The 144,179-nt window shown below is 42.9% G+C and overlaps 1 long non-coding RNA gene across 1 annotated transcript; it reads left to right on the forward strand.

Annotated features, from left to right (window-relative positions):
• Positions 1 to 64,803: 64,803 nt before the first annotated feature.
• LOC142436478 (uncharacterized) lies at positions 64,804 to 121,269 on the forward strand. Its single transcript, XR_012781959.1, has 4 exons — positions 64,804 to 64,982; positions 65,277 to 65,319; positions 115,998 to 116,143; positions 121,157 to 121,269. It is a non-coding gene; the product is annotated as an uncharacterized LOC142436478 (long non-coding RNA).
• The last annotated feature ends 22,910 nt before the right edge of the window (positions 121,270 to 144,179 follow it).

Here is a 144,179-nt window from a genome sequence, read left to right on the forward strand (position 1 = left end):
CAGCCAGAGTCCTGCCCAAACCAACAGGGTGGACGCAGGCGCCCCCAGGCCTGCTGCTTGCCGGAGCCGCGGCACAACACTGTTTCCCAGTCTTGGCACAACAGACTCCATTTTGAGTCCTGCACCCCCATCTTAGCTCTCAAGGCTGACCCCTAACCGACCTCCTCTCCCCAGCTCAACCCCAAATTCCTGGAACCAGCTCGTCACAAAGCCAGAATGTTTTCTGAAGATATGGTCACTCCACGCGTCCCTGACATATAGGTAAGATTAACGACCTTCTCCCTTCTGAAGCACCTGTGTGCGCAGATCCTCCCCAGCTTTGATCCTCCCCAGCTGTGCCTGCCAGCAGTGGGCATAAAAACGCTGCCAGGATTTTTTCCCCCTGCGCGGCTTCAATAGCTCAATACCCTGAGTTGCTGAACCTGCCCGCAAGCTTCTCAATAAAGCCTGCTTCTAAAACTTCGTTAATTGCATCTTTGATTCTGTTTTCACGTCCAAATAAACCTTATACACTGAGCCTCGAGAAGGCTTTTGGAGTCAAAATCCTCTCAGCCTCCAGGCAGCAGCGTCCCAGCCCCCTCACAAATGCAGCCCAGGAAGGCACGCGAGTTCCTGGGAAAGCAGGCACGTCAAGTCCCGCACACCAGCAAGAAACGGCGCAAAGACGGACACCAGCAAGAAACGGCGCAAAGACGGACACCAGCAAGAAACGGCGCAAAGACGGACACCGTGAATTCAACCCAACAATTCTCCCGAGGGTGGTGAGGTAAAAGGAGTCCAGAGGGGCCCCCAATCCGTGAGACCAACATGGGAGGGCCCACTCCTGGGGCCGGCTTACCTCATAGCTCCAAATCACACAGCACCGCTTCTTTTCGACCTCTCCGGGGACAGGTGTGCCTCGGTCCATGGCTCCACGCGAGAAACAGCTCACGGCGAGGCCTGGTTTGGGATCCCCGTGAGTTTTATGAGCGGTTAGGGAGGCGTGGTCGATGACGTGGGTCGACCCCATTGGCTGAATTGTTGAATTGAATTCACCTGGCCTAGGTGAGCCAATGCAGGTACAGCCCCACCCAGGCATAGCTCCCCCTCCTGGCTGGAAACCTGAACTGCTGAGCATGCAGTGAGCCACTGCTTCATGAGCCGGTAGCTCGGACCTCTGAGCATGTGTAATAGGCCTGCCAGTCCCTATGCTAGCTCCCTAACAGGTTTTCCAGCCAAAGGTCTGCCTTCTGGAGCTGTTCTACAGAAAGCACTTAGTTCCTGACCCCTATGCATTCGGGGTAATGGATGCCCTCGCTTCCGTGCTTGCTTCTATTTCATTCTGGAATGGTCCTTGTTTCACAGGTCGGCGAGGTCAGGAATTCTGGGCTGGTTGGCTACCAAGCACAAAATAAATAGCCAACAGATTGAAATCTCAACCCCTATATTGGTTTATTATCGACCACACAAACTTGTCTTCTGGAACTTCCCTCCTAAATTTCTGAACCCTTGAACTCCTTGACACATGTACTTGGAAAGCAAGGATTCCAAACTCTGATCACCATATCTGACTGCTCCCCCAGTCCCTCTGCACTGTCAACCAGCAAAGTCGGGCCTCTCCATTTCTCAGAAGCTGCAGATTGTTACGTGACATCACCCTGTGTTTAAATGTTAGTGATTATGCCATTTAAAAAACAAATGTGTGAGCCAACTGGGGGCAAACAAGACTCGTTTCAAACACCAGCTCTGTCTCCTCTAAGGGCCCGTGTACAACTGCGACAACACAACAGTGGGTCCTGCTGGGTCTCCATTAGCATCTGGGAGGAAGGTTATTTATTACAGGGAATCCTACCTTTGTCCCTTGGTGTTAATTGCAGACTCACTGGGTGACGGATTGTATCTGACACGCACCACGTTTGCCGCAGCAAACACCAACACTTTGTCAAACTCCGTTTGGTATTGCTCCATCCCTCCATTATTCTCCCTAAAGACAAAAATAATTAACACATTCATATAAAAGCACAGGATGAGGATAGCTTTAATTTATGCATCTAGTTCAGGGTCATCCCTCTTATCAAGATATGACAATCTAATGAGGCTTAATTAAAAGTAGCAGTGAAGCAATTTAGGAAACTGAGGGATTGTCACGAGTCCTGGTTGTGACAGCATGTTCTGTGCACCATGGAAGATAACAGATTTGTCTTCTGTGGTATCTCATATCCATCATCCCCAAACTACCTGCTCTTAGGGGTAGAGAGAGCGAGCTTGTCTTTGAAAAAAGTGCCTGGGTTTGGTAGCTGCTCACAGGATGGCAGGTGTAATGTATTATGAGAACTTAACAAGGCTCTGAGAAGATGGCTATTGGAAGGTCTGGCTGGAGGGCAAGGTCATGGCCCTGAAGGATTCAGGATCCAGAAGTCAAGTCAGAACTGGATGCCAGAGACTTTCTCAATCCAGCCCTCTTTGCCCCTCCCCTAAGGCCAATACATTTCTAAGGGTTATGGATTCTACTTCAGAATCTTTCTCAAACCCAGGTCCCTCTTCACCATTATTGTCTAGACCTGGTCACCTCTTGCCTTATAAATACAAATATGGGTTTATTGTAAGTCTGGGTCTGTTAGGTTTCTCGGGTGGGAAATGTCTCGGTCCTTGGCTACACACTGGAAAGAAATTCACACCAAAGCCTGGGTGGTAATCCGAGTGGGTTTATATACATGAGAGAAGAAGGTTCCGGCGTTACACTAAACTGAACACGGGCACCCTCATGACACTGCACACTCAGCCCTGCTGAGTGGAAGGCAGAGAAGCAGCTGAAGGGAAGGGGCGGTGGTCTCCAGATTCCAGCCTTGTAAGGGCTTTCAGCTGGGAGGCATCAATTAAGCTCTCCTGGCTTGGGCTTAGCCCGCATTGGCTTCCAACCTCCTGTAGGGGGCCCCCTAAGCATGGAGAGGAACAACCCCTTGTCTTGCTACCTAACCGGTCTACATTCCTGCATGGCTACATTGAGATGGAACTAGCCCCTTTAGACAGCCTGAGGGGTTCACCAGGAGACACGGGCCCCAGTGTTCCCTGTGACCACCTTAAACCTTAAACTACTGTTGGAGTTTATATTACCTGTGTGGGTCTGTGGGCATGGGACGTTTCCATGCCAGAGACCTGAAGTTACACAAATAGGCATCCAGAACAGAACTCATACAGGCTCTAATAAGATGCTCGGATGCTTCTCGCTAGGATGAGAATTTAACGAAGTGTGTGAGCAGTTCAGATCTTGTAAGGGAGAACAGGTCAGTAGGGTATCCAGAGAAGAGAGCAAAGGTCAGGGGAAAGGGAGGGGGCCCACAGACATCTGTGCTCTGTGTTTGGCCACAAGACAAGAAACCGGGTCTCCTTGCAAAAGAAAGCAGAACAGCAAGTCCCTCAGAACTACGACATTTTTAAACATGACCTACACAACACTCGGCTCTGGGAGGCGCCTTGGAAAACCATAAAAGCCCCAAAAGAGGGGCAAGGAGGAAGCCCAAGTCTTTGATTTTCCCTGCTGTGCTTTCAGTGTTGAAATGTCTGTGCACGGAGCCTTTGAAATTTCAGAATCAGAGAGTGGATTCACAAGCCAAGCTCCTGCTTTATTCTTCAATGCATTTTGGCCCAGCTTCTCCTTGGTGAGACATGTAACAGAAATTCTGGACTTAGGAGCCACTTGGTCCTTGGACACTAGGAGATTTCAGTGGAATCTGAAACAGGGCTCTAACCACCAGCTGGACTGGCCTAGGAAGCCCAAGTATTCATTCTCCCAAACACCAACCTCCCGTTGCTCTTCATCTGCCTGCACCTTGTTCAGCTTTAGTTGTCCGTGGAAGCGTTTGGCACCCATCTGATGCTTTGGAACCCAGAAAGGAGGAAAGGTAAAACTGGGATTCAAATGAAACAGACTTAAGCAGGACCATAGCCAAGATGTGCCCAGGGCTCCTCGCAGCATTTGTCACCTTCATTTCCCTCTTCGGACTCAGACGTGGCAAGGTTCAGAAACAAGCTTTACCAGAAAGAACAGCTGTGAACCCAGCCTGCTTCCAAGTGAGAAAAAGCCCTTTACACATGAGTTCCTGAGGTCAGCCCAGCCCTGTGCGTCCCCACCCCTCCCAGAGTCCCTGGCTCTCTGGCGAAGCATTAAAGCAAGTGGAAGCAGAGATTTGCTCAGAATAAAAAAATCGTTTTTCACAATAGCACGGCACGTTCTGGATGGCAATCACGGCTGCACAAACCATATCCGTCCTCCAGCCATAATGTTGGCGCCTCAGTGACCATGCACATACATTGTGTGGCGAGACTCAGAGCCTGTTCCATTTGTGGTCAATTGTTTCCTCCCTCTCCATACTTTGCACTTAGGAGACATGCTCTCTGGAAGTGGTTGAGGCTTGTCACCAATAATCATCTCCTACACCTTCCTTTACAGTCACTAATTTGATGTGTTCACTCAAAGAAATGCCAATAATATGAGGTTTCAGAGGAGAGCTCCTAGAGCTCCCCCAGACAACAAGGAGGCCGAGTGTCACCGTCATTATCCTGAGCTGGGAGTGGGCACTAGTGTTCTGGAAGCTGGGGATCCGTCACTGCCTGCCCACCGCACAGACAGAGCAGGTGCTGGTTATAATTGCTTCTAGACGTCCTGCCATGCTGAGTTGAAAGTCAAACCCGTAAACGCTGCCCGACTACAATAACACTGGAGTACACAGACATTTCTGCATCATTGCTGGGTGAAAATATACTGAGTGGAGTTGGATGAGATGGCAGCAAGTGCCTAAGGAGGGGATGCTGTGGGAATACCAACAAGATGACTGTCAGTCGCCGTTTCCTCCTCTTGTCTGCTTTTTCCCCCCTTTCTTTCAGGCCCAAAAGACATGACAAATATGTAAGCAAACAAATTTGTTCATTTTTAGAGGAGTCTCCCACCCCACCCCACCCCCATCCAACTCTGGCCTCCTTTGAGCAAGCCAGTAGAACTTTTTTTTTTAAACCTGGCTTCTGCTATGGCAATTTCCGGAGTTGCTATGTGGCTGTGTTTAAAAGTCGCCTTTGGGATCCAGAGCACAATCCTTGTCACAAAGGCATTCTCCCAGTCCCAAATAGCAATGCGACCTCCTTTCAGAAGGTTGTTCTTGTTTCTGTAGACCCAGAAAGGAGTTCAAGCTGTTGATCTTGACCGTGGTTGTCGAGTCAGCCTCTCATGGACACCTCATGGGAAGCGGAGCAAACTATGCCAGTCTGTGCTATCACCAGGGCTGGGAAGGGAAGCCAACCGTGGAGGGCCATAGGTCGATGTGTGGATGGAGATAATCAGGTCTTTCGTCCTTATTCTATTTCAGTCTGGAAACATCCCTGAAGCCTGCTCAGTGTCATAGCAACACACAAACTTTCACTGACAGTCTGGGGCACATTGGCTGCAAATCGAACCCGGGTCTTCCCGGTGAAAGACGATGAGAGATCTACCACTGAAGCACCGTGGCCCTCACCTCAAACCAGGGCAGTCATTTCCCACAGATCTACCAGAGTTCAAACCAGACCACAATGCGTGATGACTAAGATTGCCACCAGAATCTGATACTGATGCAGAAAAAAACCTAACTACCATTTTATTGACTCCCACTCATACCAGCCCAATAGGACAAAGAACTGCCCCTTTGGGGTTTTGAGACTTTAAATCCTTACAGTAGCGGTTCTCAACCTGTGGGTCGCGACCCCTCTGGGGATCAAATAACCCTTTCACAGGGGTCAACCATTTCATAACAATAGCAAAATTACAGTTATGAAGTAGCAATGAAAATAATTTTATGGTTGCAGGTGACCACAACATGAACTGTATTAAAGGGTGGGGGCATTATGAAGGTTGAGAACCACTGCCTTACAGAAATAGACAACCTCATATTTCTCCCACGGACGGGCTAGTCAGTTCAAACCCCCGACCTTGCGATTAGCAGCTTAATGCACAGTCCACTACACCACCTGGGCTCCTAATGCTATAATAAGAGATACTATTGTTAGATCTCTCCTGGGAGAGATATACCTCAGGCCTTGGCTTCGCGCGAGAAAGAATTCAATTCGAAGCCTGGATTGTGATCCAAGTGGGTTTTTTGAGAGAAGAAGTTTCAGGTTTACACAGGCACCTCGGGGCCCCTCACGGGGCACAGCCTACCTAGAAGCTGCTGGAGAGAAAGTCACTCAGTGGGCTCCGGGATCCTGCCTTTTTTTCTTTTTAAAAAAATCGTTTTATTAGGGGCTCATACAACTCTTATCACAATCCATATATACATCAATTGTGTAAAGCACATTTGTACATTCATTGCCCTCATTATTCTCAAAACATTTGCTCTCCACTTAAGCCCCTGGCATCAAGTCCTCATTTCTCCCCTCCCTCCCCGCTCCCCCATCCCTCAAGCAACCTTGATAATTTGTGAGTGGTGATACTGAGAGGGTTGTGGGAGGGTGGATTGGAAAGAGGGAACTGATTACAAGTATCTACATGTGACCTCCTCTCTGGGGGACGGACAACAGAAAAGTGGGTGAAGGGAGACATCGGAGCGGTCAAGATCCTGCCTTTTCAATTCCTCCATAGGGAGGCATGGTTGACGGTCATGGTCAACCCCAATGGCTGGATTGAATTCACCTGGCCCAGATGGGCCAATCCAGGTGTAATGCCCACCTAGGTGTACCACCCCTTCCTGGCCGGAAGTTTGAACCTGAGCATATGTAATGGATGACCCAGTCCCTATGCTAAACCACCTAATAGTATTTGCAAGATGCCAAGCACCGTTCTAAGCTTTTTGTGTATAGTAATTCAATTATTCCACTTAACAAGCCTATGTGTGGACTCCATTTGGCCTCCTTTTACAGATGAAAAATCAGTGGCACAGAATGATAAAGTCATGAGCCTAGGACCACACAGTGAGGAAGTGGGAAGGAGAGATTTGGACCCAGGCTGCAGAGCCCATGCCTTGGGTGCCTACAGCTGCCATGTAGGACACAGAAAAGCATGGAGCAGACTCGGCGTAAGATATTAGGGAGTTGGGAGGACTGTAGCATGAATGTATGTGCTATGACTTCATGAGAGTAGCTGCTACTCAGATCCAGAAGAGAATACAAGCCTTTTGCAAAAATTATTTTTGCCAAGAGAGGGTGGAAAACTGCATCTTGTGCGAAATCCCCCCAACCTGCACATGTGCATAGCTATTTCAGAAGGTTCCAAACAATGTGTGCTGTGCGGCAAACCAAACTGAGCTCAGGGGGAGCTGGTCTGTGGGTTATGTTAGCCAGAAAGTGAGCAGTTTGAACTCACCAGCCACCACTCCAAGGGAGAAAGAGGAGGCTTTCTGCTCCCATGGACTTACAGCCTTCGAAGTGGCAGGGAGCATTTCCATGCGTCCTATGATTAGGATCTCAGAGGGTGAGGGTGGAGTTGGTTGAGACCTGTCTTCAGGGCATTTCCCAGAAGGGCTTCCTGCAGTGGCTCTGCCTTCAGGAATGTCCGATGACCTTGAGGGCAGCAAAGTCCTAAACACACTCGGGCAGTGGTTCTCAACCTTCCTAATACAGGTCCTCTTGTTGTGGTGATGCCCCCCTCCCCCAACCATTAAATGATTTTCTTGCTATTTCATCACTGTAATTTTGCTACAGTTATGAATTGGGTGAGCCCTGTGAAAGGGTCATATGACTCCCAAAGGGGTCGCAACCCACAGGTGGAGAACCACTGCACTAAGGGTTCCCCTCCTAGGCAGCCCTACCAGTGTCTGGTGTGCATAGTTCTGTGAGGTGAGAGAAATGGACTTAGTGTCTGCTTCTGGTGACAGTTGATGTGGGTGGGCTTTCTCCCTATGTCAAATCCCTCTCAAGCCATTTGTCACCACAACAGAGGGAGCCATGCACAAAAAAGCAAGAAGAGGATGCAGCACAGCAGGACAGCAAGCAGAACAAAGATTGAATAAGCACAATTCACTTCAATCATGAATCGGGTGCCCTTGAGATGTGAGGAAGACCCCAGTCTAGTGACATTAGATCAGGTTTAGGGATTGAGTGAAGCGACCCCTCTTGGCTCCCCTCAGCCCCTATTTTGCTTTCCCATTGATCCTGACCCTTGCATCGTGATTGGTCCTTATTCCAGCATGATGGTTGGTTTCATAACCACGGCATATGGGAATGTGTTAGTCGATAGGTTATACAGGCACAGCCTCTGGAATGGGTAAGTGAGGAGGCGATTTGGGCTCGCTCATGCAGACCTCTAGTTGTCCTTGACATGACTGGTAGAATGGATCATGTGAAGTGATTTGAGATCGGCGTTGAGATCTGATAGGTCATGCAGACTTCTAGCTGATCCTGGCAGTACCCTATTTTAAGGAAACAGAATGTTTGGCGTTTAAGTCGTATTTGAGCTTAAATTTTGAGCAATAGGCTGTGGCTCACAGTGAGAGTCTATGTGGAGACCCTACATCCATTTTGAGGGGCCACAGATTCAGCCGCCATTGAGTTCTTTCCTATTCTGACTGGCAGTGGAAAGCTTGTCCCTCAGGCAGTGTGCTTGCGTCCACTCCCCGGGCCACACTCCACGATATACGGTAGTGTGCACATCCCAATGAAGGTCCCGCTCATGCTCTCAGAGGCCCTCCTGAAACTCCAGGAATTGATCTGTCTTCAGTCACAATTTTGTGACAAAGTTGTTTGTTTTCTATGTCTTATTTAAGTTTTCAGGAGCCCAGGTGGTAATGCTGGATAGTATTGGACTATTAAGAGCAAGGTCGCTGGTTCAAAGCCACTAGTCATTCCACAGGAGAAAGATGAGGTTATTGCTTCCTGTAAAGGTAGCAACTTCAGGATCCCTACACAGAGTCACTATGAGTCAGAGTCAGCAGGACAGAATGGGTATCATTTTATTTAAGTCACTGTGGCTGTGGGTCCTTCCAACACCATTGTGGCCTCATGCGGATGCTCTCCTTCATCCAGAACAGCAGTTTGTGCCTTTTTCTTGTGTAAAACTTAGCAAAGGAGTTCCTAATAAAATATAGTTGGATTGGGAGACTTTTTCCCCTAAAAACAAAGTAAATACAAAAATAGAAACGAGACTATGGTGCTAATAACCAGTTGGAGAGTTGAGAGAGCTGAACTCTCAATCCTGATAGAAAACCATTGTGACTGAGCACCTGCTCAAGGTCATCCACAGCCTATGAGGTTGAGCCTATGTGTTGGGGAGTAATTGTGTACATAAAGTTAACCATTTCTCTTTCTAAAGATTCTGTCTAAAGCTTACTTTAAATAATAAGCTTTCCCCTGGGCTAGGTAAAGTTCAGGGAGTTTAACCCCCTAGTATCCACCCCCTCTCAGCATTCATCATGTTAGGCCAGAGGAGGCAAATCACACCCACTACCCAGGGAGCACTGCTTCCAAAAGCACATTGCCTGTGCCGGGGAAGAGGGGAGGTACCCGGACCAGAAATGCTGACAGAGTGGAACCAGAGAGCTCAGCCCCCAGCTTCCCGAGGGAGCAGCTGTGATGGTTCACTTCTGGATGAATATGTTTAAGCAAAGGCCAAGGGCATGACTTGGGCAGCACGAAAAGCAGATGTGCAGAGGTTGTTCACTGCATTCCAGAAGTTCACACACTCTCCTGAGGCTCCTTGGCTCAATGGCAGGAAGTCATTGGTGGCTTCCACCTTCAATCCCAAAAGGTCACTGCCGTCCAGTGGATTCCAACCACAGTGACCCTATATGGAGTTTTCAAGACTGTAAATTTTCATGGGAGCCAGCAGTCTCATTGTCCCCCTTGGGACAGCGAGCTAGCAGCCCGTTTTGCCACCAGGGCTCCTTCCTCTCAAATTCTGGATCCAGTCCCTCCGAATATCCTGCCCTGCCCTTGTCTAGGCTTCTTAAGTGCGTTCCACGCTGCTTATGTTAGTCTGGGTGCATTCGAGAAACAAATCCACAGAAACACGTATGTATAAGAGAGTTGTATATAAAGGGTGAGTGCACATCAAGAAAACATGCTCACATGTGCTTATGCACCCGCTTTGTCTTCAGCGATCATGTTGGTGTAGGCTGGTGTGCTTTTTCCATGTGGACTTTGTTGTTTCTTAGCTACATGGCCCCCTGTTTATCTTCCAGCCTTTAAGACCCCAGACGCTATATGCTTTGATAGCCGGGCACCATGGTGCTTAACTACTACACCACCAGGGTTCATTAGCATGTGACTTATCTCCTGTCATTCACACTAGATGCTCAAAATAGCAGAAGACCAGGTTTCTCCTTTGTGGCCACACCAGGTACTGACAGAACCAAGAACAGAGACACAGTTATATATCTTGACTATCATTTGCATATTATATGCCAGGAATCCCTAGGAAGTGTCTTGGAATTGTTCTACTCTGGTTCAAATTTCACACACCCTCCCAGTTTCCATACTGACTCTGCCAAACCCCTAGTAACTGATTTGCACCTCCTATCAACTAGGAGAAAACACCCTAGGCCAGATATAGAAGTGGACATACTTGGTACCCAGAAAAACTGTTCAGTGTTTTGAGGGCGGCTCAGCAAACAAAATGGGCACAGTGATTAAGCATTCAGCTGCTAACACAACGCTCAACTCTGTAGTGGTTCTGCAAGAGAAGGATATGGTAGTTGACCCCCCAAAAGAGTTACAAACTTGGAAACCCTACGGGTATTTGTATAGGGTAGCTATGTGTTCCAATTGAGATGATTGTCATAGGTTGGGTTTGGTTCAACCCGTCTTACTGAGGAGACTCCTTCTTTACACGCTATCAGTTACTTTAGAGGAAAAAGACATGCCTGTCCCAGAACAATCCAAGGACTGGTAAAGGCAACAGCCACAAAGACACTCCCTCTGCCTGCCTAACTCTAAAATGCTGCCCATAAAACACTCTTCCTGGTAATATCTGGGCAGCACACTGGGGAGGTGCAGCAAATGTGTGTTGAATGTATGAGGCCATTTCATAGTTTGGTTGCACGATCAGGGTGTCTGTCATAAAGCCCATCTCTTTGACTCCACATCTCAGCAGAGATGAACACAAGCTTCCCGTTTTTTTTCTCGGCAATGTCCTTGTCAAATAAAAGTTCCTTGTAGATCAGTAACTTGCCACAGAGCAAAAGATATGGGAAGAGGCTCATCTTTCTCCTGGCTATGAAATAGAATGGCAAGCCCCTCCCTTCAACACACACACACACACGCACGCACACACACACACGCGTACACGCACACCCCTGCCTTACAACTACATTCGGTTGATTAGCAAACAAAGCTCTACAACCCAACTATGTGTTTTTCTTCTCCAGAGGAATGACGGACTTATATACCCTGCATTGTCTTTTTTTAATGGAATTGCCCCAGTTCTCCTCACCTTTCCTTAGATAGTGCAGTGAACTATTAGATGACTGCAGGTATTGAAAACTAGTATTGATTTCCGGTTTGTGTCACCTTTGGCTTTTAGCACCCTCCACTTCTCTAGTAAGCTTTCCATTGCTTTGGGGAAATTTTCTCTCTCTGAATTTATTATGTGAGGGTGGTAGTGTAATAATCAATGTGCCTATGGAGGACTATCCTTCATGACCTAAACTCATTAAGGGGCAGTGCCTGATGGAGCATCAGGTTGGAGGAAGGCCTATTAACAACCTGCATAATACAGATGACACAATTTTGCTGAAAATGAGAAGGACTTGATTCACTTGCTGATGAAGATGAAGGATTGATTAAAGCCTTCAGTTTGGATTATGACTCAATGTAAAGAAAGCCCAGACCCTCACAACTGGACCTATTGATAACATCATGATCAATGGAGGAAAGATAGAAATTGTCAAGGATTTTGTCTTGCTTGAATCCACAATCAATTCTCATGGAAGCAGCAGAGAAGAGAACAAATGACACATTTCACTAGTCAAATCTGCTACACGAGACCTCTTTAAAGTGTTGAAAAGCAAGAGATTACTTTGAGGACTGGGGCGGGTTGACCCAGGCCATGGTATTTTCAACTGTCTCATATTCATGTGAAAGTTGAACACTGAATAAGGAAGACCAAAGAAGAATAGATATATTTGATTAGTAGTGATGTAAAAGAGTAATGAATGTACCATGGACTGCCAAAAGAACAAACCCATCTAACTTGGATGAAGTACAGCCAGAATGTTCCTCAGGGCAAGGATAATGAGACTTCGCCTTAACTTTGACATGTTGTCCGGAGAGATCAGTCCCTGGAGCAGGACATCGTGTTCTGGAAAGTAGAGGGGCAATGAAAAAGAGGAAAGCCCTCAACAAATGGGATTGACACAGTGGCTGCAACAATGGGCTCAAACTTAAGAACAACTGTGAGAATGGTACAGGACCGGGCAGTGTATGATTATGTTGTATGTATGGTCACAATGAATCCAAACCCTCACTATGACACTGAACAACAACAACAACAACAACCTGACTGAATCCTCTAGGAGGACTCTTGAATGTGAGAAAAATGGAACGAAGCCAGAGGAAGGATTGGAGGATGTCTTAAGTTTCTGTCTTAATCTCCTTAACCAAAAATTATCCAACAAGTCAGTAGCCTTAAAACACTTTTCCCCCTGCTTTGGAGCTTACAGGTTCAAATTTGGGGTGCGACTCTAGGTCAGGGTCCTTCTTTGTGGATACCAGAAAGTTCCTTGGCATTCCTCGCTATCTTTCTCCCCGTACTGTGTGTTACTGGGTCTATCCTGGCCTTTAACTCAGAAGTGTTTAGGTTTAGGCTCAAGCCTATTCTCATATGGCCTCATTTTTTTAAACATTTTATTAGGGACTCATACAACTCTTATAACAATCCATACATATACATATATCAATTGTATAAAGCACATCTGTACATTCTTTGCCTTAATCATTTTCTTTTTTTTACATTTTATTAGGGGCTCATACAACTCTTATCACAATCCATACATATACATACATCAATTATATAAAGCACATCCGCACATTCCCTGCCCCAATCATTCTCAAAGCATTTGCTCTCCACTTATGCACTTTGCATCAGGTCCTCTTTTTTTTTCCACTCCCTCCCCGCTCCCCCCTCCCTCATGTACCCTTGGTAATTTATACATTGTTATTTTGTCATATCTTGCTCTATCCCGAGTCTCCCTTCCCCCCCTTCTCTGCTGTCCATCTCCCAGGGAGGAGGTCACAGGTGGATCCTCGTAATCAGTTCCCCCTTTCCAACCCACTCACCCTCCACTCTCCCAGCATCGCCCCTCACACCTTTGGTCCTGAAGGTATCATCCACCCTGGATTCCCAGTGCCTCCAGCCCCCATATGCACCAGTGTACAACCTCTGCCCTATCCAGCCCTGCAAGGTAGAATTTGGATCATGGTAGTTGGGGGGAGGAAGCATACAGGATCTGGGGGAAAGCTGTGTTCTTCATCGGTACTACCTCGCACCCTGACTGACCCATCTCCTCTTCTAAACCCCTCTATGAAGGGATCTCCAGTGGCCATGTGGCCTCATTTATATTACAAAAGAACTCCCTTCTTTTCAAACAGGATCATGTCCACCAAGGTTCAAATTTCTCACATATTTTGAGGGGGCTACAGATCAATCCATAATGGTTCTTTTGGGTAGCTGTAACAAATGGCTACCAATCGAGTGACTTAAACAGCAGGCATTTGTTCTCTCACTTTTCTGAAGGACAAAGGGTTAAAATTAAGGTGTGGGCAAGATTCATTCCTTCTGAGAGCTCTGAAGGAGAATCAAAGTAGCCTCTCTCTGCTTCTGGTCACTGCTGCTAATCCTTGATATTTCTTGGCTTATAGATGCACTGATCCAATCTCTGCCAGTGTCTTCACACGGGGTCTCTGTGTGCCCACTCCCCTTCTTATAAGAACACACCAATCAGTGCATGTAGTATCCATCTGAAATCTAAACCCAGAAAGATGGAGCTCTTGAAATACTTATCTAAGCACATCTGCCAAGACCTCCTCTCCAAGTAAGGCCATAGCCTCAGGTCCCATGTGAACATGAATGGGTGTGTGTGAATGTGATTTAATGTACTACAGAGGGCACGCTTTGGCCTCAGGAGGAGTGTTTCGCCATTACCTGCTTCACAGCCCTGAGATTGCCCAGGCATTTGCCACATTTTCTTGTCTTCCCAACATTTATCCACCATTAGGCCTTTTTCCCTAAGTTAGTCAAGCGTCAGTTTCTGTCACTTGTGATCATGACCCTCCCTCCCGCCCAGGTCACAAATTTAAAGTGACACAGGCAGTTTCTTTAATGGGCACTATGTTATCCTGACTAGCAAGCATTGCTAAGGAGGGAGGATGAATCAGGGAGAACCCGCTTGCTTCATCTAGCTTCGGGGCAGTCCACAGAGGATTGATCCCTGAGCCACTAACGAATTTTGCAACTGTCACAGAACAATGCAAATAAGTAAGATCCACATCTGCTGAACACCATCATGAGGTCAAACTGTGTGTAAATAAATGCCTGTTTCAAAGAGTGAGTAAATCCTAAGGTAAGGAGTGACAGGGCTTTGTTGGCATAAACCCAGCAAGGCATTATGGGTCGGATATTAATGAACTCATGCTCCTGGGCCTCACAGAGCCCCAGCTCAACTGCTTCAGCTTGTTGACAAACTGAACTCAGGGTACCCGGAGAGAGCACTACCATTTTGATGAACAAGGTTGGTTGGGGATGATGCTTCCTAACTTGCATTTTAATATAAATTTGATGATTCATCTGAGCAATGTGGAAAGAGCATTCAGATAAAAGAGAGGGACAAACATCAAGTGACCAGAGGATGAAACTTCTATCTAATCTGTGCCCACTGGAATTGCTTCTTGGGAAGGTATTTTTTGGGGGTGTGGGGTTGTTCCCCTACCCTGCTCCAAGCCTTCCTCCTCATGCCCACCCCCACCCCAGCATACATCCTACTGGGAGAATGTCTCTGAATAATGAAGTTTTAATAAATGAAGCTTTAATGAGCCTGATAGTCTGCCTAAGACCCCTTCAAACTGTAGTCTTTCATTTGTATTCTTCCATCCTTTCTGAAGAAATGAACCTGATGGCAGGTAGTATGTTTCCTTTCCAGGATGAGCTGATAGAGCCTCTCGCTGCTGCAGTGGGAGGTGAAACATTAAAAGGCCCTCTGTGGCCATGAGACATGCCCACTCTCCAAGAGACACTGGGCAGGTTTTCTGAAGCTCCTCAGAATTGACTAGTGGCCCTGGTCCACCCATCTCAACCAACCCAGTCTTCATTTGCACTGCATGCCCTCTCTGAGCTCCAACTGCATGCTTCATTTGAGGATGACAAAGCCTCTATTGTCTGAGAAGATGCGCAGACATATGAACTAATCAATGCTCCCCCTGTCCCCGGGGAGTGTGAAATTCTCCCATCATGACCCACCAGCTTCCCTGGAAATTCCTGTCTTAACTCAGGCACTTAATATCAATGGTGTCTCTGCTTCCTTTCTTCTTGCACACCCCCCAGGCATTAACTGTCATCCTTCCTCTCCCTAAAATATACTTTGAATCTATTCACTTCATGCCATCCCTACTGCCCCAAGGTGTGTCTTGCATTGACTATGAAACTAGATTCTGTATCCATTTTCCAGGGCTGTCAAAACAAAGCATCGTAAATCAGGTGGCTTTTAAGAACAGTCCACCACCTGTCTATCAGTTCGTGGTGCAGTGGTAGCTAGAGTGCTGCTGTGAAATTGGAAGCTGTGCCACCGATATGACAAACCCCAGAAGGGTCAGCAATGATGGGCAGGCTTCAGTGGAACCTCGAGCCCTGTGGTGCTCAACCTTCCTTTAATACAATTCCTCATGTTGTGGTGACCCCCAACCATAAAATCATTTTCCTTGCTACTTCATAACTGTAATGTTGCTACTGCCATGAATCGGGTGACTCGTGTTAAAAGGTCGCTGGACCCCAAAAGGGGTCACAACCCACAGATTGAGAACCACTGCTCTAGCCTAAGGCAGACTAGGAAGAAAGACCTGGTGATCTACTTCCAAATATTAACAAATGAAAGCCTTATGGGTCACAACAAAATATGGTCCTATAGAGTGCTGGAAGATGAGCCACTGACCTGCAAACAACAGCTACAAAAATAGACTCAAACACACCAACAAAGGCCTGCTGAACTCCAAAGCCCTAACAAACCCACTGCCCTCAAGTCCATGCCAACTCATAGCGGCCCTATAGGACAGGGGCGAACTGTGTATTAGTCTGGGTATGCTAGAGGAAAATCGAGGGAGACTCATGTGTATGAGAGAGAGTTGGTGGTTTTTAAAAATCATTTCCCTATTATTTAATCATTATATTAGGGATTTATACAACTCTTATCACAATCCATCCATCCATCCATTATAAAGCACATTTATACATTCATTGCCCTCATCATTGTCAAAACATTTGCTCTCCACATAAGCCCCTGGCACCTGCTCCTCATTTTTCTCCTCCCTCCCCACTCCCCCCTCCTTATGAACCCTTGATAATTTTATTGGGGGCTCATACAACTCTTATCACAGTCATTCCATCCATCCATCCATCCATCCATCCATCCATCCATCCATCCATCCATCCATCCACCCATTGTGTGTCAAGTACATTTGTACATGTGTTGCCCTCATCCTTCTCAAAACATTTGCTTTCTACTTGAGCCCTTCGCATCAGCTCCTCATTTCCCCACTTCCATCCTCCTCCCCCTCCCTCATAAATCCTTGGCAATATATAAATTATTTTGTCATATCTTACACGTCAAACATCTCACTTCCCCCACTTTTCTGTTGTCCGTCCCCCAGGGCAGAGATTTTATGTAGATCCTTGTAATCGATTCACCCTTTCTACCCCACCTTCCCTCCACCCTCCTGGTATTGCCACTCTCACCACTGGTCCTGAAGGGATCATCTGTCATGGATTCCCTGTGTTTCCAGCTCCTGTCTGTACCAGAGTACATGTTCTGGTCTAATTCTACCTTATAAATCCAGAGAGAGAGTTTTATATCAAACAGTAATTGTACATTAAGCAAACGTCCCAGCCCAGTGCACATCAAATCCATAAGTCTGATATTAGCCCATATGTCTGATACCAATCTATAAATTCCTTTTCAGACCCATAAAACATGTGCAGTGATGCTGAATGCAGGATAATCACAGGCCAATGGGTGGAAAGTCTTGTGGATCCAGTGGCATTGTAAGCATCTCAGTGCTGGCTGCGATCTCTCTGAGGCTTCTTTGGCTTCAGAGGTCTGGTTGCATCCATTTGGCTTGCCTTCTGCAATGTCTCCCAAGGAGTAGCAGAGAGAGAGAGAGAGAGAGAGAGAGAGAGAGAGAGAGAGAGAGAGAGAGAGAGAGAGAGAGAGAGGTGTCTTCCACCTCTAAGGAGGAAGTACCAGATTTCTCAGAGTTCTCAGGAGAAGGCTATGCCCACATAAAAATCTCACTGACTATCTCCAGATTGGCAGCCTAGACTCCACGCCTACACTCCTAATCCTTAACTTGACACAAGATTAGGTGACTACCACAGGCTCCTAATCCATAACAAGCCCATTTATTTTTTCCCTGCATACCGACACCAATCCAATACCCAAAGCTTTACACAATGGGTGGAGATCTACTTCTAAAACATGAATATAGAAAAATCGCTTTTGCTTGAAGGCTCTCAAGGAAATGCTCACTGAAAACTCCATTCCTATTATCTCACCTCCCCCAAATTAGTCTTCTTCTGGGCTTTCAGTCACACCAAGATCTCTCCTGCCCCAAGGCCTTTACATGCACTGTCACCTCTTCCAAGCCCTGAAGTGCCAAGTTCAAAGTTCCAGTTAATCTCCCTGATCCTGAATTTTAAGAACTGTGTGTGTGGGAGGGAAGGGGTTGGGCTGTTTGTTGAACTGCTGGGTTTTGGAGCCATTTGTCATGCAACCTCATTTTGTCAATGACTGGTTAATTAATGCAGCATTCATTTGCCCTTCTTCCACTCACAGCACATGGCTTGTATCTTTGGGATCACTCTTCCACCATGCTCCATCTCCATGCTTCTGCTGGCATTGACCCAATCTGCCAGCTCCAGGCCTGGCTAGTCAGGGCATGACTTTCCTCTGTCCAAAGGGACTGGGTCAGACTCAGTATGAGACTCATGCTAGGTTAATGATATCTAACCCTAAAAAATGCCCCAGAAACAATTTCTCCATTGCCAATGAGTCCATTTTGAATCATAGAAGGTCCCTGTGGGGTTTCTCAGACTGTAAATATTTATGTGAGCAGAAAGTTCCATCTTTTTCCCTATGAGGTAGCTGGTAGGGTAGCACTGCCAACCTTGCAGTTAGCAATCCAATGCTTACCTGATAGTACCACCAATGATTAGAAAGGAAAAGAGCCTCTCTCTAATAGAATTCCTGAGCTTCTAGATAAAACTACAGCTGTCATCAGGAAGCCTGCGTGAAACTCAAAAGGAAACAGCTCTGAAAGGAAAAGGTTCAAACTCTGATGGTATCAACTGAGTGCCAGAACCCAGCTATTCCTGATGCTCTGTCTCCAGACTTACAAATTCCATAAACCTACCCATTAATTCCTTCTCCTGCTCCTTCCCTTCTCACGCCCCAAGGTACTTTGACTTCGCTTTGAAGGCACTCACAACTTCACGGGTTCTGCCTTGCACAGGTGTCTGCTTGCTTCCAGTTCAGTCCTGACATTGTCCCTATCTTTAGCCATGTTAGGCTTGCGTCCTAGAGCTTTCCTTTGCTTGTCTCCCTATTGCTCTTGTCCTATGAAGTCTGTGGCTTTATCTTTAAGTCTAAGTCCTGCCCTTTCGCTTTCGTAGAAATCTGTCTCTGTATCTTGGCTCATGGCAGGTTGTGTCCTTCAAAGATGACTGTCCTAATGTTGCACATCGCACATTCTCTTGTTACAAGATGAGTTTGTGTTCATTTTTCCAGAAACAGGGCCTGCTTTCCCTCTTCCTTGCATCTTGGCAGGCCTTTGACTATGGCAGAAGTGTTGCTCTGTGACTTCCACCTGGTCGTATTGGGTTGTTCACCATTGGGACCCTGTCAGGATGTTGCAAGGAAGACCAAGCCAAATGAAAATGTTACATATAGGGTTCTTCTTGAGCTCCAACCAATAGAAGTATCAGTCGTGTGAGGGAGTGAGTCTTAAGAGAGCTGCAGCCTCTGTCCTTTGAGCTACCCCAGCTAATGCTTGATGAAGCCAAAACTAGTGTCCTCACTGAGCTCTGCCCAGATTGCAGATTTGTGAGCAAAATTGATATTATCATTACTTTAAGATGTTATTTGTGGGGATACTTTCTGTTAGCAGCAGATTATCAGAATACTGCCTAATCAGACTGCATTGCCAGTTTTACTCTCTCTCTCTCCATATATAGATATAGATATCCTCCACTCATCTGTCAGTTGGTTGTACTATAATGGTTTGTGTATTGTCATGGTGCTGGAAGCTCTGTTCCCAGAATTTCAAATACCAGCAGGATTGCCCATGGTGGACAGGTTTCAGTGAAGCTTCTAGACTAAGACAGACAAGGAAGAGGGGCCTGCTAGTCCACTTCCAAAAATTACTGAAAGAAAACCTTATGGATCACAAGAGAACACTGACTGACTAATGTGTTTTGGACACACTATCAGTGGACAATTGCTAGAGGAAGACATCATATTTGATGAAATAGAGGGACATGGAAGATCCTTATTGAGGCAGATTGACCTAATCGCTGCAACAATGGACTTCAACATTCAGGAATGTGTGACAATGTTGCAAGATCAGACAGCACTCCATTCCATTTCATATAAGGTCTCCATGGATCACAGTAGACTTGATGGCACTCTCTATATGTTTGTCTTCAGTGACTTCCCAGAGGGCTGCTCTGCCTGGCAGCCTCTATTCTTCATGCTTCCAAATGGGGAGCACAACAGGTCCATAGTCACTGATATTCCCCTCAATCCCCAGGTCAAGTAAGGAGGCATGAAACTAACTATGTTGTTCTCTTTGCCTTGTCTCTCTTCCTTTTCCCCTCCTCCAACAGGGCTAGAGGGGGTAAATACTTACCTTGCAGTCTAGAAGAGAATTTCTTCCACACCAAAATCTTCTCCTTCTTCAAAAGGCACATACATGCTTTTCTCCCTGTTTTGAATTAAAATGGCAGATGGGATGGTAGGAAAGAAAATGAACTAGTCTAACAGAATGGCCAAATAGATTTACCTTCCACATAAGAATGCAAATAACTCCTCAATCTTGTTATAGAGTCATGATATGATGAGCTCCATCAAAGCAGAGTAGAACACCACGGAGGTCAGACCAGAAAGACCATATTGAGTTGATTTTGTATGAGAGATTCTAGTTGCTAATTATACTTTTCATAACAGACAGATGGCAGGTATAGAAGCCCAGACTTAAAATGTCTTTATCTAATTGCCTGCCTAAATATATATTTGCAATATGGTCTTCAAAGGGAATACTTTCTTTACCTTAAATTCCATTTCTTTTTCCCCTTTTTTATGTAATTTTATTGAAGTATCATTGATGTACAATAAACCATAGTGTGTTTTGCTCTTTGAGGTTTTTAAAAAGAATCATTTTATTGGGGGCTCCTACAACTCTTATCACAATCTATACATACATCCACTGCGTACATTTGTTGCCATCATCATTCTCAAAACATTTGCTTTCTACTTGAGCCCTTGGTAGTAGCTCCTCATTTCCCCTCCTTCCCCCTTCCCCTCCCTCATGGACCCTTGATAATTTATAAATTATTATTCTGTCCTATCTTACACTGTCCGACATCTACCTTCACCCACTTTTTTGTTGTCCCTCCCTCATGGAGGAGGTTATATGTAGATCCTTGTAATCAGATCCCTCTTTCTACCCCACCTTTCCTCCATCCTCCTGTTATTGCTACTCTCAGCACTGGTCCTGAAGGGGTCATCTGTCCTGGTTTCCCTGTGTTTCCAGTTCCTATATGGACCAGTGTATATTCTCTGGTCTAGCCAGGTTTGTAAGGTAGAATTGGGATCATGATAGTGGGCGCGGTAGCATTTAGGAATGAGAGGAAAGTTATATGTTTCATCGTTACTACACTGCATCCTGACTGGCTCATCTCCTCCCAGCGACCCTTCTGTAAGGGGTTGTCCAGTTGCCTACAGATAGATCTTGGATCCCCTAACTGTACCCCCCCTCATTCACAATGATATGATTTTTTTGTTCTTTGATGCCTGATACCTGATCCCTTCTACATCTTGTGATCACACAGGCTGGTGTGCTTCTTTCATGTGCGCTTTATTGCTTCTGAGTTAGATGGCCACTTGTGAACCTTCTAGTCTTTAAAACCCTAGACTCTTTATCTTTTGATAGCTAGGCTCCATAAGCTTTCTTCACCACATTTGTTTATACACCCACTTTTTGTCTTGAGTGATTGTGTCGGGAAGGTGACCATCATGGAATACCAGTTCCTTAAATTCCATATCTATAGGCTTAAGTCTTACCCACAGGAAACCTATTTTTATTTTATCCCTGGAACAAAATCTTGCAATAATTTTCTCTTTTTGGGCAAGTCCATCCTCAATCACTTATCCTTTAACATTTACAAGAATTTATCTGTAACCAACCCCATTTACATAGTCTCATTCATGCTATTTCCACAATAATTGCTAATAACCCTATTTTTTAGAATCGGCAGAAAGCATCAGCATCAATATCCCATTGCCACTGGGTTGATTTCAACTCAGTGGTACCCTATAGGACAGAATAGTATTGCCTCATAGGTTTCCAAGGCTGAAAAAAAATCTCTTTATTGTGAGTTGGGTGAAGGTTTACAGAATACATCTGTTTTCCATTTGACAGTTCACACATATTTTGCTTCATGATATTGACTGCAATCTGCTCAACGTAATATCACTTATCGCACTTCCTCCTTGTATTTCCTGTTTCCATTCCCCCTTCTTTCCTGACCCTTCTGAACTTTATCTTTGAATAAATTATATCCTTTTGATTCAAAGAGTTGATTAGTGTTACATTTTACCTTATAGATCTACCTATTGTTTGGCTGAAGATTGAGCCAAGGGAGTGAGTTCAGTTCCAGATCTGAAGGTGCCTAAGGACAACAGTCTTGTGGGTTCCAAGAATCTCTCTCTGAGCAATACCACTGAACATTTAAAATAAGTTTAAACTTTGTTGCACATATTTCTCCTATTCTATCCCAAAATTCCAAAGCAAACTCATTATCATTGTGTTGAAGCTGACTCATAGAGACCCTACAAGATAGAATAGAACTTCACCCTTTGATTTTCCAAGGCTTAAATCTTTACCGGAGCAGACAAACTCCTATTTCTCACATGGACCAACTGATAGGTTAGAACCACTTTCCTTGTGGTTAGGAGATCAATGAGGAGTCCACTCTGCCATTAGAGCTCGTTAAGAATGCGATCCAGCATCCCCTAATGCTATCCCTCTCAGATCAGTTGGTAGTGGTAATCAATGTAAATCTTAAGGGGGTCAGACTGCCACATCGTATCTCTTCCTTGGGGAAGATGGTGGGTTTGAACTGCTGATTGATTAGCCCTTAAGTGCTTAATTACTGCCTCATCAGGGTTCTCCTTAACATCAAAACAGTGGACACTTATTGGTTTATCTTACTGGTCTCTGTTCCCTAAAAATTGCACTTCATCCACAGGGTTTTCTTCCACAACACACAGCTGCTAGTGTTTTTGGTTTGTTTTTCCACATGACTTCACCTTCCTGGTCAAAGCTGATTTGTCCAGGGCTAAACACACAATGAAAACATAGCCATATTTGCACACTACAAAATTTGAAGTGAGACAGCAAGCTATTTGTTGAACTTTTTGAATAACTGAAGTCTAAAAGGAAGTGTTATGATACAGGAAACAGTGAGTTTTGATGTCCAGGATCTATGCTGGGGACCCAGTTGGCACTCTGAATGACTATTCAAAGTGATGGTATGAATTCTCCTCTTCCATGACCTACACAGATAATAGCTATAACCACTAAGTCCATGATTTGACAAATGTCTTGTGTGATTGAGTTTGGGTTCCCCATAGGATTAGATCCTGAGACAAAGGTTTTAATTAAGCCATTTTCTGGGGAGATATCAATAAGGAAATGGGAAATAGAAAAGAGAAAGAAGGCAGCCAATGAAGAGTACATTATCAAACAATTTAAAATTGTGAGCAACTGGAGGTTAATCTTACTGGAGACACTGTAGAAAATCCACTAGTTATTCTGCCCAGAATGTGAGGGAGTGTGGCTATTTGTCCAACAACTCCTATGGGTCATTGGTTAAGGGTTACTCCAGGAAGCAAGAATTAACTCCACAACCTCCTACGCCATGCATGCTCAGGTACAGTGGTCTACAGAAACTAGAGAAAGCAAGAAGAGAGATGTGCTGGCCATTCGGAATTAGGCTAGCATGCCAAGTTGTCAGACATGTCAGGTTCTTGAACTATCATAACTTGAAAGTCATCATGATCCTGTGAGATATACCACTGGTATTTCAAACACAAGCATAGTTACCCGTGGTGGAAAATTTTCAGAAAAGCTTACAAGCTAAATAGACTAGAAAGAATAACCTGCCAATCTACATCTGAAAAAAATAGTGGTGTTTGTGGAGCACATTGATAGCAGTGGAATATTGTTTCATATAGTGCAGGATGATGAACCCCTCAAGTTGGAAGACACTCAAAATATAATTGGGGAAGAGCTGTCTCCTCAAAGTAGAGTTGACCTTAGTGATATAAAGTTTTCAGGACCTATATTTGTTGATGTGGCAATGACTCAAAATGAGAAGAAACAGCAGTACTGCAATAACCACTAACAAGAAGATGGGATGCATGAAATATGGATCTAGAAAAATTGGAAGCCATGAAAAAATGGAACACATAAAGATCAAACACTCTAGGTGTTATTGAACTGAAATAGATTGGTATTGGCCATTTTGAATGTCACAATAATATGGTTTACATACCAGAGTAACAAATTTGAAAGGAATGGATGACTTTCATGTTAAAAATGAGAATGTTTCAACATCGATTCCAATGTTCACCATTGTTAGGTGTAGGATATATTACACCTACAAGGATGAATAATTAATAAAGTTATTATTCAAATTTACACACCAACCACTAATGCTAACAATAAAGCCATTGAGGATTTTTACCAACCTTTTCAGTCTGAAATTGATGAAACATGCAATCAAGATTACTGATGACTTGAATGCAAAAATTGGAAACTAAGGAGGAGGATCACTAGTTAGAAAATATGGCCATGGGGATGGAAGCCACATGGGAGATCTCATGATAGAATTTTCCAAAAAGGATGGCTTATTGATTGAAGATTTATTTTTCAGGGATGTAAACAGTAACCATAGACATGGATCATGTATATTCGATAGAAATACACACGAATTAAATCAACTATATCTGTTGAAATAAACTACTATACATACTCGAGTATAACCCAAGGCAACTAATTTTACCCCCCAAAGCTGGGGTGCTTTTTCAGCATAAAAAATGTGCTGAAAAAACCTCGGCTTATACTCAAGTATTTACGGTATAAAGAAGTTCAATATCATCAGTCACGAGACTGGAGACGAACTGTGGAACAAACCATCAATGGCAAATTCAACTCGAATTCCAACAAAATTAAAACAAGTCCCCAAGAGTCAAAGTATGAATTTGAGTATATCTCATCTAAATTAGAGGATACTTCAAGAAGAAAGTTGACACATTGAACACAAATCACCTGAGATGATACGAGTTCTGCAATAATATCAAGAACATCATAAATAAAGAAATTCAAAGATAATTAAAAAGATAGAAACTAAAGAAAAGACAAAACGGATGTCACCTTGAATGTGGAGTAGCTGAAGCCAATGAAAGAAATGAAGTACGAAAAAGAGAGAAAGAAATATAGAAATAATTGATGAAGTAAAGACGCTGAATAAAGAAGCTGAACATAAAATTTCAAAGGGGAATTAAAAAAGATGGAATAAAGAATTATATGAAAAGGTGCAAAGACCTGGAATTAGGACAGCAAAAATGAAAAGCATGTGCATTTCACTAGCTGAAAAAATTGAAGAGAAATTCAAAATACAGAATTACACAGATAGCATCAAAAGAAGATGAAAGGGATTCACTGACCACATGAAGCCCAGGCTCCACAGCGCTGAGTCCAGAAGACCAAGATAGCATAGGGTTCTCACTGCAGATTGCTCTGAAAGTGCTCACAGTAGTAGGCCCTGGATCAACTGGGGAAAATGTAGAACTCAAAATAAGAAGACTAACCTTAGGATATGATAGGCACTAGTGGAATTCCCATTTGACACCTGACCTCACCTCCATGGCTCAACTTTCAGCCCCCAAATAGGAGACCTATACTGTCAATGATGTACAATTCAGAGCCCAGCATTTGTCAGGGAGTTACTCAGAAGGCAGGAAGGCATGGGAACGAAAGACCAATGGAAACGGCAAACAAAGGGAGGGAATAGGAAAAGTAGTATTGCATTGTAGGTATTGCAATCAATATCATAAAACATTGCATGAATTGTAAAGAAAATCAATTTACTCTGTAGATTTTCCCTCACATCACAATCAAAACAGTGTAAAAAGAAAATAAGTCATATGACCGAGTACACTGGTAGATCTTGCTGAAGACCAATTTCCAGTGTTAAAAGATGTCACTTTGAGGAATAAGGCACAGCTGAGCCCTAGTGGTATAGTGGTTACAAACATAATGCGTCAGAACCAACCAAGTTGGGTTGCTCAACACAAGATCAGCAGTTCTGCTCCCATACAAAGTTCCAGTATTGGAAACCCACAGGGATATCTCTCCCCTGTCCTACAGAGTTGCTAAGGGTTGGAATCAACTTGATGGCAGTAAATTGGATGTAAGCCAGGCTGACTAGAGACACAAATCAAGTGACACTCATATATGTGCAATAAATAGTTTTTAATCAAGAAGTCATTATAGTATTTCTATTTCAAGGAAATATCCCAGGCCAGTCCAACTCAAGTCCATAAGTCCAACACTAGCCCATAAGTTCCTTTCCAACTTACGCAGTTACATGCAATGATGCAGAATGCAGGGATGTCAAAGGCCAGTGATTGCAATATCGTGTGGACCCAAGGTCGATGGAAGCATGGCAAGACTCTGGCAGCTCTCAACGTGGGCAGGAAGCAGTCAGGTGAATGCAAAAAGAAGGGGAGGTTCCCAGGGTCTTCCTTATGAGAAGGCCATGGTCACAAAGAGGCACCATCAGGCTATGGTGTGATTGACAGATTGGATACCAACCTTACACTTTTACATATCTTCAAACTGACATAAAATTATTTAACTATCATACTATGGCATTTTCAATCACCTCATATGTACTTGAAAATGGACAATAATTATGAAAGGTAAAATAAAAGTTGATGTCTTTGAATTATGATGCTGGTGAAGAATATTGAATATTCCATGGACTTTCAGAAGAAGGAACAAATCTTTCTTGGTGGAAGTAGAGCCAGAATGCTTCCTAGACGTGAGAATGGCAAGACTTCATATCACATACTTTGGACATCTTAACAGCTGAGCATAGTCCCTAGAGAAGGATATCATACTTGGTAAAGTGGAGTGGTGAAAAAAAGAAGAAGGTCCTCAATGGGATGAATTGGCATACTGGCTGCAAAAATGGTCTCCAACATTAACTGTGAGGAAACAGGCTGTGGGTGCTATGAGTTAGAGCCAAATTAACAGTGTCTAACAATGAAAACTCCCCTCCCGCGCCCCATCTGTCAATTTGCTGCACTGTGGTAGCTTGTGCTTTGCTGTGATGCTGGGAGTTAGTCCACTAGTACTTCAAATACCAGGCAGGATCACCCACGGTGAACAGATTTCAACACAGCTTCCAGACTAAGAACTGACAGGACGACAAAACAATCAGTCCACTTCTGAGGGATTCACCATTGAAAACCTTATGCATAGCAGTAAAATATTGTCTGATATAATGCCAGAAAATGAGTCCCTCAGATTGCAAAACAATCAAAATATCACCGAGAAAGAGAGCTTCCTCAAAGTAGAGTCCACCTTAATGATAACTCAAAACCTCACAACTAGAGCTGTAGATAACATCATAATAAATGGAGAAAATATTGAAGTTATCAAGGATTTCGTCTTGCTTAGATTCACAGCTAATGCTCATGGAAACAACAATCAAAAAAACCAAATAACATATTGCATTAGGCAAATCTACTGCACATAACCACTTTAAAGTACTGAAGATCAAGAATTTCACTTAGGATTAAGTTGCGCCTGGCCCAAGGCATGGCATTTTCCGCCACACCTTATCCATGTGAAATTTGAACATTGAATGAGAACGACTGAAGGAGAACTGGTGCATTTGAATTAAGGTACTGACAAAAAAATACTGAAAGTACCATGGGTGGAGAGAAGAACAAACAAATCTGTCTGAGAAGAAGTGCAGCTAAATGTTCCTTGGCAGATAGGATGGCGAGACTTCATCTCATGTACTTTGCAGATGTTATCAGGACAGACCAGTCCCTGGAGGACATCATACACATTACAGTGGAGGGGTTGCAAAAAGAGGAAGACACCCGATCAAATGGATCGAGACAATTCCTACAACAATGGACTCAAACATAACAAAATTTTTGAGTATGGGGCAGGACCAGGCAATGTTTCATTCTGTTGTGTAGACATTATTATGAGACAGAACTGACTTGAAGGCATCTAGCAACAAAGTGTACTAAAGCTTCTTCTGGCACCTTCATTTGCTAATGGATTATAATTCAAAATGAGAAAAATCATTGCAACCATTCATTAATAATCAGAACATGAAACGTGCAAAATAAGAATCTAGGAAAATTGGAAATCATAAAAAAACGGAATCTGACCTACAAAGATCAATATCCTAGGCATTGGTGAGTTGAAATAGTCCCTTTGAATCTTAAAATGATAAGAATGACTATGCTGACAATGACAAATTCAAAAGAATGTCTCTTTCATCCTCAAAAAGAGCATTTTTAGATCTATCTTGAAGTGCAATGCTGCCTGTGACAGAATAATATTTATCTTCATACACAAGGAAGGCCGGTTAATAGAACCATTATTCAAATTTTCTCACAAACCACTAAAGCCAATGAAGAATTGTACCAACTTCTTTAGTCTGAAATTGACCACACATGTACTGAAAATGCATTAATAATTGCTGACAATTGGAATGCACACATGGAAACAAAAAGGAAGGAAGAGTAATTAGAAACTATGGCTTTGGGGATCAAAAAGAAGCTGAAGACTGCATGAAAGAATTCTGCAAGAGCAATAACTTCCTCATTGCAAACACCTTTATTCAACAACAGGAGCGGCATATATACATGTGGAAAACACAGGAATGGAATTGATTAAATCTGTGGGAAGACATGATAGAGAAGCTCAATATCATTGAGACAAAACAAGACCGGGGGCCAACTATGTAAAAGACTATCAATTACTAATATGCAAGTTCAAATCAAACCTGAAGAAAATTAAAATAAGAACGCAAAAGAGCCCAAATACAGTCTATATTATATCTGTGGCCGGCTGGGGTTTCTAGAGAAACAAACCAGTGATACTGATACATGTAGAAGAAGGAAATTTATATCAATAAGAATTTTACATTAAGAAGTCCACACAACAGGAAACCCCAGTCCAACTCCAGCCCATAAATCAGATGCAAACTAGAGGCCCTTCCAGACTCCTGAAGCTGTTGGAGGAATAGCCCAAGAAACAGGAAAACCACAGGTTGGTGGAAGCAGAGTTGGGAGAATCCAATGTCAACAGGCAGTTGGCAGGCCACAGACAGCTCTTAGGGTCAGCAGGTCTCATGGTGATTGCCATCCCAAGAAGCCAGACGTAGGGTCCAGGGTCATTTCATCAGGAAGAAAAAGAGTGAGCCCATTCTCCACAGTCTACTTATAGCTATGAAATAGGTCATACCCCCAAGGAGAGTGTGAGCTGCACCTTCTGAAGATCCTGGTCAAGCTAAATTGACATGAAACCTTACTATCACAATATCTCACCTGAATTTAGAGCCTATCTCAAGAATGGTTCGGACATATTGAACATTAATGATCAGCTACCAGAAGACTTGTGAAATAGCATAAAGGTCATCAATCTTTTTTTTTGTCATGTCACCTGTGGCTATTTATTTATTTATCATAAATCATTTTATTGGGGGCTCCTCAAAAAGATCATTAATAATACAGGAAAGAAAGAAAATACTACAGTGGATATCAGAGGAGACTGGGAAACTTGCTCTTGAACCTAAAGCAGTTAAAGCAAATGGAAGAAATGATTAAATAAAAGAGTTGAACAGAAAAATTTGAAAGGCCAGCTTGAGAAGATAAAGTAAAGAATTATATTGTAACGTGTAAAGACCTGGAATTAGGAAAGCAAAAGGAATGAGTACAGTCAGCATATCATAAATTGAAAGAACAGAAGAAAAAATCCAAGCCTCGGATTACAATGTTTAAGGATTATTTATCAAACTATTGAATGATGTAGGGAGAATCCAAAGAATATGGATGGAGTGTACAGAGTCTCTGTTCCCAAGAATTAGTTGAGGTTCTACTAGTTCAAAAGGCCAAGAGGAAGTTGAAGCTGCAATGTAAGCATTAGTGAAAAGCAAGGAAGGGATAGGAATGGAAATATTTCAACACGCTCATGCAGTGATAGTCCATGTCAAGAAATTTGGAAGATAGCTATCTGGCCAACCAACTGGAAGTGATTAATATTTGTGTCCACTCTAAAGAAATATGACGCAACAAAATCTGCAAATTAATTTAAAATAACATTAATATGACATGCAAGTACAATTTTATTGACGATACCTTTAAAAGTAGTTATAGCAATATGTCAACAGGAAGCTGCCAGATATCCAGGCTGTATTAAAAGAGGGCATGGGGCAAGGTATATCAATGCTGGTTTCAGATGGACCGTGGCTGAAAACAGAGGATACAAGGAAAATGCTTACTTATGTACTATTGACTATGCAGAGGATTTTACTGTGTATCATAACAAACTTTGGGTAGCATATGAATACATATGAGAACAATGGGAATTCCCGTACATTTAATTGTGCTCCTGTGGTACCTGTACACAAACCAACAGGAAGTGGTTCGAATAGAACAAGTGGATAGTGCGTGGTTTAAAATCAGGAGAGTGTGTGTTGTGGTTATATCCTTTCACCATATGTGTTAGACAGGGTTCTCTAGAGAAACAAAACCAGGACATTTATGTTTTGATAGATAGATAGAACACGAAGGAATATAACAGCTAATTAGTCCACATAGCAGTACAAAGGACTCAGTTTAACTCACTTCCATGCAACAGTAAATATGGCAGTACAGCCAGGCAGCAAACTGCAGAACTAGGTAAGGCAGCCACACACTGGTCTGATCACCAGAGAGCAACTGAGAGATAGGTGTGGCTTGCTGAGCCATTTATCTCTTTGCCCACGAATCAAACTGCGAACTTATTAATCCCACATGTTCTTATTGGCCAGGTTGGCACTATAAACCTACCTATCTATCACACTATACTTATTCAAATAATCTGAGAAGCTGCTCTGTATGAAGAAGTTGAGACATCTGGTTTGGAGGAAGAATCATTAACAACCTGTATTATGCAGATGACCCAATCTTGCTGGCTGAAAGTCAATAGGCCTTGAAGTACTTACTGATAAAGCTCATATAGTACACCTTCAGTATGAATTAGTCTTCAACACTAAGAATACAAATGTCTTCTCAACTTGACAAATATAAACACACAACATCATTACAAATAGAGAAATGTAGCTAAACTCTATTTTACTTGGACCCACAATCAATACTCACAGAAGCAGCAGTCAATAAATCAACGTATTTCATTGGAAAAATCTGTTGTAAAAGACCTCTTTAAAATGTGAAAGAGCAAATGTTTTACTCTGGAGATTAGCAAATTATGCCTACTTTTAGCCTTGATATTTTTATTCACCTTAGATGCATGTGAAAGGAGTCTTAATTTCAGTGTCTGGTATGGGTTGAATGACTAACAGCAAGGTTGGTGGTTCAACCCACTTGCTGCTCCACAGAAGAAAGAGGAAGCTATTTGACCCTGTAAAGATTTACAGCCTTGGAAACCCTATATGGTCACTATGAATAAGAATAGACTTGATGGTAATGTTTGACATATGCATGTGAAAGATGGAACATAAATAAGGAAGACTGAAGAAAATATGATGCCTTTAAAATATGATGTTGCAAATAATATTGAATATGCCATGAATGCCCAGCAGAACAAAGAGGTCTATCCCGGAAGAAGTACAGCCAGAATGTATTTTAGAAGTGAGGATGGTAAAACTCCATTTCATATACTTTGAACATGGTATCAGGAGAAATTAGTCCCTAGAAAAGGACAAAATACTTGGTAGAGCATCGTCAAAAAACAGGTAAGCCCTGAATGAGATGGATCAACACAGTGGCTGTAACAATAGGCTAAAATATGACCATTGTGAGGATGTCACAGGACTAGAAAGGCTTTTATTCTATTGTGCATAGGGTCACTATAAGTGGCAGTGCGTGAGTTTTTGTTGATTAACAACACTGGGATATGAGCAATGTGCCCATGGCATATGCTAAACTGTCACCATGCTGGACACAGTTGATCTTTGTGGCTTTAGAGGGTAATTATTTAGAGGGTTATGATTCCACTGAATTTTTTTCTGTGTATTCAAACTATTCCATCCTAAGATTCCACAGATCTATCCAAACCAAGCTCACTGCCATTGAATCAATGCTAACTCATATCGACCCTACAGGACATGGGTAAAATTGTACCTGTGAGGTTCTGAGACTGTACCTCTTTACAGAGTAGAGTCCCATCTTTCTCCCGAAGAGCAGCCGGTGATTTCAAAATACCGACCGTGCAATTAGCAGCCCAATGTGTAACCAAGAACTATTCAGGGAAGCTAGAGGGAGAGCATGAAAAGAAATGAGTAGTTGAGGTGGTTGGATGCGCATCCATCCCTTTGTTCTACTCTCTACGACTTTTTCTGAGTTCATTCAAAATGTAAATTAAGACACAAAATAGAATTCTACCCAACCCTGCTATATGCCTAAACAGTATCCATTTTTCTCATTCTTACTACTAATAGAAGCTCAATTTTGTTTAGGGCGATAATGTACCTACTTAAATCGCTCCCTCCTAGGCTCCCTTGCAGCTATGCATAAGCATTTGACCCAGTTTGGGCCAAATATGTGTAGGTGAAAGATACTGAGTAGGACTCCCAAGAAAGTTTTTGTTGTTGTTTAAGGCAAAACACTTGTCTGGCATAACCCATTTCATTTTTGTCCTTGGCTCTTCTGCTGTCATGCTCCCTAGTCAGAATATTGAAAGATGAGAGAGTCACATAGGTTACATGAGTTTGGCAGACCAAAAAGCATGCATTCTCCTATATCCAAGATGAGTCCCTGAGCAAATACGCCAGACCTAGGCTACCTATTTCAAGACTTACTATTGTATAAGACAAACCCCTGTGTGGTGCAAAGGGTTAACACAATTCACTGCTAAGACAAAGATGCCTTGGAAGAAAAACCTGGCAATCTACATTTAAAAATTCAGCCCTTGAAAACCTCATGGGGCACAGTTCTACCCTGAATCATATGGGGTAACTGTAAATCAGAATCAATTCAGTGGCAACTGGTTTGGTATTTTTGGTGTTAATATAAGAAAAATGAAGCTTTTGTGATTAGACCACTAGTGTCGGTTTGTTTTTTCCCATGTAGCCAGATGCAATTTGGAATGATAGAGAAATAATTAAAACAATGTAGAGTTAAGTAAGCGTAATGATTATGGAACTAATCATTTAGCAATGGGCTGTCACGGTGTATCATATGAGGTCAGCCAGCGGGCCTTGGGGGCCCTTCCCATTATCCATAGATATTTGAAATAAATGGAGGCCCTCAGCAAGATGGGCTGCAGACACCTCCAGGACTCACTTGATCCTTGGCAAGCTCCCTTAGCCTTAGGACACCACCTGCTGGAACTGTGGCTTTGCTGCCTCTCCTGGCTCTCAACTTCCCTCCTAGAGGACTCCAGCCACCCTTCTCCTTCCAGATCCTTCCAGCAGGAGGCAGATATTGGTCTCTATGCTTTTGCATGTGGCCAGTTTTCTAGAGACAGATCAGCCTCTCCCAAGAATTTGGGTTGACCAGAGTGAGCGTGCCCACAAGTCTGCAGAGCGTACAGCCAGGCCTCTGAAGAGAGAACTGCTGGAAGATTTGCCCCTTTTCAAAAGCGCTAATTCCATAGTTGAGAGCTCGTCTCCTGGGGACTCAGCTTGAGTCTCAAGAAGCACATCCCCTTTGACACTGCTGGCAACTCGAGGTGCTGTGGGTCATTTTCTTGCCTTTGAGGAGTGCAAGGGAAATGCTACAATATGTCCCTTCACATGAACCACCAATCCTTATCTGGAGAACTCTCCGAGATGACAGGGATGGGAGGGAGATGTTTCTGGGGCACGCTTTCACCTGCACATCTCTCAGGTGAGTCAAACATTTGACCCCCCAAAAGTTGAGTGTGATGGTGAGAGTTCAGGCTGGGAGAAAGAGTGTCTGGGTTCAAATCAAGAGACTGCACATCTCAGCTCCCATGGTTCTCCTGCATAAAACCCAAGCCAAGCAGTTTATCACTTCCCTGCTGAGCATCCTACTGAGGCCAGCTAAACTCATTCTTTGCTGATAACAATGTTGCTTGTACCAAATGGCTTTGCCATGTAGCCCTTAGCAATGGCCAGAAGGGCTGCTCATCAAACCGCAGAGCAGGGCTTCTGGCGCACATGTTAAGAAGGGGGCTATTCACAACAAAGTCGGTAGTTCAGAACCCACTAGCTGTTTCTCTGGAGAAAAACTGTGGCTGTGTGCTTCCATAAAGATGCCCAGCCATGGAACCCCCCTGGAGAGGGCCATGATGAGCTGGAGTGAGCTCTACAGGAGTGGGATTTTTTACTGTGGATGTAATCCCACCCGGGCAGAGATTTTCTTTGTGACATTAAAGAGGCTGTACCTTACACCAATCACTTGGCTGATACAAAAGGATTCAATTCAACACTGAAGCAAACCAACTCCAAGGGAAGAAGGCAGAGAGCTCCAAGGACCACCAACCATGGAGGTTTTTGAAGTCAAAACAAGAATACCGCCCACGAGCCCTCAGCCCCCAGGGATGGACAAAGAGAGCCTGCCCATCAAGCTGGTGCACTGGCATGATGCTGTCAGCCTCCGGTGCTGTGAGAACATTGACTTTAGTGTGTTAAAGGCACCCACTTGCGGTATGTTTGTGATGTCAGCGTGTGGAAACTATGGCAAGCCCCCCTCCCTGCCTCACAGCAGCAAAGCCTTGGCATTAAAACCCCGTGCCTTCTGTGGCGCTTGCCAGCTGTGAGAGGGCAGTAAATGCCCTTGGCTTTTCTGCTCCTTGTTGCGACCTCCCTCTGAGGCAGGGAGCAGAGGATGTGAGGTTGGAATCTGTTTTGTTTCATCACTACCCTTTGTCATCTCTCTGAACACTGTCATGTGCTCCTCACCAGTGCTTCGCCCTCTCTATCACCAAGCCATGTGCTTTTTAAAACATGCACACACACACACACACACACATACACACACACACACACACACCTGATGTTCACATTTTGAGGCACATTTGTCTTTAATTCACTAATAATAACCATAATTATTCAAAGCCACTTTACCATCTGAAAAGAAATCTCTATGCATACACTTAGATCATGGATGCCAACTGCCTTCTTAAGAACATTTCCCAATGAAATATTCAGCAGCGATTATATTAAGCGTGAAGCTGTTCATCCAGTTTGTGTTAATCAAAACAAAAACAAGAGACGAAGGGATCCAAAAGGACATGTAAGATCATAGACTGAAAGTAGCCCCCTCGAGCACCAAAGGCTTGTCCAGAAGGGCAGAGCCACAGGTAAAAGCTATGTCTCTCTGGAGTTGCTGGCATTTAACTAGATGCAAAATGTCAGCGCAGGAAATTGCTTGCCCAATGCAAATACTAACAAGGGAGGCATGTGTTCCTGTGTAAATGGAGCTTCTGCCAATCCGGGCCTTCAGGATCCAGCTCCCATCACAGCATCCACGGGAAGCACCAGGGGAATGTTCCGTTTGCTTATTTTCCCTCTCTTTGCTAAGAAGAAAAAGAGCCTTTGTGGCCTAGTGGCTACAGGTTGGGCTGCTAATTGCTATATCAGCAGTTTGAAACTACCAGCTGCTTTGTGGGAGAAAGATAAGGCATTCTGCTCCCATAAAGAGTTCGAGTTTCAGACATTCACAGGGGCAAAATTACAGGGGCAGTTCTACTCTGCCCTATAAGTTGGCTGTGAGTCAGCATGGATTCGATGGCAATGAGTTTTCTAAGAGTAAGGAGTATTTAAGGGGTGTAAACAGTTAATGAGCTCTGCTATTAAGGGAAAAGTTGTCATTCCCAACCCACTTAGAGGAGCTGTGAAAGAGAAGCCTGGCAATCTTCTTCAGAATCCTCGGCCATTGAAAAGTTTATAGAATGTATAGGCCTTGGTTGTTAAATAAATCCAGGTATATGGTGGAGCATACAGGGCCCAATGTCATAAAACTGGGTGGGGGTGGAAAAAATCTCTGAGACAGATGCAAAAACTGTGAGGGAATGAGTTGTTGAGCCTGGGGGATCAGGACCATCGTCTCTGGGATTTTCAAAGTTCCTGAGCAATCAGGAAAGGGGCAACAGTTGGTCTCTCCCCATCCAGAGGACAGCAGAAGAGGAGAACTGATTGAGCACAATGAATTAATGACTAGTGACTCAAGCAACGATCACCCTCCACCACTGGAGACCAGAAGAACTAGATGGTGCCTAGCTCCCACTATCGACTGCTATGAAAGAGATCACATTAGAAGGGCTTGATTAGAGTAGAAGGGAAATGTGGGGCAAAACTCAAAATCATGATAAAACACCAAGCTTACTGTTTGGATAAAGGCTGGTGAAATTGCAAGACTATGGTGCTTAGTTACCCTGCAGGTCTGGAACTGAACTCATCATGGCTCGATGTTCAACCAAACAATAGACAGGTCTATAATGGGAACAATGACATTAGAGACATACAAATACCGTAGAATAATAGATCACATGAGATCAAAAGACAGCATTCCCCGAAGAACGAAGTTCAAAAAAGTTGAGAATGAAGGCAGCTTGGAGACAAGAAACAAGAAGATGTGGGGGAAGTGATGGTACATTGTGGGAATTGCTGTCAATGACATGAAACAAAATGTGTATGCATTGCTCAATGGACAGCTGAGCTGCTCTTTAACCTTCACCCAAATCACAATAAAAATGTTTTTAATCAAAGAAAACTTCATGGTTCACTTCTACTCTGACACACACGGGGTGATGAGGAAATAGTGTCAACCGGTTTGCTGTGGTCCAACCACCAGACATGTGCTTATGGGAGAAAGAGCATGATGACGCTGGCAATACCGAGCAGGACCAAGATGGTTTTATTTGCCTGCATCATGAAGATGGTAGCCTGGTGGTGAGATGATTCAGAGCTCAAGTGCTAACCAAGAAGCCACGCAGTTTAAACTCACCCAGCCCTACTGAAGGAGATTTCCCTCCTCAAAGGTGTTGTTGGTTGTTATGTGCCATTGAGGCGATTCTGACTCCCTGTGACGGGAAGGAAAGGCACACTGTGCTATAGTGTTAGGGTTTTCAGCGGCTACTTCCTCTGAAGTGGGCAGTGGGACCCTTCTTTGTATTCTGTTCTTAGCCTGGAAGTTTCCCTGACACCTCTTCACTTGGGGTAACCCTGCTGGCATTTGAAATACCAGTCACGTGGTTTCCAGCATCACAGTAACACACAACTCACCACAGCACCACAAATGGACAGACAACAACAGGCTAGGAGTCTTCATGGGAGCAGGCAGTCACGTCTTCACTCTCTCAATGGGGATCAGCGAGTTCAAACTGCCAGTCTCTCTGTTACAGCCGCACATGCAACCACTGTGCTGCTAGGTACATTTCCTTAAAATTCTGCCTAGAAAAATCTGTAGAACAGTTCTTCTCTGTCACAGAGGGTCACTGTGAGCCAGGATGGGCTCTGAGACACACAAATGCAACACCATGAAGCCACCTTACTCTGTCCTGCTCTTATTTAACTCTATTCTTTTCTGAGCTATCTTTTCCATATATTCAGAAGAGACTGGCACTGAGCAGTGTTAATTCCACCAAGGCCAGGAAGGAGGTCAAAGAGTCACAAAGGACTATCTCTTTGCTCTCATGCCACTGCACTAAGGAGGCTTGGGTGGCAGCTGGAAGCTGCACATTTCACTCCCTGTCCCTACACTCCAGGCTGAGTCTCCTCAGAGTGAGACTGCCCCTTTACCCAGCTCACTGCATTGGCTGTCTTGCTCTGAAAAGAGAATTCGCACATGTGAGTCTGACTGGGTGGCAGATGGGAATCTTAATGCTGCTCTTTGGAATATGAAAGGTCTTGGATCAGAGTGCTGCAGGGGAGTGATGTCTGCAGAAGACCTGCTGGTCTCCCAGTTAGAAAGAAGCCTTCCCCTTTGCCTCAGAGGTGCGTTCACTGTGGGTGGCAAGTCAGATCCTTGGGCTGGCACTCTCAGTAAACAGATCATATGGGCACCTTGAGAAGCGCTTGCTCACTGACCCAGCTCCCCAAGGATGTAAATATACCAACCAGGATGACTAAGGACACCAGTGCCAAGAATGATCACATTCTTTGCATGTGTACAAATGAGGTGGGCAGCCAACTTCGCTGATGGTGGCTGCACAGTGAGTGTCTGGAATCACACCTGGCTAGGTGGACCATTGAAAGAGTTGGTGACATGATAATAGGGAGTACACCCCGTTGCCAGTAAAGCTGAGGAAATGGCATTTGAGGAAGCAGGGGCAGCCGGGTCGCCAGCATGAAGTCAGCGAGAACCTTGCTTGTGCCTCCTTTGTTCACTGGTGGCTGCTGGAATCTGGGTAGTGAGGACACCATGGCTACTGCCAGAATTCTCCACGGTCCCTGGTTCCACTCTCAAGTCGCTGGCTTCATCACTACCACTGCCATCGAGTCGATTCTGACTCACAGCAACCCGAAAGGACAGAGTAGAACTGCGGCTGGTGGGTCTGGGGGGACTGTGGATCATTATGAGAGCATTTCTATCTCGCAGTAGCTAAAGGGTCCAAAATGCTGACCTTATGGTTAGCAGCCCAACATAACCCACTTGGTCATGAACCCTTGCCAGCTGATCCAGGGAGTCCATTCCCAAGTGCATATCTAAAAGAATGAAAGACGAGTACCCAGATGGATGCTGTACTAATCACTATGGGCAAAAGGTAAACAATAAGCCAACAATACCCATCAGTAGAAGAATAGAGAAAATATGATCTACACAGAGTGGGTATACATATAGTCTGTCACAAGAAAACTAAGGCCTTTGATTCGGACAGACTCTGTAACACAGGTGAATGCAAGACATGAAGTGAAAGACGCCAAACACCAAATGCCATGTATTGTGAGTCCATTTAGAGGAAAAATGCTGGACAGGTAAATCCCGTAGAGCCATAGAGTAGATTGGTGGTTTCCCAGGGTGGGGTGGGAGGGGCAATGGGGAATGACTGCTTAATGGCTGCAGGGTCGATGAAAATGTTCTGGAACTGGATGGTGGGAAGCTTTCACAGTGTCCTTAAAACTACTCTTAAAAAGGGGAGAGAAAGAATCTGCAGAAAGCACAGTTCTGATTGACTCACATGAATGTGATCACCAAGAATTGGAATCCACTAGAATTGGAATGGCAGCTAGACTATTGTTTCCTTGGGAGGTGCCTCCAGGAAGGACCAGTAGAGAAGGGTAATACTGATAGAGCAAAGGAGGGGGCCGATAAAGAAATGTCATTGAGTAGGTTCCCAGAGACAGTATAAATCCTCTTGTAGTTGTCCCACCCAACGGCTGAGGGAACTGGAGTGTGGCTCGACCTATCCTCATGTGTCATTGGTTAAAGTGGCATTAGGTCCTGGAGGATGTCAACTCCCCTGTCTGCTCAATGACTGTTCCCTGTGTGGGGAGTTACATGTGCTTCCTGTGAGACCATTGGTATTTATGGGAGTGGTGGGTGCCAAATGCTAATACATGGGCACATTAGCAGCTGCTACAGCAAGTGCTGTACATTTTTAGCTGCTTGAGTGACAGGTGGGCCCTACCTCCTGCCTATATTCAGTGGTAGGGTGTTCAGATGGGGGGCATCCGAAAAATAACAAGGCCCTATTCTTTGCAAATAGACATTATTATTATTTTAATCTGTCCCAACCCCCTTTCTTATCTGTCCCTGTGAACTACCTCACTGGCTGAAATATCAGTTCCCTGGAGAAGACACCAAATTTCAATACGGTCACAAGGCTGTTTTCATTGGCCCAGTGGAGACACTGACATAAGATGGGTCAACTAGATGCTTTTTCTGGAGCATTTCCAACCAAAAAACGAAAAAGAAAGTCCCGCTTTTGCAAGTGGCCTGGCATCTAAGAAGCATAATTCAGAAGCACATGTCCTGCCACGTGGAGGAGGCGGTCTATGTTGCGAGATTACAGCATGTGCCCTGAGAGACAGACACAAAGAACACAGGAACATGCCAGTGGTGGTCAGGAACGGTCGACAGAGCCAGCTGTCCTCTTGTTCTCCCCACCTTTCCATTCTCCTAGGATTCTCTCTTCCAAGTATTGGTCTCTTTGCCTGTTTACAACCAAATGAGCCCCAAATAAGATCCAGATCATAGAAATAGAAGGAGGAAGTTGGATGGAGACTGCAGTTCATACTCCCCGGAAGCCATTCAGACTCCCTGCAAGAAGGAGACACTGTGATGGAATTAGCTCTGGATTCCTGACATTTATTGAGGAATGCGCAGGGAATAAGCACCTATGGTGGGAATCAAGGAAGGGCACAAGAGGGAAATATCAACAGAGGTCTCAGCCCTGCCTATGGAGAGTGTCATAGTCAGTGTTCCCTAGAGAAACCAAACCAGTTATATAGCTGTAACTGGAGATATTGATATATCCACCAGGGCTCCTATGGTTAACCACTGCACCAGCTACTCATTGCCATCAAGGTGAACTCAAAGTGACTGTGTAAAACAGTATAGAACTGACCTTTTGGGCGTTGGAGACTGTAACTCTTCAGGAGATTATGAAGCTTCATCTTTCCCTCAAGGAGCCCTTGGTGTTTTCAAACTGCTGTCCTGGCTGTTGGATGCCCAATGGGCCACCCACTATGACACCAGTGCCCCAGAGAGTGAGGCTTATTTCTAGGAATTGGCTCACATAGGGGAATGGCAAGTTCCAAATTCAGAGGTCAGGCAACAGCCTAAAGAGCTCTGTAGATGTTCATCCTAAAATCGATAGGTTAGGTGATGGGAAAAGACAAGAATAAGAATGGTCAGAACACACCCTAGGGAAACTCCCTTTCTGCGCTGAAGGCCTTTGGCTGAAAGGTATACCCCTTCCCACATTATGGAAGGTATTCTATTTTGCTTGAGACCAACTCCTTCATAAGAGCAAATAGATGAGGTGAACAAGCGGCCATCTAGCTCAGAAGCAATAAAGCCCACCTGGAAGAAGCACACCAGCTGGTGCGATCACGAGGTGCCAAAGGGACCATGTATAAGGCATCATGCAAAAATAAAAGAATATATATATATATCTGTGTGTATATGGGTATATATATATATATATATATATATATATATGTGTGTGTATATGGGTATATATATATACCATAGAGAATGAAGGGGGAAGTGCAGAGTGGAGACCAGAGGCCCAAATGTCGACCACTGGAGATCCCCTCATAGAGGGCTTTAGGAGAGGAGATGGGTCAGTCAGGGTGCGATGTAGTACCGATGAAGAACACAGTTTTCCCCCATATCCTGGATGCTTCCTCTCCCCAACTACCAGGATCCAAATTCTACCTTGCAGGACTGGATAGGGCAGAGGCTGTACACTGGTGCATATGGGAGCTGGAGGCACAAGGAATCCAGGGTGGACGATACCTTCAGGACCAGGGGTGTGAGGGGTGATACTGGGAGAGTGGAGGGTGAGTGGGTTGGAATGGGGGAACTGATTACAAGGATCCATATGTGACCTCCTCCCTGGGAGATGGACGGCAGAGAAGGGGGGAAGGGAGACTCCGGAAAGGGCAAGAGATGACAAAATAACAATCTGTGGATTATCAAGGGCTCATGAGGAAGGGGGGAGCGGGGAGGGAGGGGACAAAAAAAGAGGACCTGATGCAGAGGGCTTAAGTGAAGAGCAAATGCTTTGAGAGTGATTAGGGCAAAGAATGTACAGATGTGCAGACCTTCAGATAGGGCTTTGGTTAACAGGCTCATGGCCAAGAGTCTCTCTTTGTGAATAAAATTCTATCAGCACACGGCTATGTCCTTCTCTACTGCTTGCTGCTATTTCCACACTCCATCAGTTGGGTTCAGTAATAGTCTCCAAGAGTATATGACCAGTGGAATCATAAAGTATGATTTTCAGGCCTTTTTCAAAAAAGAAATTTGCTGATCCTTGATCTAGGGGAAGAGTAAGGAAGAAAAACAGCAAGACTTTCAGAAATTTATAATTTTAAACTATAATGATTATTTGACAGAATATAATATTTTAAAATTTTCACTTGAATGGATAGGTAAGAACTACCTACCATGGTTGTACAGTGGTGACTTGCCCAGTAGTTAAATGAAAAGTCAATCATTCAGACCCAGCAACTGCTCTGTGGGAGAAATTTTTGGTAGAATAACCTCATAAGGAACTACAGGCTTGGTATTCTTATATGAGAAGTTCTCATCTGTCCTATAGGATTACTAGGAGTTGGAAATGATCCGTTTTAGCAGACTTTTAGTTTGGGTGAAAAGCAACTTTTTTCAATATATTATACTTGAATAAATGACACCAATTTTCAAACCACCAACTTTACAGCCATTAGTTGAGTCCTTAACAGTTAGCACTACCCAGGAACTTCACTGAGTCTGCCTGAAAGCTATTCGACTGTGGCATTTAAGTGATTTCCTGTCAACTTGCAAAGGAATGAACTCTAGCCTGTCAATCAGTTTGCAGCTAAATGACCTAATTTGGAGGTGCAAATAAGATAAACATCTCACTAGAGGCCACATACATTCTCTCCATGCGAGGCATTCCTGTTCACAAGTCACATGGAGCTACGCAAATAGCAGCCAGAGCCTTGGAGCTGGAGGAGTCCCGTGGAAACCCATGTTAGCACTAAGATGCTTTCAAGGCCACTGGATCCACAAGACCTTCCACCCACTAACTAGCCTGTGATCTGCCTGTACTCAGTGTTGTTGCATATGTTGCATGAATCGAGAGGAATTTACAGATTGGTGTCAGACATATGGACTACTATTGGACTTATAAGTTTGATCTGTCCTGGGCTGGTATGCTTTCTCAATTTACAATAGTTGCTTCTATAAAGCTCTTTCTATACACATAGAAGTGCCTATGAATTGATTTCTACAATCCACCCAGACTAACATACTGACCTCAAGACATATGCTGATCACCCCTGACAGAGTAATATACACTCCCTGTAGAACAAGCTCATTTGTTTGTTTTCCTCTCCAACAGAATGTTTTCTCTTCTTACAACTTTGAATCCACAAATATTAAGGGTAGGCACTGAATCATAAACAATATAGATTCCAAGTGGGAAACTATGAGATGAAGAACTCTGGATCAAAGTAAGAAACCTGACTTGAAACTCCCTCTCCAAATGCTCCAGAGTCAGAATGCTTCCTTCTTTTCAGGCCCTTACAGCACCCTACAATACACAGCTCCCTCCCTGCATGGGCGGTTCGTATCTGTACTCACACTGACTTCCCTCCGTGTGTCTTACCCACCGTAATACATGGAATTGTGATTGACTTTTAGACTGTCCATTCGCTGATACAGTGTGTTCTTGGCAATGTTTCTAGAGATGGTACACCAGCCTTCACGGAATCTACATAATATGCGATAGCAACAGTACTAATATGTGAAACCCACTGTAGGCCTGGAGCATGACTGATACAGGTTACAGCAGTGCTACTGAAAGTGAATCCAGAGATTGCACAAAAGAATCTCAAAGACATCTTAAGCTCCCTCAAGTCTCCTTCAGACCCAGCCGGTTGCACATTAGTGTTGACACTTGCAAACACAGAATATGCTGGTCATGAAAACCATGACATATTTCCAGTCTCCTGCTCCACACACTAGCTCTCAATAAAATGACTTGTTAAAATACCTGAGTGAGACAAGTCTGTGTTCATACAAACTACTGAATAGGCTTACCTGGGGACTCTGGTACTGAGGATCTTTTCCCAGAGCTGTATGGTTGGGAATGGTGTGGATTTTATTAGCAGAAGGGGGGGGGCGGTATTTGCATATCTTCCTAATATACAGTGGCAACTATGGCTGAATATTTTCAAAATGCTCACTGTTCCAGCTTAAACGTAAATGAGTCTCCCAGAAGGATTCATTGGGATTATTACTTGGAAATGGTTCCTTATTATGTGATTGCGATACACAGAATACAGTCCTGTTCATATTGTTTCATACACAATAAGCGATTTATATATAGCTGATTTAAGACAGTATGTATGCTCATTTGCTTAACATATTTCACTCAATTTATTTCATTTATGTGGCAATAGACCCATAAGTTTATATCTAGTCAGTATGAAATGATTTTAATGCTTAACATCTTAGAGAAGGAACACGCATATACTACAATTTATCTCTTTTTAGACATTTAGGTTATTTCTCATTTCTGGTTTTATAATGAAAGTTACTATTTGGGTTGAAATAAAAGAGAAGAGAAAAAAGCATTCACATTAATATTACAAGAAATCACAGTAACAGACATGGCCTTACAGTAAACTTTTCTTCAACACAATTGTAATATTAACAATAAATATCATATTTTTAGTGAGAGCGTTCCCATTAGGACAGAAACACACCAAAGTCTTAACTTTGCTAGAGAAGATGTCTTAGATGACATTGGAACTGCATAAAGATTTTTCTAAAATATTTAATAGTTTAAAGCCTCTTGTGTCAAAGTCAATAGGATCTCCCAGAAGCACAGACTTACTACAATACTTGTTTTATTGCAGAACATATCTTAAGATGTAGATAACAAATGTGGCGAAGAAAGCTGATGTTGCCTGGCTATCGAAAGAGATAGTGTCTGGGGTCTTAAAGGCTTGAAGGTGAACAAGCGGTCATCTAGCTCAGAAGCAACAAAGCCCACATGGAAGAAGCACACCAGCCTGGGCGATCACGAGATGCCAAAGGGACCAGGTATAAGGCATCATGCAAAAAAAATGTGTATATATATGTGTGTGTGTATATATATACATACCATAGTGAATGAAGGGGGAAGTGCAGAGTGGAGACCCAAGGCCCATTTACCGGCCACTGGAGATCCCCTCACAGAGGGGTTTAGGAGAGGAGATGGGTCAGTCAGGGTGTGATGTAGTACTGATGAAGAGCACAGCTTTCCCCAGATCCAGCATGCTTCCTCCCCCAACTACCATGATCCGAATTCTACCTTGCAGGACTGGATTGGGCAGAGGTTGTACACTGGTGCATATGGGAGCTGGAGGCACAGGGAATCCAGGGTGGATGATACCTTCAGGAGCAGGGGTGTGAGAGGTGATACTAGGAGAGTAGAGGGTGAGTGGGTTGGAAAGGGGGAACTGATTATAATGATCCACATGTGACCTCCTCCCTGGGAGCTGGATGGCAGAGAAGGGGGGGTAGGGATACTCCAGATAGGACAAGATATGACAAAATAACAATCTATAAATTATCAAGGGCTCATGAGGGAGGGGGGAGCAGGGAGGGAGGGGAAAAAAAGAGAACCCGTTGCAAAGGGCTTAAGTGGAGAGTAAATGCTTTGAAAATGATTAGGGCAAAGAATGTACGGATGTGCTTTATACAATTGATGTTTGTATATGTATGTACTGTGATAAGAGTTGTATGAGCCCCTAATAAAATGTAAAAAAAAAGAGGTAAGTAACAAACAAAATTGATTTCCTTCTAATCGCTTGATGGTGGCTAGGGTAGCAGGAGAGTAATCACTGACAAAATGCAACCAAACTTACCTCTCCTGAAACTCAACAGAATAAAATCACTGAAAGGCTAGGTGTACATTCATAAAAATCTATATCTGACACAGATAAGAACAAATCTGAAATTATGTCCAGAAGTTACTCTTCAGCTTGTTTGTGTATGAAGTCTTCCATTTCAAGAGGAACATAGACATTTGTAGCTGAAAATATTTTTCAACAAGGGAAAAAGGAAAGGGCAGGCACAGCTTCTCGACCTTTGCAGGAGGAAAGAAACAACGAGAAAGTCGTATTTCAGATGCAAGTTCTAAAAGGAAAGAAATGGGCTTACTTCAGGCAATGGTAGTTACCTGGACTTGAGGTGGGTGATCTTCAGTGGGGCCTTATACCCTGGGTACCATCAATCCTCCAAGGCCAAGCCAAGCAGCTCTTCTACTGAGGCATCTTGAGCAGGTTGCTCCGGAGGTGTAGTGGAATAAACTGTACCACACACTTTGTGTTGAGTGGGGCAGTCATTTCCCCAGCAACCTTTCTGTTCATACTATGGACATTACTTTCTTGGAGGTAACAAATTAGGACATACATTTGCCCATGGCCCCGAGTGAGAGCATCTGAAGCAGGGTGCTCATGGTTCACTCGTGGGCGGCCCAATAACTAGTTTAGATACACCCACTCGGTCCTGGAGGGCACTTGCTAACATTTGAAATTTAACCTTAAGTCTTGATAGCTTATATAACTTTTCCTGATCCTCGCTACTGTTGAAAACTTTGAATGCTGCACTGTGATCTTGCTGTGAAGTCTGGGGTCCACAGTCTAACTTTTTAAGGTTTCTTTTAATGTCTGGAGCTGATTGTGAGATGAAATTTGAGTGACGTACAATGATCCCTTTTGGTGTAGTAGGGTCTACTTTCATGTATTTAAACCTTCTGGAAGATGATGTGACAGAAATTTGGCAGAATTTTCATTTGGTTCCTAAATGATTTCCCTAATTTTGTCATAATTGGCTGCTTTATTTGAGGCTTTTGGCAAGCCCTCAATGAGATGAAAATCATATCATTTTGAAGAATTGGGTGCTCATGATCATCTGATAATTCTAATTAGGGTTGTGCTTGGGAACTGCCTTGAAGTCCACGGGCTTAACCCAGTCTGGGCATACCCTTCATCAGCTCTCTTTGTGCAGCTATCCAGATTCTCTCCCGATCTTCAGGGGTCAAGGTAGTTGTTAAAATCATATGGATGTCATGGCAGGTAAGATCATATGACTGAGTGACATATTTAAATTATTTTATTGTTTATCTTTTATTTCATAATCATAAACTTAACTCTGCTTTCCAGCTGGACACAGGAGAAATAAGGAAAGTAGGAAACCTGAGTAACTGGAGGGAGAGCACAAGATTAAACGATACTGCAAGCACATTGGGAACAGAAGGGTGATTTCTCAAGCTACAAAAGGAATGGTCTGGTGCTTAAGATAAAACATGAAAATTCAGATCAAATTTAATTAGAGTTGTCCACAGTCAGCAATGGTGATCTTCTTGCTGGTTTTGCCATTCGTGGAACCAAAACGCTCCATGGCTTCCACAATATTCATGCCTTCTTTCACCAGACCATCCAACCACTCAGTCTTTGCGGGACAGATAACTGACTGGGAACCGTTCGTAGTGGGCCCAGTATTTGCATAGACAGGGTGCCAAGACTTGTGTGCTTCAGGATGAAGTTCTCATCTTCAAATTTCTCTCTATAGATGGACTTGCACCAGTGCCATTATGGCATGTGAAATCACCACCCTGGCAAATGAACTCTGGAATGGGCCTGTGAATGAAGGAGCCTTTATAACCAAAGCCTTTCCCCTCAGTACTCAGAGTGCGGAAGTTTTCTGCTGTCTTTGAAACTTGTCTGCAAACAGCTTGAAAGAGATGCAGCCGAGGGGCTCACCATTGACAGCTATGTCGAAAAACACAGTAGGGGTGACCGTGGCTGGACCAGAAACCCTAAATATTCAAGCAGCAGCATCTGCAAAGCCGATATTTAAATTCTTTAATGTAAGTGTCTGGGTCCAATGTATAGCATCTAAGATGTTTTCCTAAGCCTGAAAAATAATTTAACAAAAAAGGGATCTGAATTTTTACTAGCCTCTCTGCTCCTGCAACATCACAGAGGGTACTGAGGGGGGATAGGATTGAGCATGGATGCTTTGGATTTGAAGGAGCTGTCTTTGTGCTGGAGAGGGCTGGACATAAAAGAATGAGAGGTGGAGATGGTGCTGGCAGTAGGGGACAGGTGTCAGATGTCTTATAACATGGCAAGGGTGGGAGGGGAACTGGTGACAGAGAGGTGGGAGGACTGGACAATCATGGTATGGACAAGGGAGGAGTTTGGGTAGAAAGTGTATGAGGTAACAGGGTAGGGGATACTGGATTACAGAGTGTGGGCTCAGAGGTGGTGGGAGGGTGTTGAAACAAGGCAGGAGTGGGAGGAGGTGGTGAGGAGGAAGGCTGAAGAAGAATGAGACACTATAGCAAGAGATATAGGGTTACAGTCTGGCAACTGGGAGAATGTAGCAGCATCCTGTGGGTTGGAGAAACCTGAAGGAGGTTGTAAAGGGGAGGGGAGAAAGAAGGCACAGCTGCAGTTTGGTCAGAGACAATAGGCACTGAAATTGGCGGCATATCATGAACAGAAGGATCACAGACTGATTCTTAGTCTGAGAGAGGAACATTCTCCTGAACCAGTAGGACTTGCATAGTGGAACAATTCTGAAATAAATGAGGTTGAGCACAAAGGAGAAAACTTGGATATACGGAATATCAGAATATATTTTGTAGATTAAAAAGAAATTATTGAGATCTTGAAAAAATTTAAAATCAAGTATACCACCTGGTGACCATCTTGAATTGTTGTCCAATTTGTACTGCAGTCATGCATTATTACATAAGAAAATCAATTTTCCCCTATGAATAACTGATTTAAGACCGAGTGAATTGAAGTTTGCCAGTACACAAACTAGAAGTATTTTATGCCATTGCTTAGTGTGGTAGTTATATAAACATTTGACAATTTGATGATTAAGACTGAAGGGGTGGAGTCCAGCCTGCCAATCAAAATATAACCAATGGCCCCTGTGTGGGTATGGCCTTCTCCTGACAATTTTGGAATTCCGGAATTTCCTTCTTGGAGGCAGGAGACAGTCTCTCTCTCTCTCTCTCTCTCTCTCTCTCTCTCTCTCTCTCTCTCTCTCTCTCTCTCTTTCTCTCGGCTCACTCTCTTAGAGACGCTCTACTGACCAGACACATGATACTATGCTGATAGACCCCATGCCCTGGGAACTAGAGAAGCCACATGGAGACCCCTGCCAATGCTGAGATGCTTACACCACCACTGAATCCAGACTTTCTACCCACTGGCCTGTGATTATCCTGCATTCAGCATCATTGCATGTGTTTCTTACGTCTGAAGGGGACTTCATGGATTGGTATCGGACATATGGGCTAATATCAGACTTATGGGCTTGAACTGGACTGGGTGGGAATGCTTTGTTAATGTACAATTTCTCTTTATATAAACCTCTTATACACACGACTTTCTATGAATTTCTCTAGCCTACCTGGACTAACACACTGAGCATTCTTACAACCCATTTTAAAATGCTGAGTGAAAATGTGAGCTCTGTTATATGAGGTAGTAAAACAGGAGAGCGTCCTTACACTGGGTAATTACCACCTAAGCCCCCGGGGCTGGGAAGACAATCTGACTGAGCAAAGCTTTCTGGTACGTGGACATTTTCAGAAAGGCCAAGAGAAAATGAGCAGATGACCTTGAAGTAGGGAGCTTTGGATTTAACACTCACCAATGTGTTGTCAGAGGGTCTTTAGCTGAAGATGTGGAGATCCCTCTGTTAGGCTCACTGGCTTGAAGGGGGTCCAGGAAGGCTGCTGGGAACTTTAGAGGCTAGGGAAAGGAAAGTGCCACTCCAGTCCTAGCCTCGACAGCCCCCCACCTCCCCCGTGCAGGCCACCATTTCTCAGGTTTTACAGAGATAAGAGACAGAGTGAGACCTTTAATTTATAGATTTATTGAGGGAGGTGTGGTTTGTAGGGAACAGGAAATCATAGGGGTTTAGAATAGTTAGGTAAGAAAGGTTAGAGCTGGCCCTTCGTCTAAAGCCAGAGGATTAGCTAAATTAAAATGTGTAAAATCCATGAGACCCACTATTACATAAGAGAACATGAACAAACTACAGTAGAATTGGTGAGGAAGGGGTTAAACAGCTCTAATGTCTGCTGCAGAACCTGCAGAAAGAATCTAAGTGGGAGGGAGAGCCAGCCTTACAGGTAGAGAGAAGAGGTGAGAGCAAAAGAGGCCAGAGCAGCAGGAGGGTAGAAGGAGCCCAATCCAATCCAGGCTCAATTTGAGTGTGTAAGTCTTTGGGATATCTGTACTCTTTTTGATAGGAGGGTTCCCCCACATCTTTGTGGGTGGTCTGGATAACTCCAATGGACTGGCTGCCAGCTTCCACAGACTGACAACACAGCTGGGTGGCAAGATAGATGGAGGAAGCTTTGTAAACATAAGAAACCTATGCTTTCCTTAGTAAAGGCTTCCAACGAACCCTAGAAGGGTTCTGGCCCTTCTAGAGACCTATAAGCTTTCCCCCAAAATACTGGGTCTCCCTTTGACTGAGTTCCAGGTCACTGAACCCAATCTTTCTAGGGCGGGGCGTGTCTCTTCTTCTCCTGCCAGCTGCCAAGGTGTTCACTAAGAGCCACCGAACTGGGCCATCTCCTTGAGGCCCCAGTCCTGGAAGGGCTTAGCCCAGCAACCTGGGAATGCCAATCAGTTTCAGTGCATGGTGGCTGCACTGGAATACCACTTCTACACCCACAAGGCTGAGGCTCCCTGCGGCCACACAACAGCTGGCACTAAGAGCCAGGGAGTTTCTAGAACTGGACCTTGGGTTCTCCCCCGGCCCTGCTTCAGAAGAAGGTACCGCACAGGTGACAAGTCTTAGCAAACCTCCGGAGGAAGCCCTAATGTTTTGCGCACCAGCTGCAGCCACTAGCTTCTGGAGACGCGTGCTCTTCTTCGTAGTGAGAGAAACAACAGACCCCAGGGCTCACCGTTGAGCTGATGAGGTGCAAGGAGTCTCTGGGAGAAGGTATCGATGTATGGAAACAATGAAAAGGGGGGTGAGCAGAAACCCACAAGGCAACGAACCTGGGAACCTCGAAGACAAGACCCCCAGCCTGGGATTACCTTTCTCCAACAGGGATTTCCACCAAGAACCCCAACCAATCCAAAAGTTGGGGGATGGGACACCAGCTCACCTCTCACCAGGAGAGGAGCGTCCCCTGGGGAAGGTGAGGAGAAGAGAAAGGTCGCTTACACCCCAGCAGGACTTCTGTGTGCACCAGGGTACCCCAAACTGGCTGCTGCCCACACGCACATGCTTGGGAAAGAGCGCCCCTCACCTGGGAGCGCTGGCTACTACGCAGAGCTAAGGTACCAGGAGGTTCTCTCGCACCACATGCAGCGCACAGTAAGTAGGACGCTAGGACGCGCCCAATAAGCCACACTTCCGGCTGGGACATCGCCACTTCCACCCCATCTCTGAGCACCCGGGTTAGGAGGAGCCGGCGGGGTTGGTCTCTGCCTTCACTTCACCTTTGAGGCGGTTCTGGACCGGACCATTGGCTTGGATGCACACACCCAGGTGTCTGGGGAAGGGAAGAACCAGGGTGCTGTTTAGGCTGGGGGCGGGGCCAGAGGCGGGGCCTGGGGCGGCGCGGGGAGGAGCCAGTGATATTCCTCCCGCAACTATGGGCCCTCAGACTTTGATAATGATGACCAAGTCACCTGCGGGCAGAAACGGTACTTTCTCCCAGCACCGAGAGTGTGCATGGGAGACATAAAACGATGTACAACGTACGTGGACTGTGTAAGCTTGTGATCAGATTCCCCAGATGGGGCATCCTCCTCACTAACATGAACCATCCAGCCATTCAACCCTGCCACGGTGTTAATGGTGCTGACGCAAGAACCGAAACTAATGACCTTTGAGGTGAAGGGCCATTCTGCTCCCCAAAGCATTGTCATGTATGAAGACTGCCTTTAGGAAAAAAAGAAGTAGCTGGCATCAAATGCTCTAGGTAAATTTTATGTCAGAGTAACAAAATTTAAATATAAAACAAGCGGGAGCACTAAAACGTGATGGGAGAGGGGGGAGGGGAGTTGTTAAACTTGACTGTCCTTAGAGTTGGAGTTTGTACTTTTATCTTGTTTTATTTTGCTTGAATGCTATTGGGGCAGTTAAACATGACAGTTCGATTCAATTATGCATATCATGATTTCCCCACTCTGCTAATTTAATTTATCACTCACCAGAGGTTCTATCAATCCAATGGTTTCAAGTGCATGGGCAGAATATTTGTAGAGACTCTTCCAAATTGCGAGGTCTGGAATTTAAATTTAATTCCTCCAAGTAACTCTGTTTGGTCTCTCACAACAAGTGCTTATGGGACAGATCAAAGTGAAGCATGTCCCTATTAATTTGCATCCATAAAGACTATGCTTCTTTTATGGCTGTTATACTAGATAATTTCATTATGAAAGTTCTAGTCAGATTCCAAAGTTGCTGGCTGAAAATGGAGATACAAGAATTTCAATATTGTTACATTTCCCAATTTGGTGAGATCATTCCACAGACGATGGAAAACTGTCGCCTAACTTTATAAGGAATCAAAAAAAAAAGTCACTTATCAGCAAATATTTAGTGAATTAAACTGATTTATGTTGCCAGTTCTGATGGACTCACCATATCCTTAAATCATGGGAAACAGAGACTAGATTTTGCAAAGAAAAGGGGACTTCTCTTGAAATACCTGCCCTGTTCGACTGGGTAGGCTAGAGAAACAAATCCAGGGACACTCATAATGTATACGAAAGAGCTTTGTATCAAAATGTAATTGGATATCAAGAAAACATCTCAGCCCAGTCCAGACCAAGTCCATAAGTCTGATATTAGCCCATTACTCCAATACTAGTCCATATATTCCTCTTCAGACTCATGCACCACATGCAATGATGCTGAATGCAGAAGGATCACAGGTCGGTGGCTGAAAATTCTTGTGTATCCAATGGCGGTAGACTTTATTAGTGCTGGCTCAGGTCTCTATGTGGCTCTTTTGGCTCTCTGAACAGTGTGAAGGTGAAGCAGAGAGAAAGAAGTTGGCCAAATTCCAGGGAGAAAGAGTGGAAGTTCCCAGAATTCTCATGAGAAGGTCAAGCCCACCAGGAAGCATCATGGAGCTGTGACATGAATGACAGGCTAACCTTCACCCCTAGACTAATTTATCAGGTGAATATGAAATTATGTAACTACTACACCTGCTTTCATGTGAGGTTTTCTGCCCCCATGGATAAATCATGAATTGTCAAAAAATAAAACAAGCAAACAAAAAATCAATCACTGCGATCGAGTCAATATGGACTCAGAGGGATGCTTATAGGACAGGGTAGAACTGCCCTTGTGAGTTTCCAATTCAGCGTCCAAATTAAGTTCCCATGGTTCAGATGTTTACATATTTTTGCAGTAGTTGATTTCACAGTACATGATTTTACATTTACCCTGTAATTATAATTCATGAAGTGTTGTTTTACTTCCAGTATTGCTGCTTCCAACCCAGTAGCTGCTTTTAACAGACTAGATACTTTCAACACAGCAGCTGCTCTCTACAAAGTAGCTGCTCTCTACACATGTGTTACTGGTAAGCAAAAGCACATTATGGCACTAACCCTGTCACACACACTTGCATTTGTACGGGGTGTATGTGATTGGGTTGGAGTTATGATATCATTACGCCAGTTACTCATATGTGGGTGTTTTTTGCATGTGGGAGGATCTGCCTGGAGACAGATAGAGGATTGGTGTCTTGGTTCCTAAGACCATCAGAAATATGTTTTTTTTGATGGTCTTAGGCGATCCCTGCAAAACGGTGTTTGTCTGGGTATTTTAGAGAAACAAATCCAAAGAAACTCGTGTATCAGAGAGAGTTTTATATAAAGGTTAAGTACACATCGAGAAAATATACCAACGCAGTGGTACCCAAGCCCACAAGTCCAAGATTAACCCTCATGTCTGACACCAATCCATTAAGTCCTCCTCCACCTCACAAAATACACACAATGACTGGAGGAAAGCCAAATCAGAGAACATGTAAACATCTCAGTGCTGGAAGGGGTCTGCCACGGCTGCTCCAGGGCTGTATTGGGGTAGGTCCATGCGACTTCTCCTTGGGGATGTCTTGCAGGAAGTGAACCTTGTCAGCTTAAGCAGAGAACTGGCCAAGGCCGCTGCACCCTGGTCCGACCATCACAACGCAAGAGACCTGGGAACTAGAAAGGCAAGGCTCACCGAGTCATTTATCCCTCGGCCCTTCAAACAATCCCACATGTGTTTATCGGCCAGGTAGGCACAATAAACTAATTACCTTGAGTAGTTCGACCTTCAAAGGGGTAGCGACCCTCCAAGTTGAGAACCAGTGCTCTATAGGGTTTATATCAGTCTTAAGTGACTGGACAGATGTGAATTGTATGTTTGGGGTCCAGCACCTGAGATAGACCCAAGGTAACAAGGACAATCACAGTTAGCCATGTGTTCAAGAGGAGCATCTCCCCACTCTCATGTCTGAATTCCTAAGGTACTCTCCTCTGGAAACAGCTCCCAGAATGGACTCACTTGATTTGATTTTTCTAAATATAAATCAACCAGTTTTTAGGGAAGAGGCTGAAAAGAATTTATTTCTACATAAGTCCAATGGTCACAAATCATAATATGCTTCATAAAGGAAAGGCAGATGAACCACTCAAGAGAGATTTGAAAACAGTTTCCCCTTGCAAATTAATGGATTGAAACCTGAGGACACAGGCTTGAATGACCCAGCAAACTATAGTGAAGAGCAGTCATTGTGAACTCCAATGAGGCTAACCCTACTCTCTACCCCTGGTTTTTCCAGCTTTCCACCTGACCACTTTTTAGCACTTATTTCATGGAATATATTTGTTTTCCCTTTCCACAACGTTTTACCTTATGCTACTATTTCCTTTCTAAAGCTTTACAGCAATCCCTTTCTCGTTGTTGTTCTACTAATTCTACTACTTCTGCTTCATCTTCGTTTTCTTTTACATTAAGAGAAAATAGAATGGTTCCTACTGGAATTCCTACTAAATCTGTTGCTAAAATCCAAATTTTGTTTGAACAAAATAAACTAAAAACCACAGCAGACCATCCTATTTGTGCTCTCACTTGCACCTACTCCTGGATCCTGGGCCTGTGCTTTTTGGGCCTGAGCACACCCATTACCCTGAATTCCCTTCAGTTCAACCCCAACCCTGTGCTGCAGGGTGGTTTATATGGGAACTCACATTAACTTTCCCTCACTGTGTCTTCTTGCACAGTCATACGCAGCCGGGTCCTCCACGGCCACAGTGCTCAGGTGCAGGGAGAACTGGTTCTTGGATGTGTCTGGGTTGATGAATAGATGATCTCTGAAGGATGGTGTGTATTCGCTAAACCACTCTTACCTGTAGAAGCTCCTTCCTATCCACCCAGGGCCTCTCCCAGGGCTGCCTGATCTGCTCCCAAATAGCGCTGGTTCTGGAGCCTGAGTCCCCAGTGATGGTGCAAGTGTGCGTGAGGGTCTGTGATGCCCTCACCACCTCATGGTCTGACTCCTGCAGCTTCACTTTGGACGGGACACAAGGAGACTTACAAAACAAGTATTAAATATCCCACCTGTCATTAAAACTGCTGTGACCTACTGTATCTCCCTGCCACTGACACAATGGGAGACACAGTACCATCAAAATGAGAAAAAGAATGCAAGCAGACCTTTCTGTATCAGAGTCTCCCTGGTACAGCAGGCTCTGGAATTCTGCTGGTTCCAGAGGGGAATCTTGAGGGTGGGGTGGGTGTTCATATCATTTAAATAATAAACCACACCAGGCTTTTGCTTATGAGTGTTACTGGCTGTTATCAGGGGGTCAGAGGATGACTATTAAGAGTGTGCTAATTGACAGGGCTCACAGCTCCACATGGAAGCTTCTCCAGAGCTGGTTCTTGAAGCACGTTGTATGGCAGTGATATGTAAGCAATGAGAGTGGGGTGGCCCACAGGCATACACTGAATTTATACCCTCCCAGATCCTAATATTTGCAATCATAAAATTATCCGAGTTCCAGTGTACCTTGTATTGTTTGATTTGAAAAAATGCATCCACTAGTGTGTGCATTAATTTATTCATTTGAGTTCTGAGAGCTATGAACACGCCAGACATTCTTCTGCACTGAGGGAAAATCAGTAAACCACGCAACTGAGCTAGGAAATGAATGATCTCTTCCTCAAAAACTAAACCCACTGCGAGTGCACCTGTCCTGATTCATGGGAACCTTATAAGATTGATTAAAGCTGCTCATAGAAATTCTCTGACTGTAAATAATAACAGGAAAAGACAACCTCATCTTACTTAGGAGGAATGGTTGGCTGGTTTGTGGTGAGCAACCCAATACTTATCCCATTACATCACCACATCTCTGTATATCTTTATACTAAGAAGCCCATATTAAGGGCTTTTTAAATGTCACTTTGAGAAGCCAAGTGGTGATACTTTCAATATTATTATATGAATATGAGCCCTGGACTATGAATAAGGGGGTCCATAACCAAATTTATGGCCATTCACTTACCTTTTGGAAAAGAATGTTGAAAGTACCATGGACTGGGCTATCAATATAACAAGCAGATCTCTTGTGAGGGAAACATAGCCTGGGAGTTCCTTAGAATGAAGGATGGTGAGACTTAGTTCCATGTACTTGAACATGTTATCATGACACCAGTCCATTGAGAAAGACATCATCAATGATAAAGGGGATCAGTAAAGAAGAAGGTGATGGACTGACACAGTGGCTGTAACAATGGGCTCAAACATATTTATTGTGATAATGGTGCTGAACTAGGCATTATTCAGTTCTGTTTTGCGTTGAATCACTGAGATTTGAAATTGATTCTGTGGCACTTAACATCATCAAAATTAAATGAAAAGACACAATATTCTTCCAAAGTTGAATGACAGTGCTAGGGAAAGGATATATGTTTTATTTTCCGTAGCAAAAGGAAATATGTAACAGACTACACTCTTTATAATTGTTCTTATGTGGAATTTCATTTTGCCTTGGTTAAATATTGGTTGCAAAAGTCTTGTCTTCGTATTTATAGAACATTAAGCATCCAAGGTTGTTTGGGTGCAGGAACATAAAGACTCTTAGTGACCCTACATGAAAGAGAACTCTCTGAAAGGATTTTCTTTTCTGTAATAATGATGGGATAACCTTATCAGGTCTTTAACCAACTGAGTCACCATGTGGTTTTGAACTGCCAACCTTTTGGCTAGAAGTTGAGCATTTAATCATGCCCACATAGTTTTGTGGTCCAGGTTCTACTACATATAATTTACATGTATCTACTTTTACTTCCTACAGGTGAATATTTATGTGTATGTTGACTGGTCTTAAGACATTATGTAGAGTTCTTCTAGGTCAATACTATTACTATTATTTGTTCCTTGAGTGTTTAATATGGGATTCTGGCCAATGCATTGTGTGATTTTAGTAGTAACCCTGGGCACCGTCTTCAGTGCCAGAAACACCTCCCAGAATTGTGAAAACTAAGAGTGACTCCTGTAATGGCCAAATACCCCATAAGACATATCAAGGAATTGATGCATTTGGGTTATGTTGTGGCAGTTTCATCATCTCTTGTCAACTTGGGAAGGGATGGAGTCTAGCCTGTCAATGAGATCTCAGCTTGATGACTTCATTTGTAGGTGCAAAGGAGATGAATATCTCCCTGGAAGCCAGACCCAGATAGCATCTCTTCTTGTTGAGACATTCCTGTTTACAAAGCCACATGGAGCTACACTGATGCAGCTAGAGCCCTGGAACTGGAGGGGCCATGTGCAGACCCATGACAGTGCTGAGATGCTTCCATCACCATAAGAACCAGAAGACTTTCCACCCACCGGCCTGTTATCTACATCATTGCATGTGTTTCATGAATCTGAAGAAGAATTTATAGACTGATATCAGACATAGGGGCTAATATTGGACTTATGGACTTGATCTGAGCTGGGATGTTTTCTTAATATACAAATACTCTTTGATATAAAACTCTTTCTTACACACATGTGAGTTTCTCCCTGGATTTGTTTCTCTAGTATACCCAGAATAGCACATGGTGTTAGAGAATAATATTAAATCTGTCATGGGCTGCCTGAAGGACAAGCAGGTCTGTCTTGGAGTAAACACATCTTGTTTAATTCTTGTAATCATTCAAATAAGATTGTAACTCACTTATTTGGGCATGACATTAAGGAGAACCAGAACCCAGAGAATGATCTTGTACTTGGTAAAGTAGAATGTCAATGAAAATGTGAGAGACTTTCAATGGGACTGATTGTCCTAAGGCTGCAATGATGAGTCCAAAGAGAGGGATGATTGTAAGGATGGCGCACTTTCGGGCAGTATTTCATCCTGTTTGTATTAGTCTGGGTACTTTAGAGAAACAAATCCAACGAAACTCATATGTATAAGAGAGTTTTATATAAAGGCAAGTGCACATCAAGAAAACATCCCCAACCGGTGCTGCGCAGGCCCACAAGTCCAACATTAGCCCATACGTTCAACACCAATCCACAAAGTCCATTTCCATCTCAAAAATACATGTATTGACATCGACTGCAGGAGGAAAGCTGAGTCAATTAATGTGTAAGCATCTCAGCTCTGGCAGAGGTCTCAACATGGCTGCTCCAGTATCTAGGGTGCATTGGGGTGGGTTCATGTGGCTTCTTCTCAGGGATGTCTTGCAGGAAGTAACCCTTGCCAGCTGAAGCAGGGAACTGGCTAAGGCAGCTGCACCTTGGTCCAACCATCAGAAAACAAGAGACCCGAGAACTAGAAAGATGAGGCTCACCGAGCCATTTAGCACTCTGCCCTTCAATTAACACCACGTGTTTATCCGCTACATTGCACAATAAACTAACCACCTCACTGTTGTTCATGTGATCACTGTGAACTTAAGCCAACTTAAAGATCCCTAACAAAATATTATGCAGGTTATTGTAAGTTAAAATTATTACATAAACATATATTTGTGAGTATTCACTGGAATGAAAATATTGGACATGCAGCTGATGGATTGGAGAAAATTTGAGGCTCACATAAGAATTTTATACTGCGTTAATATTTTTATAAGGAGTTTTGGTGGCATAGTGGTTATGCATTGTGCTAAGATTTGCATTCACCAGTTTGCAACTACTAGCCACTCCATGGAAGAAAGACAGGGGATTCTACATCAGTAAAAATCAGAAACTCACTATAAATTGGCATTGAAATAATGGCAGTGGGTTTGGGTTTGGTTTTCTTTTAATATTTTTAACTTGACAACAAATGGCACTAGTTAGTATCCTGAATTGTAAACTGAGATCTGAGTACATATTGTTGTGAAGTCTGCCTTTGGGTAGATGGTAAATAAAGGCCATCCCTATAAAAAGAAGTATGGTCAGATGCCTGGAGATTCCCTAGAATCACACTCTGCACAATGGTCCCTAGAGAGGTGCTGACAAGGCGAGGGAACCACAGCTTCTGAGAGGAAAGCATCACTGACCTAAGTCTCTTGCATCTGCTTAAACCATGACCTGATGTACTAAGGTTTGTGTCTGGGCTCACACTGACTTCCCATCACTGTGTCTCTAGCACAGTAATACACGGCTGTGTCCTCAGGATTCACAGAGCTCAGTTTTAAATAAACTTGGCTCTTGGAGGTGCCCAGGTGATGCTGACTTGGGCCTGGAGAGCTGGATTATAGTCTGTGCTCCCATCACCCCGTATATCACCAACTCACTCCAGTCCTTTTCCTGGGGCCTGGCAGATCCAGTACACACCATAGCTGGTTAAAGAGAATCCAGAGACAGTACAGGTGAGAGACAGGGTCTGTGAGGGCTTCACCAGTCCAAGACCTGACTCATAATTGCACCTTGGCCAGGATACCTGGGTATAAAGACAAACACAGTGAGTCGTGTGCTCAAATGCTGTAATCTCAGACTTCATGTACGAATCTCTGAAGCACTCACCTCCCAGAGTTGCCACCAGAAACAAGAAAAGCCATACACAATTCATGTTCATGTGGCTGAGATTCATGATAAAGGAATGCTCTCCAGGGTGAGAAGGCATATGACTTTAAGTACATGTATGCTGTGGTTTCATCTGAATGCATATTAGGTATTTGCATGTGGGAGGTGCGGTTGTATGTAAAAAGGTGGAAAGGGCAGAATGGTGGTGTCCAAGTGTGTAATCTAAAAAGACTTTTCCCCAGCTTTGTCTTCCCTAAAAATATGCCAAACATTAGAGGCTATTTGCCAGCGTATTGTGGGAGGTAATTGTTTCCATGGAGAGCCAGAGAAGTGGTCAAACCTGCTCAGTGACATCCAAAGTTAGGCTGCCATCCTGAATCTGAGATCCGTCCATCTTGGCACAGGTATACCCCAATCCCTCCCCTTCCTATTGCCTGTATACCCCTAGATTTTCATCCTCTCATTACTGTATTACCTATAGTATGACCCCTCCCTGTGATGTGTGTCTTTACCTGAAATTAGGGGGCTTGCACACCCTCAAAGGTATATAAATCTTGGTTAGAAATAAAGAATCTCTCTCCCGTGGTGCTCTCCTCTGCGGTCCTCGCTTCCGTGTCCCCTCTCCCCTTGTTCTCCTTCCCCTCACTCTCCTGCCCTCAGGTCTCCCATCTCTATGGGAATCACCGAGCGGGGCTACGGTGAGCATGCTAACATGAAATTTGTCTGATTCCATCATTTTACTCTTTCTTCTATCGCCTGTATTTCTCTATGAGTTTACTATAATCTTTAATTATTATCACTGTACAATTGTGCCTACCAGACCTGGGATGATTTGTGAGGCGCTGGCTACCCTGACAGCCATGGGAGAATACAGTCTTCTCCCTGAGGTCTTCACTCTAGCAATCATACAAACATCTGTGCAGATTTCATGTTTAATGTAGCTTTATGTCATTTCCATCAAAATACCCAGATGTTCTATTGAAATTAAAGACAATCTCTATCCTAACGATGTTTAGGTAACAAGACCAGGCCTACCTGAATCTTTCCATACATCTGAACACATAGGGAAACAAGAGTATGTCATCCATAAAGCTCCTTGGCCCTATGATATTTCAGAATATTTAGAAAGGAGTAAAAATACTTTAACCCTATCTTCTAGATTTAGAGTTGGAATAAAAGGTTTCCTAACAATATGGTTATTGTGTGGTTAAAAGAAACCACAGAAATAAGAAAAAGTGCATTTATCCTCTCATGAGTTAGTACCGAGGGTGGGCATTGGGCTCAGTGTATTTTGAGAGGCGCCTGCTAACAGCAAGAGGCGTTTCCTGGACTTACACTGTCTTCCACATCTGTGGGTACCTCAGCAACATTCTTTTCTGGTACTGAGCTTTCAGACTCTTGGTCAGGAGTATTACCTGGAGTTGTCTCTGCAGGTTTCCTGCCATGGGCAGTAGAGCTACCATAGTGGTCAGCACAGCAGTTCTAGCTGACCAGGCACTGCAGTCCTTACCCAGACTCCTGTCTTCACTTCTGTCTTCTCTTGGTCCAGAGCTGGTGGGTCCTTAGCATCCATGCAAGTCTGCTTTCTCCCTGAGACTGGTTTTCTGTCTGGACTCACACTGACTCTCACTCACCGTGAAAAGCTTGGGCCATAGAGAATGATACAAGTTGCGAACACTCTGAATTGGTTGCAGTGAAATGAAGTGAGATCGATTCATGTAGATATTTATATAGATATTGTTATGAGATATATGCCACAATAAAATATCAATCAAGAAAGACATTTGCCTGAAAGACAATCAAAGTATTAAACAGAGGTTAGGGTTCATTCTGTCCACAGAAATAGGAACCATACTTAAAGCAGATTTCTATTCAAAGTAATTCAAGCAAGAGAGTTATAGAGTTATTTATTCCATGTTAAGGAAGAAATTGTCAAGTGAGAATTCTTTTTATGGGTTTCTGTGATGCTTTTGGGAGGGAATTTTGCAGCTGTTGGTAATTGTTGAACACAATAATAATCTAATGCCATTTGTGTTAGTCTGGGTACATTAGATAAATGATCCACAGAAACTCATATGTATAAGAGAGTTTTATATAAAGGTTAAGTGCACATCAAGAAAACATCCTAACTCAGTGGTACCCAAGCCCACAACTCCAACATTAGCCCATATGCCCAACACCAATCCACAAAGTCTTCTTCCATCTCACAAAACATGCACAATGAGGCCGATGGCAGGAAGAAAGCCAAGTAAGAGAATGTGTAAGCATCTCAGCACAGGCAGGGTCACCCCTCAGCTGTTCTAGCACTCAGGGCTTCATGGGGGTAGGTCCATGCAGCTTCTCTTAAGGGATGTTCTTGCAGGAAGTGAGCCTTGCCAGATGAAGCAGGGAACTGTCTAAGGCAGCTGCACCCTTGTCTGACCATCAGAAAACAAGTGACCCTAGAACTAGAAAGGCGAGGCTCACCAAGCCATTTATCCCTCGGCCCTTCAATTGACCCCATAAGTCTTTATCGGCCAGGTTGGCACAATAAACTATGTACCTCTCCATTGAATTATGTATGAGAAGAATGTTGAAAATATTATTTTGTAGCACATATATGATAAAAATAACTTAGAATATGACATAGTTTTCATTTTTTACTCACAATTAGAAACTGATGGAGAGTGTTGCTGGTACAACATTTCAAAAGACTAGCTAAAATATTCAATCAGAAAAGAGATTATGATATAAGCCAGAAATTTGAATTTATAAAAAGTGTTAGCAATGGAATAAATATTCTTTATTTAATATTTTATTTATTGTCTCACTTTTCCTCCAAATCTGTTTTATTGGGAGCAAATGCAGTTGTCATATCCATCCGTAGTTCAAGTGCATCAAGCAGTATTATACAACTGCTACCCCAATTAGCTTGAAAACATCATCTTCCTTTCTCAACTAGTGGCACCATCTCCCTTTATTCCACCACCACCACCACTCCACTGTAGTCCCAGAAACCCTTATTCTACTTGCTGTCTCTTTATGTTAATCAATTCTGGCTTTCATCTACCATCAAAAAGAAAAACATATCGCTGAAATTCAAGAATGCTATCCCCCAATGACAAAATACATGAGATAAACTCCAATAAGAATTTAAATTGAGGAAGCAGGCAGTCCAAGTGCAGTCAGCAGCCCTTCCTCGGAATCCATAACAGACCTAGGTGTGCTTCGGATGTGTCAGTCTGGCTACTGGAATGTGAGGATCTTGTCAGTTGACTGCCTTTCTCAGGATATTCTGGATCCAAAAGCACTCTTTAGTAGCTGGTGTCCTGCAACACGCCCTGTGGCTCATGCTGAACACGCAAACTGCTTGTCATATGCATGATATTGAATACAGCAAGAAACAACAAAAAACACCTACTCCCTGCCTTCAAGGAGATTTCAGCTCACAGCACAGCCTTATTTCTCTATGTTTGCTGTTCTTCAACTGCAGCACAAAGGAGGGATGCTTGCAAACCTCCCTCCCTGCACTGGCCACAGAGTGAAACCACTGGCTGTGAGGACTGCTGCCTACTCTGATGGTGAGCCGGCTCTGTCTCTTCTCTGTGAGCAAACTACTGTTGCACACAGAGCCTGTGTGTGAGCTGAGCTTTTGTCAGTGACTTCCGACACTGGTTTAACAGAAATCAACAGTTATATGTGTGCAGTACACAAGAAGGGGAGTAATTCAACTTGAAGGGAGAATAAGGTTATTTTTATAAAAGAACCTTGTAAATTGGAGCACAATCAGGAAAAATATATTTAAAAGGAAAACCATTAACATGTTAAGAAAGATTTTTAAAATAATATAAAAGATGTCACAGAAAAGGATGATATAATTAAAATGAGAATACGATATATGAAGTTTTGTGGAGACCAGGATGATGGAAAAAATAGAACAATTTTTAAAAATAGAACAATTCCTGATAATAATATGAAGTATGATTAAACACAATGCAGAATACACAGAAAACAAATTAATGGACATAAATAAACAAAACAAGATGCAAATTCAGAAATTCGATAACTATAAGCCATTGGCATCGTTGAATCCCGAATCACAGTGATTCTAGGACAGAGTAGAACTGCTCCGTAGGGTGTCAGACACTGTTAATCTTTTGGAGGAGCAAACAGCCTCATCTTTCTCGCTTGGAGGAGCTGGTGATTTCAAACTACTGACATTGAACTTTGCATCCCAATGTAAAATAGATAAAAAGATGGCAAAATGAAAACCTGTGCCAGGGGAGGCTAAGAGTTAAGTGAGAAAGCCCTAATTCCAACAGGAAATCCTCCCTGTCATCCATCTGTGCCTGTCTAAGGCTGGGTTCTCTGCGCCCCCTGCTGCCCAGTGTCTTCCCTGCAGGGGAGGTTTGTGTCTGGGCTCACACTGACTTCCCCTCACTGTGCTCCTTGCACAGTAATACGTAGCCGTGTCCTCAGCGGTCACGGAGCTCAGCTGCCGGGAGAACTGATTCTTCGATGTGTCTCTGGTGATGGAGAGTCGGCTTTGGAAGGACGGGTTATAACCTGTATTACCACCATAATCTATGCACCCCATCCACTGCAGCCCCTTCCCCGAGGTCTGGCGGATCCAGCTCCAACGGGTAACCACTGCTTGTTATGGAGAAACCAGAGACAATGCAGGTGAGGGACAGCTTCTGGGAGGGCTTCACCAGTCCTGGACCCGACTCCTGAAGCTGCACCTGGGACAGGACGCCTGCAAATTAAAAAAAGAAAATTCCATGTCAGTCACAACTATCTCCATAGACCCAGGTCGGATATCTGAATCTCTCACCTTGGGGAACTGTCACAGGCACAGCAGAACACACAGCAATAGCATCTTTAGACCACAGCTCTGTTTCCCAAGAGACCCACAGCCCTGTCTGAAGAGAACTGATAGTTTTCCCACCCCAAGGGTGAAATTGTACCCTAGTGCCTGAAAGATAATTTGCATATGAGGGAGTCCTGTCCTTATAAACAGAAAGTGATAGAGGCCAGGCCCCCCTTTATCTTCTGAGCCCATGGTACGGTAACTGTTTGAACTCATATGTTAAGCAGGGACCCTCAGTTCTTGCTTCAGCCCCATTAACACTTTGGCAGAGTTGGGGGTTTGGGTGTTTCCAGTTTGTTAGGAGGATGCACATCCACACCCAACGTACATGGTTCTATCTCAACCATGTCACCCATGCACTCCCTCTGCAAAGGGCCAAATTACTGGTGCCTCAGCCATTGTTATCTGAGTCTTTGCCGCTGGAGTTTCAGCCACAGGTGTGGACCCTTTGGCGTGGACCGCCTCTCTCCTCTCTGGCTCCTCCCCGAGCCCCGCCCCAAGCCGGCCAGGCCCCGCCCACCCCCTCACCAGGCGCCTGTGCTGGCATCTCAGCAGAAATGGGCGGGGAAAGAGCTGCCTTGAGAGGAAGTGAAGGCAGACCCCTACCCCTCTCTGACCCCGCCAGCTCCTCCCACCCCGGGTCACGCCCAGACAGGGCCGGAAGTGGCGGTGTCTTATTCTGAACTGCAACTCACTGCAAGGATTCCACTGTCGGTGCTCTGCTTGCGGTGCCAGAGAAGCGCCCACAGCCTGAGCACCCTGTTGCCGGCGCTCCCAGGTGGGAGGCTCTGGGCTCCGGGACATGTATGTGGGCGGAGGCTGTTTTAGTCCAGCTGACTAGGGTGCAAGCGCCCTTTCTCTCCCCCAGGAACCCTGCCAGCGCTTCTCTTGGTGAGAGGTGGGCGGGTGTCCCCAAGGCCGGTCCTATTTCCCTGCTTTCAGATTGGTTGTGGTTCATGGTGGGAGTCCCTGTTGGAGAAAGGGGATCCCGGCTGGGGTTTGGGGCTTCGGGGTTCCCTGATTCTCTCTTTGCGGGTCTCCTAACCCCCCTCCCTTGTTTCCTTCCGCACAGCGATGCCTCCTCCCGAGACTCCTTGCGCCTCCTCAGCTCAAAGGTGAGCCGGGGATCTTGTTCTGCTGACCTCTCTCTGGACCCGACCAGAGTCTGTTCTAGGCGCAAGATCTCTTGCTGGTCCGTGACAGAAACGTCTTCCCTGGCTTTAAAATATTGGTGGCCGCCCTTTCTTCTTACTCTTTGTTTTTATTTCTATCTATATATTACTAAGGTTTTTAAAATCATTCCCATTTCATTTCCTTTCTATTCTTTATTGTTTCTGTTGGGTTCAGTTTGTGAAGCACAAAAGGAGTGGATGCCTAGAGATGAAATAACATGCGAGTGTCTGTAAGGATGCCTGGGTGGGGTCGGGGTGGGTCGCTGGCGGAGTTGGGGAGGGTGAGGGGACTTGGGGAGTAAGAATGAAGGATTGAGGGGACTGAACACTACAACTGAAGGTGACTAATAAGTCTGCTTAAAGGCGATTTAATCATAGTGGGAAAATAGACGATGTGAAATCGATTGTGGTAATGATTGTGGAATGCTTAAGATGGCTGAATTGTGGGATTATGTGGGATATGTGGATTAAGTGCCCCAAAACATGTTAAAAAGAAAGAAAGATGCTCTCCATCACAAAAGTAATCTAACTAAACTATGCACAGAAGAATCAAAAACCAAACTGAAACAAAGGAACCAAAAACAAGGTAATGTTAAGGTGTTCAACCTCTATTTGGGGGATGAAACTGGAAGTGACCCTGAAATGGGCCCTTGGCGTTTGAACGTTGTGAGGCTGAAGGACAATTTATTTGGGGCTGGTGTAGTGGGCGTTGGCCCTGGGGCCCTTGGCCAAGGCGCCTCTGCCAGCTGTCCAGGCAGCAGCAGGCTCATGGTCACCAGGATGTCGCAGGCTGTGATGGTGGAGTAGTTTGGAAGGTGCCAGTTGAGATGCCTGGTCGGCGATGTGCCCAAAGGTGTCTTTGATCAACGAGTGCACAACGCTCATGGCCCTGAACGAGATACTGGAGTCTGAGTGGACCTACTGGAGCATCTTGTGCACATAACACACAGTAGGTCTCCTTGCCGCTGCATTGGCATTTCTTGCTGTGCTCCCTTTGAGCCTTAGCTGCAGCCTCCTTGGGACTCCTCCCTGGAGCAGGCAGGGACTTAGCAGGGTCAGGTGGGTTGTTTGACTGGGACGGTACACCTGGTAAAGGTAATGTAGGTGTCCTAAGGCGAGCTGAGGGAGGACAGAAACCTCCCCTGGAGCAGAAATTGTTGAAGCTCACTGGATCTTGATTTTTAGTAGGAATTTAGACCATGAAAGAAGGACCTCTAGATCCCTCTGACCTGTTGGGGTTTCAGCAGGAAGTGTTGGAAAAGTTACCACAGGGATAACTGGCTTGTGGTGGCCAAGTGTTCATAGTGATGTCACTTTTTAATCCTTCAATGTCGGATGATTTGATCTAATCTTCCTTGTAAGATGGGGGTGGAGGGGTGAGGGGCAGGAGTAGAGGAGGGAGGACAGGAGAGAGGAAGGAGGTGAGAGGGAATGATTGGAGCTGCCTCCACACTCCCTGATCGCCCCTAGCCTTGAACCCCGGGCAGCCACCTGCTGGAAAAGGTGTGTAGGCCAGCCACTGAGTGGGGACTTGTTTTTCTCGACACTACCTAGGTGGTCAATGAGGAGGTCCTGTTAGGAAAATGGGTTGGAGATGCTCACATTGTGCACTTGTGTGTCAGCATGCCGTTTGGATCCCTGGCCCGCTGTCGGCACTCTCCCACCCTGGGGTCCCCAGGCTTTCCCACCTGTCTCACAAACTTGAATAGTTGAGTTGGATCCCATTTTATTTTTGTAGATCTTATCATTGTTTCAAAATGTTTCACACACACAAAAATCTATTTTCAATTTCATTATTTATGTGATTTTGGTGTGTACATAAGTGCATGTGTGTGTACCATACACGTTTTTGTAGTATCCTTTTTGATAACAACTAAGGATGTTTACCAGTAGTTTTGTTAGGGCAAAATGTGTGCTACCTGCTAACTGCATATATAAATCTCCTAGTACTGCTTTTGCCCATTTTAGCCCTGCAGGCAGGCTGGCCGGCTCTCCCTGCTCTCTGGCAAACAGCATCACCTCCTCCTCCTCTTGTGTTTTAGAAGGGTATAGGTGTGTTTGAAAGATGGTCAGCATCTTAATATGTAAGGGTTAATGGTTTGGGAGTTGGAGATTAGCAGTTTATCATTAGGGATTTAAGTACCAAGTATTTTTGTGTGTTGAAATGTTGCCTAGAACATTTTAACATTTACTACCTATATATAGTATTTATGACCTATTTGGCAACTTTTAAAAAATTTAATAAATCTTTTTATTGGGGCTCATACAACCCTTATCACAATGCATAAATATATCAATTGAGTAAAGCACCCTTATACATTAGTTGCCCTCGTTATTCTCAAAATTCTCCTTCCACTTGGGTTCCTGGAATCAGCTCGTTTTCCTTTTTATCCCTTCCCTTCCCTCCCCGCTCTCCCCTCCCCCATGAACCCTTAATAGTTTATAAATTATTATGTTATCTTATACTTCCAGGCCTCTCCCCTCACCCACCTTCCCATTGCCCATCCCCCAGAGATTAGAGGAAGGTGATCACACAATGATGGTTTTTGTTCTTGGTGTCTGCCACCTGGTCCGTTCAACACCTTGTATTCGCTTAGGTTGCGCACTTCTCTGTGGGCTTTGTTGTTTCCGAGCTAGATGGCCGCTTGTTTGCCTTCAATTGGCAACTTTTTTACATGACATCTTCAATTTATGATGAATAAGGAATTTTCTTTTCTTCTTTTTGGAAGTCATTTTCTTCTTTTTATTAATTCTTTTTTTCTGATCAATCTAGCTAGTATCATTTTTAATATGAGTGGTGAAAATGGATATGTATGTTTATCCTGATTCTGCGATGGGGTGAACTTTTTTCTCTTTCTCTTACATGTGACATTTTCAAAGTTTTTTTTACAAGAATGTATATTAGCATATTGAGTTTTACCTATTTCATGTTAGATTTGTAGTTGTTTTTTTTTAACATGAAAAGCTTTTTACTTTGTTTATTATTCATTCTGTGTCAATTTAGATAATTGACTTTTCCCCCATCACTAGGCATATTTGAGTGTTCATTTTCTTGTGTTAAATCAATTCTGGGATGAATTAGAATTAATCTTGATGCATGCTTATTTTAATATATTGTCTGACTCAGTTTCCTATTTTAAAAATAACTTTTTCATTCAGATCCATTATCAACACTCGTCTATAGTTTTCTTAAAATATCGTCATCTGACATGGGTATCAGGTTATTTCTTGTCTCATAGAAAATGTTACTAAGTGCTCTAAAAACTATTGTTATGTTGGAACCCAATAAGTTGAACTTAAGCAACAAAACAGTAAAAAAGTGCTTATTAATCTTATGTGAATACTCTAGCTGCCAGAATTTTTAGTTTTCATCTATCTTACAGTTAGGCTGGAAGTTTCTCAAGAAATTTTATTTTGATTCAATTGATTATAGACCTTCTAAGCATCCTGCAATCCAGTGAGTAATTATTGTCAGTCTCTTGCTCTGCTGGATCCTCTGAACTTCCAGCTGAACCCTCAGTGTACAGGACTGCATGATTTACAGTTTCCTAGACAGACAAATAGCTGCTCACCACTTAGTGAGTGTGTTGTTTTAGACTAGAGCCCATGTTCCTGAAAGTACTCTGCCACCTGGCATGCTGTGAGGCCCTTAGAGAACTGCCTTCAGCTCACCAAAAGAATGGACTAATGAGGGGTGGAAATGCCTCAGTGATTTTGTTGTCACCTTGTTTGTTCCAACTTTTTTTAACTGAAGAAACCTCTTCCCTTTTTTTCATGAGAGAAATAATATCTTTTGTAAACATAACACACTAATGTCTTTGTGTTTGCGCTGGGTGTATATTTGTGGTTTCTGAGACTGTTGTCATATCAGCTGTCATTGAGTCAGTGCCATCTCACTGGGACCCATTGCACAACAGAACAAAACATTGCACTCTCCTGTGCCATCCTCATAATTGAGGATGAACGCATGTTTTTAAAAAATTTATTTATTTTAACTCATTTTATCAGGGGCTTGTACAGCTTGTATTACAATCCATGCATATATCAATTGTGTTACACACATTTGTACATGTTGCTATCATCACTTTCAAAACATTTTCTTTCTACTTGAGCGCTGTATCAGCTCATTTTATTCTTCCCTCATGAAGCCCTGATAAATTATAATTTTTTATTGCTTTTTCGTGTCTTATACTGTCTGATGTCTCCCTTCACCCACTTTTCTGTTGTCCATCCCCCTGAGAAGGGGTTATATGTAGATCATTGTGTTCATTTCCCCTTTCACCCCTCACCTACCCCTTACTCTCCTGGTATTGCCACTCTGATTATTGGTCCTGATGGGTTTATCTGCCCTTGATTCCCTGTGTTTCTAGCTCTTTTCGGTACCCATGTGCATTCTCTGGTCTAGCCAGTTTCGTACAGTAGATTTGGGGTCATGATTGTGGGGTGGGGGGAGCACTAAACAACTAGAGAAAAGTTGTATGTTTCATAGGTGTTATACTGAACCCTAACTGGCTCATCCTTGTGACCCATTCTGATAGGTTAGTTTATTGTGCCAACCTGGCTCATAGGAACATGGTATAAATAATGTTGCAGTTTGATTGGAGGGCAAAGAGATAAATGGCTAGGCAAACCGTGCCTCTCTCTCTCTTGCACTCTTCTCATCAGATCAGGGTGCGCCTGCTAGTTCTCTGCCACAACTTGTGAGCTACACTAAGTGTTGGCCTAACAACCTGTGGATCATGTCGCTAGAGCTTGAGGTTCCTTTGAGAAGTGCTTCATCATGTTGCTGATGTATGCATCACTTGAGCTTGGGACTGTTGGATCCTATCTTCTTGCTCTTTGTTGATGATCTGCCCTTTGTTTGCTGCCTGTGTCCAGACTGCCTGCATTGCCGTACATAAGACTCACCTGTCTGCTTCCTTGACCTTGGACCCAGTGGCCCTCATGAGTTGAAGGACTTCCAGTATATTAAATGTTTCACGGAAGTGAGTTGAACTGAGCACTCTGGACAGCTGTGTGAACAAATTAGCTGCTCTATTCTTTTGTGCTTTATATGTCTATCCATTATATAGAATATATAATAATATATAATGGTTTTATATATAATGATTATATATTGTATATGTAATAGATGTATGTATGCACATATCTATATATATTCACAAGTGTCCTGGTTTTGTTTCTGTGTAACACACCCTTCTGTAAGGGGGTGTCCAATTGCCTACAGATGGACTTTGGGTCTCACTCCACACTACCCCTCTTTCAAATTGATAGGATTTTTTGTTCTGTGTCTCTGATGCCAGATACCTGATCCTATTGACACCTCATGATCACACAGGCTTGTGTGCTTCTTCCATGTGGACTTTGTAGCTTCTCAGTTTGATGGCCTTTAGGACCCCAGAAGCTATATCTTTTGATAGCCAGGCAGCATCAGCTTTCTTCACCATATTTGCTTCTGCACCATTTTGTCTTAATCGATTGTGTCAGGAAGCTGAGCATCATGGAATGCCAGGTTATTAGAACAAAGTCTTCTTTCATTGAGAGAGTACTGGGGTAGAGGTCCAATGTCTATCTGCTACTTTTATACTTAAAATTTAAATATATTTACATAGATATGTTACCCTTTTGTCATATATATGTGTACATATGTAAATGACTGTATTTAGAACTCTATAAATGCCCTTTGTCTCCTACTTCTTTCCTCTATTTCCTTTTACTTTCCTCTTGTCCCACTATCATGTTTGGCCTTCATCAGTTTTCAGTAATTCCTCTCATTACATTGCCCTTGATCACGCCCTACCAGGCATCCTACACTCTCCTCAACGTCGATTTTAGATCACTTGTTGTGCCCTTGACCCCAGGCTTACAGCCACTTCCTTTCCCCCACTTCCCTGTTTCCTTTATCCCCCCCCCCCCAGAACCATCAGCCCCATTGTTGTCTCCTCTGGTGTGTTTATCCTGCCAATCTTATCTAGATAGACATGCGGAGACAATAATAAGCACAGAAACAAGACAGAACAAAATAACAACAACAAAAAAGGAAGCAACCACCGGAAAAAAAGAGAAAAGACTTAAGAATCATTCCAGGTTTGTTCGTTGATCATTAGGAGTATTTTACTGTTGGTTGAGTCTGATGTGGTACCATGCCTTGGCCACTCAGTCTGTTTTTTTGTATTTCCCGGGCACTTCATTGCTTTGCTCCTCTTGCTGCTCTGTTGCATGCCCTTAGAGTTTTGCCCCAGTGTGGTGAAGTCAGATCGAGCACATTTCCCACAGTGTGCCACAGTGTTGTCCCTCATAGCACTGTGGGTCATTAAGGGATGCCGTGTCTTGTGATTGGGATGGCCCTATGGTCCTCTCTGTGCATTAGGCAATTTGAGCAGGAATATAATTCTTCGGGTTTGGTGAATCATTTGTCGCAGTCACTTTGTTAATCCATTTGGTAGTGGGATTCATGTTTTTCACTGCCCGTCATCTTTACCAAACAAAATATCCTTTTCGAGGAATGATCTTTTCTGATATATGTCCAAAGTATATAATATGAACTCTCACCATCCTTGCCTCTAAGTAGCACTCTGACATTACATCTTCCAAAACAGACTTGTTTGTCCTTTGCATGTCCATGGTATGTGGGACATTCTTGTCCAGAACTACAATTCTAATATATTCATTCTTCTTCAGCCTTCCTTTGTTCATCTTTCAAATGCACAAGAGTCAATTGACAATAGCCTGCTTTGGTCAGGTGAAACCAGTCCTCCAGGTAATATCTTTTCCTTTCAATACTCTAAAGAGGCATTGTTCAGCAGATTTATCTAATGCAATGATTGATCTCTTGACTGTTATACTTTCAGTATTCAGGATATTTGTTTGTTTGGTCTTTTTTCTATACACCAACCAATTTTTTTCTGGAAGGAGTTAAAATTTACTCAAGCTTTAGATGAAGAATTTTGATCAAGGAGGGGCTGTCGTAGCCAGCTCAGGAGTCAAACCGTCCTGAAAGAGGGGGAATGATTATTAGGGTAAAAAGAAGAGATTAAAAGTATTGGGAGGGCAACAGTGAATACTGAAGCTTCGGGTTTGTTTTACATACTCCTTTTATCCATGCAGAAACAACCCGGGGTTTATTATCTCATTGTTAAGCAAGCACATTTGCTACACATAGCAATTTTGTCTTCTGCCAAGGCAGACATCCCTGAGAAAATTAAACAACGTATCTTCCCAGACTTTGCATACTTTCTTGTTCTTTTTTTTTTGTTGTTCTTGTTCTTAACAGTATGTTCAAAACGTAAAGTCACAGAAGAAATCAGCAAACACTGACACATAGTTCATGAGAGTTATCAGCTGTTTCAAAGCTGAGTCTTAATGGCCTTCAACAGCCCCCGCTTTTTTATTTACTGAAGACGTCTTTACTCAAAACGTCAGCAGATCACTGTGTCTGTCTTAGGTTGTGAAGTCCTGAAATCGCCCTTACCCGTCATCAGTCACTGTCTGCAGGAGACTATGACCTGTCTTAGGTTGGAATACTCAGACTCGATTTTACCCGTCTGACTAACCAGCCTCTGCCTTATACTCCTGTTTGGGGAGGGAGTGAAGTATGCAGGTGTACTTCCTGTAATTTTGTTCCTAAAGCCAATAATTCAACCATAACCTTGTGCAGTATCATAGGGAGTATGCATAAGATAAACAATACACACACTCCCGCTGTGACTAGAGAAAAAGCATGTGAGGTAGGCCTCTGAGATTTCCTAACGAAGGGAAAGAATCTTGAAAATGCTGGAGCCAATCCTCAGCAACCTTGTCGACATCAAAATAAAGAGACTTAGCATCTTTTATGGCTAATATTTCTTGATGGAGTTGTAATCAATCTAAAGACTCATTAGCATTGTGCCAAGTACCTTGAAGATGATTCTACACTTTAATCCAGCTATACTGACTGTTAGTGTACTATTTAGGTGTAACACAGATCCATGTATGTACAGCATGGCACTGTAGACTAGACCTGGCCTTAAGCCCCTGCACCTCGTCTCCTAAATACATGACCATGTCATAAAGAGCATTTACTTTTTGTTCTAACTTCCTGTCTATATCTTCTTGAGTACCCAAAACATTAGTCACATCTTTGGATAATTCATTTCCACAGTGGGCAGTTTGTAAGATTTGTGAAAGTACAATTGCTGCAGTAGTAGCAGTAGCAACTAAACTTAATATAGCTAAAATACTTGCTATAAGCAAACCTACAAAACACTTAAATCTGGTTGATGCTTTTTCAGTCTCTTCTAATACCTGTAACCCTCTTTCTGAATACCAAGGCCCAGTAATATTCACTGGCAGCATAACAAAAGAAGGTTGATATAAAATGGCGATGACAATACCTTCAGGGGACCAGGTAATACAATTAGACAAATTGCAGTTATTACAAGACCTGTTAAACTTAGAGTCATCATGATCTATAGTAATATTCCCTGCCAAAAGTACATAAGGCGATGGTACGCAGGCAGTAACATTTCCCTGTGGTCTGGAGGTAGGGCCCATAAGCTTCATGTCCCCCTAAGCAGCCCCTATTTTCCACCACTGAGTTTGTGGAAAACCCAAATCTGACCACCAAAGCCCTGCAGACAGCCCCTTTTCCCATTTGGCAGTGTTTTTTTTTTTAGTATTGTCCTGGTTAACAGACCAATCGATGATATATCTCTCTTTTGTGACGTTATACCTGATGGGCTTGTCTGTGAGACACGATCTCCACAATATGGTTTTATTATTCTTTTGAATCTCTAGTCTACATGAGGAAAAAGACTGTGGAGTGGGTGGAATAACATTTCCTTCACTTTGTACAGGGAGGGCGTGAGTCATTAACCCACATCTTGATTTCCAGACCTTCCCAGACAGCAGGAAGTAAGAGTGGTGGATCAGAAACTTAAGCCTAGTACTTCTCACTGAGCCATGTCCCCAGAAGCACTCTGAGGCAAATTACCATCTGCATGGTTTGCAAACTGCACCAACCATTCAGGCAGCCCCCATGCTCCATCAGCATCCTGTGTAAAAACCCAAACATGCCCTCCTCCCCATATTAATAGCGGGTTGGGGCCATTCCTCCAGGCAAAACAAGCCAATGATATCTCTTCATAGGCTCTTTGAAGTTGGTGGAAGGGACACTAAAGGCAAATCTCTTACAATATTTTGGATCCAAGGGCGTGGTATAAAAACAATCTTTTAAATCTAAAATGATCTTATATGTATTGGCTGGAATAGCAGAGGGGGAAGGGAGCCCAGCCTGCAGGGCTCCCATAAGTTCCATAGTATCATTAACCCTCCTTTACTGTTTTTCCTTACAAAGCAGCTGCTATCGCAAGCCCCTGAGTAAAGAAAGGTTCAATGTCTGAGCATAGTCTGATATAATCGGACAGGTTGCCCTTTTTTCCAAAAGGTCTCAGCGCTGCCTGGCAGGCAGTATTTGCATTTTCAAAAGCCAATTGTTTCCATTCTGCGGCGGGAAGCACCTCGAAGGAAAGTGTATCTAATAAAGATTGAGTAAAAGAGGCAGTTGGGCCATATTGGGCACAAGCAACCTTGAGTTCTTTTAGCTGTTTGAAAGGAATAGGAGTAAGCCCTCTCCAATAGTTTGTGTTATTTTTCATCAGTTAACCTTATTTAGAGAGCTTGAACCCCATTCTCTGGGCAAAGATGATGGAAGATAAGTCATCCTTTTCCTTGATCCATCTCATTTACCTTTAAACTTCTGCATTCACGTTGGCTCTTGGCATCACCCATGTACCTACAACTAGACATCCTTTGAGTGTAGCGTGCATTCTTTTACAAAGGCTTTATCATTGCCATCCATAAACACAAGAGCTTCAGAGAGGAGAAAATAAACATCCCTCTGGGCCTGTTTCCTAGTTAAGGATGTCTCTGCATTGACTAGTTCACCTCTAGGATTTGCTGTTCATGTCCTTCTGTTTCTTATTGTCCACTTTAAAAAGAAGTTTCACGGATTAGCATACTCTGCTGTGCATATTACTATGGGCCTCTAATGGATTCCCCCATGCTTAGTAATTTCTTAACACTCAATAAAGTATTTTATTCAAGGAGATGTGAGCTCATAAAGTTTGAAGAGCTCACATGGGTTGGACTGAACACACGCAAGCAGGAAACTCACATAATGACATTTGTGTTTTAACAGTCATATTAACATACACATGCCTACTATGAACAAATCAGCACATATACTAGAACTAACAAATCTTCATACAATACCCTCAGATTAATAAATATACATGCATTTACTTAAGAAAAAACCCACAAAGACACACTAAAATATACTAGAATTATAATAATAGAATCAATGCAGAACAGACTACAAGTTCTGTCACATAGTATAACATATTAAGGCACAGAGTAGTTCATGTGTACTAGCACATACAAAAAAACAGACAAAGTGCATACAAGAATATACACACTGAGCTACAAGAATGTGGAGGTGTGTGGCAGAGACATTTTCTCTGCAGGTAGAGGAAATAGGTACCTAATTTAACTAATCCTTCTTAGGCTCCTCTACATTTCTCCCCTGAGGGTCCCTGTTATCTGTGGGCTTGAGTGACCCCTGAGCCCCGCCCTCTCCCTGTATGGGTGTATGTGTCTGGGTTCCCATAGCCTTTCCCTCTGTGTGTGCCTGACTCAGAAATATGTGATCATAACTACAGCAGTCACAGTACTGATTGACAGAAAATCAGTCCCTGGGCATGTCTCTAGAGAAGGATATTCTGACAGAACTTGAAGGGAACCTGTGGGTGCCCTGTACAGAATAGGATGCTTATAGCCCATGCACAAGGGGACATAGGGCAGGAAGGGAGGTGAGGTCTGTGGAGGCATGTTGAGACTAAGCATAAAATGTGTCTTATCTCCCTTTTCCTACTCTTGTATCAATATGCACAACTGCTAAATTAAACAGCCTTTGGAGAAAAAAACACTGACTCTCAAATTAGCCTGTGGTGGACAAGGACAGACAGGAGCTGTGAATGAATAAAATGAATGAACTCAGAGAAGAAAGTCTCCATTTGGATGAATGGAGAGAGGTGACTTGATCTAGGATTGGGCTACTGGTGGTAAGTTCATGTAGTATGTTGTGTGGAAATATATATATATATATATACACACACACACACACATACAAAGATAATAAAGTGAGATCCTTTGCACAGCAGGGACTGTTATCCCGAGGAAGGAGGGAATACAGGAGGGTTATTGAAAGCAAGGGATAAAGTTTTTGATGAAGCCGATGATTTGAACAGAATTTGTCCTAGATGCAGGAATTACCAATTACATGGGAAATTTGAGACAATTCAAGGGAAAAACGAAACAAGCTAAGTTTGAAATCATCCTATCATCAGAGGGAGATTGGGTGAGTGTTTCAGAAAGACGGGAGGAGATGCACTGATTCCCTGAGGGATGCTGAGAAGGAGAAGAATCCCCAGACACAACAGGAAGCCAGTAGTGAAGCTCCATTTGGACCTGCTCCTGGGTCTGAGTCCTGTGCTCTGCAGATCCTGAGGGGTTCCTGCAGCCTAACCTCTTCCACTAGGGTACATTCATGTCTGGGTTAACTCTGACTTCTCCTCACTGTGTGCGTTGGTCTGGGTAGACTAGAGAAACCAATCCATAGACACACGTATATTGTGTATAAGAGATTTAATATAAAGGGCAATTGTACATTTAGAAAGCATCTTAACCCCAGTTAGGGCCAAGCCCATAAGTCCATTATTAGCCCATGTGTCGGATACCAATGTATAAATTCCTCTTCATACTTATGAAATACATACAATGATCCAGAATGCAAGATGGTCACAGGCCAGTGGGCAGAAAGTCTTTGGATCCAGTGGCATTGTAAGCTTTTCAGCGGAGACGGGTCTCTACATGTCTTCTCCAGAACCCAGGGCTGCATGGGGTAGGTCCATGTGGCTTCTATTCAGGGATGTCTCACAGAGAGTCACCCTTGTCAGTAGGGTGTCTCCCAGGGATTAGAGAATCTCTCTTCCACCTCCAAGATGGAATACGGGATTTCCCAGAATTCTCAGAAGGCCATGCCCACGCAGAGGCTTCATTGGCTATGATCCAATTGACAGACTCCAACCCTTCCCTCTTTATCCTCTGAAGTCCCAAATTCACACCAGATTATGTAACTACCATACTGTGCATCTTTTGCACAGAAATACAAAACTGTGTCCTTGAAGTTCAGGTTGTCCATTTGAAGTTATAGTATGTCCTTACCATTGTCTTTGGAGATGGTGAATTGGCCCTTCGGAGAGTCCTACCAACACTATTCATGTATGAAACCCACTGCTGCCCCTTCTCTGGGGCTAGGCAGATCCAGTGTATATTATAAATACAGGCAATGAATGCAGAGACTGTACGGGAGAATATCAGAGAAGCCTCCGACTGCCTCAAGTCTCCCTCAGATGCCATAGCTCCACCTCACACTGGACACCTGCAAACACACAGACATCCTGATCCTGAAAATCATATTTACTGCCTCTCACTCATGCCCCCTCATGCACACTTTCTCTGCATCAAAGCGTCTTTTGAAATTCCAAAAAGGAAAATTGAGCTCAATAGAGATTCCATTGTGACTTGATTTGTTCAGTCTTGAATGGGGGTACCTTGGAATTCCAGAGGTGGAGCAACTGTCCAAGAGCTTCAGAGTTGGGACTTGGATGGTTTTCCTCAGCAGGGGAGGGGTCTATTTGCATACCTTCTGCCTATATAGTCATAAGTAATGTTGAATGACTTCTAAGAGAGTCACTCCAAGAGTAGATAAGAATGTTCTAGATATCTTGGAAAGCCCTGCGTGTGGGGTTCATTATGCAGTGTGCTGCTAAATGCAAGGTCAGTCATTCTAAATCTCCAATGGCTCTGCAGGGGGAAGAATTCTCTACACACCCATGAAGATTTATAGACTCAGAAGCCTACAAGGGCAGCCCTATTCTATAGGGTTGTTAAGAGAAAGAATTGACTTAATGGAAATGTCAACCTACAGTTAGAGACAGTGCCTTGAAATGTGCCCTCCTCCTCTCCACCCCTTAAGTGTGGTGCTTATTCATTTCTTGATGCAGTTAAATAAATATTCCCCTAGAAATATATATTTAATCTGACACAAGCTTCCCTTGTCTAATTCTCTTTTAAATTATCTTTTGGAAAAGAAAATTCATATGCTAAAAGTAAAACCCTCCCCAGCCCCTTCTAGACCTTCCCTTAATTGTCCCCTTGAGCTGAATATGACAGTGGCTCCTGAGTCTCGCTCCTTCCCTGCAGGTTTGTCTTGCCTTGAATCAAGCTTGCCTTCCCTTCACAAATCTTTTGCACACCAAGAATTTTAAGGTACTGAGTTAAACTTAGAAGTTCTGTAGATGCTGAAGGTCTCTACATACCCAGAGAAGCCAATGCTGTCTGTGAATTTGCATAACACATCGGGACGTTTCCAGGGCATCTTCCAAAAACTAGAGGAAGTCTCCCATGCTTGAGGAGTTGATTGTGCTCTCCAAATCTAGGTATTATGCTTTACAATACTAATGCTTTCTTTTTTATTAAATACTTTTATTGGGGGCTCTTAGGGCTCTTATCACAATTCATGCATTCATCCATTGTCAAGCACATTTGTACATATGCTGCCATCATCATTTTCAAAGCGTTTGCTTTGTACTGGAGCCCTTGATATCAGTTCCTCATTTTCCCCTCCCTCTCCCACTCTCCCTCTTTCATGAACCTTGATGAATTATAAATTATGATTTTCATATTTTGCATTGTCTGCTGTCTCATTTCACCTACTTTTCTGCTGTTTGTCCCACTGGGAGGGAGTTCTATGTCAATCCTTGTGATTGATTTCCTCTTTCTACTCCCACCTTCCCATTACTCTCTTGATATCTCTATTCTCATTGTTGGTTCTGAGCGGTTTATCTGTCCTGGATTCCCTGTGTTGCGAGATCTTATCTGTAGCAGTGTAAATATTCTGGTCTACTAAGATTTATAAGGTAGGATTGAGGCCATGATAGTGGGGAGAGAAGCATTAAAGAACTAGAGGAAAGTTGTTTGTTTCATCGGTGCTGTAGTGCACCCTGACTGGCTCTTCTCTTTCTTGTGACCTTTCTGTAAGGGGATGTCCAATTGTCTATAGATGGGCTTTGGGTCGCCACTGCACACTCCTCTTCATTCACAAAGATATTATTTTGTTCTGGGTCTTTGATGTCTGATACATGATCACGTGTACACCTCATGATCATACAGGCTGGTGTGCAAAGAATGTACAGACGTGCTTTATACAATTGATGTATGTATATTTATGGATTGTGATAAGAGTTTTATGAGCCCCTAATAAAATGTAAAAAAAATAATTTGACAAATCCTGGTTAAAGGATATGTTTTTCTCAAGAGAATAATTACCTATTAAAATAATAAATATTGACAAAAATAATATACAACTGTCAATTATTTCAGAAATGGTAAAATCAGGTTTGGTTTGGTTTTCTCTTCACAGGAGATACTTGGGCTGGGATTCACACACATACAATTTCAACCTAAAGTAATTTGGAAAAAATAATTAGGATGGAGAGAAACTGATTGTGTTGAGTGAAGCACATGGAGGTCAGAATTTAACGGCATAGAGAGACTACCAGTCCTTCTGGGATTGATTTCAACTTGTCCCAAGTGTGATTTCTTTCTCCCCTGTCTTCTGAGGAAGAATATGGGCTTTTAATTTTTAGGATCTGCCCTCCAGGAAAATAAGAGGCATGCGAACCTAGTTGCTGAAGGTTCCTTGAAGTGGTCTTCCACATGGGTGAATTGGAAAACTCCAGACACAAGAGCAAAGAAACACTTGGCACCCCCTGCACCTGCTCCTGTGGCAAAGATTGTGTCCCATGTACCCTGAGCTCCCTCTGCTGCCCAATTAGGGTTGTGATGCTTGAGATGTTTGACCATTAAGCCTTCATTGTGTCTCCTAGTACGTTTCCTACATTTTACATGTCAGTGTCCTCAGGTTTCAGATTGTTAAAACACATGCAGCTGGTTGAGCTATAGTGGTTGCAATGCATCAATATGTGAAAACTGAGTTGTTGCTAAGACTCATCACAAGGCTTCTGTGCCACCTAACACAGGTCGTGTTTCCCAGAGCCTTTTAGATCTAGAAACATTGATATTTTCAGACCTGGAAGCTAGACATAGCACTTTGAGACATAGCACATAGCTTTCCCAACTCATGACTGGTCTGTAGCAGCTCTACCTGCACGATCACACCTAGGAATACGGGGGGAAATATAATTTAAAACCATTCTAAGATGAAAAGAACTGCTTTTGACATGAAGGTGCTTACAGGGTAGGACATTCATGTCACCAAGAAGAATCCAGAAGGGTGTCACCTCCACAGGCATCTCTGATTAACATGGTAAGGATGAAGGCCTAAGATACCTGACTTTCATGTGTGACTTGGAGCTCTGTTACCATATTTTACTGTAGGCGATCCACGTGTGCTGTGCTTGTGGAAGCAGAAAGAGGATGGCTCTGAGGAGGAGCAGTAATGGCCTCTAGAGGGGATTTTCCTGACCTGTGTTCTGTGAGGTCAATCTCTACCCTTCATCATTTGCACTGACTGTGGACAAACAATTTCTTCCTGAAAACCATGGGTAGATTTGTAGAAATGCAGACAGTTGGCCTGAGGTGTGAGCCATAATGAAGGGAATTCCTGGGGATACTATTTTCCTAGGAATGTTCCACTTTCTCTCTGGGCAGCCCAGTTCTACCCTTAGGACAAGGGTAGCCCATGAGATGTGCAGGCTGTTGAGTTAAAGTGGAAGGTAAAATGATGAACATTTCTGAGCATCCACTTCAAAACAAAACACTTTTATTAGAACTTTCCCCCTTATATAATTCAATACTTCAACCATATCAAGAAGAGTTGTATAATCTTTACCACAGTCAATTATAGAACAATTTCTCCCCCTCTGTAATCATTATTCATGTAATATATTTCACATACTTGCAAAACTGTATGCAACAAAACTTTCACCGATTCAACGCCTTCTACATGTGTAATTCAGTGCCATTGAGTATTCTTTTCAGGTTGTACAACCATTATTTTTATCCCCCTGCATATTGTTTCACTGCAGTTAAACTTAATTTAATGCCCCCCTAAGCCAAATCTCTTCCCACTTCACACATGGTAACCATAGATCGTTTTCTTTCTTTCTTTCTTTCTTTCTTTCTTTCTTTCTTTCTTTCTTTCTTTCTTTCTTTCTTTCTTTTCCTGATATAACATTCACATTTCCATACTTAAAACACTTCTAAAAAAAAGTTGTATGCCCATTTTCAAAATAAGCTTAATGCTCCCTCCTGCTTCACAGATCCACTGATTACTCCTCCCCCTTCCATATAAACCATTGCCTCAGTTATGGTCTCTATTCATCCACTCCTTTACTTCCAAACTTGGAGATAATAACAAAAACAATTAAAAACAAAGATATAATTAAACATAAAGAAAAATTATAATGACATAAAGATACAAATAAGAGTAGAGTACAAAACAAATAGAGAAGGTACCTACTTCGCTTTTCCTGTCCTGCTCTTTATCTGCCTCCATGGTTGCTGTGGTAGTTGTATAATCTGCTGTCAATTTGAGACTTAAGATGAAGGGATGGAGTTTAGTCTGTCAATCTGGGTGCAGTTTGATGACATCATTTGGAGGCACTGAGGAGAAAAATAGCTCGCTGGAGGCAGGACACAGTCTCATGCCCTATGAGACATTCCTGTCAACAATGCACAAGGAGCTACGCTAGAGCCCTGGAGCTGAAGGAGCCACGTGGAGACTCTTAACAGCTTTGAGATGTTTCCACCCATCTCCACTGGATCCACAAGACTTTGCACCCACTGGCATGTGCTCTTCATGCATTCGGCATCATTGCATGTGTTGCATGAGTCTGAAGAATTTATAGTCTGGTGTCAGATATCTGGGCTAATATCAGACTTATGGACTTGAACTGGACTGGGCGGTTATGCCTTCTTAATGTACAATTTCTCTGTGATATAAAGTTCTCTCTTGTACACATATGAATGTCTGTGAATTTTTTTCCCTAGTCCACCCAGACTAACATAGTTGTGGAGTTTCACATGTTCACTTTCCAGGCACTAGTTAGAGGTGCCCATGGTATATGACAGGATTTAGCTAGATCCATCCTCTAGGTGATCATATTCTGGGTACAGGATCTTAACATGGCTCTGCTCAATACTTACCTTCATTGAAAAATCAATGAAGATAGGGGCATTATAGCAAAGTGGGGTGAAGAAAGCAGATGGTACCAGGGTATCAATTATCTGGGATCTAAATGGCTTGTCTTCAAGCAGCCATCTAAGTCAGGTGTCAAGGAAGTCCACAATGAAGAAGCACACCAGCATGTGTGACCCAAAGATAGTGACAATTCAAATGTGATGAAGGAAAAACCTTCAGAGCTCAAATTATGAACATCCAATTTGTCGAAGGGTAGGTGAACAGTGAGAACTCAAAAAAATCCATCTGAAGAATATTTAGTCATATTAAACCTCTGGCAGATCCCCTTGAAAAGCTTTACTCTCAGACAGAGATAACTGCGAACTTGATCACGGTGGATCAGACCATGGCATAATATGACAATTGGTCAGTTGACCTACCTCTCGATCCAACCTGTACTTGCTCTAAGGTAAAGCATTTCTCACTTGTTCCATGACAGGATTTTTTTTTTTTTGCTGAACTTTAAAATATTGATGGTAGTCTTTCCTTCTTTATTCTTCATTTTCATTTTTATCTTTATATTATTATTATTTTCTTCTTGCTGTTTTATTTTGGTTTTGTTTTTTGTTGTTTCTATTGGGTTTCAAAGTTTGTAAAGCACAGAAGGCGCGGATCCCTAGAGACAATAACTGATGCAATGGTCTATAGGGCCCTAGGGGAGTAGAGGAGTAGGAAGGGTGAGGAACTTTCGGGAGCAAACAATGAATGTGGGAGGGGGAGAGAACCAAAGAATTCATTATTATATATATGCATATATACATATAGTACAACATTTTAAACATCTATGTAAATGAATACTATTTTTAAAAAACATTTTATTAGGGACTCAGACAACTCTTATGACAATCCATACTTACATTAATTGTATAAAGCACATCTGTACATTCTTTGCCCTCATCATTTTCAAAGCTCCCTCCTCCCTCATGTTCCCTTGACAATTTATAAATTATTATTTTGTCATATCTTGCCCAGTTCAGAGTCTCCCTTCACCCCCTTTTCTGTTGTCTGTCCCCCAGGGAGGAGGTCACATGTAGAGCCTTGTAATCGGTTCCCTCTTTCCAACCTACTCACCCTCTACCCTGCCAGTATCACCCCTCACACCCTGGTCCTGAAGGTATCATCCTCCCTGGATTCCCTGTGCCTCCAGCTCCTATCTGCACCAGTGTACATCCTCTGCTCTATCCAGACTTGCAAGGTAGAATTTGGATCATGGTAGTGGGGTGGGGTGGGGTGGAGGGAGGGGTGGAAGCATTTATGAACTGGAGGAAAGCTGTATTCTTCATCAGTGCTATATCACACCCTGACTGACTCAAGTCCTCCCCTAGACCACTCTGCAAGGGGATCTACAGTGGCCAACAAATGGGCTTAGGGTCACCACTCTGCACTTTCCCCTTCATTCACTCTGGTAAGATTTTTTTTTTCTTATGATGCCTATACCTGATCCCTTCCACACCTCTTGATGACACAGGCTGGTGTGCTTCTTCCATGTGGGCTTTGTTGCTTCTGAGTTAGATAGCCGTTTGTTTACCTTCAAGCCTTTAAGACCCCAGACACTATCTCTTTTGATAGCCGGCACCATCAGCTTTGTTCACCACATTTGCATATGCACCTGTTTGTCTTCGGTGATTGTATCATGGAGGTATGCACCCAATTATAAAGATTTTTTTGTTCTTTGATGCCTGATATGTGAATATTATATACATCTATTTTTAAAACTATATAAAAACAAACAAAGCTTGACCAATGGTTACCATGGGTGAAGGTGAAATGGTTGTTGCTTAGGGGGAATTCAGTTTATATTATTGGTGATGGGATAATTTTGAAAAGGATATCAATAATGGTTGTAAACATGAAAAGTATCATCAAAGATACTCAATTGTACATATAACAGTGGTTGAATTGGAGAATGTTTTCTTGTGTACATTTTGCCAAAAATGTAATGATATGAACAAAAGGAAGAAAAAATTTAATCGATAGTGATGATGATTGTATGCCCCCCACTTTTTTTAAAAAAAAAGAAGCATCTTTATTAATACAGTATTTATTTGTCTCTGTCAAACCTTGAGCCAATTATTTTCCCCAGGCTGTCCGGGGAGGTGCAGGGAAGGGAAATTTTGGGCAGAGAGACTTGGGACAGAGAAATGTGGGGGGTAGATATGGCTCCTTCACATGGTAAAAAGGATGAGGAAGGCCACCATCAGGCAGAAAAGCCCGAGGGCCTTCGAGAAGGCAAAGCCCAGGATGGCATAGGAGAAGAGCGGCTGCTTCAGAGAAGGGTTCCTGGCATAAGCAAGGATGAGGCTCCCAAACCCAGTCCCAATGCGGGCTCCAGAGATGCCACTCCAACTGTGGCAGCCCCAATGAGCTTGGCTGCTGTGTCAATGTCCTTTGAGATATGCTGGTTTGGAAGCTGTGACTAGGGATCAATCAAGTCAGGGAATGTAGGGATGCCAAGCTGCTGAAGCGCTCTTCTGTCAGTGTCTAGGATGTTTCTGCGCCACAGATGGGACACCTCATCAGCTGGAAGGCATTCCTGACCAAGGGATGAGTGGAGAAGAATTTGGCACTGGCAAAAATTTTTAGGGGATGAGGGGTAGTGGCAGGCAAGCTGCTCCTGCTGCAGAGAAAATCAAGACAGGTATATGCCTCTTCTTGATATGATTGAATTATATCATGTGCATGAAATTCCAATAAAACTGTTTTAGAAAAGAAACAGAAGATCATCTGTTACTTACACAGACCCTCATTGAAGGGCTTTGGTTAACAGGCTCATGGCCCAGTGCCTGTCTTTGTGAATAACATTCTATTAGCACACAGCTATGCCCTTTTCTCTTTCCTGCTGTTGTTTTCACAATCAGTAAGGTTGAATAATTGTCTCCAAGTCTATATGACCAATGGAATAATCAATTATAGTTTTCAGAGGTCTTTTTGAAAAAAGAAATTTACTGACCCCTGATCTAGGGGAAGAATCTGGATGAAAAACAGCAAGGCTTGATGAAAAACATAATTCTAAACTATGAAGACTGTTTGACAGGATATAATATTTTTTAAAAATAACTGATAGATAAGTAAGAACTACCAATCCTAATGGGACAGTCATGACTTGCCTAGCTGTTAAATGAAAATTCAGTCATTCAGACCCACGAACTGCTGTGTGGGAGAATTTGTGGTGGAATAATCTCATAAGGAAATACAGGCTTGGAAATCTTGTAGGAGCAGTTCTAGTCTGTCCTCTAGGATTACTATGACTTGGAACTGATCAATGTCAACAGAATTTTAGTTTGGGTGAAAGCAACTTTTTACAATATATTGTACTTGAATAAATGACACCACGTTTCAAACCACCAACTTTACAGCCATTAATTGAGGCCTTAACGGTTAGCACTCCACTGAGTCTTCCTGAAAGATATTCAGACTGTGGCAGTTACATGATCTCCTGTGAACCTGCGAAGGGGTGCAGTCTAGCCTGTCAATCAGGTCACGCCTTCATGACCTCATTTGGAGGTGCAAAGGAGATGAATAGCTCACTGAAGGCTAGATACACTCTCTCCCTGTGAGACATTGTTGTTGACAAGCCACATGGAGCTATGCTAATGGCAGCCAGAACCTTGGAGCTGGAGGAGTCACGTGGAGGCCCACGCCAGCAGTAAGATGCTTCTAATGCCACTGGATCCACAAGACTTTCCACCCACTAACCTGTGATTTTCTTGCACCTGGCATTGTATCATGTATTGCATGAGTCTGAAGAGGAATTTACAGAATGGTATCAGACATATGGGCTAATATTGGCCTTATGGGTTTAATCTGCACTGGACTGGTGTGTTTTCTCAATATACCGTTGCTCTTTATATAAAGCTTTTTCCTATACACATAGGAGTGTCTATGAATTTGTTTCTCCAGTCCACCAGGACTAAAACACTGACCTTCTCAAAATACACGCTGATCACCCCTGGAAAATTTCTACTCCCTATGGGACAAGCTCATTTTGGTTGGTTGTTTTTCTCTCTATGAGAATGTTTTATTTTCTTACAATACAACTTTGAATTCACAGATATTAAGGGTAGGAACTGAATCATAAAAAGAAAACAAAACATAAATTCCCGTGTGAAATAGTGAGATGAAGAACCCTGGATCACAATAGAGATCCAGACTAGAAACTCCCTCTCCAAATGCACATGATCCAGAATCATTCCTTCTGTTCATGCCCTTACAGAGCCCTGCAACACAGCTCCCTCCCTGCATAGGAGGTTTGTGTCTGTACTCACTTTGACTTCTCTCTGTGTTTCTTCCCCACCATTATACATGGACGTGTGATTGACTTTTAGACTGTCCTTTCGCTGATACGGTGTGTTCTTGGCAATGTCTCTGGAGATGGTAAACCAGCTTTCATGGAATCTGTACAATATGTGATATCAACAGTACTAATAAGACACCCTGCAGGCCTGGAACTTGGCTCATACAGGTCATGGAAAAGTTACTAAATGTAAATCCAGAGTTTGCACATTAGAATCTCAAAAATGTCTTATGCTCCCTCAAGTTTCCTTCAGACTCAACCAGTTGCACATTGCAATTGCCATTTTCAAACAAAATATATGCCGGTCATGAAAACGATCACACATGTCAACTGTGTGCAACTCATACCCACTCACACACACTTGCTCTCAATAGCATTACTTATTAAAATAGCTGCCTGAAAAACCCAGCTTAGTACAGACTCCATGATGATTCTGTGTTCATACAAATTTCAGAACAGCGACTCTTGTAGATTATGGTACTGAGGATCTTCTCCAAGAACTGTTTTGTTGGGATTGGGGTGTTTTTTTTTATCAGCATAAGGAGGGCCTTTATTTGCATATGCTTCTCCTGGAGTGAATGAGCCTGATTCACAGATAAAGCAGTCACAAAACCCCATGCTTCAATCCCTGAGCGTTTCACCTCTGAGAGTTTCCCCAAGAAGAGGAAGAAACTGACATATTGGCAATGAGGCCTATTTTCCCAGGTGTATTAAATCAGAATAAGAGCTAAATTTGAGTAAATACATCATGAGACTATATCCAATGGACTATGTGCAGATTTGCATGTGAGTGGTAACTTTGTAATAAAGTTTAAAAGGGGTCAATCTGAGATGAGAATGTTGGCTGCTTCCTCATAGAACACATTCCCTTCCGTGACTTCTCCATTCTTCAAGAACAAGGCCTATTCTTTCAGGCCACAGAAAGTGATGAAGAAGATGGTTGAGGAGGGAGACACAAATTAAGTTTGAGAACAGCTTTGGGAATAAAGGCAGTAGTCCTCTCCTCTCAGGGACTTATATCTTTCTAAGATACTCAGAACAAAACCAAGAGCATTTAAATTGTCAGATACACATTTTCTCTCTGCAATAGATTATGTAAAATTAGATATTCAAATATTTGAAGGTCAGCTAAATCTAGAAATCTCATTGAATTCAGCCAAAAATAGCTCCCATTCAATGCGTGCTGTAAATAGGAGTGGCTTTTGTAAGTCACTAAGAAGGAAGAACTTTTCTTTGACAACTACACTCCTACATCTACTCAAGAGTTATTCTAGTGTGGAAAGAGTACATGCAACACTAAAAAAATTACCTTTGACACAGGAAGACATGTAGTATCCACAAAGTCATCATTAATAAAGTTATTCACACCTAATCTTACATTTCATACAGGATCTTATACCAAAATAGCTGAAATTCTTCACTTAAGGTTGTGTGTCAATGGATACTGGGAATGTTACCGGTATCAAACAACAAAATACTAGCAAAGCCACTAGGAGAAGGATGAGCTCATTAATAGGACAAATGTGGACCCTCTGGGTAAAACCAGAAGGAGTGGCCGACATTCTTTGGGGCTGTGAAGGTGAAGATACAACATCCAGCATGAAGAACTGAATGATCCCGTTTGGCCCTAAGCTCTCCCTGAATCCTGAATTTTCACAAAAAGGTAGTGTGTTTCCTGGACTATCATGGGCTGCAGGTTCTGAAGGATAGACTGATATAGGATATTAACACCCAGATAATAAAATGCAGTTGGCGAATTTATGTATTTTCAGATGGGATTCCAGAAAAGATACACACACACACACACAGCCACAAAGGTTAGGAAAAACAACCAAAGCTGTCCTGACCCCTGAGATTTCCCCAAATGTTGGAAACTTGACTGAATAATTTGTGGTAGTAGAGCCCTGCGTTTGCACTCTACCCTGGGGTAAAAAAAAGGAAAACAAAAAAAGCAAAAATCAGCAACAACAAAAATTGTGTCATTTGAAGAAACAATTCAATATAAAATAGGCAGACTGCCTATCTTTTATTAAATTATTAGCTAGATGATTGCCAGAATTCCTCAGAGTGTGCTGAAAGAACATACTGTTAGACTTTCAGCCAATACTCAAACACTTAATAGATACCTTTACCCAGGCACCATTTTCCTGAAGTCTGATTGGAAAATATTTTATCTGAGCGTCTTGAGAACTCTGATGCAGGGACCGCTGGCAAAGTCATTTCCTGTCCTTAAAGGTTAAGAAGCGGATTGTTGCTGTGGGACAGAATATAGTTTTGGTTACAATATAACTTTGAATTCACAGATGCCAGGAGTAGGCACAGAAGTATTATTTTTTAAATTAGAGATTTCCCACAAGGAACTGAGATTTCTGAGAATCCACATATAACCACAGGAAACCAGCCTTGAGCTCCAGCTGCTCCTGGGTCTGAGTCCTGTGCTTTGTGGGTCCTGCGCACCCCCTGGAGACCAATATCCTCCCACCAGGGGAAGTTTGTGTCCGGGCTCTCACTGACTTCCCCTCACTGTGTCTCTTGCACAGTAATACATGGCTGTGTCTTCGGCTTTCAGGCTGTTCATCTGCAGATACAGCGTGTTCTTGGCGTTGTCTCTGGAGATGGTTAATTGGCCCTTTACTGAATCTGTATAGTATGTACTAACACCAGTACTAATGCCTGCGACCCACTGCAGGCCCTTCCCTGGATACTGGCGGGCCCAGCTCATCCATGGTCACTGAAGGTGAATCCAGAAGCTGCACAAGAGAGTCTCAAAGACTCTCCAGGCTTTTTCAGATCGCCCACAGACTACACCAGGTGCACCTCACACTGAACACCTGCAAACAGACACTCTGATTAGATGACTTACATACAAACACATGCACTCACAATTATACACACACACAGCAAGCTCTACAATGATTACCATGTAAAATGGCCAAAATGAAAGCCACGTTTGGTACCAAATTCATTATGTGTCCTCTGGACTAGCTCTTGCTTTCAAAATATTAACAGCAGAGACCCCAGAAACGGGTACTGTCCTCTGAGAAGTCCCACATCAGGGCCTGTGGTTGTTTTATCAGCAGGCAGAGAGCTGCATTTGCATGTCCCCTGATATTTAGAAGCAGATGAGTAGAGAATATGGACAAGAGTTCTCCCTCAGACTGAACGAGCACTCCCAACAGAAAACAGCTCTTAAGCAGGTTGTTTATCAAGCATTGCTTTAATTGTTATCAATTATCAATCTTTTTAAAAAATAGTTTTCAATTTGTAAACTTTATATTACATACATAACAAACTTTCTAACTGAGTGGTATGAGCATTCACAATGCATCCTCTCTGATTCCCCTTATGGTGTGGATTCACATGATGATAGTGGACCGTTCTATTACCTGTTTCTTGTGTGGGAACCTTACTGATTTTCTTTCCTTCTAAGCATTTCCATATTTCAGTGATATTTGTACAGTGTGGACAGGAAGTTCTTCATAAAGCATGTCCACAAAACATGCAGAATGGTGTCTCCTCTCCGGTTTCTGATCTGAGAGATTCCAGTCCTCCTGCTTTTGTGATAATCAGGAAACCTGGCTATTTATCACTTTTCTTCATCTTCTAAAAGAGTCAGTTTTCATATAATCAGCTTACTGGTTGTGTTCCTGTTATTTCATTTATCTTGGTTACTTTTTTATTGTCTCTCCCAGGCCCGTGCTACCTATGCCATGGATATTACCTATGCATACTCACCTTTTTCTAGTTCCATTAGTTGGAAACTGAAGTAATCAATCTCAGAGTTTTACTTCTACACTATACAACTGTGTGTTGCTATGAATTCCTCATTAAGTTCTCTTCAGATGAACCCCACGGTTTGTTGTCTTGTGATTTCATTTAATCCAGTACAGCCATCTAGGATGTGAAAATCATTAAACACATGTTCATGACACAAATAATATAGAATATATCCATATATTCATCACTCACACTCACTGCCATGAGCCAGTGCAGACTCATCATGACCCTATAGACAGCGTAGAATTGTCCTTGAGCACTTCTGAAACTGTAACTCTTTAGGGAGAAGAAAGCCCTGTTTTTCTACTGTGGAACAGCTAGTACTTAAGAACTCCTGAAATTTCAGGTCGCAGCTTAATGAGTAACCAACACACCACCAGGATTCATTTATGCATACATATATTTAAATGTGTTTATGCATACAACATATAAATGAATGAATATTGAAATTGATGTGGTGTTTTGTAATATTTAGGAAGACAAGATTCTCAGAGAAAATGTTTTGGAGGGAAAGGAAACCCTAGATACTAAGAGGAAGCTCCTTGCTCCCATGCCTCCCCCATTGCCCTTGCCCAGAAGTCTGGCTCCTGTGCTCTGTGCAGCTCATGTGATCCCTATAGACTAAGGTCATTATTACAGGGAAGGTTGTGCCTGGATGGCACTGAGTCCTCTCACTGTTCCTCTCACACAGTAATGGACAGCTGTGCCCTCAGTGGTCATTGCGCTCAGCTGCGGGGAGAACTGCTTGGTGGATATGCTTTTGGCGCTTGAGAGTCAGCTGCATTAAGGCAGGTAATTGTTTCCTGATGCTCAAACATATTGATAACAAGTGCTGCAAACTTTTCTGCTGGTTGTGGTAGATTCAGGTCCAGAAATATGGAGCCACAAGAGACAGCAAATCTTAGGGAGAGGATTTGTGAGGGATTCATCACTCCTGGGCTCAAATCCTGATGCTGTACCTGTCACAGGGCACCCAGGACAGGGAGGAAAAAAATCCATGCTGACAACTAATGTAAGTCTCTTTTATGTTAACCCATTTTTGGAGTCTCTTGCTATTACCAGAGACATAACTTCCAGGCCAAAGAATATATGAAAGAAAATAAAAACTTGCGGACAAGTTATACAGTTTCTGGAGAATTGTGACCAGTGTGGTGCCTTTCACCATGTTTTGAACTTTAACCTGGAAATTGAAGGAGTGATCTGCATGTTAGAGCCCAAGGAGAACAAAGTAGAGATACTTTCAATCTTTTCTCAAAAAACCGAAAAGAGAGTCTAATGTCTTCATCTTCTCTGGAATTGGCTTCCATTTATTGAGAACTCAAGTTCCTTACACCAAAGAGTGGAGAAAATGTCTGGACACAGAAAGCTTAGAGAGTGTTAAGAAATTCTGATTTCATTAACCCCCAGCTGACAGTGGATATTACTTCTACTGTGTTCTCTCATTTCTCTGAATAGTCTCTTGAAAATTCAGTCCTCTTTCTTTAGCCTAACATGTAAATTAGCACGAGTTGTGATGGTGGACATGTACAGAGTTTTGAGATGCAAATGGGCAAAGGGCATGAATAGATACTTGACTAAAGGGGACATTCAATTTGCAAAGATACACATACAAATATGTTAATTCCCCTTACTCATTGGTGGTGTTATTGTTTATTTGGTTGACTTTGTTTTTGAGATCTTTTCTTGGAATGGTTACAGAATACCTGGCCATATTTTCTGGAAAACATTTTAAGCACTTTCACGGAATATTTTTTCTAAAACATATATGTTTAATACAACCTGTAGTGTGGTTTGTTTGTTTTTTCCATGAATTTTCATTGTGCATCACAGTAATACAGAATCATTGAAAGCTGTAGTAGTTTCTCTGTGCAACACGCTGTTCTGAGCAAATAACCTGAGAAGCTGTACTAACTGAAAACTATGACATCAAGATTGAAGGAAGCCAGGTTCATAATCCGGCACATGCAAATGACATAAAACTACATGTTGCAAGACAATATGACTTGTATAACTTACTGATAAAGAGCAGGGATTACTGCCTTCACTTTAGATTAAAATTCAATGTAAAGAAAATTAAACTCCCTAATATGGGACCAATGGAAAGTATCAGGATAAATGGGGATAATATTGAAATTTGGAAGAAGTTCATCTCTCTTGGATCTACAATCAATATTCATGGAAGCTTGACTCAATCAACTGCTGCATTTAGTTGAGGAAACCTGCTGCACAGACCTCGTCAAAGGTGAAGAGCAAGGAAGTCTCTTTGAAGACTCAGATGTACCTGGCCCAAATTATGAGGTTTCCAATTGTCTCATGTGCATGTCAAAGTCGGACAATGAATGAAAAGGATGAAAGATCAAACGATGTACCTGAATTATGGTACTGGAGAATAATTTGATGGTAGGATGGACCACCAGAAGAACAAACAATTGTATATTGAATGATGTGCAATGCTTAATAGAAAGAAGGGAGGAGGTGATTACTTCATCTCAAGTATTTCGGACATTTGTTAGGAAAATCAGAACTTGGATAAGGACCTAATGCTTTATGAAACATAAGGTTATTAAAAAAGGTAACCTTTAACAAGCTAGATTGGCACAGTAACTGCAAAAAAGGCCTCATACATCACAACTGTGAGAATGAAGCAAGACCTACGCTTCATTCTGTTTTCTCTAGTGTTGCTGTGGGTCCAAATTTATTTGATAGGACTTAAAACAGCAAAATGCAAGGTCAATGACAAACATTGAACTCAATGCAGAGTAAGTGAAGGCATTCACCTTTCAAATTGGAATCAGATAAGGCTATCATTAAATACCAATCTTAATTCGTATTGTGCTGAAACTGTGGTAGTTAAATAATCTGGTGTCAGCTTGAGAATATTGAAAGTGAAGGGGTGGAATTTAGCCTGTCAATCGGGTCACAGCTTGATGACCTCATTTGGTAATGCTATGGAAATAAATAGCTTGCTGGAGGAGGGATACACACTCACTCTAGTTGTGGGATACAAAATGCCCCCCAGCTTTGTCTCACACAAATTTCTGACAAACAGAGGTTATTTGAAAGCTCATGGTGGGAGGTCAGATGCTTAGACATATTCCTCCTGCAGGCATCTGTTCCACTCTAGGTGGGGTACCCACCCAACTGTTAATGGTTTCCATGGAGAGCCAGGAAACAGGTCAAACCTGCTTGGTGACATACAAAGTTAGGCTGCCATCCTGAATCTAGGATCCACCCATCTTATCACATGTAAACCCTTAATCCCTCCTCTTCCTATAGTGTATGTACCCCTATATCACCCCCCCCCCCGTACCACTACTGTATTACCTATTCCACAACCCTTTTCTCTGATGTATGTCTTTACCTGTAATTCGGGGGCTTACATGCCCCACCCAAAAGAAGATATATAAGCCTGGGTTAACAATATAAAGCCCTCTCCCCTCACTCTCCCTGGCTCTCAGCTCTCCCTTCATCTCCCTCCATCCTTGCTCCCCTGTTCCCTTTCCCATTGTCCTCCTTCCTCTCCCCCTCTCTCCTGCCCTCCTGTCTCCCATCTCCACGTGGACCACCAAGTGGGGCTGAGGTGAGCATGCTACCAGGAAATGTGTCTGACTCCATTATTTCAATCTCTCTTCTAATCTCTCCGTATTCTCTAGGACTTTATTATAATCTTTATATATCTCAACTGTACTATTGTGCCTATCAAACCTGCAATTAGTTGTGGGAGGCTGACCTTTACCTCACACTCCCTGTGACACGTTCCTGCTGATAAGACACATGGAGCTACACTAGATTCCTGCAGCTGGAGGATCCTGTAGAGACCCCTGCCAGCATTGAGAGTTTCCATTGCCTCTGGATCCACAAGTCTTTCCACCTACTGGCCTGCGATCTTCCTGTATCCAGGGTCATTGCATGTGTTGCATGAGTCTGAAGCGGTATTTTTAGATTGGTATTGGACATATGGGTTAATATAGGACGTATGGACTTGGATAGGATGTTTTCTCAATATACAATTGCTCTTTTATGTAAAGGTCTTTCTTAAACAGATTTGAGTGTCTATGAGTTTGTTTCTCTAGTCCACCCTGACTAACACAAACTTTGAACAATAGCTATCAGTCAACAAATGAAAACCAAATGCATCCTAAATGGCAACAAAGAGGTAAAACTCTCTATAATTGCTGATGACAACTCTCTGTAATTGCTGATGATTTTCTAAACATAGAAAATCCAAAAGCCCTAGAAGAAAATTGTTGAAAGCTCTGAAAAGGAAATCAGAAAATAATATCATTTACAATAGCTACCTAAAAGATAAAATAAATGGAATAAACCTAAGAGAACCAAAGTCTTGTAGAAAGAAGTCTATAAGAAAAACACTACTCCAAGTTACCAAAAGAAATGCAAATAATGAGACTAATGGACCATGTTCATGAAGCAGAAGGCTCAGCTTTGTGAAAATAACACACTCTAAGCAATCTATAATTATAATGCAATTACCATTATAATTAACTTCTGACCAAGATCCCAGTGTCTATCTTCAAGGACATGGAAATTACTGACCATATTTTAAAAGAAATGGGAGGAGATGAGTCACTCAGGGTTCAGTGTAGCAACAATGAAAATCAAAACCTTCCTCTAGTGCTTGAACGCTTCCTCCCCTCAATTCTCATGATCCCAATTCTGCCTTGGGGACCTGGTTAGACCAGAGGATGCACAGCGGTGCAGTAAGGATCTGGAAACAGGGAATCTAGGACGGATGAACCCCTTAGGACCAGCGGTGAGAGTGGCGACACCTGGAGGGAAGGGGGTATAGAAAGGGAGAACCGATCTAGGGGATCTACATGTAACCTCCTCTCTGGGTGATGGGAAACGGGAAGGAAGGTGAGGGGAGAGACCGGACAGTGTAAGATAAGATAAAATAATAATTTATAAACTATTAAGGGTTCATGGGGGAGGGGGGAGAAAAGAGGGAGGGGTAGGGGAAAAAGGAAAATGAGATGATTCCAGGAACCCAAGTGGAAGGCGAATTTTGAGAATGATGAGGGCAATGAATGTATAAGGATGCTTTACTCAATTGATGTATGTATGGATTGTGATAAGAGTTGTATGAGCCCCAATAAAATGATTTATTAAAAATTACTCTTCAACTTAAAAAAATGAAACAAATCCATCATAAAAAGGCCAAAACTACACAGACACTCCATACCTAGGAGATCCAGTGGTGTTGTAGATTACAAAATAGACTACTATTTGCAAGTTCTGCAGTTCAAGACCATCATCTAATCCTCAGGAGAAAGACAAAGCTTTCTGATCATGGAAGGTTTTAGTCTCAGAAATCCAAAGGGGCAATGATGGTTTGTCCTGTACAGTTTCTATGAATCTTAATTGATTCAACAGCAGTTAAGTTGGGTGTTTGGGGGTGGGGGGACAATCCCTATAACTGCACCTGAGATTGACCTATGGGAAAACGGACAATCACAGTTTAAGTGGATCATCGCTAGACTTGTCTCTGAGTCCCTAAGACAGTCTTCTCTGGAAATGTCCACCTGGAAAAAAATCACTCACTTGTGTCTCAGGTATTCTGGATGTGAATTAGCTAGTTTCTAGAGAATATACTAGAACAGATTGATCCATATATAAAGCCAAGGGTCACACAGCAGAATATGTTTCACAAATCCAGGCAGATGAACTACCTCAAGAAATGATTTCAAAATACTTTCCCTATGCAAATGAATGGATTGAAATTGAGGACACAACCTTGTATGAGTGTGCAAGATAAAAACAAATTTTAAAAATATGTCCCCAAACAAAGCAACACACTCAGGGAATTAAAATAGAGATAAAATGACTCCAGGTGGGAATACACAGTTAAAATGGAGTCGGCATAAGTCTAAACATAGGACAAGCTGCTAGAAACTTCTTCAGAGGAAACAGAAATTTACCTTTGGGCAATAAATAAGCAGGAGCAGCTCCCACACTCCCCCGGCTTTGTAAAAATTAAAGAAACAACGCAAAATTCTTGAAGAGTGTATGTGGGAAGGGAGATCTTCCGTACTTGGCTCTTGCCCTTCTATCGAGACCAATACGCTTTCCCAAAGAAAGACTGGCCTTCACTTTGGCTGAGTTCCTGCTCACTGAACCCCATCTTTGTACAGCTGGGCCTGTCTCTTTCTCCTTTTACTTGCCACCTGCCAGACTGTTGACTGATAGCCACCAACCTGGGTCACCTCGCTTGAGGCCTCCAGTCCTGGAAGGACTTAGCCCAGCTACCTGGGAATGCCAATCATGTCTCAGTGCGCCGTGCGTGCGCTGGAATATCACTTCAACAACCTCAAGGGTGGGTGTACTCCCCGCAGACACCCTACTGGCTGGCAAGGAGCCAGGGCATTTCCAGACCTGGGTTCTCCCCCCGCCCCGCTCCCCGGGGAAAGTTACTGCACAGGTCACAACATTGGGCAAACCTCAGGAGGAAGCCCTAACGTTCTGTGCACCAGCTGCAACCACTCGCTTCCTGAATAGCGTTCACTTCTTCATAGCGAGAGAAGAAAGGGACCCGGGGCTCATCTTTGAGCTGAAGATGTTCCAGGAGTCTCGGGGAGGTGGCACACTGTATGGAGACAATGCAGGGGGCTTAGGAGAGACCTGCAAAGCGACTAATCGGGAACACAGACGCCCAAAGCCAGTCTGGGATCCCCCTTTCTCCAACAGGTTTCTCGCAAGGAATTCCAACCAATCCCCAAACAGGGGGATGGGACCAGTCTCTGGGACACCCTCCCACATCTCACCGTACAAGGGGAGAGGTACTGGATAAGAGGAGGTGAGGGGAGAAGGGTGCTTGCACCCGAGCCAGGCTGCTGTGTGCGGCAAGGTCACCCCAACTGGTCACCAACACGACCCCAACGTGGGCGCGCCGACTACACAGAGCTCAGGCTGCAACACTTCTCTGGCTCCACACCGTGCACAGCAAGTAGGAACCTAGCTATGACCCTCACTTCCGGCTAGGACACTGCCACTTCTGTCCTGTCTCAGCGTGACCCGGAATAGGAGAAGCATAGTCATGGGTGTGATTGGGAAACACATAAGTGAAAATTCAGTCAGGACAGACTTCATTAAGCACAGATATTCAGGAAAATATGGATGTGGTAGAGGTTAATATGGATGTGGCAGAGACATCAAAAACAGTAGTTCCTGGTGCTTAAATTCCCACCAACGTATCTGAAAGTTTGTTCTTCATAACACTGACCATACAGGAAATAATTCAGATGAGTTGGAAATAATGCAATGTGTAGGTCTTAGTGGGGAAACCCCCCCCACCAGATTCTTATCCTGAAAAACGGTTAGATTAGTATTACATATATGATCAAAGTCACATATCCCATACAGCACTGAGCTAAAAGCACCAACCTGTGACATTCAGTATCCACATCGGAAAAGGTGACGCCTGAGTCACTGTGATAGTGGGTCAGGATGTCATTCTCTTACAACCAGAATCTCACAGCTGTGCTCAGGGCCTCATAAAACAATTAAGAATACACTTCTACCATATCGACACAGTTGTATACAAAATAAACTGAATATGTTCTTCAGCTCTTGGATAGTCGAGTACATTTTAACTTCCAGGTGGTGCTTATACATGTCTGAGACTGAGAAAATCAACCACTGCATCACCTGTCTAGTTTTGGACTATTGTCTATAAGGACACTACTTGCTGTGGTAAAGATGAAACATGTTCTATAAAATGTAAAACACAAAAGCCTAAGGAGCTGTTTCTCTGCTCTCTGTGGTTCTATGAGTCAGAATTCACACAACAGCTCTGACTTTATTGTTCTTCTTTTAAATGTATTTTCTTATTCCATATATGTAAAACCTTTAGAGTTTTGTGTATTTGCAAACCGGAGGCAAAAACAAGAGATATATCACTTCAACCATGGAGCTTGGTAAACAAGAGGAAAACTTTTTAGATTGAAAGAGGCTGAGACAATGGGCTCAAATATAAGAACAATTATGAGGACGGTTTAGGGCAAGCCAGTGTTTCTCCCTGTGGTGATATGGTCACTATGATTTGGAACTAACTTAGTGACACCTAACAACCTCTCTTGTACAGGGACTGTATGTACAATAAGTACTGAAATGTTAGAGTGTTTCTTTTTAAAATAAGCAGTAAAGTAATAATCATTCCAGAATCTTGTTGAAAAAAAATATAATCATGGTTTTAATATGTATACCTGCAATATGAATCAATAGTAAAGGACAAAATTGAATAAATATAGATTTGTACAAGAAACCTTTTTATTAATGCATGAGAAACTTTAAAAGAAAATTTTATGACTACAGAGAATATGGGGTAAAATTATTTATAAAATACACTCTACAACAGAATATATTATACTAATATTTTAACAATAAAGGAACATATTTGATGATTACATAACTATTGGTTTAGGTGAGTGAGTAGATCATACATCAGACCAGTTTATCTTTACATTTGTGGGAATGGGATGGATTGAGTTAGAGAGCGCCTATCCCTGACTTTGAGTTCATATTTCAACTTGATTAAGTGGGATTATTACCAGGGACACAAGAATGTTTCGATATTAGAAAAAATTAATGTAACCAACCACATAAATAGGACAAATAATAAGAACCATATCATATTAATAGATGCGTAAAAGGCATTTGACAATATCTACTACCTATTCCTGATAAAAACCCTCAATAACATAGAAATAGAAAGGAGAGACCTCAACACATGAAATATATTAAAGGAAACATTCTGTGTAGGACAATTAGTTGACTGTAACTTGGTCGAAATAGACACTTGTTCACATAGAAAGGTTTCATAAAAACCTATGTGAACATAAGAACCCACAGATTGGGGGGAAATAAATCTTAAGCAGTGCTGGGAGAGAGAGAGAGCAAGGGAGGAGAAGAAGACAACAGGATAACTGGCATTTTCAGGGATTCCCCATCTTGATGCTCACCTGATCATACACAGGGAGCAGAGCCTGAAATCAGTGTCTGAGTTTCAGAGGCGTCCAGGTGAAAAGCAGGAGAGATGTGGTCAGGTGGAGCAGATGGCAGCAGATGTTGTCAAGTGTGTGTCTCTGTGGCCCTAGCTGCTGGAGTGTCTCTTGGGGAAATTCTCACTTGGGAAGCATGCCTTCCACCCATCACTTTTCTTTCAGTTTGTCTTTGTGCCTGGACTTGTGTGGTGTTGGGATTCAAATGCAAACGCTTTTCAAATGCAAGCTGGGCCACCCAAAGTGCTCAGATTTCAGCAGGGCTTCCAGACTAAGAAGAAACTACTAAGAATGAATCCTTTGCCTTGCCAGGCCCTGAGCCTCACCTCCAGGAACCTCCCTCCACGACACCCTCATTACCTCCAGGCCCCGCCCCTTCCCACAGAGACCACCCCACCCCCTCCCCAGGTGATAGTTTCCTGCTGAACCCATTTCCTCTGAGTGAGAAGGATCCAAGAGTGCGGCCCAAGAGCTTCTGTGGGTGAGTTTCTGTGTTTCTGTGCTGATCCCTGGCGCGGAATCCCCTGCAGGCCTGGAGTCCCAGCTGTGTCCGGGTTCCCGTGGACGTTACACTTCCCGCACCCCATACAACAGTGTTCCAGGTCGCCGCGACCCCCTGGGACATTTCCAGTTAAATCCTTATTGAATTGGTTGCAGGCCTTTGCCTTCGGGCGCGGGAATACTCTGGCCGCTTTTTCTGCTCAGAGCTCCTCCGTCCAGAAAGGCGCGATTGCGTGTTTTGTTTTTGTTTTTTTTGGGGGGGGGGTTGCCTGGGGCCTGTCCCTTCGTGTCAGGTCGCGGGCATGAGAGCATGGGGACCCCAGAGTGGCCTTTACTGAAAGGAGAGGCAGCCTTGCAGTCATCAGGCCACCCCACTGATGACCGAGGTCTGTATTAGAGCTTAACTTCTCAGCACCCTGCTTTGCAAAGGGGTACCAGAGCAGTGACAGCCCCAAATCCCCGCACAGATCTGGTCCTTGCATAGATTGCAGAGCCCCACATGGAGTGAGCCTCTATTGAGTGGTTTCTGCCCAGGAACCAAGGTAGTAGGTAATCTGGCCCTCAGGCTTTGCAGGGTGGCTTTGCTTCACCTCTGCAGGCAGCCCATGGAGAAGCAGTTTCTCTTGGAGGTTTGCCTGAGTGTGTGTCCTTGATGGAGGTCACCAAACTGGAGACAGTCCAGGGGACTCCTAGTCAGGAGCCACTTGCTTTTAGCCTTTCCCTGACTGCATTGGTCAGGAGGCCCTGGACCCATTTTGTAAGCCTGCTATCTAAGGATGGAATGTCTGCCATTGAGATGCATGCTTTTGTGAGTTTCCTTTGCCCCGCCCCTCCCCCACACCCTCTTTGGCTCACATCTCAGTTGTGAACCTTGGAAGCCATTTCCACCTCCTGTTGGTGGCTTCCTTCATTCAGATGATGTGTTTGTGCCCTTGTGCTGTCTTTGTCTCATAAGATTTAATAGATGTTCTCTTTAAACTATATTTAAAACGCGGTCTCCTTTTTACTCTACTGCATGTTCTTAACCATTTCTGCCCATCAAAAACTAGCTTGTGCTCTGATTTGGACTACAAAAGGAACTCCAATCTCAAATATAATTTACGGAGAACATTTATTAATTATTAAAAGAGACAAAGAGAATACAAAGACGCGGACCCATCACCGGATGGAGATCATAGTGCAGTTCAGGGAAACAGTCAAGTCGGGAATCGAATGAAATAAGATTGCAACAGAGGAAACGGTCACACGTTTCTGATTGGTGGAGCATCAGTACAGCATGTTATAAATGGGACTACAGAAGCAGGGACAGGACTGTAACTGAGCCACCTTCATTGCCAGATAGAGCATTTTACAAGATTGTTCCAAGTCCTTCTGACCCAGGCAGTCAGGGCTCAACTGCTAAGGCATTTTGGGCTCCTGACTATAGGACCCTCTGCATTACCTGGAGATCAGTGAATGGTGTTCACCTTCCCAGTTCCTCTGTCCCTGGGCCAATTTAATCTATGTCCTTGCTTGATGATCAGAAAGAATTCAATGGAGGCTTAATCTACAGCCATCTATCCTATAGCGCTTTACTCACTGGAGTGCTAAGACTTTAATCTCTAATACAGCTCCTGAGATTTGTGTCTGCGGATGCTGGACTTTTCCACTTGGAGTGTGAAGAGCCCCAGGGGGGGATGTTTCCCCTATAAGCCTCATCTCAGAGATTGGTTGCATTGATGGCTCATCTCTCTTTAAACTGCCACTTTCCCCCCTGCCGCCACCCTCTTATGATCCTTCTTGGCTCTTAGAGCTTGCTGGCCCAGATTTAATATCCACTCATATTTTTAATAGGGAGTTTTGGTTTCCTTTTACATCCTTTTGATTTGCAGGACCCAGCAATTATTTTACTTACTTATTTTCAAGTCATTTTATATATTAATGTGGAGAAATAATAGGTCTTCCCCTGTAGTGTTTCAGTTTTGTAAATCCACAGGGCAGTTCTACTCTGTCCTCGGGGGTCACTGTGAGTCAGAATTGATGTAAGTTAGTGGCACATGTGGTCAAGGTCAGCACTTTTTGGTAATTTCAGTTATTTTATTTTCACAGTGACATAGATTGAAATCCATCATTTATCCTACTGGATACAGAAAGCGTTTGAAATATCCTGATGTTTATTAATTAACCAGATGAATTTAGCTTCTATATTTTCCAGCTTATGCTTGAGTTGGTCCCCATCCTCCCCAACCCCCTCTCCCCACATGATTTATTTTGAAATCATTAATAGTGGACATACATCCACATCCTAATGGCTGCATACTGTGACTGAACGACCCTAAGTCTCATTTGCTAACCTGCTGACACTCGCCTCTATATTTCCATTGCTTAAGCTTGCTATTTCTGCATTGGTCCCCGGACCCACCAGATTCAAAATGTTAGTGGGCTGCTGCCCATGCCCATGTTGGATATCAGCAGGAAGTTCCCTAGCTGCTCCACCCCCCTTAGTCAGCGTGTACAGTTGTGATCGGAGGAGAAAAGTATTCCCGACCGTTCGTGGTTTCTTGCTGTATAAACCAGAGTTCAAGTAGTGCGCTTGGGGCCCGATGGATTGAGCGCCAGCTGTTTCCTGGCGGCCAGCTCCAGTGAAGCTTTGCATTTGATCCTTTTCCCTGTGGCCCTGATTAATCTTTTGATTTACTTTTTTTTCATATGTTAGCTCTTCAATTTGTTTGCATTTGCTGTTCAAGAACAGAGTCCTACTACTAGCTCCTCCTTTTAAAATTTGTGTCATGATTATTTCTAATAGAAGGCAACCTCCAGATATATAACTGTTATATATAGTAAGATAGCATGTTATTTTCTCTGTGCCCCACTGCATGGTAATGCTTGAATGTTCTAGCCTTTTATCCACGCGTTCTTGATAAGAGGCTTGTTTTGTCCACTGCGCTACAGTGGATTCTGTGAGTGATGTCACAGCACCTTCCACTCCTCGTTGGGGTTTCTAGGCTATAATCATGCGTTACCAGATGGCCACTTCATGGAGCTGCCAGTCCTTTAACCACTGGAGCAGTGGGGCTTCTTCACGGACTAATTTAGATGGGCCACACTGACATGTTATTCATTGCAGACATGGTGATTCTTAATGGGAATTATATTTGTTTTTGATTTAGTCATAATTTCAATGTAATATCCATGTGTATACATAGACAAGAATATGTGATCATGTTCAATTTCCCCTTTGGTTAGGTGTCATGGAGTTAGTTCCATCTTATGGCTATGTCATGTGTTATAGAGCAGAACTGTTCCATAGTTTTTCTGGAGCATCATGTTTGTGGAAGCAGATCTCCTGTTCTTCCACAGTAATGCGGGCTGTTTACCCCCATCAAGCCTCAGGGGAACAGTCTAGTGCAAGCTGTTTGTGCCACCTAGAAACTTTGTCCCACCCCCCAAAACAAACTCACTGCCACACAGTCAATTCTGACTCATAGTGTTCCTCCATAGGTATCTGATAACAAAATCTATACAGAAGCAACCAGCCTCATTTTCCTTTTGCAGATGTGCTGGTGAGGTTGAACTGCCAGCCTGCAGAGTAGCAAATGATACCAGAATTCATTTTTCCCCCAAAGGAATGAACCAAATCAAGCATCTGCCATCAAACCCACACCAACTCCTGGGGACTCCATGTGAGTCAGAGTGCAGGGATGTTGCCGAGGGGTTTCAGTGACTGGTTTCTCAAGTGCATCACCCAGGCTTTCTTCCCTGGAGACTGAGTAGACACAAACTTCCAGCCTTTCCATGAACACCTATCCATGGTAACCATTATCATGCTCAGGGACATAAAAAACTAAGCAAGACACACATGTGTGTATGTACACACATGCCAGAACCTATGAAACCTGGCAATCTATCAAAGAAGGAAAATTCAAAACTACAAGGAGATTGAGTTTCTAACTATAACATGAAAAACCACACAGTTGAATTTGTAAAATTTGCAGGACCCAGAAAAATAAAGTCATTCTGTAAATTTTCAGCTCTCAAGTTTTTATGTGTATCGTACATATATACGGTAACCTAACTGGTCTCTTTACCATAGATAGAGAATAAAATTAATATCAGCTTTAATAGATCTTTAAGAGAGATGCTGTATGTAAATAGCTTAGTATTCTTTCTGAATTATCATGGAAGATGAACAGGGATCCTAAATACTTTTAAGATGTACAATATTTGAGGAATTAAAAAAGATTTATGACATTATTCTATTTAGCATAATTTTGCACTGTTTAGCATAATCTATTAGGAAAAGATATGCAGTAGCTTCCAAATGGAAAAATTCCATTATTTTTATTCCATTTTCCCATGGCCTTTTTCAAAAACCCCTTGTGCATTCATGGCATGAAGGATTGGCTACCAATGAGCTCCTTGTATCTCAATTAAGTAATACTTGTTAAATATCAATCATTTTGCCTACCATTGGGTTCCATATGGTGACCGTATGTGGTTTCAGAGTAAAACTATGCTCCGTAAGATTTTCATTGGCTAACTTCAGAAGTTGTTGATTTCTTCTAAGGTTGCCTTCAGTCTCTAATCATTTGTTTGGTAGCTGAGCACTCTGTTGCTCACACTACTCAGGGACTCCATTTAGGGACCTGCATCTTGAAGTGTGAGTGCTTGCAGGCAGAGCCCTGTGTAGCCTGATGTGTCAGGAATTAGCTTCCCTTACAAATTGGTGGGCCTTTCTGGAGCTGCTTTTCTTTTTCTGTAGATCTTTCATGAGTTCCTGTAATGATACTTTATTGTATGTGGGACACGTGAACAAAGGAGTCCTTTTGTCCAGTGGGTTAAATATTGGGCTGCTGACTGCAAGGGCAGCTGTGCACACTCACCAGAAATGTGCAGAGAAGATGAGTCTGCCTGCTCCACTAAAGATGTGCAGGCGTGGGAGTCCTACAGGGAGTTCTGCTCTGTGATAGCTCTGCTGTGAGTTGGACCAGATGTGGTGGCAGGGAGTTATGTGCGGATAATGCCAACCCTTGTTCTTGACCCCTTATTAGCTATTTGAGGCTAAATGCAATTTGATTCACATTTTTTGTGGACTCTTGTGAAGTGCAAAAAATAGAATATTTTTTGTTGACAGTTTTGGGAACTGATATATTAGTGGAGGAGAGTTTTTTGGAACATGCTATTTTTTTTAATCATTTACGTTGGGCTCAGACAACTCTTATCACTATCCATACATCCATCCACTGTGTCCGATGTCTCCCTTCACCCACTTTTCTGTTGTTCATCCCCCATTTGTCTTTAGTGATCTTATAGGGAAAGTGAGCACACAATGGTATGAAATTTTGGAACATGCTACTTTTTTATTGATTTCAATCTTTTTGCATTTCTTCATTGAAATCCCAATGACACACCTTTCTGACTTACTTTATCCTTATAAAAATGTATTTGTTCAACCTGGGCTTTGACTGTCCTTAAAACATAGCAAGTACATTTCTTCCTAATACCCTGTGGTCTGGTATTTTCTCCTCTAGGAACAAACTCTTTTGGACTACCCATTAGTTAATCCCATCACATCCTTCAAATCACTGTTTTCAATGAATGCAATTGATTAGACTACTAAGGGCAGATAAGGAAAACCACTTGTAAACAAAAGGGCCCCATAGGCAGGTACACAGAATGATTTCACAATGAAATCAGCTGAGAGAGTACCTGTTTTCACCGCCCCTCTGTATTGAGGACAGATGTTTGCTCTGGGTCCTAACTAGAGTAATTAATTAGAGGCATTTAAAAGGATGCTTTTCTTGTTGTTAGTTACCATCTAGTTTTCACCAATTTATTACAACACTGTGCACCCATGGTGATGTAGTGTGCTATGCGTTGGGTTGGTACCCACATGTTTAGCCATTCAAAACCGCTCACTGGTCCATAGTAGAAGATGAGGCTTTCTACTCCCTTAAAGAGTTGCAGTTTCAGAAACGCGCAGGCCCTGTTCTACTCTGCTCTGTGGGGATGCTTTGAGTCAGAATTGACTCAATGACAGTAATTGTTTAAAAAAATGTACACCAGAAAGAAAAACATGCCCTGTGACCTCCGTACTCTGACTTCAACATGGTCAGCTTTTATCTCTGAGACTGGAATGGTGACTTTGAGCTCTTCACATATTGGTCATAAACCTGAACGTCCTCATTTGCATTTCTTTTAACTATTGCCTCTTTTGTTTTACTTTCTTGCTGGTGCTTCTTCATGCTCCACTTATTTTCCAGTGTGGGAAGTTCCATGAATGCTTATTGCTAACGAGCTTTTCATTTAGTGGCTGACCATGGAGCTTCCCTCTCTGGCCCCTGAAGACCTGGGTGCTCTTTGACTCCTTAGCCTGTATGTTTGAGAAACGGAAATCGAACTGAGCATTTGCAAATTCATCACAGAACCTTCCCATGTTGTTAGAATTTCCTTATCATGCCAGGGTTCTCTGGCTAGTGTTTCCTAAAGTGATCATTTTATTTCTCCCTACACTAGCTCACGAAATGTAAATATGTATGTGTTAATGCTTAGACTCCACCTCTGTTGCATTTCTCATAAGAGTTATTATCATTTGGCCTTGTGCTTTTGTTCTTGTTATTTACTGTGGAGTGTTTTCAACTCATAGCCACCTCATGTGTCCAGGGTTGAACTGTTGGTTTTGGAATGGTGTGCCCTCTCAGAACACATTGGTCTGGTTTTGTTCTGATTTGCTCAATGGTTTTTTATTTGCTCAATCAATCTAATAATTTCTTATATGCAAGAGCCAGTTGTACGGCCCTGAGGTAAGCAGTATTGTCTGAGGGTCCTGGCTTTTCCAGGACAATGCGTTCCAGTTATCTGAATTGAATAGATTGTTTTCTTCGTCTCCTCTTTGTACTACACAGAAGATCCAGATCATCTCTGTAACTGATGACTGACAGAATAAAAAGCTCTGGGCATATGAACAGAAATGTAATTGCCAGGCATTTAGTTGTACACACATGGACCTGCATGCTGACCTGGTTCAACAAGTTTTCATTTGAGCAATACTGAAATTGTGAGTTATGTTGGTGACTTCAGCTCTATCCCATTGGGAGCAACATCTGCTTAAAAGTGAGTGACAAGAGGACTAAATGAGCCAATGTGGCCAAATCTTTTTGGAAATTGCCTCAGAATCGTGGTTGCTGAATAAATGCAGTGTTTTATCATGAACATGTTGTGTGAAAGAGGCCCTAGTGGTTCACTGGTTTAATCGATGCCGCTGGCCAGACCCTTTGTGGCTCCAGCATTCCAGGCCCATCAAGGGAGGCCAAGGAGGCTGCGTGGGCCCGTGAAGATTTACAGACTTGGAAACACTAGCGAGCAGTTCCACTCCCTGTTTTATGGTCAAAATGAGTTAAAATGTACTTGACCGCAGTCCATTTGGTTTTGGTTCATCATGAAGGAATGGGAAGGCTTTAAAACCCGGCACCCGATGCACTGCTGTGGATGAGATTTTGAAAGGCTTATTGGATCGACACTAGGTTACACTGTTGTAGCAGAATTGTGGAGTGACCGTGACAGCTCATGCGACTTTATGCCATAGCTAGTTGGCCATGCTGTGAAATCTTAGCATAAAGTGCAACCTTTTCTATGTTGTTGTTAGGTGGCTTCGTGTCCATTCCAGCCCCTAAAGCCCTCTATGTAACAGCGCGACACACTGCCCTGTCCTGCACCATCCTCACATGTTCCCACGTTGGAGCCATTACGACAGCCCCTGTGTCGATCCATGTTGGCGAAGGCCTTTCTCTTCTTTGCCTCTCTCTCCCTCACCAAGCACCATGTCCTTCTCCAGGGACTGGTCTCTCCTGAAAAGATGCGGGAACAAAAGTATGACAAGTCATGGAGGCCAGTCCCACAGCTGAGAGAATGCTAGTGGTCATCATGTTCAGCTAGTCGTCCTTCCATGATCTGCAAATGTGAAAAAATCTTTAAAAATCTAAAATGTGAAAAACATCTCAAAGCCTGGTATGTAAGTCCTAGTATCCTAACAGTTTAACATTGAAATGCACTGAAGTTCAGTCAACTTATAAGAAAATTGGAACCTAAGTACATTTTCCCAATCAGCAAAAAGGACATGCTATTATGATACTGAATATATTGTGCTCTTTTGTCAGTATATCCTATGAGCTTAGTGTGTATTGATGTGCGTATCCAGTATTTTTTGAGGGGAGCAGTCCATAATAATTACATGACAGTAGCTTTGTCTCAGTGGGAAAATTTTCAAGATATCTGCATATATTCTTTTTTTTAATCATTATATTACAACTCATCACAATCCATACATCAATTGTGTAAAGCACATTTGCACATTCATTTCCATTATCAATATCAAAGCATTTGCACTTCACTTAAGCCCCTGGCATCAGCTCCTCATTTTTGCCCCTCCCTCCCCACTACCCCCTCCCTTATGAACCCTTGATAACTTATAAATTATTATTTTGTCATATCTTATACTGTCCAAAATGTCCCTTCACCCACTTTTCTGTTGTCAATCCCCCAGGGAGGAGGTTATATGTAGATCCTTGTAATCAGTTCGCTCTTTCCACCCCACCCTCCCTCCATCCTCCTGGTATCGCCACTCTCACCACTGGACCTGAATGGATCATCCACCTTGGATTCCTTGTTTCCATGTTCCTATCTGTACCAGTGTACAGAGGGTATCTATATTCTATTGTTACCTTTCACTCTTGCCCGGTTTCCCTTTTCAATAGCTTGTCCTATCTCATTGAAAATACAAAATACACAAGCGTGCAACTGCAGAGTGACTGGAAAGTAGGCGAGTAACATAGACACTCTATAGAAAATTTCATAATTCCCCAAATAATCATCTCTATCACCAGGTAACACGTCAGCTCTTGATCACGTAGAATTCTCCAAGAGGATACCATGACTCCAGGGCTTTGGGTCCCTACTTTGTTAGTTCATACCAGCAGCTCTCCAATGGCTAAGGAGGGGCGACAGGGAGAAGCACAAATTCTGCAGTGTTTCCTAGTTGTCATCTTCCTTTCACCCTGTGCTTCCTGTTCTGATAAATATTCTAATTTCAATCCTCCCTCCAATGGAAGAGAGGATATGAATTTGGAATCGAGGCTTTTATTTTTGATCATTCATCTGATTTATGTGTTCTGACTGTTCTCTATTCTGAAACAGCTAGATAGAAATAAGGCTGCAGTTGGTCACAGACAAACTGTACAGAGATAAACTCATTATGCTAGAAGCATGCAGTCCTTGGGATAACATGTAATTAGTGAGGGAGTGTGTCTAGTGCAGTGGTTCTCAACCTTCCTAATGCTGCAACCCTTTAATACAGTTCCTCATGTGTGCTCACCCCCCAACCAAAAAATTATTTTCATTACTGTAATTTTGCTACTGTTATGAACGGGAGAACCCTTTGAGAGGGTTGTTCAACCCCCAAAGGAGTTGCAACCCACAGGTTCAGAACAGCTGATCTAGTGGGTGAAGTGGGTTAGCTAAACCCTGATGGAAATCCTTAGAGCAAGACCCCTGTGTCTAATGCCCATGTGAAGTCTCTGTTTCCCCAGGACTGTCTTCTTCATCCTTTCACATAGTGGAATGCATGGTACCTTGCCAAGCCAGAATATACGGGATGTTTTAGGACACTGTGGCTGTTGAGGAGGTGGCTCTGAATTTCTCCGAGGAAGAATGGGCATTGCTGGACCTTTCTGAGAGGAAACTATAGAGACACGGGATGATGGAAACTTTTAGAAACCTGGCCTCAGTAGGTATGAATATTTTCATTAAAAACGGAAAGATGTGTGCGTGCGTGTGTATATGTATATTTGTGTATGTTTCATACTCAGTGATGCTATTGCAGTATGTGAGCTGAGTAATGGGAATACTTTGTTATATAAACAAGTGTAGTACTTTCCTCTCAGGAGCATGATGTCATGTTTCCCCATGAATATAAGGCTCTTAGTGTTATACTGATTTCTTATAGCAAGTGTGACTATGAGTCTACTAAGTTTCCTTACGTGTTATAAATGTGAGTGTTGACCTTTGGTGCAGAGAGGCTATGTGTGCATTGTGCCTTGTAAGAGCTCTGTGTTTTTTCAAGGTTAACATGATAGCTTTATCTATTTATTATCTATTTATCCATTGTGTGTCAAGCACAGTTGTACATGTGTTACCTCATCATCCTCAAAACATTTGCTTTCTACTTGAGCCCTTGGTATCAGCTCCTCAATTTCCCCCCTCCCTGCTCACTGCCTCTCCATCATGAACCCTTGATAATTTATAAATTATTATTTTTTCATCCTTACACTGTCCGATGTCTCCCTTCACCCACTTTTCTGTTGTCCATCCCCCAGGGAGGGGGTTTTATGTAGATCCTTGTAATGGGTCCCCCCTTTCTGCCCCACCTTCCTTTCACCCTCATGATAGCACCACTCTCACCACTGGTCCTGAAGGCATCTTCTGTCCCAGATTCCCTATGTTTCAGGTTCCTATCTGTACCAGTGTGCATCCTCTGGTCTAGCTGGATTTGTAAGAGAATTAGGTTCATGATAGTGGAGGGGAGGAGGAGCATTTAGGAAGTAGGGGAAAGTTGTATTTTCATTGTTTCTACACTGTACCCTGACTGGCTCGTCTCTTCCCTATGATCCTTCTGTAAGGGGCTGTCCAGTTGCTGACAGACGGGCTTTGGATCCCCAATCTTCACTCCCCTTCATTCACAATATGCCCGATACTGATCCCATCGACACCTTGTAATCAATCCATAGGTTGTGTGCTTTTTCCATGTGGGCTTTCTTGCTTCTAAGCTAGATGGCCACTTGTTTACCTTCAACCCTTTAAGATCCCATATGCTATATCTTTTGGTAGCTGGGCTCCATCAGTTTTCTTCACATTTTCTTTGCACACAGTTGTCTTCAGCTATCATCTTAGGAAGGTGAGCATCGTGGAATGCCAGGTAATAGAACAAAGTGTTCTTGCATTGAGGGAGCACTTGCATGGAGGCCCAATGTCCATCTGATACCGTAATACTAAACCTATTAATATATGCACCTAGATCTATTTCCCCACCCTAATATAAATATATTTACATATGCACATGCTTGTATTTAGACTTCTGTAAATGCTCTTTGTCTCCTAGTTCTTTCCTCTATTTCCTTTTACTTTCCTCTTGTCCCACTATCATGCTCTGTCTGTAGTTCAGTAATTTCAGGGTTTCAGTAATTCTTCTCAGTTACATTGCCTTGATCAATCCCTACCAGGCATCTTACACCCTCCTTGCCACTTATTTTGTGTCAGGGGAAAGGCCAGACCCTAACACATCACAGCGGGTCGGTTGGTGCAATTGTACAGTGATAATAAATAAAGATTATAGTAAAGTCATAGGGAGCATGAGAGATAGAAGAGGGATTGAAATAATGGAGGCAGACACATTTCATAGTTGCATGTTCACCTCAGCCTCACTTGGTGGTCCACATGGGGAGAGAAATATTTATTGCTAACCAAGGCTTTTATATCATCTGGGGATGTGCAGGCCCCCTAATTACAGGTGAAGAAATCCATCACAGGAAAGTGTTGTGCTATAGGTAATATAGTAATGGGAGTGGGATGCTGTAGGGGTTCATATGCTGTTGGAAGAGGAGGGAGTAAGGGTGTGCATGTGACAAGATGGGCGGACCCGAGATTCAGCATGGCAGCCTAACTTTGGATGTCACTGAGCAGGTTTGACCTGTTCTCTGGTTCACTGTAGAAATCATTATCAGTAAGGTGTACTGTAAACCCACCTTGCAGGGTCTAAATTGAAGCCTTTAGGGGGAAGTATCCCATTGTCCTTAACAGCAGGGATGGGCCCTATATGTGGTGGGACTAGACAGTCCTCTGACAGCTGATTGCCTTCAGGGAGGTAACTTGACAATTATTTACCATTAATTGTGAGCAGTGTCCTAAGTCTAACATATATTTGGGGGAGATGACTTGGAGAAATCTTTCTGTTTCCCACTATTTTGGATCACTTATTGATTGTTCCCTTTTCCCTGGGTTGGTTAACACCACTTTCTTTCCCCCACCTCCCCTTCTCCCATGTCATGCTCCCCGCCCCAACCATGGGTCCTGTTGCTTTCTCCTCCAGATTGTTTATCTGGCCTATATTATCTAGTTAGAAGTGCAGATATAATATGCACACACACACACACACACACACACATACACACACACAAGCACACATACACACAAAAGAGCAAAACAAAATGACAAAAGAAAACAAAACAACAGCAACAAGAAAAAAAGGGAAAAAAGAGAAAAGCCTGTAAAAAGTTAGAGGTCTCTATGTTGACCTTTAGGAGTGCTTTTCTGTGGAGTCTGATGGGGTGCCACGCCCTGGCCCCCGAGTCTAATTTTGGTACTCTTGGGACTTCCTTGCTCTACTTCCCTTGCTGTTCTGTTGCACAACACCCTTAGTGTTTTGCCTGGGTGTGGTGGGGTCAGATCGGATGCAATTCCCAAACTGTCTCCAGTGTTGTCCCCTATAGGGCTATAGGTCAGTGAGGGATGTCATGACTCATAGTCGGGGCAGCCATAGTGCTTCTTTTTGCATGGGCTGCTCAGAGCAGGCATATTGTCCTCAAAGCTTGGTGGGCCAGGATGTGTGCTCCACTCTCTCTTCCTCCCCCTTCATTTTCTCCCGTGTGCTCTGATCAGACATGTCCCTTTCCCTGAGCTGTAGCTTCAGTGTTGTCCTCTGAAGTAAATTCTTCTGGGGGAAGGGGCAGCTGTCCTCTTAGTTGGGATTGGGGCTGGCCCCTCTGATATTTTTGTTATAAATAGATTTTCTTCCACCAAAATTCCACAGACCTAGAGGAGCATAGGACTGGCTCAGTGTCAGGGAATTGTTGATTATCTTTTCACACTTTCCTTGTGATGTGTTTTTCTCCAAGAGCAGCATGTCAGGTACACCTTTTCGCCCTCATATGACACTAATGTGATGGGGTTCTGCCTTAGGCTGGGTTCTCTAGAAAAATAAAACTATAGACACTGACATATGCATAAGAGAGAGCTTTTCATCAAGAGAACATCCCAGCCCAGTCCAACTGAAGCCCATGGGTCCAATGCTACCTAGAGCATCCATGGCTCAGTGTGTTCAAGTCCCCAAACTTCAGTTTTTGGGTGAGCATCAATCCTATCTGTTGTCCAGCTTGATATATGTGTGTGTATCACATACATATATGTGTGTGTATCACATACATATATGTGTGTCTATATAGTCACTCTAATATTATATGTGCACACGAATGCCTTGGTTTAGTTTATTAATTCATCAGTATATGAGGACCTTCAACACTACAGAAAACTACAGGACTCTAAATTCATGCTTTCATCACAGAATGGGTGGAAACAAATTCCCTGTTTCAGGGTTTTAATCTGAATACATTTGTACTTCCTTTTCTGTAAGATAAATGCTATAATTTTGATCATGCTGTATTTCTTTTTTTATTAAATCACTTTATTGGGTCTTGTAGAACTCTTATCATAATCCACACCTCCATCCATTGTGTCAAGCACATTAGTACATTTGTTGGCATACTCATTCTCAAAGCATTTTCTTTCTACTTGAGCCCTTGCTGTCAGCTTCTCATTTTTATTCCCCCCTCCTCATGAACCCTTGATAATTTGTAAAGTATTATTTGTTCATCTCTTACACTGCCCTATGTCTTCCTTCACCCACTTTTCTGTTGTCTATCCCCCTGGGGAGGGAGTTATACGTAGATCATTGTGATAGGTTCCCTCTTTCTCCCCCCACCTTCCCCTTCCACTTCTGATTAACAATTAATAGTTAGGGAGTTAAGTACCAAGAGTTATTTCAGCGTGTTTAAATGTAGCCTACAATGTTTTAGCATTTATTAGCTATTCATGGCATATCGTGAATATTTTATGGATATGATAATTAAATTATGATTAAAGGAATTTTTATGTCTTTTTGGAAGCCTCTTCCTTAAAAAAAAGTGAACCTGGTAGCTCTAGTTAGAACATACAGTCAATTTTTAATATCACTGGTAAAAGTGGACATTTATGGTTGTCCTTTTTCTGACGTGGGGTGATGTTTTTTCAAGTATGACTTTTTCTTTTTAGGAATGTATATTAGCATATTAACATTTTGAACTATATTTGTTTTATGTTAGATTTGTAGAGTTATTTTTCCTTAGCATGAAAAGTCTTTGACTTTGTTTAGTAAGTTTTGTGTCTATTTAGATTATTAATTCTTTTTTACATTAATTGGTATATATTACAGTGCTCATTTTCTTATATTAAATCAACTCTAGGATAGATTCTACTTAATTATCATGTGTAATTATTTTCATGTGTTTTCTGACTCTATTCCCAATGTTTTCAAGAACTTTTTCATGTAGATCCATTATCAATATTGCTCTACAGTTTTCTTGAAGTATCATTATCTGACCTTGTTTACAGGTTATTACTGGTCTCATAGAAAATATTAATAAGGTTACTCTGACAATTATTGTTATGTTTCACCCAATAACGTGAACTTAGACAAAAAGAATAAAGCGTCTATTCATATTGCGTGAATACTCTCCTGTCTAGCTGCCAGAATCTTCAACTTTAATCTGTCTTACAGTTAGCCTTGAAGTTTCTCATGGAATTGAATTGTGATTCAGTTGATTGTAAACTTTCTGAACATCCTGAAACCCACTCGACTCTCATAGATCACTTGCTCTGGCTGGATCCTCTAGAGTGATAAATGATTTACACCCCTCTTGACGGGACAAATCGTCACTCACACCTGAGACTGTGGATGGGACATCCTTGAACCCAAGCCAATAAGCCCACTACTACAGTGTGTGTTGTTTGCCATCAGTCAGCATTACCTAGAAAGCTTGGAATCCAGAATTTAGGTCAAGATGACAAAATGGTTTGATCAGTCATCTCTTTTCTGGATCCATCTTGCATTTTTAAGCATCTTCCCTCACCTTGGCTCTTACCATGACCCCTTGCCATTCCATGACTGTAAGCTGCAGTCTTTCCCAAAGGCTTTAAAATCGGACATCTGTAAACACAAGAGCTTAAGAGAGTAGCAAATAAGGATTCCCCTGGCTTGTTTTCTTGTTTAGAATATCTCTATCTTGGCCAAGGTACCTCTAGGATGTGCTATTGGTGTCGCTCTGTCTCTTGTTGTCCACCTGTACAAAAACTTTCTCTAGTTACTACACTATTGTGCATAAATGGGCTACCCAACCATAGGGATTTCTTCACACAATAGATATTGTAAAGAATACCCAGGATGCAAGGGGATTGGAGTAGGTTTTACTTAATGAGAAGCTCAGCCTGAGTTGGAGTGGCAGATATGAGCGTGATTCAGCTTGATCACTTTCACCAGATATGTCAAGGGTTTTGGTCTGAGGTTCCGTTATGGGCTTTTAAAGAACATTCTTCATAAAATATTCCGTTCTTCAGTTAGATTGCTGGTGAAAAGAAGATATTTACCTTCAATGGAGCTTGAGAAATTTGAGGCCTTAAGTACTTCCACTTTGTGGATCCAAAGTTGATCATGATATTTGGGAAATTAGTAAAATTGCTCTGCAAAGATAGAGTGGACCCTTGTTTAATGCAAACCCTCAGCTTTGAGCAGGATTTTGATCCCAGGTGGTGGGGGTGGTCACTATTTAGCGCAAGAAGTACAGGCCAAGAAAGTGATATGCCTTTTTCAACATTGCCTCCTCTTCTGTTTCAGAACAAAGATTTGCCACAGAGAAATACAGTCCAGTCTAGGGAGCTAGAAATCTGGTACTAGTGTCTTGCACATTGAAGCATGACAAGGAAGGACTTCAACTTCTGACTGGGTCGTGAACCAAATCCATTCACCTGACTCCAAGCAGGGTGAGCATCCCTGGGGTTCCTGGGGTCAGCACTGGGCAGAGGAGTTTGAGGGGAAGCAGGAGGGATCTGAGCTTTCTGGGGTCTGAACCCAGGAAACACCAGTGTACAAGAACCCAGGCTGCCCCATTGGTCGGGGTCCGAGCAATTTGCGCATCTCCCGGAATGATAGAATTTGCTGATAATGTAACCATGTATAATTGTATTAGAACTTAAATTGTGAGCACTCCAATTTGCAAAAGGCGGGTGGCATAGTGGTTACAGATTGGACTGCTAACTGCAAGGTCAGCAGTTCAGAATTACAAGTCACCCCTGAGGAGAAAAACAAGGTTTCCAATCTTGGTAAGAGTTATAGTCTCCGAAATCCACAAGGGGCCATTCCACCTCCCTTTAAAGGGTCACTGTAACCAGAATCCACTCTGTGGCACTGAGTTGGGTTTAAGGTTTGCATTGCTGAAGACAGTCCATTTGCTGCCTCCCCAGTTTGATTAAGCCTCCATTGAATTCCTTTTGATAATTAGCCAAGAATGTAGATCATCTTACCCTTGCGGAAAATGCCTTACAAAATAGATTGCCTGCACTCCTCTCCATCCATCCCCCTCCAAGGGCCTGCCTAGATGTATCCTTGATGGAGCTCACCTAAGCGAGGACAGCACAGGGGCCATTGTTATGAGTCTGGCCTTGATTGCTTCAGTTTGAAGGCCCTGGACCAATCTTTTAAGTCTTTCTATCTAATAATGTGCATGTCCCAATTATGGTCCCATTCCTGCTGCTGCAGTCCCACCTGTATCTGATGTATTGCTTTGCCACCAATCATGATCTGTGACATGGCCTTTTGTTCTGTGTCCTATTTATCTAGGGTCCCGACTCTGAATCCTCAGTTGCATTTGAACTGCTAATGGCCTCCCTTATCCATATGATGTGTGTGCGTATCTTTTGTTGTGTCTTAACGTTCAATAAATGCTCTCCTCAAATTATGTTTGACAAAGAAGTCACTTTTCCACCCTAACACACAATTTAGCATCATCAGTGCCTCAAGGTACAGTTCTCTGGGACAGCATCTTGACAGCCGTACCTGCAGGTGAGGTCAGGCCCTACAACCCCCTGGCTTCTGTCCTAAATGTACAAAAATTACAAAGTTCTCTTAGTTCTGCGGATAAATTCTCTCTCTGCACCTTAGCCTTATACCAGACACACTTAGCTCTATGTGGGTTGGCAAATCTAGTTCCCCAGATAAGAACTCAAATGTACCCCTATTTCACCTCTAACCTCCTGCCCAAAGGCACTTAGCTCTCTTGTTCTGTGGTCTGGGAATGCCACTGCTCTGTCTCAGGCTCTTGGTTCTGCTGCCACCATGTCTCTGTTGCTGCTTCTTCCCTTCATGTCCACTCTTGTGTCACAGCTGCCTGTCTGCTGGATTGAAGAATTTCTGTGAAAGAATCTGGGATCTAAAGGCCCCTACTCCTGGTTCTTTTTTTTTTAAAGTCATTTTATTAGGGACTCATACAACTCCTAATACAATCCATACATATATCAATTGTGTAAAGCACATTTTTACATTCGTTGCCCTCATCATTCTCAAAACATTTGCTCTCCACCCAAGCCCCTGGCTTCAGGTCCTCAATTTTTCTTCTCCCTCCTCACTCCCTCCTCCCTCATGAACCCTTGATAATTTATAAATTGTTATTTTGTCATATATTTCTGTGTCCCATTTTTCTGTTGTATGTCCCCCAGGGAGGAGGTCACATGTAGATTCTTGAAATAGGTTCCACTTTTCCAACCCAACCTCACTGTGCCCTTCAAATATCACCACTCACACCACCAGTCCTGAGGGGATTATCTGCCATGGCTTCCCTGCATTTTCAGTTCCCATCTGCACCAGTGTACATCCCCTGGTCTAGTCAGACCTGCAAGTCAGGATTCAGACCATGACAGTTGGAGGGGGGAAGGAAGCACCCAGAAACTTGATCAAAGTTGTATTTTTCATCGTTGCTACATCACACCCTGACTGTTTCATCGCCTCCCCAAGACCCTTCTGTAAGGGAATGTCCAGTGGCCTACAAATGGGCTTTGGGTCTCCACTCCACACTCCCCCGCTGATTCACTATGGTAAGATTTTTTGTTCTGATGATGCCTGATACCTGATCCCTTGATACCTTGTGATTGCACAGGCTGGTATGCTTCTTCCATGTGGGCTTTGTTGCTTCTAAGCTAGATGGCCGCTTTTTTACCTTCAAGCCTTAAGATCCCAGATGCTATATCTTTTGATAGCTGAGCACCATCAACTTTCTTCACCACATTTGCTTATGCACAAATCTGTCTTCAGTGATCATATTATCGAGATGAGCGTGCAATGTAATGACTCTTCTCCATCTATCTTGATTGATAATTTGGCTTGGTAGCGTATTCTTGGGTTTGCATTGTTTTCCTTCAATTTTTTGAAAATGTTACTCCACTCTCTCTTCTTCATAGTTTCTGCTGATAGGTCTGATCATATTCTTATTTGGGAACCTTTATATATGATTGCTTGTTTTCCCCTAGCTGCTCTCATGATTTTCTCCTTTTCCTCAAAGTTGGATAATTTAACTATTATGTGCCTTGATGACTTCTTCTTGGGATCCAGTCTTGCTGGGATTCTTTCAGCTTCCTGAATGGTTGCCTTGTTTTAATTCACTAAGCTGGGGAAGCTTTCCTCCAAGAATTCTCTCACTACTGTTGCAGATGACTTCTTTGTTGTGTCTTCCTCCAGTAAGCCAATACTTCTAATGATGTACCGCTTCATAGCATCAGACTTAGTTCTTAAGTTTTCTTCAGCTTCTCTGATGATCTTATTAGATTTTTGTTCTCGTTTGTTGAAGTCTGCTTGGCTGTCCTCCAAGTCACTGATGCGGGCCTCTGATTCTTCCAGTTGCTTGTCGAGGTCCATGAGTGTGCTACTGGTTTTTGTTATCTCCTCCCTAAGCTCCTGTATTTCTCTTTGATTTATGGTTTTTACCTTTTCTATCATTTCATCATTTTTCTGTATTGTTTCCCTCATATCCCCTGACTCCAAGTAACATTCTGAAAATTTCTTTCTGTGGCAGCTCAATGTCTGCTTCCTCTATGCATGCATTATGTTCAGGACATCTTCTGGCTTTGCCTTTTGTTCCTCTCCTTTTTTTGTTGAGGTTTTTGGGGCTGATGGCTGCTTGTGTTGCGTTGTTTTAGATTAGCCAGGTGCCATTTTCCAGGGAGTCGAAGAGCACTGGCTCTCTCTGGGAGACTTTGAACTGCCTATAGCTTATTTCACTATGGAATTAACCTACCACTTTGTCCTCCTGTGGCTTCCCTCTCGGGGGAGTGACCCAGAAGGGTTGCCTGCTTTGGTGTTGCAGAGGTTGGGCAGAGGCTCCTGCAGTAACTTTTGTTGAGGAGTGTTGGCCGAGCTGCCTTATGCCCCACAGGCACAAAGGCTGGAAGGAGTTCCCCAGTCAGAAGTTGAGCAGAGTATCCCCTGTTGGGGGCCAGCAGGGATTTTTCCAGCCTGCTAACTACACAGGGTGGAGCTCACCTAGCTGCGTGTGGCTCAGGTGTAAATGCCCTAAGCTAAGGGAGTGGTCTGGAGGTTAGCAGTAGAGTGTGAGAGACCAAGAAAGAGGAAAAGAGGAGAAAAAAAAGTTAAAAAGCAAGCCAAATGTGCCCATGAGGGGCGGGGGAGGGGGAATATAGTGAAGAGATGGATAGAAAGCAACAATGTAGCTGAGCCCTTATCCAGGCCAGAGGAGCTGCAAGGGTTTAATCCTTGTTCGGAGGTGGTAGCAGCAAGCTGTGGCTGTGTTGAGAAAAGGCTGCTGCACAGCCCTCCAAGGCTGATAGGGTGACAGAGAGGAGATGCAAAGGTCTAGTGCCTGCCCCAAGGCAGGTGGTGGCAAACTGTGGCTGTGTTGAGACCAAGCAGCCCTACAGGCTCCAAATGGTCCTGGCTCTGGCAGAGACAGTGGCGGGGCAAAGGTCAAGCCCCAGCCGGCCTCCACTGAAGTAAACCAAAAGCCCCCAGCCCCTCAAAACCCCATGGGTCTGTGCCTACTTGTCTTTATGATGCTCCTCCTGCATTCCAGCAGTGTTCAGTTATCTCTAAGTAACTCTCCTAGCTTGAATTCTGTGGAGTTCCTCTGGTGTTTGTTACTCCTTCGCCATCTTGCCGGAAGTCCCCCTGGTTCTTCTTTTTTGTTGGTAGTGAGATCCCAATTTCTGTCTCTGAAATAACTCAATTAGTTGTAACATGAATTCCAAAGTAACTAATCTGTAGGTTAGGTTTCAGACAGTTTATTTACATAACCACAAGGCACAACGGTACCAATGTATTGTTGGCCAAGCTGCCCGATTGTCTTATATGAGACTGTAACTTTATAACGGAGTAAAAAGCCATGTCACTCATGCTTTCGAGGAGAAATTGGTGGTTTCCAATTGCTGACCTTGCAATTAGCAGCCTGACAGTAACCACTATGAGGGACAACTTTTCCTCGTTCACATTGGCAGGCGACAAACCCAGGTAAATAATTTGGAGGAAGTTAAGGGGGCATAGCTAGACTGTGTACTTGTATAGACCACCTGTCTGACTCAGTGATTCTCAACCTTCCTAATGCTGCGACCCTTTAATGCAGTTCCTCATGTTGTGGTGAAGCTCCAACCATAAAACTACTTTTGTTGCTACTTCATGACAGTAAGTTTACTACTGTTATGAATCAGGCAACCCCTGTGAAAGGGTCCTTCAACCCCCAAAAGGGTCTCAACCCATAGGTGGAGAACCACTGATCTAACTGCATTAGGTACTACAAATAATGGTATATTAAAAACATTATCTATATTGGGATTCAAAAGTGCACTCATTATTGGGGGATATATACTTCTTCATTTACATTTATATGTAATTTATATATGTATAGATATAAATTTCAATCTAATAAATGTCATATAAATGTTTATTATGGAGCCTTGTTTTTGACATGTGTTAAGTGTTGGACTTCTATCCTCAAGGTCAGAGGTACACACCCATTAGCATCCTGTCATGGCTTTAGAATCTTGGAAGCTCTGTACAGCAGTTCTCCTGTGTCCTATCTGCAGCTTATATGTCTAACTCTACTTGATGGTGAGTTTAAAAGTGTTTCTAAAGTTATTTTACAATTTATAGTTCTCCTATAAAATAATCTTTAGTTTATAATAGCTCTTTATATATCCCATGTAAAATGTTTCCAGATGCTTTAATTAACATAATCATCTTAAAGGTTCATTGATTTGTCATTCTCTTTGAGAGTCACACAGTAAGGAATTGGTAGTTTGTATGCTGTGGGGTAGGGATCCAACTCTTTGTTTATTTTTTTATATTTATATTTGATTGCCCAATCTCTATTTGTTATAAAATAATCTTTTATTCACATGTGTGAACATTATGAGTTTTAGATTTTATTGCTCATGGTATAAGCATGTTTCCCATTACTCAGTAAGGACACCGTTAACAGTATTGGGGACTTTGGGTGTTTAGAAGAAGGAAAGAGCAGTAACAGCACCTGGACCTATTGGTTATGTGTTACACTGTATTCTCCCATCAGCCTGCCGATGGTGCATCACCAGCAGCTTAGAGGAAGGAGGAAGAGTGCCTTGTATTATTACTTTTGGGATTTCCTCACGAGAGATTGAAATTTGTGAGCATCATTAGAGCTGATCCAGATAAGACAGAGCATCCCAGTTGCCTGTAGTGTCCTAAGGACCAAAGAAAATGGCCAAGGCTCAGGTGCTTCTGATGTGTTTTATCCTTTTCTGTATTTTCTACTGGAATTGTAGGAGCCTGAATAATACTGATTCAGTTCATTGGAAAAGCAGAAATTTGAAATAGTAGAACTTAGAGCTAAACTTTTACTCTGATTTCAACATTTGGCTGGAGAAGATTAGGAATATATTGATCATAGGATTAACAATAAACTATTGACATTGAACATAATATAGCACTGAGGATTCTTTGGATAACATCTTCCAGCTCATAATTTATTATTCTATGGCCAGCATATCTTTCAAATTATATGCTATACATGGTTTTTAAGGAGAAATAAAATCACTTCTTTAGGAGAGTTCAGTAGTCCATGGGATTTTTGTTTGAGTAACTTTCTTTAATGCTTATTTCTGAAGGTGATATGTTAAATACTCTCCCACTCAGCAGCATTCTCATCAATGCATCTAAAATGGGTCTTGTTGCATTAGTGGTTTAAAAATGAGACAGCATCTCACCTCCTCTAACTAGAGATGCAGGAGAGAGAATTAACTGTCAACATCAGCTCTGATTCATATGAGGCAGAGCTTAGACAGACCTGTACCCTCCAATGGTTTTCCAGTCTGACACCAGTATCTTTGCCACACTCCTCTCCTACTCAGCTTATTCTTTTTTTTTTTTTTTTTTGCAGTGGCCATGGACTAATTACAGTCCAGAGTCACAGGTACAAGTTTTACTCAGTAACAGAGTATAATTTGGTATCAGAATTAGTAGGCTACACATTGACTTTCATATTAAAGAACCATGTAGGCACATTTGCTCTTCTTCAGGGAAGGCCTGTTTTCCCTGTCCCCTATCAGACATTTTTCCTTCTAAAGATAGGCTCATTTCTTAGTTCCATCTTTATATGGTCCTCTCAACTACTTTTGAATATCCTCTTCTTGATCTTGCCTGCCTGTCCCACTTTCTTGGCTGAAAAGCCCTTTCTGGACCTGACACCATTGGCTCTGTCACTCTGTCCCTTCTGCCCTGGTCATTGTCTCCATTGGTGCAGCTCTTGACCCATGAATAGTACAGTTCATTTTGCAGGAGCAGCAGTAGACCCATCCCTATGTGGTAGAGGTTCAAGATGGTCCATGATTTGCTCAGCAACATCTCACAAAACTCAAAAGTCATCAAGTAAATAAATCGCTCTTCAAGATGTGGAAGCTGGTGAGTTCCAGATCTATATAAAGGTCAGGAATCAGTCTGTAGGTTTTTCCTCATTGATTTGTTTATAAATGCTGATGAACCAGATCATCAGGTCAGACCACAGTCCACTGCCTCACAAAGAGAAGTTGTTGAATCTCGTCAGCTAATAGGTTGCAGGGGCTGAGGAACCCAAATTGGAAGGTCAGACAGCAAGCTAATGGCTCATAGAGTGGAGGAAGCTCTCAAGTCAGGTCACACAGGCAGCTCATAGTTGCCATTCAAGGAAATGCCACATTAATTTTTTGGAAGCTGCAAATCCCTAATCCATGGGTTCATTCTGAACTGTGTGGCTGCAGGGGCTAATAAACCCAAATCAACAGCTCAGATGACAGGATAATGCCTCACTGTCTCCTCTCAAACCATGCCTGCAGGCAGTTCTCTCTCTCCCTCTTAATATGTTGGCTTCTTGGGCCAACCCAGCATCTTCCCTGCCTAGGCAAGATTAGGAAGGCTCCAGAGATCCACCCAGCAGAATTAGGCTGGGGGCGCCTTGGAGAGCATGTGGTGAAAGATGGCAAGTTCAAGAGGACCTTGCAATTAAAGTTAAGATAATTCACTCCAAAGGTGGCTGAGGAGAATTTGTCCTAAGGTTGTCAAGAGGAGCTTGTCCTAAGGTGGCCTTTAAGAGCTTAGAAAGTTGTTCTGCACTCAGTAAGGGAGATAATGTCTATGAACATTCTGATCTTGGTTCTGACTTATAGCTTCTTGTTCCTGATCCCGAGTTGTACCTTGTTCATTAATAGACCACTTTGATCTATTGAGTGTTGTGTGACCACAGCAACAGATTATCAAACCCAGAAGTGAGACAGAGTGGTGTGGAAGGATTGACTTGTTTTAGAGTTGACAAAAAGTGTTGGAGAGTTGAGGTATGTTTGACCTCCCCCATCTGCACTGTTCCCAGTACTTATTGCCACTGAAGGTACCGAGCCTCTAATAATGGTGATGCTGGTAGAAACCCTAATGCCATTTGATAACAAATAGGTCTTTATCTACCTTGTGTGATTATAAAGCTGAGCTATTTCTAGAACATTCAGATAATGTCACTGGAACTCAAAATTCTAATGTTAAGAGTGGGTGCATTATTTTCAGGCACTGGGGTCCCCAACACTCCAAAAGTGATCCTCAGGAGTGACATTGCAATTGTGAAAATATTAAAAGACAGAGAGCAGACAGCTGGACACAGGGGCTCTCTTCCCATGTCAGGCCTGAGAGAGTGAATATATTTTCCAGTGGGTATATATAATGGAGCTTACAGGTCTTTCCATAAGGCGTTCGTGTCATGCAGTTAGCATGTACATAGTTAATGGGTCATATCATAAGCGGGTAAAATTCTAAACAAGCAAGATGCTGAGTTACCATCTTGACCTAGTGTTAGTTGACTTCAAACCGGCCCTGTGCCCTCCCCAGGTGTTTGCTACATTTATGTTGGGCTGGCTCTAGAACCTGATTGCTCAGATATACAGATAACCTTCAGGCATAGTGAAGTAGCCAGGTACAGAAATGATTCCTCTACTATGGGAGCTCCTTTAAGCCTGCTCCTTAATGTGGAGCTAGCTATTGTGGGGGCACAGTATTTGACCTGGAGAATGTATTTGAAAACATTTATTTCTCAGAACACTGGAGATCTTTCTAAAATTAGGGCTAGTTTTCTCGGCTGATGGTCGTGAATGTAGAAATAAGGTAAAATATTTTGTACCAAGTCCTCAGTTAATGACACATTATGGAATGAACTACCACAATAGTTTTTATTATTGTTTTGCTTTTTTTACTGTAAGATATATATTTTTTTAAATCTTCAAATGGAAAATACTTCATTAAGTAGACCCCTCTTACTACAGGAACCACTGACATTCAACGATGTGGCTGTAAAGTTCACCCGGAAGGAATGGCAGCTCCTGAACTCTGCTCAGAAAACCCTATATCAGGATGTGATGTTGGAGAACTATCGCAACCTGGTTTCCATTGGTGAGGAGAATTCTCAAGTCATTGACCTCGTCACTGGCTTTTCCTGTCTTATATGTTAAAAACTTTGCGGTGTTTGTGGTATTCTCAAAGAGGTAGATTCTCATTGCATTTTCTCATCCTAGGTTAGTGGGTTAGGTCTTCTACCCTTGAAAGAATGCTATTTACTTTGTTCCTTTGAACATTATTTTTCTAGAAATACAAAACTGCAGTCTTTACAAACTTTACGTTAATTTTGGTGTGTCCAAGATTCTGTAATTTCCCTTAAACAGGTTATCTAATTGTCACCCCAGAAGCTTTCTCTCAATTGGAACAAGAGAACTGTGTTTGGTATTAGAAGCAAGCTATAGTGGAATTTTCTCAGATGCATGGTCAAAACACCTTAAGGGGAATTGGCTGGGGTAGTTGATTGAACAGGGAGAAGGCCTCATATCTATGAAAGGTGTCAGAAAATGCATAAAAGTGTGTGCTACTTTGTATGTGAGAGTTCACTTGTCCAAGATGTTGAGGGAAGTACACCTGTAGCTCTTATGAGATTAGATTTCCATTTTCTTGTTTTACACTAAGTGTGTTTGCTTCCATAATTTTCTTTAACATTCTGAAATTTTCCCTTCTTTTATGTTTCCACTTTACTATGAAAATCTGTCTTGCACGCTTCTCTCCAAACAGAGAACTCTGAATTAGTAACTGTCCTCTGAATACAGCACATTCCTCCCCTACTGAGTAAGAATGGATATCCATTTGCAGTATGCAGCACCATCTTGCATCTTGAGCTCCCACCATAAACGGGTCTCCTTTGTGCTTCCTTAGCTTCCCCCCTTGGAGTTTCTCTAAAGATTTGGTGTCCATATTCTCATTTGGTGTTCTGTTCCTTTAAAGTTTTCTTCATGCAGGTGATGTCAGTTCTTTCTGTTTTCTTAGAGAGATGGTCAATTTGCCTTCTCTGTTGGAATTCTTTAACAGACATATTTCCCCATATTTTACTCCTTTTGGTGAAATATATTTATGACTTCTGTTGTTTCCAGGTATCTAAAATCATCTTCCTAGCAAGAAAATTATCAGCTTAAAGTATACTTTAGCACTGTACCTTACATTTTTTTCTACCTGTAAGATTTTTTTAAGTTGTCTGTTCCTCCAATAATTTTTGTAAGTGGAAAGGGCATGTTTTTTTTTTAATTAAGCAATGTCTGCTATATATTTCTTACTATGTAGTGTCCCTTCCTTAGGCCCACCCCTTCTTAACAGGTCCAATACACGAAAGATGACTGTTGCTGCTTCTAAAGAACATTTTTGCAGTATATTCCAATAGGTTTTATTGCTGTTATTCAAACAATGCATAGTACATTCAATATTGCTCTCTTTTCTTTTCTGTCTCTTGAGTAGCCTTTTGGTTTCCATGTGTAAGTTGCCTTTCATGTCATCCCACATCTCATCTGGTCTCTGTCATTAGTCTTCAGTCAGACTTTTATTCCTCATGTTTATTCTTTACATAGTCTCTAAGCTGTGCTCTAGCTACTTTGGCTAGCTTCTACTTGGATTTGAGCAATTTATGATCTGTTCCACAGTTAACCCCTGGGCGTGTTTTGACTTATAAGCTTCTCCACCATTTCTTTCTGTAGATGTGGTTGATTTGATTTTCATTTGTTCCATTCCGGAAAATCCATATGTGTAGTTTCCATTTCTGGTGTTTAATAAGGAATTTGCTATGAATTCATCATTAGTCTCAAAATGTTATCAGTGAACCTGTGTGTCATTTCTGTTACTAAGGTCACATTTTCCAACTACTGCTACTTTCCCCAAATTTTACACTTATCAGTGTGTATGATTGTTTGGTTGATCAATGTCAGGCTGAAAAATTCATGTGAAAATTTCAATATATATTTTTAAATATTTTATTGGGAGCTCTTATAGATATCATAACTTCCCATAGTTCAATTACATGGAGCAGTCCTGTACAATAGCTACCACAGTTTGAAAACTTTTTCTTCTTTAATTCCTTGATATCAGCTCTCCTTTATCCCTTCTCCCCTCAATTTCATTATTGTGGTGGTAAACAGAACCTGGATGAAAGTGTGAGCAGCAGCCTTATATCTGTACTCCTGACCACAGGGCTTGGAAGACCAGTTCTAGTGTTGGAAGAAAACCCCCACAAGTCCCAAAGCTAGAACTGCTAATGAGCAATCTCCAGACAGAGATTTCCCCCCAACTGCCCTCCAGGAAGATGTTAGTATACAGCTGCTACAGGTGCCTGACTTCTTGCTTCTCAGCTGAAAGATGCCTAGCTTTGAAAGCAATCAGGTTCCCTTTGTTGCTGTCACTTAAGGAATCAATTATCTCTTTCTCTCTTAAATGCCCACTGGATGGGTCCTAAAGGACTGGTGTGTAATTGAAGGGCAGAAATAAAAAGGCTTTGCATTCTTTCACCAATTTATATAATCTCAGGGCATGCAGCTCCCCCGCCTCCCACACAAACACAGGCAGACACCTAGCTACCTAACAAGGTAGGCAGGATCTTTAGCATCGGGATCCCTGAAATAATTGGATGAGCAACTTAAGACCAGTGCTGAGGGTAGGTGGAGTGGAGTAATTGTCTCCTGAGCGGGGAGAACAATAACAACAACATGTCTGCTCTTGTCGTTAAAGCTGCTGGCAGATAGTAATTAGCCATGCGCTTGTATGAGGTATCATTAAGGTGGCACTACAATGAAAGGATAGTGTGGCGATGATATTTAACTAAGAGTATGTGACTGGGACTCTTCTCCAACTTTGTGAATGCTTCTATGTTTGCTTTAATTGGTGCACAAAACTGAATAACACTTGTACTAACTGGTCTTGCTTGCAGGCATATGAATATTAGCCTACCACTGACAAAATTATACATCAGGGAAGATATTGCAGTGTGCTTTTGGATAATGAATATGATGCCAATCTTCTTGAATTTGTCGATCTCAGCCTTATAAACCACTTGATTATCTAATTAAAAATAGCCAGTACCAGTCTATTAAAGTTGAATAATGCATACACTATCAATTTTTACCATTCCATTTTGTTTTGACAACTTGCAATTTTTCATGACAATATTGCATGTATGCCATTTTCCATTTACTAGAGGATATTAGCAGCTATTTTTTCTCATTTTCAGTCATGCCATGTCAAGCACTGAAGGTCCCCAAAGCTTTTCCTCCATCTACATCATTATGGTTGACTGTACTTTGAGGATTTAGTACTTGTTCAGTGTTATTTCATTGCCATTAAACCTGAGGGGTTCATGTTCCAGAAGTCGATCACCAGATCTTCCTCCCAGTCCCTATTTCTGGAGAATCCACTAAGACCTGTGCACCATGGGTGGTCCTGCTTGTATTTGAAACACTGGGTGGCAGTGCTTCTGGCATCACAGCAACCTGCACGCCACCACAGGACAGCACTGTAAGAGGAGTGCTGTGAGCTAAAATACAGGCTCCACAAACATAAGGAATGTGTTTCTGTACCATAATCCCTTTCATATATACCTGTAAAAATGGTTTTCTCCCAAGTAGAATATTCGCCATGTTTCGCATTCCCAACTTTATCTAGCACTTAGTTGTCTTTCAGTAAAGATTGATTAAATGAATACATTTAACCTCTACCAAATGGAATTAGCAAGTCATATCACTCCTGTGGTCTATTGGTCTCATGTCTTCCTTCTGTTATGTTTGTTGTATGTATTCATGTACCTCTTTAAGCAAATATCAAACCTGTGTCCATTTATCACTTTCATATCCAACCTGATTTCTATAGTAACTATTTTTACCATTTGAATTGTTTACATGATTGTATTTCGTCCAATGGGCAATAAACATTAAGCATAGTGTTTTATTTATAGTCATAAAAGAGGGTTGTCACTAAAGATCTACTTTATATCAATGTGTATTTTATGGGGTCCATTGAAAACCAAGATATTTAAAAGAGTCAATGTTGTGTTCTTTTATAGAAATCCAGAAAGATGATGATCATTTGCTTGAGCACTTGCAATGTGAAAGATGCATTGACAGAATGGAATGGTGCTACAAATGTAATACATATTCTCAGCATAAAAATAATTTTCCTCCAAAGGAAACTTATGAGATGTTTGGATTACATGAAAAAAATGTAAAATCAGATTTAATCATTCTGGAATTAAATCAGAACAGAAGCAACAAAATACAGAAGATGAGAAAACTTTTCTCCACAGTGAACAAGAGCAATTTAATACTGAAATGAAATTCCCTGAGTGTGAACCACCCAGGTTCATGAAGTCACAGTGCATTCAGCATCAGGAGTCTGATGAAATTGAGAAACTACACACAGGCGATAAATGTGGAACAACCTTCATTGAAGACTCTGTGTTCTATGAACACCAGATTATTGGTATACTAGATAAGACCTACGAATGCAGTCAGTGTGGGCAAATATTCAAGAAAATGTTCAAACTCAATGAACATTATCAAAAAAGTCATGAAGGACAAAAGCTAGGAAAATGCTTGCAATGTGGGAAAAATTTTCACAGTGTATCATACCTCAACGGACATCAGGAACCTCATGTGGCAGGAATGTCCTATGTATGCAGTGAATGTGGGAAAGGCTTCACTAGGAAGAGTGATCTCACTGCTCATCAGTAAACTCATACTGGAGAGAAACCCCACATATGTGGTGAATATGGAAAAGCCTTTATCAGGAAGACTCTTCTCACTGTTCATCAGCGAACTCATACTGGAGAGAAACCCCATGTATGTGGTGAATATGGCAAAGGCTTTAGCCAGAAGAGTAAATTTACTGTTTATCAGCGAACTCATACTGGTGAGAAATCCTATGTATGTGGTCAATGTGGAAAAACCTTTCTCACGAAGAATGTTCTCACCGTTCATCAGTGAACCCATACTGGAGAGAAACCCCATGTATGTGGTGAATGTGGAAAAGCCTTTATTCGGAAGCATGCTCTCACTGTTCATCAGCGAACTCATACTGGAGAGAAACCCCATGTGTGTAGTCAATGTGGAAAAGCTTTTATCAGAAAGAGTAAAGTTACTGTTCATCAGCGAACTCATACTGGAGAAAACCCCCATGTATGTGGTGAATGTGGAAAAGGCTTTATCCAGAAGACTGCTCTCACTATTAATCAGCAAACTCATAGTGGAGAGAAACCACATAAATGTAGTGAATGTGGCAAAAGCTTCATTCGTAAAGGAAATCTCAAAACTCATATAAAAATTCACAGGAGTAAAACCCTATATATGTGGCAAAGGCTTTATCCAGAAGATTTCTCTCACTGTTCATCAGCTAATTCACACTCGGGAGAAACCCCATGTATGTCATGAATGTGGAAAAGCCTTTATCTGGATGGCTTCTCTTACTGTTCATCAGTGAACTCATACTGGAGAGAAACCCCATATATGTGATGAATGTGGAAAAGCTTTCAGCCAGACACAATGCCTTACAGCACATCAGAGATTTGACAAAAGGAAAAAAGCCCTTTGCATGAATTAAATGTGGAACATCTTATATGTGGACATCAGATCTCGTTAATCATGAGAAATTTTCAACAAGAAAAACTTTCATTGGAGTTAGTGTAACAAAGCTTTCAAAACAAAGGAAGAGGTGCTGGAGTTTGGCCTGGGCCAAGTGTGTGAACGGACAGTTGTGACTTACCATATGGGTACCCGTGTTCTGTGTTGCTGTCCCTCTACTGACATGGCCCACCATCTTGGCGACAGATGACCTTCCAGACTTCCACAGAGTGCATGTTCTTCCTCAGATGCATGAAGGTTCCCTAGACTATACACGGTAGTCCCTGGAGAAGTGCTGACAAGGTGGGGAAACCACAGCTTCTGAGAGGAAAGCCTCACTGCCTTCATTCCCTTGTCTCTGCTGAAACTGAGTTTGTGTCTGGGCTCACACTGAGTTCCCATCACTGTGTAACTTGCACAGTAATACATGACCGTGACGTCAGGATTCACAGAGCTCAGTTTTAAATTAACCTGGTTCTGGGATGTATCCCTGGTGATGCTGACTCAGTACTGGAGAGCTAGATTATAGTTTGTGCCCCCCATTCTCCCATATTATCCCAATCCACTCCAGATCCTTTCCTGGAGCCCGGTGGACCCAGGTCACATGATAGCTGGTTAAAGACAATCTAGAGACCGCACAAGTGAGAGATAGGGTCTGTGAGGGCCTCACTAGTCCAGGGCCTGACTCTTGTACCTGCACCTGGGCCTATACAGCTGGGGATAGAGAGAAACCCAGTGAGTCATGTGCCCCGATTCTTCACTCCCAGACTTCATGTCTGACTCCCTGAACCACTCACCACCCTGAGTTGCCAGAAAGAGGAAAACCCACACATGCTTCATGTTCATGTGGATAAGATTCGTGACACCCAGAAAATGCTCTCCAGGTGAGAAGGATTATGAATTTAAGTCCTTGCATGTTGTGGTTTTATTTGGGTTCTTGTCAGGCATTTGCGTGTGGGAGGTGCATGGTATGTAAAGGTGGAAAGGGCTGAATGGGGCCCCTGCCTCTGGGACTCACACTAGAAAAGTGATGCTGGTGGAGTCCTTGAGAGAACACAGCCCTCTCTTTGAGGTCTTCACTCTACCAATCATGCGGACATCTGTGCAGATTTTAAGTTTAATGTAGCTTTACATCTATTACCATCAGAAGTACACAGATGATCTGGTGAAATTAAAGACAATCTCTATGCTTACCATGCAATGGAATCAAGACTAGGCCTACCTGAATCTTTTCATTCCTTTGACCACGTAGGGAAACAAGTATATGTCTCCCTAAAACTCCTTTCCCCTATAACATTTCAGAATATTTGGGAAAGGATAAAATATACTGCGTTATAGTCCATGTTTAATATTGGAAAAAAAGTGTTTCCTACCAACAAGGTTATTTGTGGGGAAACAGGAACCCACAGAAGTCTTAAGAAGGTCATATTTCTTCCCATGGATTAGTACCCTCTGTGGGTGATGGGTATTCTGAGCCCCCTGCTGACAGCAACCCATCACATACAGGAGAGGTGTTTCCTGGGCTTACACAGTCTTCCAACTTCTGTGGGGCACACAGTAACATTTTCTCTGGTCATAAGCATTCAGATTGTTGGTCAGGAGTGTTACCTGGAGTTGTCTCTGCAGATTTCCAAACACGGGCACTGGAGCTACCATAGTGGTCAGCACAGCAGCTCTAACTGCAGTCTGTATCCAGGCTCCTGTGGGGCCTAAGCACCCCTGCAAGTCAACTTTCTCCCAGAGGTTATTTTTACCTCTGGTCCCTCAGTGGGAAAAGCTTTAGAGGTAGAGAGTGCTACAAGTTGCAAACACTGTGAGCTGGATACAGTGAAAGGAAGTATGATCTACAGACATAGCTCTTTATACAGATTTTGATATTGAGATGTACGCCACAAAAAATACTGGTAAAGAAAATCTGGCTCAAAGACAAAGATATTCTACAGGATTTAGGCTGCCTTCTTTACAGAGGAACGGGGAAGTATTTAAATCAGGCTTCTATTCAAAATAATTGAAACTGGAACGTTTTAGTTAATTATTTGATGTTAAGGGGAAAGTTTCTAGTCAGAATTATTTTGGGGGTGGTTTTCTGTTATGTTTGATGGGAAGTTTTGCAGATGTTTTTAATTGTTGAAAACAATACTCTAATGCCACTGAACTACACCTGAGAAGAATGTTGCAAATAGTATTTTGTTGCATGTTTCATGAGAAAAATATGTTCCAATACATGACAGAAAGTTTTGCACACATAGCTGCAAACGGACAGAAATTCTTGCCAGTACAATATCTCAAAAACTTTAAAATATTGAACAGGAAAGGGATTGTGATATAAACCAATAACTGAATTTACAATAAAACATTTCATAATGAAATAGTTTATGTTTATTATTTTATTTGATTATTTGTTTTTTGCCCAAACCATCTTATAGTTAGCTGTGGTCGTCATGTAATCATTTGTCAATTTCAAAGGATTAAGAGTGAAGGGGTGGAGTCTAGCCAGTTAATCAGATCATAGCCAATGTGGCCTCTGTGTTGGAGTGGCCTCCTGAGGATTCTGGGAACTCCTTCATTCCTCCTTGAATGTAGGAGTCTGTCTCTCTCTGTCTCTTTCTGTTGACTTCCTGGGAGACATTGCAGCTGACAAGACATGTGGAACTATGTGAGTGCTCTCAGCTGGAGAAATCACGTGGACCCATGCGAGCGCTGAGATGCTTACAATGCCACCAGATCCAGAAGACTTCCCACCCACTGGCCTGTGCTCTTGCTGCATTTGGCATCATTGCATGTGTTTTGTGAGTCTGAAGAAGACTTTAAAAATAGGTATCGGACATATGGTCTAAGATTGGACTTAAGGAATTGATCTGGACTGGGCTGGGATGTTTTCTTGATATTTGAGTTCTCTTGTACATAAAGCTATTTCTCAAGGACGTGAGTGTCTATGAATTTGTTTCTCTAGTCTACACATAGTAACATAGATATCATATCATCCCACCGTTCCATCACATCAAGCAGGAGGAAAACATCTTTCTTGAACTTTTTAATATCGGCTCCCTTTTACCCCACCCATTGCCCCACTGTATCTCCAAGAAATCCTTGTTTGTCTTGCTGCCTCTATACATTTATCAATTCTGGGTTCGTATACTGTTAAACAGAAAGACACATAACAAAACTCAAGAGAATTACCCCCAATTGCAAAATACATCTGAGGTGAACCCAAAAGGAATTGCAAGTTGAGGAAGAAGGCAGTCCAAGTGTACTCTTCTGTCCTTCCCTGGAGTCCAGGACTGAACCAGTTGTGTTTTGGATCAATTATGTCAGTCTGGCTCCTGGGATGTGGTCACCTTGCTGGATCACTGCCTTTCCAGGGGCTTCTGTGTTCAAACATACTCTTTAGGTCTGGTGTCCTACAGCCTGCCCCTTCTACCTTTGGTTGAACACATGCTAACATTCCCCAAACTGATTGTTAAATATATTACAAGGAATACAAACGACGACGACAAAACTAACTCCCTGCCTTCCAGTAGATTCTCCCTCATAGCACAGCCCTATTTTGTCATCTTTGCTGGTGAGGAGGGAACACTGTTCTTTTAGCAGCTCAAACGAAGGATGCTTACAAAACAACATCCCTGCACTGGCCGCAAAGTGAGACTGCTGGCTGGGGGTAGTGAGACCCATTACTGATGAGCCAGCTCCATCTCTTCTCTGTGTGTGCAAAGTACTGTTGCATGCAGTGTTTGTTGGTAAACTGTGCTTTTGCTGGGGACCGCAGACAATGGTTTAACAGATTCATGCTGTTAAGTTGACCTTACATTACAATAGAGGGGGATACTATTGGAAGGAAGAATAAGGCTATTTTTGTACATCTACCTTTAAATTGAAGCAAAGCAAGTGAAAAAATATATTTAAAAGGAAAGCTAAGTGTTGGATCGGCCCTGTGAACAGCTCACTGCTGTGGGATTGCCAAATTTGCAGGTAGGTAGCTGGGTTGGGGCCTGGGATATAATACCAGGTGTCCTTTAAATTGGTTTATCCACAGAGAGCACAGCTGTGCTCTCAATCATGCCGTCGGAGTTCACAGCACCTTCCTGTGCTTTGCTTCCCTTGCAGGTGCTGTGGCAACTCCCGGCCGAACTGTTGATACTTCAGGATCATCCCACAGAAGCCTGCAGAGACAACTGGAGGCTTGATGGTGAACCACAAGGTCTGCAGAGGGAGGAGAGCTCCCACTGGTGATAATCCCTAGCTATGCCCAGCTCCTTCCTGCAGATGATTAGATCAGGCCACGTGGAGAGAGTCTCAGCACTGGGGAAACAGGAGTGCTTGGAATCTGCCAGGTGCAGGGCTAGGTGTCGGTGGAGGTGTTTCTATATTGCTTTGAGAAAGGAATCACAAAATGCCTCACCGTGCTAGTAGAAATAGGACCTGGTATTTCCAGGTTTCCGGCACTTGTCCTGCACAGGCCAGGTACCTTTCAGAACTGGTGCCCAGACTGTAGCCTGATCCACTTCTGAATGTACACTCCTCCCTGGGCCATTCATTGTAATAGAAAATTGACACCCCAGGACCACGCATAAACAGCGGATAATTCTGAGCTGTTTAGGAAACCACTGTTATAAGCACAATAAAAGTGCACTCTTCTAAAAATAATTCACAGGGTACATAAGGGACTGTAGTGGATTGGTTATACTCCTCCCTTGCCCCAAACCACAATAACCTCTGGAAATACAGACTGGTATCTCTCATGAATATAGATGCCAAAATCCTCAACAAAGCCCTGGTCAATAGAATCCAACAGCATATAAATTTATTTTAAAAGACCAATATTCTCAGGTCAATGAATCAGGACAGAAAACCCAACAATAAAAACATCCACATACAATTGATTTTTACATTGGCCCAAAAGACATTAAATGGGAAGCAGGTGCCCTCCTCAATAAATGGTGCTGGAAAATCTGGATAACCACCTGCAGAAGAATGAAATGAAATATCTCATTCTATGTACTAAAATAACTCCAGGTGGATTAAACACCTACATGTAAAATCCAGAGCTAGCAGGATCATTAGTCCAGGGAATACATGGGTTGGCAGAATTAACAAAAGAAACATACTCCATAGAAGGTAACATAGATGAATGGGACCTATGAAAAAGAAAACACTTGTGTAAATCAATAGAGTTTATTTAATAAAAGAGTAAAAAGAGAGCCCACAGACTGGAAAAGGATATTTAGTAATGACACATCATATAAAAGACTAATGATTAAGATCCACAGAATTTTACAAGGTTATAGCAAGAAAAACACTTTTGATAAGATGTGCTAAAGACCTGAACAAACAATTCATACAAGATGATAGATAAATGGCTAATAAACACATGTGGAAATGTTCTAGGTCTGTAGTCATTCAGGAATTGGAAATCAAAACAACAATGTGATACCAACTAAAGCCCAGTAATGTATCCCAATTTAAAAACAAAACATAACAGAACAATAAAGGGTGGACAGGGTCTGGTGGGATAAGGACTTTTGTACAACTGCTAGTAGTCATGTAAATATGTACAGCCACTATAGAAGGAGATATGGCGATACCTAAAACATATGGAAATTGAACTACCATCTGACTCACCAATACCATTACTGGGCATATACCCCAAAGAAATAAGAAAGAGATGACGAACAGACATGTGTTCCCCCATGATCATTGCAGCACAGTTCACAATAGCACGAAGCTGGAAACAGCCTAAATTCCCATCAAGAGAAAAGTGGATACATTAAAAAACAACTCTGATGTAAACACACAAATAATATGAATCCCTAAAAAGCAGCATTGAAACACTTCAAGTCGTGGAAGGATCTGGAAGACATGCTTAGTGAAGTTAGTCAAGAACAAAAGGACAAATGCTATTTAAGTTCACTCCACTTGGAAAAAGTCGCAGAAAGGGCACAAGCTCAAGTTTGCACGTCATCAGGCCCTCTGGCTAGGAGCTAGATCGCCTGGGAAAGAGCTGGACCAGTGCCATGAACCACAAATCCTCTGGTCAAGGTAAGTATAGTGGAGGTCATTTGGCCAGAGGACACTTCCTGATCTCCTGATAGCTGGGATCCATTGGTGGGGGAAAGGGGGCAGGATGCTGAGTAGTAGCAATATGGATCTGGGGTGAGGTCCCCTGGAGAGGGTGGTGGCCCTCTCAAAGGGGTGAGGCTTAGTGATGGTAGGGCATGGGCAGCACTGAAGAGGGGAGATGGAACAGTCAATTTTGGGTGAACGTAAGTGCGTGTCTGCTCGGGTGTGGGAAAGGAGAGCTGACAGCCAAGTGGAGTAAGGAGAGACTGCAGGTGCTCTTCGGATCAACAGGTAGGGAGGGTATTTCATGACTTGCACTCGGAGAGCAGAGCTGACTTAGGACTCTGGGGTTACCTGGGAAGCCAGGTCAGATGTCACAGAACAGTGGGAAACTGAATCCTGACTCTCAGAGTACAAGTCATGCTGCAGAGCTGCTTCTGTGGGATCCCCAAATGGGAACTCCACTGGGGGAACTGGATTCTACCCCAGACTCACTGTAACCTGAGGAATTAAGCTGGAAAACACATGGTGTCTGGGGTTAAAGAAAATAGCTGTACCAAGAGCTGTCTACTATTGGTTGTCTAACAAACAAGTCTTGGTACAGCAAGTGTGCTGTGTTAAGACGTATTATCCTGGCAACTGTGTGGCTGTTCTGTTGCAGTCTGCTTATACTCATCTACATTAGGCTGTTTCTCACAGGTGTGCCGCCATTGGAGCTCACCGTCTTGAAGCAGTGTAATTTGTTTGGTTATTTTTCAGAAAATGAAACCTAGGGATGTTGTGCCCACAGGGAAAGAAAGCATAACAAGGTTTTAGGGTGCTTGAAGGGTGGAGGAGAAAAAAGGGAGATGATTTCAAGAAGTCTAGGAAGGAACCCTATCATTTGGAAAACATGTATGAGTATGCAAGAAATTGCACAATTCGTTTGGACAGAATTGAACTATGGAACAATATGACCTATACAGTGGTTGCCAAGTTAAATAATTTTAATTTTATCAAATAAAAGGTAATAAAGTAATAGATCAAGGAATGGGTTTGGGGCTTGCACTAAATCCTATCCCCAATTTAAGGACTATCAGTTCGAGCCCACAGGACGATGGCAACGTAGTGACACATGCCAGGGGGACTCTGCAGAATCCAGCCCAGGAGAGTTGCTTAGAGGGAAATTCAACGCTGCTGGATTGCAGGAGGTGCATCATAAAGATAAGTAGGCGCATATCCACTGGGTTTTGAAGGGCTGTGGGTTTTGGCTTACATCACTGGAAGCCGCCGGGGGCTTGACCTTAGCCCAGCCGCTGTAACTGCTGGAGCCGGGACCATTTGGAGCCCAGCCAATGTATCTGCCGGAGCCGGGGCCATTTGGAGCCTGTAGCAGGGCTTGGTCTAAACACAGCCACAGTTTTCCCCTGCCTGCCTCAGGGCAGGGACAGGACCCTGGCAGCTCCACCAGCAGGGATCAGGGTTCAGCTACATTGTTGCTTCTGTTTATATCTCTGCTCTCTATTCCAACACAGCCGTGGAGGGCTGCACAGGAGCTTTTTCATGTCATGGCCACAGCTTGCGGTGCCTACGTGGTCTGAGCAGGGACTAAACCCAACACCCCACAGCCCAACAGGCAGGGATCAGGGTTCAGCTACACTGCTGCATCTGTTAACATCTCTGCTCTGTGTCCCCCCACTTCTTTGGGGGCTGCTCAGCAGCTTTCTTGCGACTCTTGGGGCTCAGCTGTGGATAGCAGCTGGGGCTTGGGGCAGGGAGTAAGCCCTTGTAGCTCCACAGGCAGGGAGTGGGACTCAGCTACATAGTTGCTTTTGCTTCCCTCACTTCCCTATACCCCTGCAGAGTCTAGTCTAACATTTTAATTTTTCTCCCCCTGCTCTTTATTCCTACCCTGCTCTCTCATGCTCCATTGCAGACATATGGGGCACTCCCATTGCCCTAGGGCATTTGCGCCTTGGCCACACCCAGCTAGGTGAGCTCCACCCTGCTTAGATAGCCAAAGGCTAGGGAAAGGCCTGCTTGCTCTCTAGGGGATACTCCTCAGGCTTCTCACCAGGGAGTTCCTGCCTGAGTACCTGGGGACATAAGGCAGCTCAGCCAACACTTTTCAACATTCAAACCAATAACAGGAACATCAGCCCAGCCTGTGCAACACTGGGGCAGGCAGCCGACCTGCCATCTGGGGTACTCCCCTGATAGGGAAGCCACAGGAAGATAAAGTGGTAGGTTAATACCATAGCAAAATCAGCTGTAGGCAGTTCGAAGAAGCATTCCTGTAAGTCTTCCAGAGAGAGACTAGAAAATGGCACCTGGTCCCTCTAAAATAACTCAACGCAAAAAGCCATCACCCCTAACGACTTCAACGAAAAAAACAGGAGAAAAAAAGACAAAGGCAGAAGATGTCCTGAACATAACAACATACATAGAAGAAGCAGACATTGAGATGCCACTCAAAGAAACTCAGAATGCTGCTTGGAGCCATGCAGGATATGAGGGAAACAATACAGAAAAAGGATGAAACGATACAGGAGCTTAGCGAGGAGATAATGAAAAACAATAGCACAATCATGTTCCTTGAAAATTGATTGGAGGAATCAGAGAACCCTATCAGTGTCTTGGAGGACAGCCAAGCAGACTTTAATAAACGTGAACAAAAATCTAACAAGAGCATCAGAGAAGCTGAAGAAAACCTAAGAGCTATGTCTGATGCTATGAAGCAGAACATTAGAATTATTGGCCTACCGGAGGAAGACACAACAAAGAATCATCTGCTACAATAGCGAGAGAATTCTTGGAGGAAAACTTGCCCAGCCTAATGAATGAAAACCAGGCAACCATCCAGGAGGCTGAAAGAACACCAGTATGACAGGACCCCAAGATGAAATCACCAAGGCACATAATAGTTAAACTATCCAACTTTGAGGAAAAGGAGAAAATCATGACAGCAGCCAGGGAAAAACAAGGAGTCACATATAAAGGTTCCCACATAAGGATATGCTCAGACCTATCAGCAGAAACTATGAAAAAAAGGAGAGAGTGGAGTAACATTACTCCAAAAATTGAAGGAAAACAACGCAAATCCAAGAATATCTACCCAGCCAAATTATCGATCAAGATCGATGGAGAAGTAAAAGTCTTCCCAGACAAGGAAAAACTCAAAAATTACATTACAACAAACCCAGCCTTACAAAAGATCCTCGCCGACTCAGTATGGGCAGATGAACAACACTCACCAAGCACAAATAAGAGACCAATACATAGAACAACTTCACCCAGAGCACAACAAGGAGAAAAGAGACCCCAAGATAGCATTGGTTTAAGGATGGAAAGAAGTCAAGAATGATACACACAAAAAACACACACTAATGAGAAAGGAAAGTAGGAAAACTCCCAACACAAAAGGTATAAAATGGCATCACAGAGTCCACAGATGGAGATAATAACCCTGAAATCAGTGGCCTGAACTCAGGCATTAAAAGACTGAGACTAGCAGAATGGCTTAGAAAACACAACCCATCCATTTGCTGCCTACAGGAGACACATCTCAAGGCTACAGACAAAAATAGGCTGAGAATCAAAGGCTGGAGAAGGACCTACCAAGTACACAGCAATACAAAAAAAGCAGGGGTTGCAATCCTAATCTCGGAATAAATTGACCTCAAAGTACAAACCATAAAAAGAGATAAGGAAGGATACTATCTAATGCTCAAGGGAATCATAGACAATGAACCACTAAGCATTGTAAACATATATTCCCTGAATGAGAGACCAGCTGAATATGTCAACCAAACACTCCAAAAGATTAAGAAAAAATCACAGACCCGACAATTATAGTGGGTGACTTCAACACACCACTCTGAGAAAGATAGATCACAGGGAAAGAAACTCAACTATGATGCACATACCGGCTTGGGAGGAACTGGAGGAAATCATGCTAAGTGAAGTAAGTCAGGTACAAAAGGAAAAGTAAAACATGATCCTGCTGAGGCAAATATTAAAAAAAATGCTAATGTGGCATAGGGGAAAAAGTTACTATATACTAACATTTTTGGGTTGAAGACTGTGTAGTATGGCAGAGACCAGATCAAAACCAGGGATGCACATAGTAGACAACTGGGGAGGAGGTGGGGAAAGAAAAATAAAAGGATGAATATAAGGAAGAAAAGGTGAGCTGGGGCATGGGGCACTAACCCACCCAAGGGGAGGGTATTGTTTATATCTCCACAGGGAAAGTGGGACCAGACTTCCACCCAGTGCCGCGAGGTGTGAATGCAGCATTCCGGAGTGGAGTAGGGAACCAGTGGAGAGGTCTGGGAGGCTGGCCCCAACACCAAAAATTAAGTGGATTCCTGCCCCTCCCCCAAGAAGAATTTGTTTCAAAGGACGACATTGATTCTACAGCTCGGGCAGAAGGATATATCGGATCAGAGCACACGGGCGCAGATGAAGGGGAGGAGGAGAGAGTGGAGCACAGACTTGCCCACCAGGCCGTGAGGATGATGTTCCTAATTAGAGCAGCCAGTCCACAGAGAGGACAACATGGCCCCCACTATAAGACATGATACCCCTCAGTGACCAATGGCGCTACCGGAGAAAGCATCAGAGACACAGTGTGCAGATTGCACCTGACCTGATCCGACCACACTGAGGCAAATCACTGGGAGAGTTCAGCGGAACAGCAAGGGAATGGAGTGGCAAGGTCCCCAGGGAATGCTGAAAGTGGATTTGGGGCCAGGGCGTGGTGCCCATACAGACTGGACTGGAAAACACTCCTAAAGGCCAACAAACGAACCTTGAACTAACTACAAGCTTTTCTATCTTGATGTGTTTTGTTTTGTTCTTTGTCAGTGGTTTGTTGTTGTTTTGTTGTCTGGCTGTATACTGTTGCTTTGTTTTCCTCTGTCTTATTTTTGTGCATGTTATTATCTCCACAGGTTTGTCTACATGAGACAGGCTGGATGAACTATCTGGAGGAAAAACAAAGGGACCGACAGTTCTGGGGGTACCTGGGATAGGGGGAGATTGGGCGTAAAGAAGTGGTGTTAACAAACCCAGGGACAAGGGAGCAACATGGGATCCAAATTGGTGGCGAGGTGGGGAGTGGCTGGCCTGGTAGGGAATGATAAGGGCAAGGTTACTTAAAGAAGAGGTATAGCTGTAAGCCAGGTGGGGATGGAGCATGATAGTGGGGCAGGAGGAAAGTCAAGGGAAATAGAGGAAAGAACTAGGAGGCAAAGTGCATTTATAGAGGTCTAGACAAAGACATGTACATGCAAATATATATATGAGGATGGGGAAATAGATCTATGTGTCTATATTTATAGGTTTAGTATTAAGGTGGCAGAAGGACCTTGGGCCTCTACTGAAGCACTCCCTCAATACATGAATAGTTTCTTCTATTAAATTGTCATTCTATGATCCTCACCCTCCCGACACAATTGCTGAAGCCAAAGCATTTGAACAAGTAAATATGAAGAAAGTTGATGGTGCCCGGCTATCAAAAGAGATAGCGTCTGGGGTCTTAAAGCCTTGAAGGTGCACAAGTGGCCATCTAGCTCAGAAGCAACAAAGCCCACATGGAAGAGCACATCAGCTTGTGTGATCACGTGGTCCCGAAGGGATCAGTTTTCAGGTATCAAAGAGCAAAAAATCATATCATTGGCTGCACAGCTCCATGATACGATTGTCGAGGACAAACGGGTGCATAAGCAAACGTGGCGAAGGAATCTGATGATGCCCGGCTATCAAAAGTGATAGTGTCTGGGGTCTTAAAGCCTTGAAGGTGAGCAAGCGGCCATCTAGCTCAGAAGCAATAAAGCCCACACGGAAGAAGCACACCAGCTTGTGTGATCACGAGGTGCCAAAGGGATCAGGAATAAGGCATCATCATAAAAAAAAACCCAAAAACTTAACATCGTGAATGAAGGAGGAAGTGTAGAGTGGAGACCCAAAGCCCATTTGTCGGCCACTGGAGATCCCCTCACAGAGGAGTCTAGGGGAGGAGATGAGTCAGTCAGGGTGCGATGTAGCACCAATGAAGTATACAACTTTCCTCCAGTTCCTAAATGCTTCCTCCACCCCACCCCCCAACTATCATGATCTGAAATCTACCTTGATAGAGCAGAGGTTGTACACTGGTGCATATAGGAGCTGGAGGCACAGGGAATCCAGGGTGGCTGATACCTTCAGGACCAGGAGTGTGAGGTGCGATACTGGGAGGGTAGAGGGTGAGTGGGCTGGAAAGGGGAAACCGATTACAAGGATCTACATGTGACCTCCTCCCTGAGGGACAGACAACAGAAAAGGGGTGAAGGGAGACGCTGGATAGGGCAAGATATGACAAAATAATAATTTAAAAATTATTAAGGGCTCATGAGGTAGGGGTAGCAGGGAGGGAGGGGAAAAAAGAGGATCTGATGCAAAGGGCTTAAATGGAGAGCAAATGCTTTGAAAATGATGAGGACAAAGAATGTACAGATGTGCTTTATACAATTGATGTATGTATACGTATGAATTGTGATAAGAGTTGTATGAGTAATAAAATGTTAAAAAAAGAAAATAATCTAAGAAGTTGTCCTAAATATAGAAGAGCATGGAAATAATATTTGTGAAAGCCTTATTAATTCCCTGTAGTGTGAAGATGCCTTAATACTGCATGCCATAAGGTAGTCTGACTTGAAAAACGTACTGATGAAGATCAGAGACTGGTGCCTTAACTACAGAATACAGCTCGATGAAAGAAAACCAAAATCCTCACTATAGGACCAATACAAATTACCATGAAAAATGGAGATATCATTGAAGTTGTCAAGGATTTCATTTCACTTGGACCTCAATCAATATACACAGAAGCCATAGACAAGTGATGTGTTTCCCTGGGCATATTTGTTTCCCAGGACCTCTTTAAACATTTAAAAAGCAGTGTCTATTTGAGAACTAATATTTACCAGATCCAAGCTATTTTATTTTTAATTGTCTCATATGCCACTGAAAGTTGAAAAATGAATGAGGCTGTTTAAAAGTAAAATGATGCATTTTAATTATAGTGCTAGTGAAGAACTTGATAGTTTGATGCACTGTCAATTGTAGCTTAGAAGTTGTACAATTATAATGCTTGTCATAAATGGATACTATGAAAATTTCATTTTAAGTATATTAGAAATTTGTTGAGAGATCTGTCCATTAAAGGACATCATGCTTGATAAAGCAAAATATCATTGAAAAAAGGATGAACTTCAACAACATAGAACATCACAGTAACTGCAACTAAGCTCAAACTTGACAACTGTGAGAAGGAAGCAGGACCCATATGTGTTTCATTCTTTTTTTTCTCTAACATTTCTATGAGAGTGACATGATTTAATTTGACTTAAACAGCAAAATGCAATGCCAATGACAAACATTTTGCTTGATGCATAGTTAATTAAATTTTTCCCTTTACATATTGGCACCTGATAAGGATACCATTTAATACCACTTTTATTTTAATAATATGCTGCAAGTC

Source organism: Tenrec ecaudatus, unplaced genomic scaffold (genome assembly GCF_050624435.1).
Source record: "Tenrec ecaudatus isolate mTenEca1 unplaced genomic scaffold, mTenEca1.hap1 Scaffold_328, whole genome shotgun sequence".
In the NCBI taxonomy this organism is placed as follows: Eukaryota; Metazoa; Chordata; class Mammalia; order Afrosoricida; family Tenrecidae; genus Tenrec; species Tenrec ecaudatus.